At 42.0% G+C, this 101,163-nt stretch overlaps 5 protein-coding genes across 12 annotated transcripts; 4 read left to right on the top strand and 1 right to left on the bottom strand.

Moving 5' to 3' along the window:
• The first annotated feature begins 1,853 nt into the window (after nucleotides 1-1,853).
• Nucleotides 1,854-10,964, top strand: LOC117737258 (regulator of G-protein signaling 14-like). Of its 2 annotated transcripts, none has more exons than XM_034543030.1 (15): nucleotides 1,854-2,043; nucleotides 4,700-4,721; nucleotides 4,870-5,021; nucleotides 5,154-5,246; nucleotides 5,758-5,901; nucleotides 5,990-6,163; nucleotides 6,270-6,300; nucleotides 6,452-6,555; nucleotides 6,704-6,895; nucleotides 7,134-7,210; nucleotides 7,501-7,627; nucleotides 8,042-8,123; nucleotides 8,945-9,003; nucleotides 9,542-9,620; nucleotides 9,889-10,964. In XM_034543030.1, exons 1-15 carry the CDS (start codon nucleotides 1,999-2,001, stop codon nucleotides 10,146-10,148), a joined length of 1,641 nt encoding a protein of 546 aa, XP_034398921.1. In that variant the 5' UTR covers nucleotides 1,854-1,998; the 3' UTR covers nucleotides 10,149-10,964. The 2 variants fall into 2 exon arrangements, with proteins under 2 accessions (XP_034398921.1, XP_034398920.1); XM_034543029.1 differs by having other exon boundaries at nucleotides 1,856-2,043; nucleotides 6,270-6,351.
• Nucleotides 10,965-19,212: 8,248 nt separating this feature from the next.
• On the top strand, nucleotides 19,213-32,867 carry slc34a1b (solute carrier family 34 member 1b). Of its 2 annotated transcripts, XM_034543265.1 has the most exons (13): nucleotides 19,213-19,275; nucleotides 20,326-20,399; nucleotides 20,504-20,692; nucleotides 21,136-21,282; nucleotides 21,551-21,694; nucleotides 22,557-22,668; nucleotides 23,189-23,384; nucleotides 23,968-24,063; nucleotides 24,211-24,277; nucleotides 24,415-24,582; nucleotides 24,783-24,899; nucleotides 30,581-30,705; nucleotides 31,215-32,867. In XM_034543265.1, exons 1-13 carry the CDS (start codon nucleotides 19,223-19,225, stop codon nucleotides 31,806-31,808), a joined length of 2,082 nt encoding a protein of 693 aa, XP_034399156.1. In that variant the 5' UTR covers nucleotides 19,213-19,222; the 3' UTR covers nucleotides 31,809-32,867. The 2 variants fall into 2 exon arrangements, with proteins under 2 accessions (XP_034399156.1, XP_034399157.1); XM_034543266.1 differs by lacking the exons at nucleotides 19,213-19,275; nucleotides 20,326-20,399; nucleotides 20,504-20,692 and adding an exon at nucleotides 20,833-20,919.
• Nucleotides 32,868-57,151: 24,284 nt separating this feature from the next.
• Nucleotides 57,152-59,858, bottom strand: adra2db (adrenergic, alpha-2D-, receptor b). Its single transcript, XM_034543350.1, has one exon. It carries the CDS (start codon nucleotides 59,485-59,487, stop codon nucleotides 58,207-58,209), a length of 1,281 nt encoding a protein of 426 aa, XP_034399241.1. The 5' UTR covers nucleotides 59,488-59,858; the 3' UTR covers nucleotides 57,152-58,206.
• Nucleotides 59,859-72,337: 12,479 nt separating this feature from the next.
• simc1 (SUMO interacting motifs containing 1) lies at nucleotides 72,338-78,765 on the top strand. Of its 2 annotated transcripts, none has more exons than XM_034543812.1 (10): nucleotides 72,338-73,005; nucleotides 73,418-74,719; nucleotides 74,816-75,063; nucleotides 75,219-75,288; nucleotides 75,596-75,744; nucleotides 76,002-76,094; nucleotides 76,204-76,335; nucleotides 77,092-77,248; nucleotides 77,413-77,497; nucleotides 78,415-78,765. In XM_034543812.1, the coding sequence occupies exons 1-10, from the start codon at nucleotides 72,865-72,867 to the stop codon at nucleotides 78,624-78,626; spliced, it is 2,589 nt and encodes an 862-aa protein (XP_034399703.1). In that variant the 5' UTR covers nucleotides 72,338-72,864; the 3' UTR covers nucleotides 78,627-78,765. The 2 variants fall into 2 exon arrangements, with proteins under 2 accessions (XP_034399703.1, XP_034399704.1); XM_034543813.1 differs by lacking the exon at nucleotides 72,338-73,005 and having other exon boundaries at nucleotides 73,423-73,538; nucleotides 74,081-74,719.
• Nucleotides 78,766-79,001: 236 nt separating this feature from the next.
• cnot6a (CCR4-NOT transcription complex, subunit 6a) lies at nucleotides 79,002-92,985 on the top strand. 5 transcript variants are annotated; one of them, XM_034542934.1, is made up of 12 exons: nucleotides 79,002-79,122; nucleotides 80,318-80,439; nucleotides 81,389-81,575; nucleotides 81,819-81,904; nucleotides 82,003-82,158; nucleotides 82,295-82,363; nucleotides 82,789-82,946; nucleotides 83,251-83,405; nucleotides 86,272-86,426; nucleotides 86,652-86,885; nucleotides 87,912-88,114; nucleotides 88,240-92,985. In XM_034542934.1, the coding sequence occupies exons 2-12, from the start codon at nucleotides 80,328-80,330 to the stop codon at nucleotides 88,453-88,455; spliced, it is 1,731 nt and encodes a 576-aa protein (XP_034398825.1). In that variant the 5' UTR covers nucleotides 79,002-79,122; nucleotides 80,318-80,327; the 3' UTR covers nucleotides 88,456-92,985. The 5 variants fall into 5 exon arrangements, with proteins under 5 accessions (XP_034398825.1, XP_034398829.1, XP_034398824.1 ...); XM_034542938.1 differs by having other exon boundaries at nucleotides 79,101-79,188; nucleotides 82,003-82,107; nucleotides 88,240-92,984; XM_034542933.1 differs by having other exon boundaries at nucleotides 79,101-79,188; nucleotides 88,240-92,984.
• Nucleotides 92,986-101,163: the final 8,178 nt, after the last annotated feature.

Genomic DNA, 101,163 nt, shown 5'->3' with positions numbered 1-101,163 from the left:
TGTCCCAGGACCTCACATTGGATCAGGAAAAACTCCCCAAAAATAACCTTTCACAGGGAAAAAAGGGAAGAAACCTTCAGGAGAGCAACAGAGGAGGATCCCTCTCCCCGGATAGACAGATCTAGGGGCTGGACCAGGGCAAATCTAATTCAGACTTAACTATAAGCACTATCAAACAGGAAAGTCTTAAGTCTACTCTTAAATGAGGTGACTGTGTCTGTCTGACAAGATTCCATTTCCCTTGATGTTTATTCATTTTAATTGTCAAATATTAAATTAATGACAAGAGAGTTGCAGCTCCTAAAGTAATGTAAAAGGGCATTCCTGTTTTTATAATTTATAATTACTTCTTCATATTTTCTTTAAAATATGTAAAATATACAACAAAGCTCTTAAATGATTAATAATTTACTTTACTGAGCAGTTTTGCTCTATAATAGGAATAACTAATTTAGTCTTAGCGTGATGACCATAGTGTGTTGCTTTAACAGGCTACTGTGATATTATAATATTAGTATAATCACCGACCTGCTACTAAAGTAGATGACAACATTTTGTTCTTAAATTTGACAAAGTCTCGAGATGGCGTCACTAGGCCATCGACTCTATCGGTTACATCAGCCGAACAGGCAACTGCTGTTTAGTGAGGCAACCAGCACGACATTTCTTCTGCCACCACTTTGGGAGAAACAGCGAGAGAGACTTGCAGTTCTTTTGACTCCTCGAGTGTTCATTCATGCCACCATTTTAGTGTTTTCATTTCCTTTTACTGTTTCCCTCTACACTTTGTGTGTAAGATAAATTGCGTTGCAAGTAAAGGATGCTTTGCCATTGTGGCGTGAATTCAAGTAGCTTATATATGTTGAATATGTACTTTAACATTTCTTCTCAAAAGATGCACGTAACAAAAAATGCGTTGATATCTAAGCAAAAGTGGACAGGAAAGTTGTTGACACATGGAAGCTAATTGATAATATGTTGCAGGTGCACTGTCAATTAAAATGTCTTGCTTCTGCTGGGGTCCCCAGCTAGTACTGTGCATGTCAGGACTCAGATAAGTAACTCTGACCTGTTGACTTCCAGCGCCTTCCCCTCTCTCGTCTGACCTTGTTTTCCTGAAGATGTTCGCTTTCAGAGGAATTTATCACAGATTCTCCCGCCTGGCAAAAGTTGCTGCACAACAGCAATTAAGGAAATATGACAACTGTTGCGCCACAGTCACTGGCATCATGGACAAGAAGGTAAGACAATCATTTCATGCACGCACGCACGCACGCACGCACGCACGCACGCACGCACGCACGCACGCACGCACGCACGCACGCACGCACGCACGCACTCAGAACCGTGTTTGGCAATAGAGAAAGTGTATATTTTGACAGTTAGAATCTTTTATCATTTCATTGAAATGCTTGCAGCTGAATATCGCTCCTATAATGACGTGCTCTGTGTACCCAACTACATCGTTTAAAAAAAGTCTGATTATTGTTTATGAGATGTAAAGTTACTCTTACATCTTGTAGAAGTTCAATGATGTTTAGAGAATACTATGATTTTGACTTATTTTAATTAACATCTTCATTAACCTAGTAAATATAAAGCAGTCTCGGTTTTGTAGTTCTCATGTAAAAATTTCAATGAAGTACAATGAAACTTCACTGACATTCTGAAAAAAAATAAATAAATTGCTGTCTAGATTGTATAATGGTTGTAAGCTGTGTCAAGTAACTTGACATCAAAAGCGAAGAGGGTGCGTTTGTCTCATCTGTGTTCCCACATCATAGTGTTTCTCAAGATGTAGGCGGAGAGCAGTTTGATCACAGTAACCATACTTCCTCTTTTGTGGCTCGTTGCTATGGCAAGACTTCCCTCACAGGCAGGAAGTGACAGGAAGACCCAAAATGATGAATTTTAGTGTGAAGAGGGTGCATCATGTTTGGGTGGAGCACTTTATTAACGGTGTGCCGTCACATCTTGTAGTCGGGTGTGTGAGCCACCATGGCAAAGAACTGCAATGCTTTAGGGATTCCTGCTGGCCACATGGTGAGTAATCTTCTGTTCAGTACATTTTGTTGCAGTGGTGCAGCTTTTCTTTGGAGCCAGTGGTCTGCGAAGAAGGCGTTATCAGCTCTTGCATAGAGGAATGTCAAGACTCTGAATGTGTCATGATTTGATAAACGGGAATGTCATTTTACATCATTTCTACATCTTTACTATTGTAAAGACTGAATGAGGGGGAGCGGTTTATTGTGTTTGCTTGTATTGTCCGTCTTAACAACTCAGAAGGGAACAGAGTGTAACTACTGACAATGGATCAGGCCTCGTGCGTGTGCGTGTGTGTGTGTTGCAAGCGTGCCTATAGTTGTGCTGCATCAGACTCTTCCCTCACGTGAGTTTGCATATCTTGTGTCTCCAAAGGGTTTGCAGAGAATCCTAATCGATGGCTATTTCTCTTCTGACTGTATGAGAACGAACGGTGCACAAGCAAGACTGATGAGTTGTTTTCATTGCAGACTGTATTTGTAGGCACCGACATGTCGTGTTTTTGGAGCCAGAGTTTGAGCAGTGACGCAAAGAAAGTGTAGAGGTGGAGCCACAGTGGAGCGCCACCTGCAGAAACTGCCAGCCTATATCCACCTTATATGGGCAGAGATTATCAAATGCCAAGAGCTGTTGTCTTTGAGTTGTTGTGAAACACTTTCTTTTTGCTCACACTAAAATGATCACTCGTACAGTATATCTTGTTTTTTTTACTGTCTACTCCCACACAGGAGGTGGGCCTCGGTCTCATGGTTTATACGGAATTTTTAGTCACATTAGTGGATTCTGAGTAAAAAAAAAAAAAATCCTCTCACTCCCATTACGACATGTGTGCTCAATAGTTTGCTTAGTGACGTTTGATGTGGATACCTTTTTTATAGGTCAATACAGAAATAAAGTCAAGATAGTTTAGCTAACCTCAAGAGGTGATTCACATTTTAAGATGTTTCATAAAACTACCCCCGAAGCTAAAAATGATCAGGGAAATTGAAGTCTGTCATTCCTACACGTGCAGCTTTATTTATAGTAGAAACCAAAGCATTCAAAAACGACATCAATTCACAATGAAGAAGATATTACAACGTATGAAGAATGAAAATAAAAGTAAGAATGACCACAACAAACCAGCAGAAGTGACTTGATTTAGCCTACTGCTATATGAATATAAACTTGTGAAGATTTTTGTAAATTTCTAAAATGTAAAACACATTTCTGTGTAAACAGCCATATAATCCCTTTTGATAAAATATGCTAAATTCCGGTGGAAATATAACCCTTCAGATCGCTTTTTTAAATTTAAAAATGATATTTTATTGATTGGGCTGCATGGTGGTGTAGTGGCTAGCACTGTCGCCTCACAGCAAGAGGGCCGCTGGTTCAATTCCCGGTCGGAGCGGTCCTTCTGTGTGGAGTTTGCATGTTCTCCCCGTGGCAGCGTGGGTTCTCTCCGGGCTCTCCGGCTTCCTCCCACAGTCCAAAGACATGCTGCAGGTTAATTGATCTCTAAATTGCCCATAGGTGTGAATGTGAGAGTGAATGGTTGTATGTCCCTACATGTGCCCTCGATGGACTGGCGGCCTGTCCAGGGTGTCCCCTGCCTTCGCCCTATGTCAGCTGGGATAGGCTCCAGCGCCCCCGCGACCCTAATGAGGATAAGCGGTATTGAAAATGGATGGATTTTATTGATTGTAAAATGTTGAATGTACCTCCTGTAGTTCCCTTAATCTTATATTTACCCAAAGGACAGTCAGAGTGTGTGTAACTGTTAATGATGACAATATTTAAACCTTTACACTTGTAGTGTACACTGCAGGTTGCAACTCACTGGACTGAACTACACAGGTGTACAGACACGCTCACCCTAGGAATAAACCGGAGCACCCAGAGGAAACTCAGACAGAACGGCCTCTGCATTAAAACCCAGGACCCCTACATTTATGTTTCAGTATTATTAGATTCTTGAGCAAGGGCCTTTCTGTGTGAAGGCCCCTGAACTTAAAACAGACACAGTTGACCTGCGTATCTTCTTTTTTCTTCTGAAATACCTCCTTAGTGTTTGTTTTAATCAATATCTAGGTACATTGATACTTGAGTATGCATGTACGGTAGTCAGCAAAGGGTCGTGTGCAACATATGTGAGAATTTCTTGGCAGTATTTAACTGTGAAAGTGCTCAACTTGAAACGGAACTTTTTACAAGATGTGAATTTCGTGAGTTCTGAAAGCTGAATGAGAGCCATTGTCGTCAGTGTCACAACCACTTCCTGTGAAACGGCTTGACTAGTTGCACTACGTTGTTACACAGAAGGCAGAAAATGTGCAGCTGGTGTTCACATCTCACTTCCTAAATGTATGCCTCTGTGTGCGAGTACATGTGTCTAGCTTCTGTATTAAAACTATTTGGAGTATTTTAAAGCTGTTACTGTAATATTTAAATGTACTGAACATATACATTGTTTTGTTTGTTCTGTGCTCTACTTTTGAGTGCAGCTTCTAGGAGAATTAAAATGCCTTTTTCGGTATAATTCCTTTTGTTATTCGTGAATGTTGGAATTATAACCATAGTAGTCCATGGCAGCCTCAGTGTGCAGTATTCCATCTTATCAGATGTTTAGTTTTGGGTTGTTCTCTACCTTATCGCTCTGTCTCTCTATTCACAGAGCCAGGCAGTGTCAGACGGAGGTAAGCATGAAAGACCAGCGTGCATGCTGACAATCCTGTACATCTCGCATTTCTCCGAACTTAAACATGTCTGCGCACGACAAGAGAACGTATCTCATTCTCGGTCATGCTTTTCTCTTCTGATAAATGGGTGTGTTTTGTGTTGTAGAGTTGAACATGTCTGCACGGGGCTGTGGAGGCAGCAGCTGCAGCCTTCCAGGGACTCCGGGCAGCGACGCCAGCCCAACCAACAGTGTGCTGAGCTGGGCCGTCTCCTTTGAGAGGCTCCTGGAGGACCCCTTTGGAGTCCGCCAGTTTACGGTGAGACACACGGAACGTGTATATGTTGTGGTTTTTATGTTCAGGAATACATCTACTGTGGCTGTTTTCCAGCAAGCTCTTACAAGGCCTGCCATATGTGTTCATACATGGCGTACCTGTCTGTTTCCACAGTCCTTCTTGATGTCTGAGGTGAGTGCGGAGAACATTTTATTCTGGCAAGCTTGTGAAAGATTCAGGAAGATCCCGGCCTGCTCCTTGGACGAGGTATGTTGGCAATTTTTACTGCTTTCTAACAGTGAATCATCTCACACCTATCATTTGTGATTTTATTTAGATCTGTATAATAATTTGTTCTAATAAATAAATACTCTTTATTAGAATGCTAAAACGACTTATTTCAGTAGTGTTGCTGCAGTCGGCAGATGCAAAATTTAATTAGCTTTGAAATTGCCTTTATGTTAGTCTATCTATCTCTCTAGCATAGCATAATCATTAAATTCAAATATATATTCAATTTAATGATTATGCTATATTCGTATTCAACTATCTATCTATATATGGCTGTTAAACTGTTTTGTACCTTCCAGGCAGACTTTGTGTTTGTTCAATTAAACTCAGTTAAATACTCATAAGATCCAAAAGGAAATTGGCGTTTTTTAATCTATTCTGGTTAAAAGATGTCTTGTCAGATTAGACTCAATGATGAGCAAACAAAGTTTAGTTCATATCTAATCTTCAGGAGGGTTCAGTCTGATGGGAGCTGTTGTGTTCCCAGATGAAAGCAGCCGCTCTCTCCATCTACAACACCTACTTGTCTGACAGCGCTCCCTACTCAGTCAACATTGATGACACAGCCAAGACCGAGGAGAAGGACCTGGGACAGCCCACACCCGACATGTTCAACAAGGCCCAAACACAGGTCTGTTTGAGGTCCACGCTCCCATGTTGTCTCCGTAATGCAGTGATTAATTGTTGGCGTGTTGTTTAACTGTCCCCCCTTGTGTCAGATATTTAAACTGATGAAGATGGACAGCTACAGGCGCTTTGTGCGCTCCCCTCTCTACCACAGCTGCACCTTGGGAATCGTAGGAGGTAAACTTGTGCCTCAGCTCTCTACAGAGCCGGGCCACGTTGGATCCTGGGAGGACGTGGCCATCAGGAGCCCCTTAAGTGACAAGAAGGTAGAGTGGGAGGACATGGACTGAGGGGCAGGAAAGGGAAAACACAAACCATGGTAGCTGTTTTTAAATGTTGCCGTTACATTTCTTTTATCCTCGTCTCAAACAGAATAAGAAGTCAGACTCCAACAGCTTGCCAGGTGAGGAGACTGCCTCGGAAAAACAGGGACAGAAAAGAGGATCCTGGGGAGGTAGTGGCAGATCTTGTGCGCCTAAGTTCTGTCTTGATCTACATCCTGTGACTTTCTCTCACAAGTTGTCTTTGTTCATTTCCTTCATTGATAACAATAGATGCATCCGACAACCATAGCTCAGTCTCCCAGAAAGAGTCCCACCTGTCTGTCAAATCAAGCAGCAGCAGTGTGGGGCCCGGCTCCCTCTACAGACAGATAGAGGTTAGTGCAAGAGGGCACACATGGATGACCAAATACTGTATTCAAGAAGACAACTCATTTCAGAAGAACATCTGACATGAAGTGCCTCACTTGTTTTGAAGTATATTTTGCACTGTTTGCTGTTATTTCCTCTCCATCTGTGGCATAGAATGGGAGATCGGGCGGTGGAGGTCGGATAGGGATGGAGGGGGGCTACTGCTGTGTCTACCTGCCCGATGGCAGTGCCTCGCTGGCCCCCACGCGTAATGGCCAACCCATCAAAGACATGCTGGCTAGCCTGTGTGAAAAGAGAGGCTTCCCGCTGAAGGATGTCATCATCTACCTGCATGGCAAGGACAAGGTGAGGACTTAGCTGCTCCGTCTGCAGCACCAGCTTTAAATCAAGAATCTTTTCAAAGGTTTCAAAAACTGCAAAGTTATTTTGCAACAGGTGGTATGAGAAGGATGACTTCCCCCTTCCTGTTTTAACAGTCTCCCAACCTCTCACTACCTCTTCATTTCTGAAAGTATCCCCAGTTGATGCTGTCGTCTCTGAAAGTTGCTTCTCTCTGTCTGGTGCACCTTTGCCCTCTCTGCAGCAACCCTTATCGCTGGACCAGGACTGCTCGGTACTGAAGGACCAGCAGGTCTCTCTGGAGCTCAGGGTGATGTTTGCGTGAGTCACTTCCCGTTTTTCCTTTTTTCTTCGTAACCCTTAGCCAACTCTCACACCCTCGTCGCCACTACTGCATGCAACTTCTCACCATATCAGAGAGAAGTCCTTCTGTTCACACCAGACATAGATTAGTCATCGCTTGCATTGAATTCATTTTTTATTCATATCATTTGGTGGCTGGCTTTGTGTGATTTAGTTTTATTCGATTAATGATGCTCTATTGCTGTCCAACGGTCTTTATCGTTTGTGTACTGTGGGAACGAGATTTTTGAAATGCATGCGTGTTTCAGGCTGGAGATTGTCTCCACTGGTAAGACGGTGGGGATCATGGTGAAGTCCAGTAAGACGCTGCAGGAAGCGCTCACTGCGGTGCTGCAGAAACATCACCTCAAGCCACAAGAGGCCCTGGTCACCATGGTGAGTGTATGAATGTCTGAATGAAGCCACATCATGGAGACAGGGTTTTGTTCAGCTAAGTATATGATTGATAAAACCTTCTCTTAATTGTAGAAGAATCACCAAACTGATTACTTTGCAATAATCTCATAAATGTACATTAACTCACCTTTACTTTTAAAAGCAGTAGACTTTTAAAATGTGCTTTTCTTTACCGTCTGCCTCTCCTTCTGAAAGCAGCAGCCGCTGCTAAGCATTCACTTAAACATTACTAATCATGTTAATACCTATTAGATCTGTAATTTTAACTTGAAAATGTTATGCGTTTGCAGCATTTTGTTATTGGAATAAGTGACAAGGATTATGCCATCTTTGTAATTCATTAATGTGTATTTTATCTCGTCTAGACATGTCTTATTTCCTTGCTCCTTTCAGGTTGGAAGTGACGAGCCTGTGAACATGAGCGGCACTGTGTTCAGACTGGCCAATAAGACTCTCCGGCTGGACACAACAAAAGGTTAATACACTTGACCTTTTTCTTTTAGAACCCAATGTTTTACTTCAACGGGGATGTTGACATTATTTATTAATAACGACACTGCTCCCCCAAGAGCACCAGCAGCCACAGGATGAAAGTAACCTATTGGCCAATGAGTAGATGAAATGGGTTTGATCAGATCGGATCGGGCACATTCTCGCCCTGCGGCCACTGTTGGTCGTTGATGATGTGGGTGACACGTTGGGGATGCTGTGTGTGTGTGTGTGTGTGTTCTCTTCTGCCGTCTGAACTCTGGCTGTGCCTTCTTACTCACTTAATTGTTTCTTAATGGGTCTTGGCTTTCACTTGCTCTTATCTGGGGCCGAGGAGAAAGTCTTTTCACCGTCAACTTTAACGTTATTCTGCATCGCTGGCTGCATGTTCTGTTTTATTCCTGCTCTGATGTCTTTGCGTCTCTCTCTCTCTGCATCTTCATTCATTTCTGTGGGGTTAAAATGTCTGAGTCCATTTGGTTTGTTGAGTGCTGTGCCACTTTGAGTTGGCTCACCTCATTTCCCACTGCGAGGAGACCAGAACCAACGCCACTTTATATCAGTGCTCCTTAACTCGGCCCCATTCAGTGCATTTAGGACGAGGGGAATGGATTAAATTAGAGAGGTTGTTTCTGAGAAGGACCAGTTTCATTCTTCTTTTCAAGAATATTTTATTTATCTATGTCGGTGTTTAACACAAAGGGAAGTTCGGGTCTGTAGCATTATTAGCAGCCGACAGACTAGTTTTCTACTGGAAGTGAAAACAATAATGTTCAAAAATAAATGTCTTTCATGTGGTTTGTACAGGAAGAGACCAGACCAACATTTCCAGGGGCAGTGGTTCTGCTGCAGCCACACCCACACAGGTGAGGCATGTTAATAAACAGCTAAACATAAACAAATAAAAACGACCTCTCTCCAATACTGACATACTGTCATACATGCAAGGTGAGCTGCTGAGATTCTCTAGTGATTATCTAAATAAGAATATAATGAAGACCATGGCTATGCGTGAACAAGGGAGTCATTTTAGACACAACCTTGGCGGCAACCATCATCATCATAATAATATTATTATTATTATTATTATTATTATTTAGACAATAATTAACACATGTTTGGCATTTTCTTTTGGTTTCAAATATTGTATAGATATTTGTATAAGGTAGAATATTTTTAAAGTACATACTATGGACATTTTCTTTCAACCCATTTTGTAAAATTCACACATTAACAAATACAATGTACATGTAATGCAAATGTAAAAGGGAAGCCATTTGTGACACAGCCCAAGGCACCGATCTCATAAAAAGGTTTATTCCTTTAGTGGATTTTACAAGGATTTAAAACCTGTGAAGCTATATTTTATGCATTGATAACACCTAAATCTATTTTTGGTCACAGGCAGGAGCAGTGAGTGCAGTTGGGGGGGAGGCCCGAGCCAAGACTCAGCCCAAGCCCAGTAAAAAACAGGAAATGGAGGGTAAGACATCTCAGCAGTATCTTGTAGGGTTGGTTCGACATGACACTACATTCATATGCAATATATAATTGATGGAACATTTTGTCTTTAAAGCCCACTCCTAGTATTATTGCCAGTGGTGTGGTCATTAATTAATATTTACACAATTGTTTTTCAAAATAATCTATGTTGCCGAACTACAAACTATAAAATCTAAAAACTGTAGGCAGATTTAAAACGGCACGGTTATTTAGTTGAAACAATGTCCTCGATATTTTGTGTGTATCAGGGTTACTGGACTTGCTGACGAGGGCTCAGTGCTGCAGGGTTGATGACCAGCGAGGCCTTTTGACCAAAGAGCAGCTGGAGGTCCCTCTGTTCCTGAAGCTGGCCTCAGACCAGGCACAGGACACAAAGCCAGACAAACCCAGTACAACCAGCTCCCCCACTGCAGGCTCCAGGGAGACATCGAGTCCAGCTGGCGCAGCGGAGGAAACCCCTGACTCTGCTGAATCTAAAGCCAAAGACGTCAGGGAAACGGCAGTTTGAAAGACTTTTCTGTGCGTGTTGGATGGACAAAGACACAATTAGAAACTACAAGAAACATCTCGCAATGTCATGAGACCAATCACGTCAAAAGACAGTGAGAATGAGTCAAGCACTTTTTATAATTGTTTACAAAGAAGCTCTGAGACCTGTGTGCTATCATCTCTGCTATTGATAATGTGCCTGTTAAGGCAATATGTAAAGAAGAAAGATCATTGCAAGCATCTATGGTGTCATTTTAAAACACTACGTATGTTAATGAAAATTTGCTATGAATTGTTTAATGTATCCAAAAGAATTTTGAAAAGAAGTTTTTAGCTCACCATTTAAGTCCTGAAGCCCGATGAGTGTGCTTTAGTGTTCCCAGATGTTTTTACTGTACAGTTTGACGTTCACATTGCGTAACATTGCTTTACTTTGTTACAATCTCACTTTGCAGTCATGCTTTTCTTTGAACTCTAAACAAAGACATGTTTCTGCAGAGGACAGGCCAGAAGGGGCTTTTGAAGTGTATTGCACAATTGTTTTTTTCTTCATTAGAATTAAGATGATTTATCTCTTACTTAGATGAGTTTTTAATATTTTAAATGACTAATTTTCATTTTGTGTGCTTACTTGCTGTTTTCAAATGTGTGCATGTGGTACTTAATGCCTTTTTTGTTTGCTGTGATGGCACTTTGAAAAGCCCTGGTCAAGTCCTGGTTTTCTGTCACCTTAAGGTCCAGATTATGATTTAGTAATGTGAAATGAATCAACGATGTGATCATCAAAAACTATCCCACAGGGTGTCTCCAAAGAATTAAAGCATTTTATGATGAAGGGCGATCATTTCTATCCATCTTGTTGTTGTGGCAAAGATGCCAAGTTCGAGCTTTTAGCCCTCGTGTGAGGAATGTTTTTGGATGAATCACTGAGGTCAGTTTCTGGCTTGCGTTATCATGCTACGTGATTTGGTTTTCTATGTGATTGAGCCAGACCCAGCTGTCCCAGTGAACTGGCTGTATGACTCATGCAGTGTAAAACAAGACTGCAGGTATCCACTGTAACTAGCTTTGTTTACAGGAACAAGATATCCTTTAGGTGGATCCTGGTAGAGAAACTGCCCTTTAAATGGCGTCATGTAAAGATGTCATTTTTGCCCAGTGACGACAGACGATTGCCGTGCTGTGGTTGGCTCGTTATGAAGAGTTGTAGCCAATCATTTGCTTCATCCCTCTACAGACTTGTTGCTGGAAGGTGATTTCCAGTTGAGGAGCCCGTGAAAACTATTATGGGGTGTCTTGGCTATGTGGGTTACAAAACAAATGAGTCATAGATGATTCATCCACGTAGATGATATCAGCAGAATGCATATTTGAGAGTACGTGACGGTATGGTCGTTGGGAAGCATCTCATTCGCCCAACTTGATGTGATTGTCCCTGAAGTAATAAACCTGAGATGGTAAACAATGCAGTGCAAGAAGCAATAATGTGCAGCAAATGATACCTGTTTGTCTCCCCCACAGCTTTCATCTTCCAGACTGGAGACATTAGCATACATGACTGTCACACCTGGCGTTAGTGTGTGTGTGTGTGTGTGTGTGTGTCCATGCATGAGTGGTGCGTCGGCGGCGCTATGAATGGGCAGAGAGGGGTGTGCTCTCTCACACAGACACCATAGCAGCAGTGAGATGAGGAGTGCCATCTACTCCACTGCACGTCTGTACTGAGGGAAGGAATAAGGGAGAAAAAAAGGTGAGTGTCTGAATTTCCCCCAGGCATTTGACTAATGCCATTTTTTGGGGTGAATGCTGTGCTTGTAGTTTCATTAGATGTGTCAGCCTACCCTTTCTCTCTCTCTCTGTGTCACTCCCATCATTCATTCTCTCATCCTCTCATCCTGTCTGTCCCTCAGTGCATTTCATTGCTTGATTAAATGTCTTATGCTGTCTTGAGATAAATCCCTTCATCTCATCAATCATAGAAAAGCTTACATTTTGTGCCAGTTTTTCATCCTATCTCTATATTTGTTATTTGGTGCTTTCGCTTCTGCATTGGGATGGATAACAAATGGGCTTTGTATATCTGGGAAGTGTTTATTTTCTGAACTCAATCCTCTGCTAATGGGAGTTCTGAATGGTGCTCACTGTCCCTTGAGAGTCTTGCAGAGGAATACATAAGTGGTGTAAAACCAAACCCATCCATCAGATAAATGCTTTAGATTACTGTGCACTGGAAGATTCTGCTCAGCCGGTGAAGGACGGGCTCTGTTTGCTGTGTTAAAAATGAAAACGATAGTAGATTCATTAGCACTGACTCCGTTATCAGGTGAGATACACATAGTCGAGCTGCGATTCGGGCAGGAAACTGCTTTGTTGGTCGACTATTGACTAAATTCATCCAGCTGGGGGGGAGTTTGTGTGTCTGTCTCGGTCACACCTGAACGTGGCTGAACAAACAACCCATCATCATCAATTACAGGACAGTATGCCCTTGGCACTGAGTCTAATGTGCTCTCTTCTGCCGGTGCAGCCACTGTCCACAGGCGCACCTTGGTACCCTCTCCACCTGGGTACCCCCTCCACCTTGGTGCCCCCACCACCTTGGTGCCCCCTCCACCTGGGTGCCCTCTCCACCTTGGTGCCCCCACCACTCTGTGCCTGCATGTGCTCTGATGGCCTCCGACTGTACATCCTCAGCATGTGATCAGCATGTTAAACGACACAGATGTGGCGAGGTGACAACATCAGACCAACATCACCTTCTGAACTTAAATTATGGGGTTGAGTTGACCCAAAGGAGTGAAAACGTTCTCCAAGGTGTTAATCACACACAGCTGAAAGGATATTTTCTTTCATTGCTAAGGAATGAATGGCCATGATGACTACCTGCTGCAGAGACAATCAGAAGCGATTGTGTCTGCAGCAAGTAGTCATTTGGCTTGACCTTTCAAGAAGACAGGAGTGATTACGCGGATGTTCTCTTTTGAAATCGTTCCTGTTCCCATGAAACTCTTTTACAGACACAGAAATAAAGCTTCATGTAGTGCTTCAGTTGGGGAATTAATTAGTGTTTACCCAACAGTCTTGGTCTTTGCCGGTGTTATGGATTCAAATCTGAAGAACTGATTTTCTTCAGATTTGCATGATTTTCTTACAGCACACATGATGTGCTGTAAAGGCTAATTGGTTTTGTTAAACGTTGCTACCTCAGATTCACCATGCTCCTCTTGCGGTGATGATAAAAGGGTGAAAAATGACTGCAAGGCAAAATATTCTATTCGCCTATCCTTGCAGAACAAGTTATTGAGAAGCTCTTAAGGTGAATGTCCAGGCGTTTTTGTGTGTCCATGTAATAATTTATGCATTTTGAGTATTTGTGGGAGGATGCGTAAAACCACAAATACCCAAAAGTCTAGCCCATCCGGTCCTTCATCCCTTTGCCTCGACGACAAAGGAGGGATTCCTCGTCTAACCAAAGTGGGACAGACGGTGACAGAGGAAAGCATGGGGTGAGACGGCGTTAGACAAGCATCGCACTCATTAAGGTCATTTCCCTCGGTGAGCTGGTCAAAGAGCGCACTCGGGACTCTCTCTGAATGCGTGCCCTCTCATCAAGGCTGAGATTATCCTCTATCCCTCAAAGGGACGTAGCGTAATGCACATTTCAGAGTAAGTGCATGGAGTACACCAGTCTTGCATGCCCCAGGGTGAGCCAACTGAACCGACACGCATGTGCATAACAGGCCTGATGTATGAATGGGAACACTTCACTGGCTCAGTCCCTCTAGTGCAGATTGTTCAGTGGCAGGTAGGCCTTGTTGAATATTACAGTCCAAGTAGGACTCTAATGCGGTTCCCCATGGCATCCCATGTGGTGCTGACGTCAGCCGTCCCAGCAGGTGAATGAGCTCCTGTCGATCAGCTCCCATTTATTCTTCATGAGCCTTGGGCTGAAGCTTCCTGTAGAGCAGCAGGCTCAACTAACGACTACGGTGGTAGACGAGTCTCTGTCAGCTCAGTCGCATCAGGAGGCGTCTTTCTACGTATTCCATCTTCGCAGGGGCCTTTGCTTTCTCTCAGGTTACTGTAGTACAGTAAAATATGTTAACAACCATTAAACAAATGCCAAACGGATATTCCCAAAAGAAAACATTTAATTGACAAGTTTTAGAAAAACTTACAAATGTAATAAAAAGATCTTGAGATCTGCACAAGGACAAGATTAACTTACTTTTCTTTGTTTCTTCAGCTTTGCAACATCCTTTAGAGCTCAGCTGTCATGCTATTCTGCTGAGGAAGGCCATCCGCTGTAGCTTTAGAAACCTCAACTAAGGATGGGTCAAATGCAGAGAAGAATTTCCCCACGGGAATCAATAAAAGTGTACATTTCTTTCTTTTCTAAGTGGACCTTGTGGTGAGTTGTCTCTTCTGCCCAGTCATTTTGCTTTTATAATGAGCAACATCAGTGAACAACACCTTAAAACGCTTCGATGTCTTACCCTGGTATCTCTCCTCCATCTAAAGGCCTCAGCAGGATATCAATGCAGGAAACCACTCATTCACTCTGACATGCCAAGAAGTATGTTGATTGATCTGATCTAACTGGTCAGGCACCGCAGAGATCGTTAGAGTTTAAAAATCTGTCTCCCGGACCCGGAGGTGTTTTGTCCCCGGCCACCAGGACTCCAGACACCAGCTGTGGATCTGGCTGGGACTGTTATCGGTAATCATTGTGGCCTTTTAGCTGTGCCAAAATCAGTCTTTGTCCTGCATGGACAATATGAGACTATATATTTCTGTCACCTTTTTCAAATGGGATCCTAAACTGTATGGCTGTGCACTATTTCTACTGTTATAGGACTCACCTTTGTTTTACAACCTTTAGTTACGGGTCTGCCAGTAGGATGAAGACCAAAACAACTCAAATCATCTCCAGGTGAAACGGATGTGTTTGTGTTCCTGTCTTTATAAATTAAAATGAGGAACAATAATGGGAGCAGCAGTGTTTGACGTTTCAATGTGACAATTGGTACCAACGGTAAAAACGGGAAATCACCCAACACAACATTCAAATCAGGGAGGTGAGTAGGCCTACAGTGTTGGATCCCTGAGTCAGAGTCGCCATCTAGTGACATAAGTTCAGAACTGCAGATTTTCAGCTGGCGGCCCCTCATGAGAGCAGGATCAGTTTAGCTTTTTCACATTTAAATGTCACGATAATTATCAGTTTATATCAGGAAACCTAAATAATTATTGTATAATATATTGCAACGACATGACACGTAAAGTCCTTCTTGTTCTTTCTCCTCTGTCTTTCCAGTTGTACAACCACAATATTCCAAAGGATATATCTAATCAGCCCTGAACTTCTCTTGAGAAAAATATTCAAGTCAGCCATGGAACCGAAGGCGAATGAGGTGTGTGAAGGCCGGATAGAGAAGAAGCATCACATTGAACAGGACTAGAATGACTACAATATTTTGTCTCTGTCTCTAGTGTCCCACCACCACGTCTCCTCAGAAGCACATGAAGAACAGGTCCAAATCCACAGAGGAGATGCAACAGACAAAGAAGGTTAGTAGCAATTGGACATTCATACCTCCTGCTGTTTTTATTCAATTTTGTAATAGTTGCATACTGTTATAGTCATCTGACATAATGGGACTCCTCCTGTCTCACATTACAGTCCTTCTCCTCACAAAAATCTCTCCCGGGCAGACCAGAGCTGGAGAAAGTGAAGGTGAGCTGTGCACACATGTTTCCATTTGTATTTATTTGTATTTGAAGAAGTATTGAGATCCTTTTAAGTAAAATGACTAATACCACACTATGAAAATACTTCACTCCATTGTGCAGTAAAATGTTCCCTGTCCAGTGTTTTACTATTATAGATTATGTTTCTGGACTAATGTTGCTTTTTATTGCTGTAGATGTTTACAGTTGAGCTAACTACAATATTTTACAATATTTTTTACTTCTATGATGTAATTGAATAGAAGTATAAAGTTGAATGAAAGGGCAATACTTTAGTACCTTAAATGTGTACTTATGTACAGTACTCAAGAGTAATTACATTCCACCACTGTAATGCAATACTTATGAAAAGTGTGGTTTTGCATTTATTTCTATGTCACTGTTTCAAAGATATATTTCATGTAAATGGAGCTGTACTTTTCTATGTGCCTCCCTGTTTTTTAGGAGTGTCCTGACGGCTCTGACACGCCGTCGTCCTCCACCGAGGAGCTAAAGTGACAAAGGGAAGGACATTAGAGTTAAGCCATCGAGTTAGAAGATCTTCACTTGACATGCAAACAAATGTACACAAGGAAACATAAAAAATATTATTCAAGATATTTGTGAACTATAGAAAACACGCAAGCAATAAATTTATGATTGGTGAAAAATGCGGTACATTGAACACACGCTGAAACAATCGCCTGTAAACCTGTGACAATGCTGTTTTGTGGTACTCTGAGTGTCGTATTCATACAACAGTGAATGTGCGTGGACAATAAAGTGATGCTGTTGACTGAATCTGTCTTTATTCTCTTTCACGTCAAACATCTGATGCTGCTCTGAGGTGTTCAATTATAGCCTTGACTGTTGAGTATCCTGTATGTATTGACAGAGGAGTGACAGCTGTGAAGGGTCCAAAAATACATCCTGAAACTGCTGACGCACATCTGCTGTGGTGTTTGTGTAACGTGCTTTAATGCGTGAAGAGTCTCTTTAAGGGTAAAACCATAAGAGCAGCCATTTGGAGATCTTCCCCTTTTATAAAAGGGAGATAAAGAAAAAAAAAACAGTAATTCAAACGTCCTTCAGCTAAGATGACAAAACAAATCCCAGATGAACCATTGGATAATAACTGAGAGGCCATTACACTGACAGCCCCATTAATTAAGAAAATACAACTTCATGACTTTGTGGAACATTGTCTTTCGGTCACAGAAACATCAAAGCAGCACAAAAATGTAAAAGCTTCACCTGGGGTTTCCAAATGATTTTGTCCATAACTATGTGGCTTTCTCCTACCTGCAGAAACAAGCCAACACTATGTAGAATGTTATGAGACGCAATCATTGTTTTGTAAGCTGTTACTTCTGAGATTGGGTCAGTTGAAAGCTGTTTTCATTTCTTGATGTGAAGATCTTTACAGACTACCAAGGTATTTAAACAAGTTTGCTGTTTGACAACAGACCATGTTATGAAATCCTGCTCGGCACAAGTAATCTCATTAGTCTATCAACATTCATCTCCAAATTAGGGCTGTAACTAACCGTATGTTTTCCGTATAAAATGATCTGCCAATTGTTCAGAAAATAGGGAGAAATACAAAGTGACGCCTTCACATTGTTTTGTCTGACCGATAGTCCACAACCGAAAGATTAAATTCACTAGCTTACTAAAAGAACTGTAAATATGCACGTGTTGGCAGTCGAAAAAGTAGATTTTTGACTTTTTTTCTTTGAAAAGTACTTGTAAGGGTAATTGATTATTATAGTGACAGTTGCCAATACATGATCTGTGGCTTGACTAATGCATTACTTAATTAAATGTTTCTGCTGTACTCCAAACAATTGTTTTTGCACCAAGACTGGAGAGAATAATATGCGGCCTCCATTTAGGGTTAAGTTTTCATGTCATCGGCACACTTAAGGATGCTGAAGTTGAGCATATTTATGATTGATGGATTGCCTCCACATGGCTCTCAACATGGCGACGCCGTGAACACGGCGGTTCACAGCTAACTGGCATATGTTTAGAGATAATGTTTCTGTGATTCCCTTCACACAGATTACAGGCTGCAAACTCATTAAAATCATGTATCCATCAGTGTGAGATTAACATAGGATAACGCAGCCCCTGGGGAGCAGAGGCGGACTAACGGCGTGCACCTCCCGCTCATTGATTGGCAGGTGTTTTGAGTGACAGGATGGTGTTCAACGACCCGGTGGCCTCTGTTTGCTTTATCCCCAGGCTGAGCAACAACCTCCCTGTGACCTGCACATCTGGAAAGGGGATTAACAGCATCACGGAGAGGGGGTGTACCAAAGAGCTCTGGAACCGCGCCAGAGATGTAGCCGTCTGTGTGTCCATATGTGCATGTACGTCTCGGTGTCTCTCTTTTCCTTTGCTCAATGCAGCACCACATCTCGAGGATTTATCCCAGAGACACCATTGACAGCAGCAGCCTCGGCTCTGGTCCAGCTGCATGCCTGCACAACAACAACAGAGCCGTTATCTCGCTCTGGCTCCCAGCTCTCATAAAAGTTTGGAAAATAACAACTTTAGACTAGTGGGTTATTACGTGTTGCTCCTTTGAGATCATGGATGCATGTCTGAGGTCAGCAGGTTTGGCAGATTTGGTTGAGAGCACTGCTGATGTGACAGAACTGTAGCTGGACTAATTGTTAACAATTACCCTGTAACTCACAGCGTTTATCCCATGGCGAGGAGGACCTTGCCTGTGAGTAGTGGGGATGTGTAAGTAAATGTGTGTGTGTGAAGGGGATCTGAGAAAATATTCCTGATATTTAATTTCCAATCACAACATGCTTGATCTTAAGTCCTGGAAAAGTACCATAAGCACCTGCACATTCTGCAGGTCTTGCAGATTACTCTCAAATGTTTGAAATACTTCCACTGACTTTTATCATGCAAGAAATCATCATTTATTATCCTGACTTTATTCTGTGCCAAACTACAGTGGGTGATGAAAACTGCTGTTTGAAAATACGAGTGGATTTGAGAAGAAATTATGCTTTTCTCCTAACTCCCACCACCAGGTGTCAGATTTCTCCTGCTCTCATAGTGAAACTAGAAGAACCTCCAACAACAGGGACCACCATCAATCACATCAAACGGTCCTCTTCATCTGGAATTCTTTATCTGGCCCCAAGTCAGAGGGAAAAATAGCTGGTTGAACCAACATCATTCATCACCTAATACACAACGTGCTTTCCCAACTTGTGTGTCATTAAGTTATGTCTCTGTGTTATTGATTAACAGTGAGGTCTGTGATAGTGGAGCACGCTAACGAGAGATGAGGTGTTACCTGGTCGCTTATTTAAAGCTGATGTACACTTCATTTTGATGCTTTCCTTTCCAGGAGGTCATACCCAACACCTTAGACTGTTTCAGAAAAGGTAAGCTACTGTACTGCGTATGTCATAACCAAATAAGTATGTTAAGTGACTTTGCTTCATTATTACTGAAGCTTTCTTATATTATTTTAAATGAATAATTTATTAATATTATAGGAAATCTTTCTTTTTATCTAAAAGGGACCACGTTAGCTGTCACTCACTAACTAAAGTAAAGATTTCGGTGCAACATAAACATGTGTATGTAAGCAGTAGTGATTTAAAGGCAAGCTCACAAATACTAGAGAAACGGAGAACAGTGAGAGCAAAGCAGGTAGATTAGAGGATAACATTCAGTAGACACACACACACACAATGTGCTCAAGTACATTCAGCTGCAATCTATGGAACTTGTCTCAGTCACATACGTACATATGTGAACTGGGCCTCTCTGCACATCAGAAGCTGCAGGAGGATGCTAAACAGAATGAGAATGATGCAGCGACTGTAATTACTGCAATTTTGACTCCTGTAATTACTGAACTCACTTCCATCCTCTTTGCTTTACAGAGGCACATTAGTACTCCCTCCTACACTGGAGTCCCCAAAATATGGCAAAGTGGCCGACATGAAAAGGGAGATAAAAAACAAACTGTTTCTCTTCAAACCGAGAGCATGAAAATCCTTGGATGGAGTCGCGGCGCTATAGACAGCGGAGAGTCCCTTTAAGAGCTGCTTACTTGCAGCTGCAGGAAATGGACGGCAAGACAAGTTACATGGAAACTGGTGTTTCCTTATTGATTCTGACAAGGCGTTCGATTGTTGAGAGGCAATACGATGCCTCTCAACAAATGAACGGTGTATGTAGTTTAAGCGTGCGGTTTGACCTCTAATACCAAGGACGGCTGCCAATTACAGTGTGGGCCACCTTTGTTCCTTTCTAATTCCGTGTCTGTTGATCTGAGTAGCGTGGCGAGAGATGGGCTCATACACAGACACGTTTGTCTCCTTGGGCTTCTTCTTTTTTTTACTGCTGCAAGTGGCTGATAAACCAATTCTCTCTGTGTTTCCCTCTAAGGTGTCAATTTTAATTACCTCCATGTCTCCACACAGCATTCAAAGCACCATGTCATCTCGATCTATAACCATAGTGTCCTCTGGACGGAGCACAGGGCTCCACTACAATGGTAACTTATTGGCTTCAATGCCCATCATTCTGTTTTTTTATGTCTTTGAGATGCTTCAAAGCTGATCTTCCCTACCTGAGTGTCTACTTTTTATTATTCTTTAGGAAGGGGGATGAGGATGCACGACACTCAGCTCTCCTCACAGCCCAAACTCTCGCAGGAGGAGGACAGGGAGTCTGGCATTGGCTCCACCCTTGATCTCTGCAGCACCTCTGAGGGCCATAACCAACATGCCCATCACCACTCCAGCAAACCTACATTCAGGGAGACAGACAGTCTCCCGAAACAGAAAGGTACAAGAGTGGCATTAGGAGGAGAATGTTGGCACTCTTGTCCTGCGTTGGCAGCAGGTCTGATCTTTAAAAAAAGAAAAGAAAAGGGCAAATAACAACAGCAGAAGCTGAACCACATGCTCATTAGATAAGGGCATGCTCAAAGACACACAGGGCCAGTGGAACATGCAGTCTGGGCAACAAAGGCTAAGTCCTGCTGTCACTCAGCAGCAAATGGCTGCATATGGGTAATGTAGTGTGTCAGATGGCTTTGCTCTCTATACAGTATGTGAGATTGCTTACTGAGGCCATCTCTCTCATCCAGAAAAAAATCATAAGAATGGGAAAGAAGCATTGAAGTATAAAGGCTAGAAACATACCACATTTATGTGTTATCTGTGAAATATGTGTTGATGTCTTTGTGTCCAAACCATCTCCCTGGTTAATGTTGTTGTTTTCAACAGATAGCTCTCTGCCGATCACAGCGGTGAGTCAGAACAAGACCGGGCAGCTCCTTATCAATCTATCCAAGATCCCTCTCCTCCTCATCCTCTTGTTCCTCTTTGTCTGCTCCTTGGACACGATGAGCTCTGCCTTCCAGTTAGCAGGGGGTAAGTGCTATAACCCTCTCTGCCCCCCTTAGCGGGTTGATAGTGACTCAGCCAGTTGATGTTTGACTAATAAATGAGTCACTGAAGAACAGTTCACACTGTCCTGCCCGGGCTCTGCTGCATAATTTACCACAAAGCTTCATCTGGTGACCTTTCTGGATCTGGGGAAACAAGAGGTTTGAATTTTGATTAACATTGCTCTTGGGTTCCATCTGAGACCAGCATTTTTTTGTGTCTCTGTGTGTATGTGGGTGGCATATTTAACCAGGTAAAGTGGCAGGGGGCATTTTCCAGGACAATGCAGTGCTCGCTAACCCTGTGGCAGGGCTGGTGGTGGGGATCTTGGTTACGGTGCTGGTCCAGAGCTCATCCACCTCCACCTCCATTGTCGTCAGTCTGGTGGCCTCCGGATGTGAGTATAGGGGCATAAAAATGTTATTTGAGGTTTTAAATAAGACTCTGAAATAGAAAAATGTCCAGGCTGGCCTCATTTATTTAGAAATATAGTGTATGTTGTTTGTCTCTAGGCTATTATTTGGCATGCAAAAACATTACAGTAAACTATTTTTTTAATTAAATATGGAAAAGACAAAATATAATCAACATCATCCTTCACAATTAAAATGACTAAATTAATGAGGCGTAATTTAATCGTTCTTATGTATAATTTGTATCATACACTGACCTGAAATTTACATTTTGAGATTGTAGCGCTGCAGTGGCAATTTGTAAAAATCCGTCTGAAAATGAATGTACTGGGATCAGATATAATTAAATCAAACCATTTCCCACCCTGTAATCTCCCAACACCTCAGCCTGTAGTTTATCATGCCTCAGAAGACCATTGCATGGTGAGGTCATAACCTGTCTGCTTCTAATGAGCGCAGCCTCCGAGGTCTCCCCTCTTTCATTACAGTGGTTAAAGTGAATGGTGTCAGTGTGCAGGAGCTGCCGCTGTGCTTCTAAATCCTTTCTGTAAGAGATCCAGCCGCGTGTTATCAAAGAAAAAAAGAGATGCAATGCACGTGTGAACGTAGGTCATCATCATTAAAGGCATCCTCAACATTGAACCTCTGTGAGGACTAAGCTGCTTCTACTCAACTGCAAATCACAATCCCCTTTCAGAAGGTCATGTCGTATGCTTATGCGCGTGATGCATCACCATCCAAAGAATGTGGACATTTATCCATTTACAATGTTTTTGTTCCACCCTGCATGCTGTTTTAAGAATGATTACTCACACGCAAGAGGTTTTATGTGGTCTCACCTCACAGTGCTAGAGGTGAGGTTGGCTGTTCCAATCATCATGGGGTCCAATATTGGGACTTCAGTCACGAACACCATAGTGGCCATGATGCAAGCTGCCGAGAGGACCGAGTTCCAACGGTGAGTGAAGAACGGGGCAAAGGGGTGAGTGCAGGGGAAGGCTGAAGAGTGGGGGAGAAGAAATTGAAATGTAAAACTGAAGAGGATAAGTGGGGAGATGGAGAAATCAAGCGAAAAGTGCTGAAAGTGCAGAGGAGAAAACAGAGGAGGGTGAAGGGAGAACATTAGCAGCTGCTCGCTGCCTCTTTGCTTCAGCCTCCGTCCGAGCGTCATTTCTACAACAGTGACAATAATGGCACCAATACACATTGATTTCACACCACTAACCCTTTGGCTTGAAAATGTACGTCACTGAACAGATGGCCCGTTGCTTAATCTGTGTCTGGTCAAATAAATATAATTTATTAGACTTTTATAATATACTCACACACTGAGTCAAAACTAAAATACCAATTACATCAGACACATCCCCAAAAGGCGAGCTATTAAAAAAGCAGATTAACAAGCAATCATTTTGAGTGCTTGATCATGCTGATGGCTGACCTTAGGTAACACGGAAAACGATTGTGACCCACTGCAGGGCCTTTGCTGGGGCAACGATCCACGACTGCTTCAACTGGCTGTCGGTGCTGGTTCTGCTGCCGCTGGAGGTGGCGAGTGGCCTCATGTCCCAGCTGTCGTACCTGTTGGTCACCAGCTTCAAGCTTCAACCAGGGAAGGAAGCCCCTGAGATGCTCAAGGTCATCACCAAGCCAGTGACCAAGCTCATCATACAGGTGAATCAGACAATCGGCATTTTTCTAACTCACCATTTGCAAAAAAAAAACTCCTGCAAACAGATTGTCCAGTTATAGCTTAACAACTGTAACTATGGCAGAACTGTCCATATTTGGATTTCTGTTGGAAGAGCGATGCCATGCATTTGAAGAGTTTGGAGGATGGTGAGTTGTTTGCCTATTTTTGACAGCAGAAATAAGGCGTAAATGTGTTGACATGTCCAAGATAGTGTTCTTGTTTCCCTATTACTTTGGTTTGACATTTGACCTTTTCAGTTGTCATTAAAAGTGAAAAGCTAAACAGACAGTCTTCAATCCAGGACCCATTACTTTTGAAAATTGAGTGGTAAATCTGGTGGTATTATTTTTAAGCTGCATATGTGCCTCAGAAGACTGGAAAGCTTGCTAGCTATCGCAACTGTAACAACGGGGGGCGGAGCCTAACAAACAAGTCAGTTGGTTGTCCTACGTGTCTTGGACAGCTGTTACGGAGGATGTGAGGTTGAATACTTTAACCGCCCTCTTCTTTAACTCACTGAATTTAAAAGATGAGAAGAATATTTCTACTTCATTTCACCCTCAGCTAGACAAGTGTGTGATCACAGAGATCGCCATGGGGAATGAGGACATGAGGAACAGGAGCCTGGTGAAGGAATGGTGCCAGACTGACCTTGTTACGGTAATGGCACCGTCCCTACTGCTGTCTCCTGCACATTGTGTCACACACTGTGGCGCCAAATAAAGCAGCACTGCTGCCAGTGAAATGTGTTGCAAATGTGTGTTTTCATCACAGATGCTTCTTTCTTTCTTTCTTTCTTCCTGACAGTCCACTGGCAATTTGAGCACTGCAAACTGCGGCCTCAGTCATGGCATGTCCCAATCATCACTGAAGTGTGAGTTCGAACTCAATAATATGTGAAACCCACCCTCTCTTGTGAAGCGTACAGTGCACTTATTGTATGCCTTTTCTCTCAGTATGGTATATGTGTGGGATCATTTCCTGATGGTTGTTGGTGCTGTCCCTCTGCAGGTAGGCATTTGTTTGTGTCCACCGGCCTGTCGGACCTCACAGTGGGCCTGATTCTCCTGGCAGGCTCTCTGGCTGTCCTCTGTACCTGTCTGCTGCTGCTGGTTAAACTGCTCAACGCCCTTCTTAAAGGCCAAGTCGCAAAGGTCATCCATAAAGTCGTCAACACAGGTCGGCTTTCTTTTGAGCTGCTAGAGGTTTGACACATGTTATCATGGAGCAAATGTATGCATGATGCGGTCTGCAAGCGAGCAAATACACCAAGAAACACTTCTTGCATGCAAATTACTCGAACGGGGCTGTGAAGAAGATACAAGTATTGATGAGTTAATACATGTGTCCCATAATCTCTCCTCTCTTTATCTCAACAGACCTGCCTTATCCATGCGGGTGGCTGTCAGGATACATGGCCATGCTTGTGGGTGCAGGGGTAACGTTTGTGGTCCAGAGTAGCTCTGTCTTCACTTCAGCCATGACTCCTCTAGTAGGTTGGTGAAATATGCTTTTGCAATAATGTAGAGCCCCAATTCGTGGAGGTGATATATTACATTCTGTAGGTAGTGCAAGCAGAAGTAAAAACTCCGTCATAATCCAATGAGTTAAAGCATGAAAAGCCATGTCCACAAAATAGATATGCCATACAATAAAAATGAGAGGAATATATGATAAAGGCAGACAAGATACTAAACATGCAGAAATATGTTAATCACCCCACTAAGAGGGCTACTAAGAGCTAAACATTTACATAATTGAGTTATTTTCTGATATTAAAACCTCATACATTTGTTATCTTCCTGTAGACTCATGAACTATGATGACATCCACTAACACTGCTTTCCCCAAACTGTTATGTAAAACTAACATCCGTCTTGAGAAAAATAACCGATGTTGCTTCGAAAGAAATTGAATATATGGCATTTAATATCATGTTTTTTTATTCAATTTGAGGCTTGAGTATAATATGAACACATATATTTTTTTTCTTTTGGAAACCATGTGAGAAACAGTGGAGACGCAATGAGTTTACAGTGGTGAAAGGGTTGTTGCTAGCAAGACATATTTAATAAAAGCTCTTTGTTGTTCTTTGTTTGACAGATTTGTTTGTACTATTAGTTTTAATGAAAACGTTCTAAATTCTTGGTGACCTATCAGGTTTTTGCACTAGTGTCTCACTGTCTCACTGTCTCACTGTCGCGGCTGCTAATAGCATGCAGCACGAACACAGCTTGAGCAGAGAACTTGCTGCACGGCTTTGTTTCACTCTCTTGGATGTGTTCTATCTTTCTTGTTCGTGACCACAGGAGGCCGAACCATTTTAAAACACCCTCGCCTATTAAAATACAGAATAATGAAAAATGAACCTCGTGCATTAATCACCTCAGTGCGAGTGTGAAACTTGTGGCAGCAACACTTGGATATTACAGTAAGAGTTATGTGAGTAATATTAAACAACGATTTGATCCCTGGCAGCTGTGCAGCACTTTATTGTCTCTACAGAAATATTATCTGGTAAACTGGACAGTTATTCGTTGAATCCTGATGTCTAATCTGTGGTACTTTTGTTGGTTCTGCATCATATGCAAAATCCAACTGTAATTCTACTCATTATAGTTTGTCATTGCAATTTTTCTTTGTGATTCAGAAGTCGCATACAGTAAAACAACTCTTAAACATTCAATTTGCTTAGTTTTCTCCTCTTTGTGTTGGGTGATCTTTAAGAAAGTATTGTTTGTAGTCCAGAGGCAATTCCAGCATCTGCCCAGTCAAGGTTGGACTGATGTGACTCTTCTTCTCATCTCATCATGATGCATTTGGTGCAAACCCTCGGGGAGTCTCTTGTAATGTCTTATTAAACTGGACTCTAACTGTGCAGAGTATCAGCTCTCGTCCTTGGGTGGTCCAGCACTGTGCAGAGGTGGATATCAGTCAAGTTACTTGTCTGGACTCTGCTTTTGGCATTTGAGGTTTGCCACTGCGTTTGTGAGCTCAGATTATCTCACTTCATGGTTTACACAAATATCAGAACATGTGATTGCTTTGTTTTGAATTAGTTGTGGAAGAGAGAGGACTCCAAAGGCTGAAAACTACAGCACCGGCATTTTACTGTCACTCAAACCTGGAAGAACCGCCCATGTAACCCAGAAGCTCGTAAACTGTGCTTTTGTTTCCAAGGCCGCTGCTTTTTGCATCAAGTTATGAATTAAAAAACCACAACCTCTGAACAGACATTCACTGCTACAGTAATACATTGTTCACTGTTTATTGAGAACAGATTTACCTGACTGCTCTTGTCATGTATTTAATGGCTAATCAAAATGAGTTTGTTCTCATACTCACATTGTTATGTGCAGCTCGACAGGACAGGACCCAAACGCCGTCAACGATGGAAAAGTAACTTTTATTGCTAAACAGGATTCCAAAACAGTCTTACACACAAGATCTTCCACGATCTAGACAAGACGAACCGACAAAGGGGAATGACATGAACAGGACTTAAATACAGAGGGCTGGTGCAGGTGATTGGACACAGGAGGAAACAATCAGGAACAGGGCAGACAATCACAGGGACAGGAAGTGAAGAGAAACAGAGGACACGAGAGACAAGGACTTCAAAATAAGACAGGAAACACGAAACAAAAACACTACAGATCCTGACATAACCCCCCCCTCAAGGGGCGGATTCCAGACGACCCAACACAGTCCCCCAGGGTGGGTGGAGGGGAGCCGGAGGCGGGACCAAAAGCCTGGCAGAAGAAGTCCGGGGGACGGGCCGGAGGACGACCACCAGGAGGACTGACCTGCTCCGGAGGACGGGCAGGAGGACGGCCACCAGGAGGACTGACCTGCTCCGGGGGATGGGCAGAAGGGCGACCACCAGGCGGACGGAAGGGCTCTGGGGGACGGGCTGAAGGACGGCCACCAGGCGGACGGAAGGGCTCCGGGGGACGGGCAGAAGGAGGACAGGCAGAAGGGCGACCACCAGGCGGACGGAAGGGCTCCGGGGGACGGGCAGGAGGATGGCCACCAGGCACATAGACCTGCTCCGGGGAACGGGCAGAAGGGCGACCACCAGGCGGACGGGCTGAAGGACTGCCACCAGGCAGATAGATCTGCTCCGGGGGACGGGCAGAAGGGCGACCACCAGGTGAACAGACGGGCTCCGGGGGAACCCCAGGAACAGAAGCCGGAAGCGGCCATGGTGGCGACCGAACACAGGGAGCCTGAGTCGGCCGGGGCGGCGACGTGACCCGGGGAACCGGGGTCTGCCGGGGCGGCGACGTGACCCGGGGAACCGGGGGCGGCCGGGGCGGCGACGTGACACCAGGAGCCGGGGTCGGCCGGGGCGCCGACGGGACACGAGGAGCTGGGATCGGCCGAGGCGCCGACGGGACACGAGGAGCTGGGGTCGGCCGAGGCGCCGACGGGACACGAGGAGCTGGGGTCGGCCGGGGCGCCGACGGGACACGAGGAGCTGGGGTCGGCCGGGGCGCCGACGGGACACGAGGAGCTGGGGTCGGCCGGGGCGCCGACGGGACACGAGGAGCTGGGATCGGCCGGGGCGCCGACAGGACACGGGGAGCTGGAGTCGGCCGGGGCGCCGACGGGACACGAGGAGCTGGGATCGGCCGGGGCGCCGACGGGACACGGGGAGCTGGAGTCGGCCGGGGCGACGACGGGACACCAGGAGCTGGGGTCGGCCGGGGCGCCGACGGGACACGAGGAGCGGGGGTCGGCCGAGGCGCCGACGGGACACGAGGAGCGGGGGTCGGCCGGGGCGCCGACAGGACACGAGGAGCGGGGGTCGGCCGGGGCGCCGACAGGACACAGGGAGCTGGGGTCGGCCGGGTCGCCGACGGGACAGGAGGAGCTGGGATCGGCCGGGGCGCCGACGGGACACGAGGAGCGGGGGTCGGCCGGGGCGCCGACAGGACACGGGGAGCTGGAGTCGGCCGGGGCGCCGACAGGACACGAGGAGCTGGGATCGGCCGAGGCGCCGACGGGACAGGAGGAGCTGGGGTCGGCCGGGGCGCCGACGGAACACGAGGAGCTGGGGTCGGCCGGGGCGCCGACGGGACACGAGGAGCTGGGGTCGGCCGGGGCGCCGACAGAACACAGGGAGCTGGGGTCGGCCGGGGCGCCGACGGGACACGAGGAGCTGGGATCGGCCGGGGTGCCGACAGGACACGAGGAGCGGGGGTCGGCCGGGGCGCCGACAGGACACGGGGAGCTGGAGTCGGCCGGGGCGCCGACAGGACACGAGGAGCTGGGGTCGGCCGGGGCGCCGACAGGACACGGGGAGCTGGAGTCGGCCGGGGCGCCGACAGGACACGAGGAGCTGGGATCGGCTGAGGCGCCGACGGGACACGGGGAGCTGGAGTCGGCCGGGGCGACGACGGGACAGCATCGGCAGGAACCGGCGGGGACTGCGGCCGAAGCAGGACCCTGTCTAACGCCTGGAGGGACTCCATCATGTCCCGGAAAGCGTCCTGGGACAAGGCAAAGGAAGCAAGGGCCGGCCGGAAGTCCAATAGGTCCCAGGAAGTTGGGGTTGGCCGGAACACGGAGGCGGCAACAGGAACAGGCGAGGGCTGCAGCACGGAGGCGACTGCGGGAACCGGAGTAGTCTGCGGCACAGAGGCGGCAGCCGGAACCCTCCACCGACGCGGTCCGGAGGTTTGCGCCCCCCACTCCGGGGCTGGGCCTGCGTGACCTCTGCCACTGGGGCTACGAGCCCAACGGGTCCCTTTGAAGGGGTCTGGTGCCGAGACCCTATGGGGGTTGTAGTTCCCCTTCTGCAGGCTACGAGGGCCCCCATAGGCCAAGCGGGTCCCTTCGAAGGGGTTTGGTGCCGAGACCCTATGGGGGTTGTAGTTCCCTTTCTGGAGGCTACGAGGGCCCCCATAGGCCAAGCGGGTCCCTTCGAAGGGGTTGTAGGCTGGGTCCATTCTTGGTCGGTTCGTTCTGTTATGTGCAGCTCGACAGGACAGGACCCAAACGCCGTCAACGATGGAAAAGTAACTTTTATTGCTAAACAGGATTCCAAAACAGTCTTACACACAAGATCTTCCACGATCTAGACAAGACGAACCGACAAAGGGGAATGACATGAACAGGACTTAAATACAGAGGGCTGGTGCAGGTGATTGGACACAGGAGGAAACAATCAGGAACAGGGCAGACAATCACAGGGACAGGAAGTGAAGAGAAACAGAGGACACGAGAGACAAGGACTTCAAAATAAGACAGGAAACACGAAACAAAAACACTACAGATCCTGACACACATTAGAATACCTACATCTCCTTGTTGGCTAATAGCAAATTTAACAACTAGATGAGGACAAATAAGGACACAACGATGCTTATTTCCACTGATTGAGTCTTGTGAAGTTTGTAAGATCATGTTGCATAACCGGTATTGAATGCCACTTGCTAAATGAAGCATGTAAAATCAGTGATGACTGAGTCATCAGCCTGCTACTCAGTGATAAATGTGAGATGGGAATCATGTCTCATTTAAAACAGGAGTAATTAAGCAGCTTGGAAAAAGCTAAAAGGCAAGTAACTAATACACATGGATGATTTCCAATCTTCAGATACACTTAATTAAATAGTTCTATTTATTTTATTTTAGACTTTAGCTTTACCTTCTCTTCATCTGTTGCTGTCACTAGATCATAGTTTCATTGAAAACAGATAGACAGCAACCATCTATTTCAGTATATTTAACTAAATATATTTAACAATATTGTCAGTTGCTGTCAGGCAGCCACTCATTTGACAGTCAGTCATCTTAACTGGCAAAGTTATATTTCAGCCTCTGCTGCTTTTTGTAATATTGGCTTTTGTTCATCACCAAATTCGATGTGATGTTGTCTATTAATCTGAGATATACATTGAGTCATATAGTTTGACTGATTCAAATGTTTATTTTAAAAACATTTTATGGTGAACAGCCCTTATGGCTCTCAACAAGGACCCCCCAGTACATTTATTTTGTTGATGTGGCTCTATACTTCTTATCGTTGTAAAAGAAGTGGATTCAGTTTTTATCAACTTCTCAGGATCGTAATCCCAATCAAAGAATTCCCCTTTCATTTCCTGGTTAACCATCCTTATTTATTGTCCTTGAGTCCTCAGATGCAGTATGTTTCTGTCGTCTCCCTCAGGTATTGGTGTGATCAGCCTGGAGCGAGCCTATCCCCTCACTCTCGGGTCCAACATCGGCACCACTGCCACAGCCCTGCTGGCAGCTCTGGCAAGTCCGGGAAATAAGCTAGCAGCTGCCATACAAGTAAGCCAATGCGTTATCAGATGCAAGAGCCATACAGTGAAAAGAGAAACAAATAAAGTGAATGCACCATTACCAACACCCTCCCACGTTGAAGGAAAAACGTATTTTTATGATATGTCAGAGAGGATAATTTATACACAGTGAGACAACATTAAGGGAGCCCACGAATATATTTTTCATCTGCAGAAAAAAAGGATGTGCACACTCATTCTCTACAGATTGTTGATAAATAATTTGTATGAGCATGTATTTCTGCATAAACGAGCTGGAGGCAAATAAGTGGACGCTTATGAGAAAACTGTTGTTTGTTAATCTTAACAACAATCTCTAACAAAACTGTCAAAAATAAGGACAATCTTGTGTCATTAACGGATTAAATGTAACATGATGACAAAACAGGTCACGCAGATTCTCTGAGGATTTAAATGACAGTAACGACACACATTGCCTGTTCAATACATCCTTCAGCACTCATGCACTGTATCTTCATATCTTCTCGTTCCATGTAGATTGCTCTGTGTCACCTCTTCTTCAATGTCTTTGGTATCCTGCTGTGGTATCCTCTTCTTTTCACACGCCTGCCGATAGCGATGGCTCGTGTCCTTGGTGAGCGCACTGCCAAGTACCGCTGGTTTGCAGTCTTGTACCTCCTCCTTTGCTTCTTGCTCCTGCCGTCGCTGGTGCTGGGCCTCTCGCTGGCAGGCTGGCGAGTGATGGCTGGCGTTGGGGCTCCGTTCCTGGGTGTGACCGTCTTCATAGCCATGGTAAATGTGATGCAGGCCCATAGCCCTCGCTATCTGCCCACGAAGCTCCAGAGCTGGGACTTCCTGCCCAAGTGGATGCACTCTTTCAAACCGCTCGACCGGCTCATCACGAAGGCAACTGTGTGCTGCGGCTCTGCGTACCAGAAGGACCCGGGAGAAGAAGAAGAAGAGCATATATCAACACAGGCGACCTCTGTCAACACGCAGAAAGAGTCCACCCTGAGGAGGGCACAGCTGGTTTATGACAACCCAGCCCTGGACTACCTGGATGAGAGCAGGCCAGGTGTGAAGGTGCTGATTTTGAAAGGGTTACAGCGGTGCAACAGCACTCCACTCTAGTCAAACTGATCAAACTTTTCAACTGAATTGTGTCAGTATTGAGGGAATAGATGGGTTGAAAGAATGACATTTTGTAATTGCTTAAAAATGAACTAATTTCTGATTATTGATTGATTCATATGGCCTCCCAAAGCCAGGCTAAATATCATGAGCTCAGTATGATATCTGCTGATGAATATTAGTTTTTTTTGTGAGGAACTTTGAAACTTAATTAATGATGAACTACATAAACGGAGCATACACTGTAGCATAATAACTGTTTTAAAGATACATTGTTTTTGCCCACTAGTGATGCTGGAGCAATGTTTTTGTGAGTGTGTCCCCATTTTGTTTCAGCGAAAAATTTAGCAATGCGTCAGCAAAGGCAGTGATGTTAACATTGATGTCAATGACGCAGAATGGTTTTAATTGTAATATTGTTTCCTTTAACTATCAAACATTTTTCTTTGTGTGCAGAAAATGTATTCAGAAACCCGTTTCAGTGGATCATTTTGCACATTTGACAACATTTGCAGAACAGCCATGTTCTCCAGTCAATAACATGTGCAGTCATGTCTACAAAGGCTTTATGTTAGAGTGAGTATAAACCGAAGGATTCAGCAGTCCTGGCTGCAAAGTTCATCCATTTTATGGTCTTTCTTTTTTTTCTCCATGATTTTGTGTCAAGATCAGGCGGACAGAAAGATTGTTGCCCCAAAGTTGAATGATAATGAATCGTGTTATGGAGTGTAAACACACATCATTATGTTACATTCCATGTAGTCAAGTGCATTTGAGCGCCTGAATACACACAGCCACTACAAAGGATTCAAATGATCATAATGTTAGCTTCTTGATGTTATCTACAAATAAGTGTGTGTCTGTGTGTGTGTGTGTGTGTGTGAGCTGTAGTTGTTGGTCTCTATGCTTGTTTAAGTGGGACAGAATGCACAATCGGGAGGTGTTATTGAATGTGTGAACGCGTGCTGTTTTCTCTGTTGCATTGTAACAATTGATCGTGCGTTAAAGAAATGTTGATTCCCTGCCTGAAATCTGAAGAGGATAAAGTCTGACTTTGAAGAGTGCTATGCAAACAGGATGAAAGTACATAATAAATAAATAACTACTTTCTCTTAGGACTGCCAAATAATTCATTATTGTGTTGTGTGTCTTACTTGAAAGAATGAAAGAAAATGTGTCCTTTTTCTTTCTCTGTGGACCCCACTAATCTGCAAACGTACACTCCAAACACCTTTTGTTTCAACAAAAGCTGCTTTGTCTCATCACACTCCTCTGATCATGCCATGCTCTTTCAACTGTTGGGGTTTTAAATGAGAAGCAGCCATCACCTCCACCAGACATGGCACTCTGGACAGAGGTTGCATCATCCTGCTGAGTCTAATGTAAACCCCGGAGACATTCGATAGCAGTGCGAAAAGGAAGAGGAGCAGAAACAAGAGATCCACCTTGACACTCACTCCTGCACGCGCATACAAAAACACACCTGTTGTACGGCGGCGCTCTCCTGTCTGAGTGAGAGCTGATGTGAGTGCTGATTATCTGTTGGGAGCTGCTGTTTGGATGGAGTCCAGCAGAGCCGGGTCACAGGCCTGCCAGGCCCTCGTATTCAGAGATTCACAGCGAGGACCCGGAGCTGCCAGGGCTCTCTGGCATCACCACTGTCTTTCAGCTGCTATATTATTATCAGATAAAAAGTCGGATATTTTTTTAAGATTATAATACACTTAAAATGTGCAGCCTCCTAAATTACCCCTTTTCTTTACTTACTGCAATTATAGTTATTTTTCTAATGTGATTTTTGTGTTTTTGTGTAAAGTGGAATCTGATCCCGACACACTCTCCAGTTGACATAATAGTGTGTGTGTGTGTGTGTTTTTTTTGCCGTGTTCACGACTTACTTCCTGTAGGGCTGAATTCACAGCCCTTTCTTCAAATAATGTCATGAATCTTTTCAACCCTTAAGCCCTCAGATTTTGCTGGAAAAGCATTTTGCTTTAGGTGCTGATGCAGCACTAATAGTCACTGGGTGTATGTCTAACAGCACTTAATGATTAAGAATAATGGCCATGCTCACTGTCAATACAAAGCAAATTAAGCCATATTGCTTGCTGAACCATTAATTGTTACAGAACACATTGTTATATATAAATAGAAATACAGAAATAGGTGGTTAAATGCAGTAATCATTTACCTTAAAAAGGGTTTTACTTGACGACGTGTCTTTCGCTAACGTAAAATAAGATAATTACAAATGAATGTATTGGTCTTAGAAACACATTAACAGAATAAACTAAATATTCTGTGCTAACAAAAAGCTGCAACTTACTAGCTGTGATGTCTAATTCAAAAAGAACTGATGGATCATTTTCTATGACCATTTTTCATGGATAATTAGTTTCTACTTATTCGTGGTTCCTAAAAAAATAACAGAACTGAAAATGATCCATTATTATTCCACATGGCCGATGGCTGTTGTTGAGTGAGCAATGTGTGGGCCTTTAGGGAACACACGTTTACCAAACCTGCAGAAAATGCTTCCCTCATATATCATTCTTATTCATGGGGCCACATGATATCGGTTTACTTCGACTTCTTTGTCACAAATCCAGTTGGCTCCTAATGACATTTGCTATTTAAGCAATGGCCGTTGAGTTTTATGTGTTTACGTTTGTTCTTCTTATAACTACGATGTGGCCGTGCTCAATGGCATCGTGATGATGCATTTGAATGAGAACCGTTGTTTTCATTCAAGAGATCCGCATGCCTGCACATACTAGTGCAGGATCAGACCTCGACGGCCGTGGCAGAGTGAGGCAGAATTCATGAAAGTATGGTGAAGTGTAATATCTAAAACCCCCGATGTGCTTTAAGTGGGTGCACTAGGAGAGGTGTGTAGGCCACCGGTGGTAAGGTAGCTTGTTAAACAGTAACAGAGCATTTCTCAGTTCAGTTCAGGTCTCCATGAAAACAATCATGTTAAATGTTGATAATTTAGACAGAACTCACACACAGGAACCTAATTATCACAAGGTCTTCCTCCACCATCTAATTTAAAGTGTTAACGGATGGCATTATTACACACATTGCTCGGTGTTTTGGCTGTACAATGTGCATGCAGACAGAAAGATGGGGAAGTTAACTCGGGCCAATAGAGACGGTTCCTGTATTATATATCATAAACATTATTCATGAAGTTTGAAAGGTTTCATCACTAAAATGGATTCAAAAAGTATTTATATATTTTGAAATGAGTTTATAGTACTATAGTACATATTATTATCTGTGCTGAACTCACATAATTACCTCCTGAGCAGCACAACACATTTATATTGAATGCAACTGAAATAGAGGAGAGAGAAAGAGAGAGAAACTGAACCATGTTTTTAAGGTAAAACAAGCTCTCTCCTTGCAGGAAAAAGTGGGCGATTGATTTGAAATATGTGTGTTAATATACTCTCTGTTTTGCTGCAATTAATGTGTATTGACTGGTAGTTAAGGTTGTTTATCAGCATTGGTGCTACTCAGTGCTACTGAACACCAGCTAGTGCAGTCATACTTCACTTCAGCTATAAGCCGCCACACAATGTGTAATTTATTCTTGTTTGTACAGGAAGTTGAATACCATTATTATCCTTATTTACAGCCATTTGTGATTTTAAATATGCAGGATCATGTTAATGGGAACAATTTTCCAAATGTTTTTGTGAATAGGTTTGGCTCTATGATGAAATATAGTATTACATATTCACAAAAAAATGAACCTGTACAAAACTGTGGACTGTGGATAATACATACCATTAATTCCAATATTTGTTTTGTCAGGCGCTGACCAGTTGTTACACATTGTGTACAAAATTGTGAACAATCAGAGTGAAACACAGGATATGTTTTTCTATTTGCATAACAGGAAACAAAAAATACCACAAAGAAATATGCAATAAAGGGAAATAGTGAGAAAAGAAGCTCAGATGCTCCAGGAATCTGGCGTCTGCATTACAGATGGGCTTCTACTTTTAAAAACTGGTCAACATGAGCTGCAGAAAGTATGACAAGATCAAAACATAAATAGCAGGACAGGAGCGAAAAGCATCAGACCAGCTGCCTGATTTCCAGACATACAGGACAAGACGGGAGAAAAAGCACACAGGTCCAAACAAACGATCTTCTTTGGTGCCCAGCAGTCCAATCTGACAGCCAATAGTATACACATATTTTAACACCATTGATTGATAACAAATAAAAAAAATAAAAAAGGAATATATATATATATATATATATATATATATATATATATATATATATATATATATATATATACACACACAGTGTAGATAATAAACACAAAAAAGACACATTAACAGGAGGCACAGCATCTTAACTCAAATAACAAAGCATCCCTGTAAGATCTGAGAGGTGATGAGCTTCACACATTTCTGATGTGCCATGAACTCAGCGACCCGGAGCTTGTGAGATGGTTGAGTGGTGTCTCGCCAGCTGGAAATGATTAGCTCTAATTAAAAGTGAGGAGCGCTCCTGCCAAATAATATTAAATCTGTGCCTCCAGCCACAAATACTCCTTGTAACTTGTTGCAGATGAGCTTTCTGGGGCTTTAAATCAACTGAACCAAACTAAGCATATGTCTCCTCTGTGTGGAGAGAGAGAGGCAATATTATTGAACAGCATCAGACGATATCAAGTAAAGCTTTTTTTTCCTCTTCATCTCTTGTTGCTGGTTCTGTGAGCGTGTCACACCGCTGGAGTGCAGCCAAAGGTTAATAATACATCCAAGCAACACATTAACTTAACCGAAAACACGCAGATATAGTGTGCTCTATGAAGCAGTGATATTACAGATCTTTTAATTTACGCATTCACACAGTAGGCAATTTCTTGCCGTCCTTCGTGCGTTTTGGCCCTTTAAAAGGTGTGACTTTCAGCCTGAATTAACGTATTTGTCCGATATTATAGTTTACAACAGACTTGTCCTTGTTTGTGGTTGTATGCTGCAAACAACGGCCCTTTAATGTGAACACGCTCACAGCCAGATTGGAAAAACCTGGATTGAATGACTGCGTTAATAACCAGCTCCGTGTGTCCGTTTAGTGGGATCATTGTTATTTAAGCCACATAACCTAAAGATACCCGGGTATGTTGGACTCGCTTCGTGAAACAAGTCTCTGTTTATTTGGTAGATGTTTATTTGGAGCGTGTCCGTGAATATAAAAAGAGATAATCCACCTCGTCTAACAGTCTCATAAGAGGAGTGTCAATGTGTGTTTTCAATGTAACATGAGGTAGCAGAACTGCAAAGAGGATTTAAAATTACTTACAGACATAACATCTGTGACATGTTGTCTCAAACCACTGGAATGCTGAAATGTCTGACAGCTGTCTGACATACATGTAGAGCAGAGTTATGGGTTTGTTGGAGTATTGCTCCAGTATATCTTTTGTTATAGCCATCACCTTTTCAACAAGACTTCCAGTTTAGCTCTTGTACCCCCCCCCACCCCCTCTTCTTTCTGCCTCTTAAAATAAGCCTTTTTAAGTTTGTCTAAATGTACATTTGTGAAGTTCTCTAAACAAAACAGCTCTTTTAAAAATACCAATAATATAATAAAGGCGTACTCTGCAACAGGAACATGAATCTTGGCAAAAGTATTCTTTTCACAGTAGATCTTGCCAGCATGTTATAACAAAAGCATTGAGGAGTGCCAGGTCTGTTTAAGCTTTTTAAGGGACCACTTTAAAATAACTTATTGTTATCTTGGAACCAATGTAACGTAGTCTGGTATTTTTCAGCAGTGAGTCAGAATAAAGTCGAAGCTGCGTGATCTGGACCTCTTCACTTGTACTTTGTCGTGACCAGGAGTCATGGATGAGTTTGCCTCACCTCTAATCACATGCACACAATCAAGCAAAACCTGACACACACACACACACACACACACACACACAAACGGAACAAATGAGCCATCAAATTACTGAAGGAGAAGCGGGACAATGTGTTTGTTTATCTTCAGGATCTGAAACTGAAATAAATGGCTAATTTGCAGTTACACACAGTTACACATTAATTTTGCTAAACAACATGCAAATAGATACAAAGGTTTTCCCCAGAATAATAGTCACATGTAAGGAGGAGAGATTAATCATTAGTGCTGCATGTTTGAGTCCACCTGAGAGTTAAAAGAAAAGCTGATGGCTTATAAGAATGATGTTTCAGTGCTCTCCTTAACTGCAAAGTAATAACTTCAAGTTAGGTTGAGTTATTGGGTGGTGAAAAATGTATAATTTTAAATCAGCGCCAGTGATAATGTGATTCCACTTGTGGCCCCTATATTTCTGAATCTGCTTTGGACGGGTTCATAGAAATGATGATTATATCTTGCTAACTTCAAAGAGCTGTTCTCACTGTACAGTGTGTGCTTCCTTTAGATATGTATTAATATAATATCTCATTTCCTTGAGACGATGATGTGCAGATATACATACATGAATAAAACCCAGAAGTGACTCCAAGATCTGGCCACACTGCACAGATGATAATCATAAAAACAGAATGTTCTACAACAATTTACAGCCATTCAAATTTATTTAGGAAAATGCTGCTACTCCTTGCTGTCTTTAACCCTAATAATATTTTAAACCAATAACTGTCTTTCTTTGGCCGCAGAAACAAGTTATGAACACAATTGACGTACCCTATAAAAAGCTGGATGCTTATTTACACATCCAGCAGTTACAGAGAAACATTATCATTCATCTTTTGAGTCGTGTTTCTGGTGAATGTAAATAAGTCATCCCTCCCTTTTTGCTCTGAGTTTGGTCTCCTCCAACTCATGATGGATATATCCATCTCATTAGATGCTAAATGTTCCACCATGTTCACCAGCTTGTTGCAACATGACATGCACATGAAAGTCCATCTGTCACCTCAAATTCTGGTGACCTTCTACCACGACACCGTAGAGAGCATCTTCACCAAATGCATCACAGTATGGTAATGCAACTGCTCGGTCTCGGACCAGAAAGCACCACAGATGGTGCTGAAACCTGCCCAAAGCCTCTGGGTGGCGCTGCAGCACTCTCCGCTTCAGGACCAGAAGGTTCAGGACCAGAAGGTTCAGGACCAGAAGGTTCAGGACCAGCTTCTTCCCCTCAATTAAGCAGCGACTTATCAAGACCAAGTATTCTTTCCCATATTATGTTATTTTTTACAGAGCTTTATGTGACCTGGAGCCAGATTTTTAGTGAACCTTTGAGAGGCTGTCCTCTTTGGCCTCTCAGGTGCACTCATTTTGGTCTTTGGCTGTTTACAGTTTAGGGTTACAAAACCAAACTGTACTGTAAAACTGAAGTGTTGTTCTGGAGATTGTTTGTCTTTTAATATAAGAAAAAGATCTACTTGCGTTTTGTCTGTCTGCTTATCTATTTTATGATTTATCATCTGTCTTGCTGTTGTCTTGATTATGTAATATTGATGTTTTGTAAATATGTCCTTTTTATACTATCATTGTTTTTAAGGTACCATGTGATGATATTTTCTTTACTATGAAAACTGTGTTACTATTTGACAAAACAATCCCAACCCAATGACAGCTGTATGTTTCCTGAGCTGTTACTTGGTTTAAGAATGTATTTTGTGTATGCATTTAAGTTTGTTATTGCATGTTTTATTTTACCTGCTGGGTTTATATGTACAGTTTTACAAAAGATTCTCTGTGGTACCAACAACTTGCATTTGTATTCTCCGTGTTTTACTGCATTTGGAGAATCATAATGATACTCCATTTGAATGACCAATTTCAACTGGCTAAAGTGTTATTGTTTTTCCAACAGCGTGTAACGTGCTGATGTATCATCCAGTGCCTGTCAGCAGCTCTTCATATTTAAGTCAAATCTGCCCACTCATCTTGAGTGAGGGCTCCAAATGGTGCAGAAGTAATGTTTCCTCGGCACATACAGCCATGAGAAGAGGGAAAGAGAAGATAATTAGATAAAGAATTCAAGTGAAGAATAATGACACAAATTGACCAGCCAGTAACTTTAAGGTGCAATTCATTTTGTGTATCTGAAAACTAAGAAACACTGACAACATCCCTGTCAATCAAGTCCAGTTTGGGATGCCACCTCCATTTAAATAAGGATCTGTCAGCAGATTTCGATGCAGATATACAAACAGACAGATGGAGAGAGAGTTCTCTTCAGTCTGAGCATGTTGCTTTTTTTATTATTGACAGTTGGTTGGCACCACTGGTTAGATGGGGAATTTGACTATTCATTTTTAAAAAAGATTATATTTTGCACTACGAACTGGTTGTGATGTGATATTACTCAATTTAAATAATCTCTATTGTTGGAAATTACTTTATTTAGACACCTGAACAGAATATCTTATCTTATCTTAACATATAATGGTGATATCGTAATGAGCAATTAAGAAAAAATTGAATTGTGCCAGAGCATGAGTTTATTATCAATGGCCCCTAATTTACGAACGCTGGAAGAGACCAGCCTTTCCACCAAAAGTTGCAGATTGATTGATGGATTGATAGTCATGACCTAATTGGTTGAAATTGGTTGATAATAGCTCACGTAAGCGTGTCATATTTTGTTGTAGAGGAAGAAAAGATGATTGGATTTTAATAAAAAAATACACCAAAATAGATCTTTGAATACATTTGTTATAAACAGGGAATTTATTACCAGATATGTGATTTAAAAGGATTAAAAAAGCTTTGCATTTTAAAAACAGGGTTCCTCATTATTTCCTCAATTAGTAGACTTTGATAAACTATTAGTGCCATCCGCCCACTCAAGCTGTTTGATCATTTGAGAGCAGCAGAGCTCTTAAGCTCAGGAACTAGACACTAACTAAAAATAGATGTGGCAGCAAACAATAGTCAAAGAAAGGACTGTGCATCACATATAAACCTATTGGTAAGACCATGTGCTGTTAGAGCAGGGGTTTCCCATTCATTTCAAGTAGAGGTTACTGTAATAGATAAAAGCGCAACCATTAAAATCCTCAAACTTCACATTAAACACACACACACACACACACACACACACACACACCCCTTCTTTGTGGAGCCCAAACTTATTTTACACAATTGTGGGGCCCACCCTTTCCAGTGGTTCTACACCACGTATGTTTTCCTGTTCTGCTCCCACTCATTTCCCCAGGAAGTTGTTCATGATGAGTGTGTGTGTGTGTGGTGTGAGTGTGTGTGTATGTGTGTGTGTGTGTGTGTGTGTGTGTGTGTATTTTTGGGGCGACTTCAAATTTCTATATATAAAAGGTAAAGATATATATATATTATCACAAAACAGCAATAACAGCTTAACTGGAAAATATAATATAATAAAGAACAAATAAAAGTTCAGCTTCAATAATCAGTGCACATAGAAGTATAAACGTCGATATTGTATAATTATCGTGACATTTTGGATATTGTTATATCGTAACGTGGCATAAGTGTGGTTTTTCCTGTACTGTATTACAACCTGTGTGTGTGCGTGTGTGTGTGTGTGTGTGCCAAGCCCCCAAGAACAGAGCAGGGCATTAGAGACCGACTCGATGCATTTTCACAATTTAAATCATCATGTTCAATTATATTTAATAGCCACCTAGAGTCTTATCAAGATATCATTTTTTATTTCATCCATTTGTGCAGGCAGTGAGCCAGAGAACGGCTCTGCAGATGTCAGTGTATGTACCGTATAGTGAGATACTTTCAATGAAATGAATGTGCTGCCATCTTGGTGCTTATCATATATCAGTGAAGAAAAGGGCGATGGTGGAGGAGGTCAGAGGTTGCCATGACGATCCCATCGGGAGTCATTCCCTGTTTGCAGTGAGCTTTGAACAGTCACTGTGAATACGTGTGAAACTCCACAACAGACACTGACTAAGAGAAGCCTCACAGGTACACTCTGTCGGTCTGAGGCCTGGTGAATAATGGTGAATTATCAATTTCACACATACTCATGATGACATGCTCTGAAAACACTCTCCCCTCTTCTTCTCTCCTCTCATACCTTCCTCGTCCTCTTCTCCTAACCCGTGCTCCCCTCACTCATCCTGGATTGAGGTTGATGCATAATGAGCATAATTAATCCATTTTAATTGACAGGTTCCTGTTGCACTGTGGCCTAGTTATGTGCAATGGGTAATGCATTGGAAACCTACCTGGTTTGATTTCCAATGAGGAATGACACTGTCAGGCACTAATGGCGTGTGTGTGTTTGTGTGTGAGAGTGTGTGTCTCTGCACACATGCATATGCTCTCCTAACCCGGCTTCAAATGTCCATCAGATGACAGCTTGCATGTCACAGCCTGTTTATGGACTCATTAGGCTTTGATTGGTCACTTCAGTGGGCTGGAGTCATGAACAACATCGCATACGGAAACACGTCGCTTTGTGTCTGAAAGGGATCAGTTTCCGAATCATGATCTTAATGACCGGAAAACAAAGCGCAGATAATGAATAAGCTCACATTGAAGTGAAGCATTCATCTGATGTCCATCAGCAAGTGAATTCTAGGATAACGTATTTTTTATTATTTTGGTAAGATAAGAAATTTAATTGATATAGATAACAGAAATTAGGAGACGGTTGTGCCATCTTCTCTTAAAACGGTGCAAGAAAAAACAGTTGTGATCCAGATTTATGTCAAATTGAATTTGTCGAAATCTCTACAACACATCGCACTACTGGGTTGTGCCTCAACTAAAGGCAGAGATAAATAGGTGGATTTGCATAAAACAAAACCATAAAAGATTAATGCGAGTAAGACAGGTTCACAGGCAGGAAGCAGCCGGAGTTGAGGAAGCGGCCTGGCTCATTTCACTTCAGGACACCGTGACATCACCGTGTGGTTTCAGGTAAAACAGAGCACACTTCGGACCAAACCAAACGTTATGCAGGGCGGTCTGAGGTGCAACTGATTTGACATAATGTAGCTTTCCGTGATGGATTTTGTATTTGTTTGCAGGTTTGGAGATAAGCAGTCTTCAGGTTTCATGAGGTGATTATGCTTCACCCAGCTGTGTACCGCCTGATGGCAGCTGATGATCAGCACACTGATAGTGTGTCGTCTATATAAGCCACAAGTCGCTCTGCAGGCTGACTTTCCAAAACCCGAGACTGTGTTTTTCAGACATCATAAACAGCATCTTAGTTGAACTATAAGCTGTTTATTAGGTTGTGTGGGTCTTATGTGTACAGATTGTAAAGCCCTCTGAGGCACATTTGTAATTTGTGATTTTGGGCTATACAAAAATTGAATTGAATTGAATTCATGACAAGAAGCCTATTCAGATATTTATGTGGTTAATGTATTTAAAAGTAACTTAACGTCAATCTTCTTTTGGGTGAAAGCTTCAAGTCTGTTGCACCACATTCTAACATCCCCGGTGGCTGTGGTCTCAGCTGGGACATTACTGATCTTACCCAACTGACACCATCAATAGATGTATACACTCAATGGCAACAGCTGGAGGTCAGTCGGAACAAGATCTCCTGATGGTGTCGGATTCCTCTTTACAGTCCAAGAGGCACAACAGAAGAAACTCTCATGAGTCACTGAGTGGTTGAAGACAGTCTCCATCTAGCCCTGTCCACATGAGCACAGAGGTCAAACCGACATTTTTTGCAACGAAACCCATGTTGAAACATCAGTGAGGCAGTATAGCTGTTGTTGCCATGGCTTTATCTTCGTGATCAAGTCAGTGGAGGAACATTGCACACATACTGAAAACAGGTCGTGATGATGCCATGTTCTGAGCAACATCTTTTGCCAAATGATGTAACTGTTCGCTGTCTTAAGCTGTTACTTTTATATCACATATTTCTTATATTTGTATACAATCTTGTGACATTTTTCAAGAAAGACATGACAACCCTTTCCTTCAACTACAATACTTAAATCTGATTGAGAAATAAGTGTCATCTCATCAGCCTCAGTGATTTTGCTAATGAGAAGACTACCGTGTTACTGAATGAGTCGCTAAGTATCACGGTGTGTGTTCCTGTTATAAGAATGAACACAGAGGAGTATGTTAACTGTGCAGCAAAATGGCAAAGTGTTATCCCCAGAAAACACATCACAGTGACTAAGCACTGTCAACGTTATTGTCTGACAATTTTACGTTGAATTAACTGTTGTTATTTATGCAGGGCTGCAGAATTGTCTCAATCTTCGTGGCATACCGGTTGCATCAGAAATGACTCCTGTAAGTTTAAATGAAACCAATAATCAAAACACAGTAAACAGCTTTTTGCTGCCAACTGAGAAAATAAAACTATTCTCTGTTTATTGTCAGTGTCATATGGGACTTAAATAAATGATATTCCATTAGGAAAAAGAACAGCAGATGCTTAACACCTGACTCTCAATCACAAAATGACACACTCAATATACTATATTAAATATAATTGGACATGATGATTTAAATTGTGAAAATGCATCGAGTCAGTCTCTAATGCCCTGCTCTGTTCTTCGGACTTGGCACACACACACACACACACACGCACGCACACACGCACACACACGCACACACACGCACACACACGCACACACACACACACACACACACACACACACACACTTATCTCATTTTACAATCACTGACAGCTATAATGAACTCCAAGTTGAAATGTCTTTTCTTGTAGTGGTAAACAAGAATGTGAACAGCAGACTAACAAGTATAGGATATTCAATAGAGGAGGAAATATATGTTATCTCTCTCCTTTTAAACAGTGCTACTATCTCATACATCCAGTAATTAAGAATGGCTTGAGTTACATTCATATCTTTAAACATGCTTAGTGGTTTGCACCTCAACGCAAAACTGTTTCCTCTAAATACTCCTATATTTTCTTTTGTCTAAAATACTGTCCAACCTATTGTATTCAACATGCTCAGCACAAAACACATACAAACATTAGCAACTAGCTTTTTTTTGTTTGCTGTTGGTGGAGACCAAAAAGAATAAAAGACGATTGAGCACTGGACTTTTGTCCGGTGGCCAGAAACACGACTCCAAATGAATAATTGTAATGATATGTTTCAGGTGTACTTCAGGACACCATGACATCACTGGTGGGTGTGGTTTCAGGTCAAACAGAGCGCACTTCGGACCAAACCAAACTATATGCAGGGCGTAGTCTGAGGTGCAACTGATTTGAAACTTTCAACCAAAGAGGGCATTGAGGCAATGCTTTTCAGTCTGGTGTTAACTTCAAACCAGCATGAGTTGTCCCTATAATCATCGATTGCACTTTAATGTCTCCTACTCTCTTTCTAATGTGTCCAGCTTTCTACATTGAAATACTACCTGGCCCTAGATATGCTGCATGGTACTTTGATTACACAGACATTCATTTAGCCGTGAGCAATACATTAGTATGACTAACCGGATGTAGGCTGTAGGTATAAGCCTGCTATTGGCCGCATATTTCACGCAGCATTCTCTTTTTCTCAAACTATCTATCTGTGCTATCTAATTAGCAAGGAGAGTGTCGCTGCATTCTGGGCTTAATGCCGTGATTGGTGGAATGAATTACACAGAAGTCAGGGTGTTTTTTTTCTCCTCATACCAGAATGATAATATGAGGAGACAGACATAGGTGAGACTAGCAATTCATAAACACAAAGGTTTTGCAACTCAAATGTGATACAGGGACCACCTCACGACAGGGCCTCAACACTAAAGCAGGACACTTATCAATGTTAGGTGTTATTATTTTCAATGGTACGTGTTCCCAAACACAATTCAGCAGTAAGCCTGGAGCTTTCTGTACATCGTTGTCCTCTTTGCCCTGTTTGTGATCCAGCCTTCCCTTTAACCTCACAAGACACCAAGAGGATTTAATTAATATTTTTCCCATGACACAAATACACAGCAGACATACTCTGAACTGTATGAACTGCACACACTAGACACTGGACGGTAGCCCAGAAGCTGCTGCAGCATTATCATGTCTGTTTGGGAGTGCTGCCACGACGACGAGGAGGCTTGCTGCATCCCGATGTAAACCTGTCTGCTCCACCAGCTGCTTTGTGTCTCTGCTCGCTTCCACTTCCCACACCACCAAGCGCAGTGAGAGCTGATGTTCTCACTGTGAGATGGACTGGGATGTATTTGTTTATGAACAGTATATATTGCATTGTTGATTGTTTCTGTGCACACATGACTTTTATAAACATGTATACTCACAGTAGCATTTTTGTGTTGATCTGTTTTCACGTCTGTCAACGTTAGCTTCATCCTTCCAAATGACACTACTGTCTGTGCAGCTTATCTGCTGTCGGTTTCAACCGGCTCAGTAATCTGCAGGCGAGAATGGAACCAAACTGTCAAAACGCAAAGAAGAAGTCTTTTTTTGACTGTGGTTCAATCCAAAGGTCACTGACATGTTTTTGTCTTTCAGTTTTGAAGACAAGAAATATGAAAACAACAAAGCTAAAACTCCAGCAGACACCGTGATGAGAAAGGATCTCAGGCTCACACAAGGAAGACAAATGAGAGTTTGTAGGCTTTGAATCGTGCAGGTGCAGAACTTTGGAGAGCTGAGGAAAAAACGAGAAGCCTGGCCAACATCAACCATAACCGAGTTCCGAAATGCTTGAACATTGTGACACATTTCCACATGCATAGCTTCGGACAGGATACATGATATACAGGAACCTCTGGAGAAGCTTTCGGTCTGACTAGGATTCCTGTTTGAGGGCCAGTTAAGCACCCCATCAATGAGTACAAGAGAGGCTGAAGGCAAGAATGTCCATATTCAGGGGAAGAAATTATGTTCTTGCTAAAGCAGAGCAACTTGTAGTCGACATATCAAGTTTCATTCCATTTAAAACTCCCCTTAATTGTGACACGACTGTATTAATTAACCACGACAGAGACAGAGCAGGTGATGTCTCTTTGAATAAAAAGAGGTACGCTACAGATGTTCAGCTGTTGTTGAACTTTCATGCAGTTATCACTGAAAGCACCCTGCTAACTGAACACAGTATGTGTGTGTATGCGTGTGTGTGTGTGTGTGTGTGTGTGTGTGTGTGTGTGTGTGTGTGCGTGTCTGTGTGTGAGAGAGAAAGAAGAAAGAGATAACTCTTTAATATAACAAAACCACAAATAATCCAGGTTTGTGTATTTTGCTGCGAGTCTAAATGCATTCTATAATGTCTTGAGGTACTGCATTAAACTTGGAACAATTTTTTTGTTATGTACAGGAATGTTATTGGTTTACATTCATCTATAACAGGCTTTGTTTGCAGTGCAACAGTGCATTTACCTTTTGAGAAATATATATATAAAAATACTTATCCTTGTGCTAATCAATGCAATCAGCTGTTTTTGTGTTTGGTGGGAATGAAATCCATGGCGTTTTCTCTCGTGGTTTGATTATGTTTTACAGTCGACCTCGGTGAGCTCCTCAAGCTGTAACACCAACCCTGATCGGAGGTGGATTTTGAATTTATTGCAGGACTAAATGCTACGAATATATGCAGTGCTGTTGCGGTCAGGAATTGTAGTCTAAGCCACATGAGTACTGCATAATTCATAGGTAGAACCCAGGGACCCATCACTGTAATAAGCCAGTGTGACTTGAATCCTCTGTCAGCAAAGAACAGGATGATATGTAAAAGAAAATCCACTCACTGAAGACTACAGTGTGCTGTAGAAGATGTCAAAGTCAGAACAAATACAGCGGCATATCCTAATAAACTCAGGATACTTTATTTCACAAAGAAAACTTTCTACAGTTTCTAACACTCTGTGTTTGGATGGACACCCATTCATTTTAGCCTTGCCAGTAGTGAGTGGCAATGCTGGTCTATCAGTCTGTTGGTCTGTTGGTCCAGACTGAAACACCTTCACTATTGGATGGACTGCCATGAATGACTGTGTAAATTCAATCACGGTCTCCAGAAAATGAAGCCTAATGACTTTGGTGTTCCAGACTTGAGTGCCAGCATAAGTTTAACATTTTAGTTTTTTTTACTGAAATGTCTCAGAATCCACTCGATAAATTGACACCAATATGAAGAAATCAGTTGCTACTCAGTGGGGGAATTATAATTAAAGGTCAAAATCTGATGTTTGAGAAACATCACATCACCACCAACACAAACCTTGATACACACATTCAGCTTCCTTTACAAATTAAAATGGATAACCCTAATGAGGGCACATTCATTAGCGAAAGGTCACAATTTTAGACTCAACATGATACCAGAGTCTCTACTGGAAAGATGTTGACAAAAAATCAGGTTATGTCAAACTTTGTTGCTGTTGTGTTGCTTTAAAAAAATTAGAAGTGTGAAAATAGAGGTCAGACATTTCATAGTGGAAACATGTATTGTGCCAAACACTGAAATTAGGGATTCTTGTGAAAAAGTACCACAATATCTTAAACTTTTTAGCCTATATGCTGCAATGAGCTGGTCCCCACAAGTTTAAATCTATTTCATAGTCAGTGTCTGTCATATGATGCAGGTCACCACATACATTGATATGTAAGAAAAATGTTTGGATCAATTCTAAACATCATATGGCTGCATAATCTTCGATAAAATGTGATCAGTGAAGTGTGTGTCTCTCGCATCCATCCATCCATCCATCCATCCATCCATCCATCCATCCATCCATCCATCCATCCATCCATCCATCCATCACTTGACTGTTAGGTGTCAGTCCATTTAATACCTCATCCTCCCCACATATTCTTTCTTCTCCTCTGTTACTCTTTCATGGTTACCTATCTGACCGTCTGAGATGATTGGCAGATATCTCTCTCTTTATATTTCTGTCTCCTCTCCTTTCACTCTCTTTGCTGCGGGATGAACTCTAGTCCACCATCTGCCTGCTAATCGGAGGGTGCAGGCCGTTCCCTCCCCGCACCTGTTCCTCCTTCATGGAGTTTGGTTCCCAGTAGCAGCAGAGATACTGCCCTTATCACTGCAGACAATGTTTACTCAATGTGTAGCTTCAGAGAGCGCATTCAAAGCTGTGGCTCATCACAGCACACCTTCTTGGGTTTTACAGACTGAAAGTTGTACACAAATGGAAATCAGGGAGATTCCCTCATGGTAACTTGCTTCCATACTGGGATCAGCCCGAACCGTATCCCCTCTGTGCATGTGATAGGTTCACAATAACGATCTATGGTTTTGTCAAAGTCCCGAGGCTACGTTTACAGGTAGTTTGTCTTAATTAGCTTAGAAGGACTGCTTATGTTTCCCTAGGACAGTGGTTCCCAAAGTGGGGGTCGCGACCCCCGTCCAATGTTCCTATATCATCAAAGGGGGTCTTGACAGAAAAAGTTTGGGAACCACTGCCCTAGGAGATCATATTTGCATGTCAAGTTAGATCCCCAAGCTACATAAAAACAAACATGAACACACAAGTCAGTGCATAGATGACTCCCACACGTGCGTGAGTCATGTGCTTTACGTTTATCTCACCTTTGCACACAGAAAAAAGTCAGTCTCCACCTTTGAATCCCTGTCTTGTGAGACACATGAACAAGGGGCGGACTAAAACTTGTCCAGTGGTCAGAAACATATTGAATTGATACTGTGACCTCAGATTTGAAATGTTCTGTGTAAAGTGCACAATGTTACAACGCGCATTACAGTTTGTATATTCGAGCAGATGAAACAGTGTGAGGTGAAATACAATCTTAAGTGTTGTGACCTTGGAATTGTGTTTACTTTTTAACAGGTTTGGATGCTCAGCGGGGCATGGGTGGTTCAAAAGCACTTTTCTCAAAGGTTAGCCAGCCTAACAGTCTGTAACATGTCTGTCACTGCAGGCAAACAGGAGACTGAAACAGGCAGGCAACACATCCACAAAAGTTGGGTAGTTGACAATTACAGCTAAAAAATATACTATTCTTAATTTTTAATAGGATTTAGTCAACGAGATATCTATGTACCATGTTGTACCATGTTGTAATCATTTCCAAAAATCTGCAACATGTTTTTATCCAACCAAATATGATGCTTTAATCAATATTTGTTGACGTTCAGCCTTTCAAAAACAAAATGTTCCCTGCGATCAAAACCTGTTTGCATACCCTGAGATTACAATTCTGCAATTATTGAAATGTAATTAATAAAAGACCATAAACAAATGCTTTCTTTTTGAAAATGTTCAATTGACTGCCATCCAATTAAATGTCCGGTTCTATCAGGCCGAGAGCAACCACAATTCAATTCAATTCAGTTTATTTTGTATAGCCCAATATCACAAATTACAAATTTGCCTCAGAGGGCTTTACAATCTGAACACATACGACATCCCTGTCCCAGGACCTCACATCGGATCAGGAAAAACTCCCCAAAAATAACCTTTGACAGGGAAAAAAGGGAATAAACCTTCAGGAGAGCAACAGAGGAGGATCCCTCTCCCCGGATGGACAGAAGCAATAGATGTCATGTGTACAGAATGAACAGCATTACAAAGTTACATAAACACACTATATGAATATGACAATGTATGAATGGACCTCCACAATCCATGAAACAGAAGGAGGTAGAGAGGAGGGGCGCATCAGAAGGGCCATGACAGGAGGCCGGCCCACCAGGCAGGAGGCATCAGACACAGCCAGGTCCAATGGACCCTATGAGACGTGAAGTCACAAAGACTCCGGGGAGGAAGCAGAGTTAGTGATGTGCAATGGAGAGATGTAAATTCATCCATAAGTAGAGAGAAGAGGAGATAGGTGCTCAGTGTATCCTAAAACATCCCCCAGCAGCCTATAAGCCTATAGCAGCATATCAAGGGGCTGGAACAGGGCAAACCTGATTCAGCCTTAACTATAAGCACTATCAAACAGGAAAGTCTTAAGTCTATTTTTAAATGAGGTGACTGTGTCTGCCTCCTGAAAGTGGAAGCTGGTTCCATAAACGAGGAGCTTGAGGAGCTTAACAGAGCCCCTGAGCGGACACCATCCCATCATTTCTAGTGTCATTTCTGTAATCCTCCAACATCGCAGCCCCAGTGACACTGCGCACATCGCTCACATGGGGTTGGAGACCTTGCCTCAGCCTTTATTTATTAGCCTTAGTAAAAGGGAAAGACAAAAGGAACCCAACAGGAAGTCAGGAGGGGCTGTCGCACTTCTCTTCTGAATCAGAAAGACGGATGTGCTGTCAAACCAAACTCCAAAGAGAGATAACCACAAAGCTAAGAGATACTCGCTCACGCAGAGTCTCTCAAGCGACACCAGAACATTTTTCAGTTGTTGCTTGAGAAAAAAGTTATTCAGCACGAAAAGGTTTTTGATGATTGAAGTTGGATCAGATCTCATTCTTTAGATATTTCTATTGTTGACATTAAACATTTTTCTTAATGATGAGGTAAAAGAGGATCATTTTATTTTTTATTGCCCACAATAAATTCCACATTTGACCCTGAAAACACAAAAGAGCAGAATGGTCCTGTAATGTAAATCTGACAAAAAAACACAGACACTTAACTTTTTAAGAAGATAGTTGAACAGAGAGATAAGCAAACAGCAGGGCAAACCTGATTCAGCCCTAACTATAAGCACTATCAAACAGGAAAGTCTTAAGTCTATTCTTAAATGAGGTGACTGTGTCTGCCTCCTGAAAGTGGAAGCTGGTTCCATAAACGAGGAGCTTGAGGAGCTTAACAGAGCCCCTGAGCGGACACCATCCCATCATTTCTAGTGTCATTTCTGTAATCCTCCAACATCGCAGCCCCAGTGACACTGCGCACATCGCTCACATGGGGTTGGAGACCTTGCCTCAGCCTTTATTTATTAGCCTTAGTAAAAGGGAAAGACAAAAGGAACCCAACAGAGAGTGTTGGGTTCCTAGAGGCAAATAGATGCGGTCGAAAGGGTTCAAAGGTTAAGAAAATAAACATTCCCCTTGTTTGGACAAGTTTGCGTGACAGTGCATTCCCTCAGGGTGTCGTCAGCTCATGCTTCATTACTCCTGTACTTTTCCCCCTGCTTTATTTTGATGTTGCACGAATAAGGGGCCAGTATCTCGCACAGCTGTTCTCTCCTCAGCAATCGCTTTCAATCAGCCCATGTCTTTGATTTATTACTTCCTGTTGTCCTTGGGATCGCTGAATTTCACTACACTCTCTGTCTAGCGACAATTTGAAACTTCAGCTTCTTTGGTGCCTGGGAGCGCTGACCGCAGGGCCTGGCTGTGGGGTCTAAAATAGTTTGGAGTCAGGGGATGAGATTAAAGGGTCGGGATGGAAAACAAAATGACTCTCCTTCCTGAGCTTGGCTGCTTGTCTGCAGGTTGGATGCCCGTGAGAACGTACCATCTCCGGATGTTGGATGTGTGGGTGACCCGAGTGACTTCTGGCCCCTCAGGGAGTGGTGAGTGGGGCCAACACTTGAGTATTTGATTCACGATCTGGATTAGCGCTGTTAAAAAAATAGCGCATACGCTACATATCAGACTTGTCTGTTAAGATAAATAAATATGAAGCAGATACATAACAGCCATATCTCTGCTGGGTGATTTCCTTGCAGCGTGAGTGTCGGCCTCATTAGGCCGCATTCAGCTCAGGGTCACTGAGACTGAGGTCAGTGGCGGGGGAACCTTCCTCCACCCCTCCCACATCTTCCTCTACTTCCTGTCCCAACAACTGGCTTCACCCCATCCTGTAGAAAAGTGATCCTTTATAATTTCAGTATTCAATTTTGATGGAGAATTAATATAAAGCAAATGGTGCTGGACACAAACCCAAACACTAAAATCGTTGAACTTAATTATTTCACTCAAAAAGCTACATACTAGTTATTGTTGCTATTAATTAACACATTTGATCTTGTTGAGATGTTGGTCCTTTCCTTTTGTGAATATCCTAAATGCACATAATTTAATTTTTTTGTCTGTTAATGATTGTCAGTTATGCTCCACCAAATAGAAAAGGGTTGTGTTTAACACTTCATTCAACAAACTGTAAACACACACAATTTGTCTTGATGACAGTTTCCTGTTTACATATCTAGCAGACTTTAAGCAACATTAGCGTTCAAATGGGAAATTAAATTAACTCCCCTTTAATCTTTTTTTTTTAGGTCTTTCTCTGCTATTCAAGCCCTTACATATGTCAAAGAAAATTGGTCCCAACTACCCACAAACTCTGCAATGTGAGTTTGAACCCACTTTCGGGGACAAGAGTACGAGCATGTTGTCCTCTTCTTCATGTAGCTTAAAAACAAACACCCCTCTCTTCTACGATTAGGAGAGTAAGTGAGCTGTACGAATATCTCAACGGTGCCAAGCTGATGGCAACCAAGCCGAAACACACACACATTTTTTGGAAAGGATTTGTATATTTTAAATGCTCAAGAAAAAGCTCTTAAATTAAGATGGATTATCGCTTGTGTCTGCTCTGTTCTTGTTGCAGTTGTGCATTTAAAAAAAAGTGGATAAGGCTTTAGGACGTCTTTTATTGCTTGAACTCACCCTAATTTCTAAGATGTATTCCTTGTTCAACATGTTAATTAATACTGCATACTGAAGATTCTTGATGATGAACATGAGAGTTGATGGGTTTGCAGTGTTGGAGAGCAGCGATGAGATGCTTCCAGCGATGAAGTCGCATCTTCGTGAGGTGCAGGTTGAATGCCTTGTTACACTCATGTCCAGCTCACTGCAGGTCGTATTCATTGTGAATCCAAGATTCATGACGACTACAACCCCACGCCTGCATGATTAAAACACTTCGTTCTGTGAAGTGCATGTGGTCCACCAATGGGTGCCCTCAGTTGCTTGGAGGCCCAAGGCAAATACAAGCACAGGCACCCTTTAATTACACCAGCAGCATTTACACCCACCCCTCCAACTCTTTGAAACTGGGTCAGAGCAGAGAATGCACACTAGAGCTGAAAAAAAAATACACGCCTGACACTCTTACTATTATTATTATTTCTTCATTCTCCCTCAGCCCCCAACATTAGTTTCATGGCTGCAATTATTGCTCCTGCAGGGGCCAGCACTTGAGTTCTTTTGCATGATGATTTTACAAGCAGTTGATCTTTGACATCAGAAGTTTTTAACAAAGCTTTTATTTCTGTCTCCTTGTGCCAAGTAGGCAGCTTTACTTTTGGGATTTTTATTGTTGCTGTTTGTCAATAAAAAGACGTGGTTGTAGTATTTGCCGTGCCCCGTTTGTGCTTGTGACCTACCTGCACATAATAAATAGTAAAACCAGTCCATTTCCTGTTTTTAGAGTTTCCATAGTGTCACAGGTCATAGAGGTATACGGTTAATGGCGTGGCTATTACGACAAAATGTGTATAAATATAGAAAATCCATGACAGAGTGCATGACGTTCATGTGTTTTTTCAATAGAAACCTAAAGGGAGGAGAGAGCACTGTGGTCCAGCAGGGCATCATCACAGTAATCTGCCTCACTACAGGAACAAGGGAAGTCCTCGAGAGTATCAAGCATTGCACATGGCATCAAACATTGTGAGAGAAATACATTACACAACATTTCCCGAGAAAATTAAGCAGCTGTTGTTAAGCAACAATGTTTTGTTTGGATTTAAACATTAAACAAAAGAAGATGTAATCTCACACAGAAAGCTGAGGAAGCACGTTCACTTTATGAAATAGAGTGTGTGGAGATGAATACAATTTCTCCTACTAAAGACAAACAATACAATACAAGACAATGTTCACATGTGTACATCTGTACTGTACCATACCATCAGAGACCTTTGAGGCGTTCATCAAGCAGCGAGAATTCCTTGAATGTTCAGTTCTGTAAACGGGATGAACAATATGTAACTGCAAAGACTTGGAAATAAAGTGGAGTGGCAACATCTTTGCATACAAATATATATTTTTTTTAACCAATATACAATACTCATTGAGAAATGGGAATAAATATAAACAGAGGGACAGAGCCACATTTCTCTTTGAATAACTGCTTTCATAACTAGTTATATATGCAGGAACAAGGCAGGCAACAGAACAAGAGAGGAGACACGTATATATATATATAGATTAAGGTACTGAATGTGTTCCAACACACTACAAATGTATCACACCAAAAGCTGTTTCTTCAGTTACGAGAACAGAACTGGGGAAAGAAAGCATGAGTTTCAGCGAAGGAGCATATTTAAAGTGTTCAAACCAAACCAGATATTCAGAAAATTGAAAGTTCAGTTCAGTTGGATGGTAACGTATTTATTGGTTGCATTGTCGCTTTTGTTTGTTTCCTAGGATCAATACAAATATTTAAAAAACACCTTACGTTTCCTTTAAAGCTGATTTTTTTAAATATATATGTTTTAAATAGATCTTCAAATTTCCAATGGAAATTGGTGATTCTTCTAGTGAGTAGAATATCTACGTGCCTGGTCGAACCAAGAGGCGTGGAGGATACACATCTGCATATGTGTACGTGCAAAAAAACAAAGGCCAGTAATCTGACTGCCATCTTTAGGTGAGCGCTGCAGTTTTATGATTTCCTTCGACAACCCAAGTCACACACTCAAGTGTCAAACGGGACGATGTGCTAGAACAGCCTGCGGGCAGTGAGCTCAGTCCCACTCTCGCTTCCACACCAGCGGATTTCCACTAATGACAAACTGGCTCTTCCTCTAGATACGCAGATTCCTGGGACTGAGGCCAGTTTGGGCTCTGCTCACCTCCAACACTTATCTTGTTAGAGATTGAAAAAAAGCAATTACTTGCAGATGCCGCATTGTGCCTGGTAAACAAGGTAATGTAGCAGAGGACAACATGCAACTGCTCTCTGCATCACTCTCTCTCTCTCATGTCCTAGCTGCACCCATCTTGAGACATTTATAACCACATCTCCTCCGACTATTGTGACTGTATATAGCCTTGCCCGTGCAGCTGACCCTAAAAAGCCCTGGCAGCTGGCTCTGACCGCCCTCTCTTCGTCCCCTTTAAAAGGCCCAAATAAAGCTTTCCCTTCAGCATCCCACACCAGGAAATGTTTCGACTCTGTCCAGTTGGTCTGTTGCTCTCATTAAGAGGAGTTGGGAGGTTGAGGGCCGCCACAGCTCGGCTTCTCTTGCTGAACTATAGTCTCCAACTTTGTTTACAGTCTGGGATAAATAAAAGGTTCACTAGGCTGCAAATCAGAGCACAAACAACACTAATGTTGTCTTGAATACAAATGCAATTAGCAGAGCATTTATCTCATGAATAGTGAAGAGAGAAGTGAGAGATCTGTGTTTAGCCTTGGGTGAAGATTTTGTTTTTCTTCAAGTGAAAATTAACATAATATAACATAGCATGATGCTCTGCATGTAGGTCTCTCAATACGGAGTCGAGAAATTTCACATGACTAATGATGACCAGAAAACACGAACAGCTGATTAAAAGCACTGTGTTCCATTTGTGCAATGAGAGGTTGATTAGAAAGATAATTAAATTGGAAAGTGAGATTTAACAAGGGAGATACATGTCTTATGGACAGTAATCGGTATACAATCAGGACGGAAATGACATAGGAGTACTCATGGAAATAATTCCTCCTGGGACAATAACTGTGCTGTCTATGTAGAAATGAAGTTGCAAACACAACAACATCAAGTTACGCAAGTCCCAACATCATTAACACCACTTTCCTCCCAGTAATTATTCAAGATAAAGACACAAAGCTCATTTCACCGCTACCTGTGAGTGTGACTTGGCCCAGACATTTCATTTGTTTCAAGACTTTCTATATCCCTTTGAGAAAGGTGTTTCTCTCTCTCGCCAGCTGCACTTCTCTCAGACTACTTAATTCTGTTCATGAATAAAATGATGCCAATGCGTCAAGAGGAAATGTGCAACCACCTTCACTCTTGTTTCCCTTGATGATATTTCAACAACACCCTCAGCACCAAGAAACATTTGATACTACTAAAAAACATTCCTTTCAAGCATGACACCCCTCAAACAGCTTGATCGTCTTTGGCACGGTGCCATTGAGCCGTAGGACTGCTTTGAAGACATAGAAGGATATAAATAGTGTATCTTTCCCCCGCACCCCCATGGAGACAGTAGGCTGATATGGAGCTGGTCAACCTTTTTTCTCACTTTGCCAAGTTTTTACAAAGTGCAGGAACTTCTCATGTAAGTTTTTATAAACAACATTTCACATACACTTTATATCCCAGATGCATCATGAAGCAGCTAATTTCTCCTGTGAATTATTTCTACATATTTTCAAGACGTTATAGCATAGTTGAAGTTATAATTTGTGGGACTTTTTCTATGATAACACCAGCTTTATAACGCTGAGGGGCCGGAGGCTTGGCTATTATAAATTACAGTAAGCTCTATTATTGAACAAAGGAGATTTGATGCTGGATGGAGATCCAGATCTTCCCGCAATAACTATGTTCAGAGATGTTATTTTGAATACACTATGTAGCTTGTTTAACGTGTGAGCATTCTTACAATCCTCTGGCAATGTCACAGTCAGTCAAATCTACTGGAAATTATTTTTTCTCATCTTACCAGTCACAATTTATTTGTAAGAGAGTGAAAAAAAGATATTTTACAACACAATGAAAGTATTATTTGCTGGACCATATAACCCAGAAATAAGATTGTGCTGCATAATAGTGCTATTGCATGGTTTAAATATTGACTGAAAAAATACTGAGATATTGTGAAGTGTTGAAATAAAAACTCACAGATTTGTATTTTATACACGTAGGCCTCAGCGTGGCCATTGTTCTGGTGTGAGATGGTTTGCGGGGTTCACTGATAAGAAATGTCTGTCTCGCTGTAGCTTTAACTGCAGCAAGCAGAAATAAAAGTGTGTCAAAAATACCTGAAGTTATGCCAAACATTTCTACACAGAATGATACACTTTAACCATTTGATCTATATCGATTTAATTTGGATTTCCCTGTGAGACACACTCACAGGCCATACTAGCTTGCCTCCTAATCCCCATGCTCATATTTTATGGATGGTGGAGATTAATCTCCTTTTTATCTTTACACAAAACACCCACTGCTATCCAGCTGCATTGCTGGAATCCAGCTACATTCATGACTTCAATTTTTACTTTCCTCCTGCTTGCAGCAGCATTAGTGATTTTACGATCAAACGTACATGTTTTCAGGACTTATTATACAATTGCATATACATTACAACTAGTGGCAGAAATGCATCTGATTAAATTACTGACAATTTGTAACACTGATGCACTATAAATATTTATTTTTTATTTCGCTCGACTTTAAATTGTATTCACAGACTTTTTTTCAATATGATCGTATTGAATAATGAATCATTCATTTGTGGCGGGGGAACAGTCAGTCAAGAAGAATGAGTGCTAATAACACCCAGCATTGGGTGAAAGAGGCCAACCAGATCTCTGTTCCCAGGACTCTGTTCTATGTTTGCGTGCGTTTCGAAGTTCTGCAGATGATTTTCATGAAGGATTTCCTGAAATCCCTGTTGAAAATTGTGTAAATTATGGGGTTTACAGAACTGTTGCAGTAGCCGATCCAAAAGAAAAGGTTGAAAAGTGCGCCGGGGATGTAGCAGCTGTCTCTGCAGAGAGCGTGCAGGCTGTACGTGAAGAAGAAGGGGAACCAGCAAAGCACAAACACCCCCATCACTACCGCCAGCACGAAGGTGAAACGTTTCTCCCGCATCTGGCTCACTTTGGTCTTATTGGCCGCTGCCAGTTGTTGCTGTCGCCCTGCAGGGTTCTTCTGCTCCGGGTAGAGCTGCAACGCCCGGGATGAAGCCCAGGAGAGACGGCAGTTCTGAGGCGGGCAGCTGTCTGACCCCTCCACTTTTCTCCGTTTGGTGAAGCAATGATTGCGGGGTTTAGTATCCGACGGACAGCAGCTCTCCTCCAGGTCAATATCATCCAGCTCACCCTTCCTCGGCTGGTGGCTGCCGGAGCTCTGGCTACTGGGGCTCTCCGTCTCGAACCGGTCATTCCTTACGAAACAGGTCTCGGACTGAGAGGGCTGCCTCTCCAAGCCGTTCTTGGCCACGAACACGGTGGAGGAGCGCTGCTTGGCCACCTTATAGATCTTACAGTAAACCAGAATCATGATCAGACCCGGAGCAAAGAAGGACACCATGCAGGAGGAGAGGATGTACCAGGTCTCGTCGTTCAGCAGGCACTCCCGTTCATCATGTTTGGTCATGAGAAGAGGAGGGAAGGAGATGACGGCAGATATTACCCACACTACAACGATCATGGACTTGATGCGCTTAGGTGTCCGCTTCAGGTTATAACGGACCGCCTTTGTCACTGACCAGTAGCGGTCCAGGCTGATGGCGCACAGGTGCACGATGGATGAGGTGCAGAACAACACGTCCAGAGCCAGGTAGAAGGCGCACCAAGTGCTTCCAAAGTACCAGTAGCCCATGACCTCATTGGCGAGGGAGAAGGGGATGACCAGCGTGGCGACTAGGATGTCCGCTGATGCCAGAGAGACCAGGAACAGGTTCTGGGGCGCACGGAGAGCCCGGCTGGTCAGCACCGCTACAATCACCAACACGTTTCCGACAATGGTCACAGAGATGATTACAGTAACCACAATGATGATGAGCGCAGTGGCTGCCGCCGTGTGTGGCAAGCCAAGCGGTGCGTCCGTACTGTTGTCATTGTTGGAAACGTTTTCCACCGACACATTTAACTGGGTTGAATCCATTCTGGCTCCGATTTGTCCTTTCGTCTCATGTTTGTTGTTTGGCACCCTTTTCGTTTCCGACGACTAGGTGCGCCGAGTTGCCTTCTTCGGGCGCATGGAGATGTGTTGTGCGTAACGCTCCTGGTTAATACTAACCGAGTGTAGCCCGCAGAAGACGCAGTTCTTGCACAGAGGTATCTCCATCTCCTCAAACAGCAAACCCTACATTGAATTCTCCAAATGATCCCAACGCGCACACGGGGTTCCGAAAATATCACAATACAACGCTCCACGAGGAAAGTCGCCCCTCTTCTGTCACATCGCGGTGCGCAATGGAGCTTTTCAGCGTTTTGGCGAACAGCATCTTTGGAGACAAACTGCTGATGGAATGAATGCCCACACAGGAGTGAGGTGACATCATTCAGAGCCTCCTCCAAATTTAACGGAGAGAGAGAGGGGGGGTGGGGGGTGGGCTATTTGAGATTTCTTTGAAAATGGAAGTGCAGCCCTCAGGCTTGTTGTGTATGATTTCGTAGACTCACACTTAGTTGTTTTCTTTCTTTTCATATTAACTTTTTCTCAGTACTACACGTCGGCATGCAGTATGAGTGGAAAACACAAATTGTCCAGACCACCATTTTAATCAATTTAAAGGGTTATTTAAAAATATTGGCAGGGATGTTTATGGGTATATGGCCTTTAATAGTCACTGATGGATAAGGAGGTCAAACAGTGGGATGTCTTTCTGAACTTTATCAGCCCTACATGGCTGCCAATTAAGAAGTCAGTGTTCAAAGTAAAAAAGGCCGTCATGCAACAGTGATTGGTTGATCTGCATTTTTAGCGGTGCATTTTTCAAGGCCCATCTCTCCGACGGAGACCGAGACTTGTTATGCTCCCTCACTCTTTTCCATTATTCATACACTGTAATCTAGAATTGTTCTATGCCGGCACATGGAGGTGAACATAAATACCTGTTGCTGAGAAGCTTGCATCTGTTTGCTCTGAAGGTCGAGTTATATAACATGTATGCAGCGGTGTTAGGCGGCCAGTCTAGAGCCAGGGGATATTTACCAGTGAGGAGTGATACAAAAAGACACACACACGCACACACACGCACACACACACACACACACACACACACACACACACACACACACACACACACACACTGCCACACATATATGGCCAGTCAGGGGTCATTGTGAAATGAAACTATGAAATAAAATTAATGCTGAGCAGATCGTCTGTATCTCTGCTCACCAGATGAACTTCACTAATTTTGGATGGAAAAGAAATAAAATAAATCTATTTGTAAAGTAAAGAGCATCTGCCGGATGCTTGTCAGTATGAGATTTTTCCAGCAAAAGCTGTCCGATGGATGCCAAAATGAATGTCGGTGTTGGTGTGTGCGTCTGTGTTCATCCTTGAGCGTGAGTTGTCTGGAGGCTGAGCATTCTTTAGAGGCTGCAGAGACAAAAACAGTAGAAGATTTGGCGCAGGATTCGGACAGCCTCTCAGTTTCCTCTCTTTCTCTCTTGCTCTTATCTCACTCCTCTGGATAAACATGAAACCCAGTGAAGATCATCTAAAGGGTGACTGTCACCATATATCAGTGGTATGAGGGCTTTCCCTTAAGGGTCTACCTGCTGCATGAAAACAGAAACAACACTGACCTCAGTAACCAGCGTCCTCCAACACGAACATGCTCTTTGCAAGTAAAACAGAGTTATTTTGTGTCGGACTTTATGACCTGCGGGGGAGTCAATAAATGACTTTGTCCAATTATTACAAATGAGCTCTCGTTATGCAATCCTTTGAAAGAAAATACAATTACACACGGTGTCCTCTGTTTTATTACTTTTTTCATAATAAAGGTAACGTTAAGAAACGTATGGAGAAAACAGATCTACACTTCTATACTTACTTATCCTTGAGATGAATTTAAGTATATACACTTAAATCAGTTACTTTCTTCACCTTATGCCAAAAACAGAAATCATACAACAGTTCTGAATTGTCCTGCTTGAAGGTGTTGAAGAAATCCAGTCAAAACAACAACAACAACAACAAATCAACGTGTTGTGTCTCATTAGTGCACTGGCGGTACTTTAGTTTCAGACAATTGTCCAGGAGAGAAAGAACAACACTGTCTCGACAATACTGTTGTGCTCTCTAATCCAAAATGCAAAATGTTACAGTTACATAACGCATATTCCTAAATATCTCTTGAAGCTGAACGTCACTGCAATATCCTATGAGCTAATGCAGAATTCACAGACACACATATAATCCTACATTTCATACACAACACTAAAATGTGTACACAGATGTGCTGCACATGGACTAAATATGTAAGGCATAATCTATGTGAGGCATGAACACATGCAAATACCCACAGTGTATTATAGACACATGCATATACTTGTTATTAAAAACGGTAGATCTTGACTAACAAGCTGTCAAAACCATTTTGAAGTAATCACAGAAAGGTTATTTGGGATCTGAGGAAAACTAAACATTAAAACATAATTATACAGCCTTCCTCTATTCCAAGCAACACAACAATAGCCAACATCCTGCCGCTTTGGCTCCAGCTTCCTGTTGGATTGTTGTGGCAGTCACCGCTCCTGATGAGGGCTCCTGAGGTCCACGCCTCTGTGTTGCCAAAGGTTTTCCCACAAATTAAGAAATTACACACGTCAAGTCTCCTATCAACACATCATTCAAACAATTATAGTTTCCAGTTGAGATTAAAAGTCATAATTGAACCGGCGAAACTAATCAGATGCCACGTCGAACATCTTTGTGGCACACTCATTTACTGTCACATTTTGAAAAAGATTAGAAGCTCTCTGCAGCCACAGGAGCGTGTGTTTGTTCGTTCATTAAGATCCCCAATAGCTTTTGCATCGCAGCAGCTATTCCTCCTGCGGTCCACACAGTTTACATGGTGGAAATCTGCAGGGAGCGTCACACAGGCTCACCGGAATGGCTTTAATCTCATCAACTCATCGATTATTAGATATGCTTTGACTGATGTAGTTTGCAGAACACCATTTCACTGCTTGTTATGAACTGTACACACACACTTCTTCTCACATACTTGTTACTTTTAAGCCCACCTGAAGACTAAAAGTCTAGTTAAACTAGAAGAGTTGGCACTTCTGATGAGACTTAAGGTGAAAAAATGGCATGCTGACATCCTGATGATGCTGAGGAGTCACTATTTTATGAGATTTCATATGAACCGCCTTATGAGATTATGTTGCCTGAGTTTCTCTTACTGCTTCATTCCGCTCACCTTCCTGTTTTCTTCAGGCTGTTTCTGAGCACAACCCACTGTTGTGTTATGTAACGTTCCAGGAATAAATGGCCTGAGGCGGAGTGTGAAAACCTCATCTGAGGTTGCAGGTGATTTGTAATAGTAAATATTTTCTTCAGGAAATACAGCCATGACCCGATGTGATTACTGTATATGCATAATCATGTGTATGTGCGTGACACGATCCTTTGCTCTTGTTGATGTGTATACTTGTGGGAGATGGTGTACAAGGAAGTGGGAGTGGACTGTGTGGAGTGTGTGTGTGCGTGTGTGTGTGTGTGTGTGTGTGTGTGTGTGTGTGAACACTGTGATTCACAAGTTCTTTTTTCAGAGATCTCACATCTTTCCACATCTCCCACTGTCTTCAAGTATTGCTATTGCTCTAAGTCAGCTTGGCAGGTCTGGATAAATACATGACTACTGACCTTTACTGTGTCCCAAACAAACAAGATTTCCCTCAGATGTTTCCTCAGCTTCGGACATGGCTCCACTGGAATTTGAAAGCATGACTGGGTTAACGAAGCTTTGAAGGCCACACATGTCAACAAATTATCCGATGGAGGCTTCATCTCTAATTTCATATGAAGTTTGGCTTTTTATCAGGGAAGACGATGAGGCTCAAACATATCGCTAAATGCAGGTAAATATATATCTCCATTTATTTTAATTGGACAAAAAAAAAAAAAAGATTGGCTCTTTTTAGTAATCTCAGAATGTTTAAAGCATGCTGTCATCTCTGTAGATTAATAACGTGTCGCTGAATATGTTTAAACTGGGACTGATGAACTTTTTGTTTCATCAGCTGCTCTCTGAATTGGAATGAGGTATAAAGGGCTTCATCTTTGATAAAGAGCTTTAATGGTTGTGTACACATTCAGCAGAGGAAGGAACTTTTAATCCTCACTTACAAGACCCCGAGAAAAGGCTTCCTGCAAAAACACTCTAGTGAATGAAATCCTCCATCTCATTTTAAGGGAACACATCTGTAGCTGGGTAAAAGTGCCATGGTGGTGTGATTTGGTTACATTCCTGTTTAACTAGTAGCTGCGGTGTAAAATTAAAAACAATGACTGAGGAAGAAGGCAACTTCTGAGTATGAGGGCTAATCAAACCTTAATTGTCTTGAGTAGTGGGATCAATTCACTAGACTCTAAGGTTGAGAAAAGTCCTTCCATCTAATAGATTATGTCCACAAAATGAAACTTGTTTACACAGAACAAGCGGAGCACTGACTCAGAACACACGGATGACTCACAAGACGTTATGTATTGGTCATTGTGACAAACTATGAAAGATGAGTTATCATATGACGTAGTTTAGAGGGAACATGGGTCATAAATGCTATACTAACGGTATTTTGTTCATTTAATATTTTAGATGGAGTATTTACTCTGAGAATGATATCCAACCGTGGTGTACTTCTAATTAGACACGGGAAAGCACAATTAATTAATTAATGAACGAAAAGTACAGTTTGGCCTGCGAATGTAGCCCTCGTGTTACCAAAACCATCACTGTACTTTTGTCGGGTGTGGGACATGTTTGACCTGCACGTGGCGCTAGAAGACACATTAGGGGATCACTAATGTTATTTATATACATGGATGAGCCACCAACCTCACTCCAGCAATATAACCACTAATAGAAAAATGATTCAAAAACATCATTACATTTACAAGTCAAACACCCTGTTGCACCACTTGATACTGTTTTAGTCATACTTTTTATAATAATATAATTAAATGATTAAAACCTACATTTAGTGGATGTCCCCACTGTGTTACAAGCCAAGAGAGAATACTGTTGGAACCATTTCCCACCAAAGTACCCTTCAATTTTTAATTTGTTTACGAGTCCAGAAAAGCATAAGTGCCCCTTTATTCTTATTGTAATTGGGCTCCACATATTTTATGTTGTCCCTCTGCAGTCTGGTTGGATTGCAGAGGCTAACACTGTGATTAGTCTGTTCATACATTAGACGTCCAGTTAATATTATATACACATATAATAGTTATGTTTCTATAGTGACGTGTTGAAATAGCTTTGCTTAAGCAACACATTAGGGGGCATTATTGTGCACTTGAACCAGAAACACGAATTTGTTCCCATTTAAATCTGCACACATTTTAATGCTAAGCTTCCAGTTGTTGTTTTTTAACAATGACTGGTGATTTTTTTCATTCTTATGCAGCTGTTGCTGCATGGGATCTTTGTCTCTTTCTGCCCATCAGTCTGGTTGAACCACTGCACAGCGTTTTGTTCTCCATGTATAAAACGTGATTTTTTTTTCTCAAAAACCCTTCTTACAAAAATAACATCTATTTGGAAAGAAGACTTTCTACTTCTCAGACATCTAATTGAAATGACTCAAGCTGTGCGGCAGGTGATCCCAAACTTGATTGCTGTGAACGGCATATATATTACAACAGAGATAAGCTGTACCAGGCAGTCGAGCATTAGGAAGCAGGCAAAGGGCCAGAGCAGATAAAAGGGGGCGGGAAGCTCACCTGGGCCTTTCCTCCTGAACTCAGACATACCTGAGAGAGCAGCTGAGGCCATTGGTTTAGTGACTGATTTGATCGGCTTTCTTATTTATAACATGAGCATGATTTTAACAGTGAAATTGTAGAACTATGATTTATTCTTCTTAGTTGATAGCATCAAATTAAAGGTTTGTCAGATAATTGTAAATCATGTGTTTTGTTTTCATGTTTAGTGAAACTTGGAGTGATAATCAAGGCTTCCCCTTGAACACAAACAGCCGTCAAATAAATCCTACTATAAAGAATATAGAATCTATTTGAGTTTATTTTTTACAGAAATCAATACTGAGTAGATACATTGACTGGATGATGATGTACAGTATTTACATTGACAGTGACCAAACACATTGTCATCATGAGCATGTTAGCATGCTGATAGCATTTAGCTCAAGGCACCACTGTCTGCCTGACAGAGCTGCATGGCTGTAGACTTATTCTAGTGATAAAATGCCAAAGTCTGTGTGACACGAAGAACGTTTTAAAATAGCAATGCAAGGGATTTGAAACTACGCCTCATGTTCCTCATCTTCAAGTGTCAGCTGTGAAAACAAAGGAATTTAGCCTACCTCAGAGCAATTCTTTTAAACTCACAATGTGTTACTTCTCTGACTCTGCTGAGTGAACTGTTAGTATTCGAGGTATCCCTCAGCATCCTGCCGCCAGGCCAAATGCTCATTAGAGCCTTCCATTATAATTTGACTTTGGCCTCGTTCCTTGTTATTTTTGTGTCAAATGCTTTGTGAAATGATGCCTTTTTATCACAGAAACAATCTGTTTATTGATATGATCATTTTTGTTGGCTCACAATGATGCTCTCTCAATTGCACGGTTGGTTTTTTAATAATAAATTCAGGATTCTATACAAACTTTATTTTAATAGAATCTTAAGAGGCATCTGGTTATTATTAGTATAATCAAGGCTTCCCCTTGAACACAAATCGTAACTCAAAACTTCAAACAGCCGTCAAATAAATCCTGTGCTAAGAATATAGAATCTATTTGAGTTTATTTTTTACTTGTCTTTGCCTTGTGCACTTTTGCAGAATAAGTCATCTCCATCTCTCATTTTTTATTCTTTAGGTGTTTACAAAATGGCAGATTCCAAAATATCTCTTCAGTCCTCTCACATAGTGTCCAGTAGTTTCCGAGCAACAGCCGTCCAGTGAAGGATCCTGTTGTGACATCCATCAGCCTCTGAGGTCACAGATTTCAGAGTGAGTCATCCGAAGCTGCTCCGCCATCAGCCGCCTCTGTCTCTGGACCTGGCACGCTCTGCCAGTCAAATGAACCTTGTTAGGGGTACTGTGAAGCTCCACAGCCAGAGAAAAACAGAAGGGAAGAAAAACAGGTGCACAGTACATGACATGGAGGTGGACAGCGAAATTGAAAAGTGAGATGGTTGTTGGATGCTTTTCAGACAGCGCTCCTTGTGTTACCTATCCCTCTCTAACTTCACCAGACCGCTCTCTTCTCTCTTTCATCTTCGTGCAGTAACAGCTGACACCTGTTGGTTCTGTCATCAGTTTCACTTCACCCCGCTACCTTCCCCTATCTGCCTCTCTCTCCTGTTGATCCCTGACCATCTGGTGGGGTTTTAGGGACGCTCGGACCTTTTCCCTTGCCATGCAGCTCTATGGGAACAAACCTCTTGCGTCCTTTTCTCCACAGGAACGCATTACATGACCATGTCCAAAAGCTTCTGACCCTGGCAAAACCAGCCCAAACAGGGTAAAGCCTGCAAACAGATGTATTATATGTAACTGTAGCAGTCTGTTTCTTTTTTTTAAAAACTTGACACTATAACACTCACTGAAAGTGAGTCTGAAAAAGAGGATTATGGTTTAAACACCAGAAAGTACATTTATCAAGCTAATCTACATAAGTGTACTCAACATCAGTATATCCATTTAATATACGTGATACTTGTACTTATGCCCCACTTTGTTTTAAATAAAGTGGTTCCTATAGCTTGTATTGGCTTGTGACCACATACACAAAAGCAGTTTCACTAATCAGTTATTTTTCCCTCTCAACCTCTCAAATGGTTTCATTTAAATGTTTTGAGGCCTTTGACACATTCAGCATATTTAGCTGAAAATGTTCCAATATTACAGCCAAGAAAGTATTTTTTACTTGGGCGAATGCTCTGGGTACTATTTCCACCTTTGTTAGACACACCTGTTTTCTTTTTGTAAGTAGCGATGTCATATAGGCATGGTAAGAAACTTCTGACAATATTGTCCTCTGAGAAGGAAATGTTTTTGCATGGCAGTGTTTTTATCTTTCACCATGTCTGATGTATTATGACTTAACCAGGACGCAGACAGACGGTCTGAAACTATCACTCTGTGCCAAGAGTGTACAATATAAAGTATTTAGTCGTAGCTCTTTGATTAGTTATGAAAATACTAGATTAGTCAAGCAGCTTGTCTCAGGGTATTATTGATGTTGATTGTGTGATCAAAACAGTCGAGACTTAAGATATTTTGAGTTGTCTGCCAAATGAGATAAGACAGCAGAGTTGACCTTTGACCTACTTTAGCAGAGTGTTGGCTAACTCCAATCGATGTCACAGAGTCTGGACTGTCTGGCTGAAACAGGAAGGGATACACACAGTTGTCAGCTCCTCAGTACACAGAGATAGCTGCCATAGGTCCTCCTCTCTGATCATTGTGTCTCCTATCTGAGACTGGCTGGTTCTATTGCGCTTATCATCAGCTTACCATTTATTACCTCCGAGATGTCGTCCTTTTATGCAATTCTTTGGTTCCCCTATTTTAGTTTGTCTGTTCTGCTTTATTTTGTATTTGTAATTTTCTATTCCTCTATTGTGTTCATTGCCTATATGGCATTGTCTCCTTTCCCTTATGTATTTTCTGAAATGTTTACTTGTATCGATGTTATGTTTTTACTTTGCTTCTATGTAGAGCACTTTGTAAACCCTGTTTTTAAAGGTGCTATATAAACAAATGTATTATTATTATTATTATTTTCAACCTCTAATGCGAGGAAGGTTGTTGAACAATTATATGTTTGTATCCTGTTACACAGTAAAGCCTTTAGACTAAAAGTAGTTCAAGTTGCTTTAAGGCTAAAACTCTAATTCAGCTCTATAAAAAATGTTTTTAAAAAGCTCTTGGTGGACTTTGTGGAGTTGTGATGTTTTTACTGTACACTCATGATAATAACTGCTCCAAGCATGTTTTGATGCCTGTCCTTGTGGGCCTCCACTTCCGATGACAATCTCTTCCTATTTAGCCAAAATAGGAAAATATCATTTATTTATTTGTGTTATTAGTTTGCTGTAAAGCAATCCAATGCTATTCACAGATCTCCTCAAACATGTCTTTCTAACGCCAGCTGGCCACATACCAGAACTCATTGGTTCCCAATGCAAGTAACAATGAGTGCAGGAGTGCTTTTTATTCACCTTTCAAAACAGGAAACCGCATGGTCTGTTGCTGATAAAGTATTTCATCCTAAATATGTGTCCATGTATGGGCAGCAGAGTGTGGAGGTTCATCTGGGATTTCAAATATCATCCATCTCTCCCTCTCTGTCTAAATGAACTTCGACCACCTTTTCCACATGAATTCTATTTGATGTGGCAATATTTGTGTTCCCGCTACTAATGAGATGAACACAATAATACGGACTGACTGACAAAAATGATTCGACATCAACCACTGTTGTGTTGGACATTATTACTACTAATAACTTGATATTTTTATGAGAAATGTAATAGCACAGTCTGCTTTGAAATTGAAACAAAATGTGGGCTCCAGATTTGAGAGCATTTTCACAGGAAAAAAGGTAAGGGTGATTCCCAGGGCACAAAGGGAACCGTTACACCTCAAAATACATGCTTCATTCCTTTCTCTCCGAAACTATCATAATAAAGTTGTCACATTGCTCAATTGGTGTCAGGAGTTTGTGTATTTCTGATTACGATGACTCATCCTGCCTGATATTTCTCACAAGGTTTCCTGTTTGGAGTCATCCGAGGTTAACAACATCCAATTACATTAAATGCAGTATCACAAAATTACATTTCTTTGAAAAACAAACACGAGTTACAGAAACAACATTGCTCTTTTCCTGGAATATTCTGTCCACTTCAAATGTATTTAAAAAAAAAAGAAAATAGTTTTTTTTTTAGAATGGAATAAAAATAGGATATTAGAACACGGTTGTAAACTGACCACAGTTTGCACATGTACTACAGCTTAAGCAATGTTCTTATCACAATGACAGTGTTCTTATCAACTCAACACACCAGTGAGCCAATGTGTGTATCTCTCACAGCTTCCCATTAAAAGGAAGTGGCTTTTTGTGATGCCATGCACCACAAAACACTCAAAGCTCTCGTCCATGCGTATCACTCGAAAGAACGCTGTAAAATACCATGTAATGTGTCATCTGGGAATGGCTTACAAAAACAAAAATGTATTACATTTGTTCCCCACAGCCTACTCAACTCTGATACTGTGTTTATATCATTATAACACACTGTCCAGTGGATCCACCGGGTATCATAAATGCATCAGAGAGACCAAGAAGAACAGAAGAGCCTCAACACAGAGCCCCCTTTCGAACAAGAAAAGAGAAAGAAAATGTATCTGCCTGCCTGTGTATAGTGAAGCGCGATGGCAGGTGAATAAGACCAAAATAAGGTTGATCTTAAATCAGGGTATTTCTGAACTATAAGTAGTTCAGATCACTTTTAGGGACATTTCCATAAGGAATACACCAATGTGTGATGCCTTCAATACGTCCTGTGAAGGCTATACGGTATTTGGCACATTTCAAAATAATATGCACAACACTAGTGCACTCCAGTGGTGATGTGTGAGACAACACAATGTCAACTCACTGCAGATAAGGTGATCTGATTTGTATTCATCTGTGTTAGAACAATTCTACCCAACACCAAGTGTAAAATCATTAATCAGGTCATTTATTCTTACCTGAAGGAGCAGAGTTGAAATCATACACAGATTATGTTTCCAAGTTGCTACTCAAAGGTCTTGTCTCTGCTTCTGTCCTTTATACCTTGTGACAAACACTTCATGACAGGAGGGGGTAGTGGAGGCCTGGCCGACTTAACCAAGCATCACCTTATGTTCTTTGAGATCAGGTCTTGATTGTCTTAGACCCTGAGGCCATGAATCGAGTCCCTTTCTTGTGTGAGACTTCAGAGGTTAATTAACATAGAGTTGTAATAAAGGACCTGAAATAGTTATTTTAAAATATTATGTGACTCTAAGGTCACAGCCCAACTAAATACAAGTTATACAAGTTATTTTCCAACATTTACTATAGCATATATGGCATACAAGAAACAGCAACCACACTAACATGCAATGTATTTCTTTGTTCACTTCAAGTCAATAACAAGTTTAATTGCTACTGTAACTAAGTTGTCAAATAACAAAAGTGTGATGGTAAAATATAGCATTACTTAAGTTACAAAGACCATGAATTGCATAGAGAATTGGTTAATGTATAAAATTCAGATGTAAGCAGAAGTGACTTGGAGGGTCAGGGCTAGAGAAGACAACGGGCCTCTGTCTTGAGACGGCCTGCGTAGCTAACATTGATAAGAACAAATCGCAATGTGCGTGAGAGAGACGTTTTCTATGATTCTACCGCCCCCCTAACTTTTGTTAAGAATTGATACATTATGTTTGTGAGAAATATGCTTACTTTGCAGAAACAGAACTGGTTTAGACTAGTTTAGATACTGTTTAGCACCACACTGTCGTCTCGTGATTTTTTTTTGTTTCTTTAAAAAAGGGGTGTAACTTTCAGGTGTGTATAAATGAGCATGAGGCCTTTTCAAATGTTAAAGCTTATGCCACAGACTACCCTGAGTAGCTGTCTCATACTTTTCTTTGCAAGCAATAAACGGACAAACACAACTTTGATTTCAGAGACATTATTTCTCCTTTCCCGATTGACATAGAAAACCTTCCATCATAAAAGAAACAAGAGAAGGAAGTGTGTTATGTCAGGTCACCAAGAATGGTTTGTTTGACTGATTTATAATTAATGCAAATATCTATCACTTGGACCAAATAGTTAATTTTGTCAGAATTTCTAAACATTTGTGAGTAAAGAGTCTCCTTTAGACCATTTTTCACAGTGGACATTTTGACCAAAGCACAGGTCTAACTTATTATACTTAATTGGATCTTTAGAATCTTTAGAAGAAGCTTGTCAAACACTTGCATAATGTACTAAAATAAGATAATCCTTTATTAGTCCCGAAGTGGGGAAATTTACAGGATTACAGCAGCAAATGGGTAAAGTGCACACAAGACATGGTAAGATCGAAACAAGTGATATTGCTGGATAGGATATAGCCAACATTTCATGGTGTATGATTATGGTGTCTAATTTCGTTTTTTGTGAATAAAATTAAATGCTACGGTATTAGCTTTTATTACCTAAAGCCTAATTAAAATGAAAATAAACCATTCATCTATTAGAAACACAATAAAACAAGTACAGCGCTGTACTCATTGAGCAAAATTATTATGGTTCGTATTTCTTACTTTTAATGGTTTTTATTACTTACTTTTAATAGTTTGTATTACTTATGTTTTATGTGCTGGTCTGTACTGCACTGTGTGTATTGTGTGTTCTTCTTACCACATATACTGTTGTATTGTGTCTTATCCTGTACTGTTTGCTATTTGTTTTATTTTTGTTATGTCTGTCAAGGGACTACAGATGCAAATTAGCTGTAGCTACAATCTGGTAGAGTGCATCAAATGGTGACATTTATGTTTTAACTGTACATGGTCCATTTTAAATAAAAATATAATAATAATAAAACACAGGTGCACAATAAAAGCAAAGAAGGTTGTGTGACAGGGTTATTAATGAATACGCAAAAGGTTGGAGGAGCAGATTTCAACTAACTTTATTGGAACTTGATGAAAAGTCACTGGGCAGGCATGTTGAGTGATATGGAGAAACCAAAAGAGTCACACGTTTTAGTTGCACAAAGTGTAACGTCGTATGAGGAGATGGTGGCAGGGTGAGTCTTCACGCGCCAGCAGGTGGTGCTGTTTGAAACTGTGTAGCTGGTTGGGATCCACCAAAGAAGAAGAAATACAAGGAAAACAAACAAACAGGAAGAGTCCATTGTTGGCTGTCAATGATACAGTCGATCCAACCTTATGCACCCGATGCGACTGGATTCCGTTTTTCGGTGATAGCTGCGTGTTAAGCTAGCTGGCTAGCTAGCCAGCGTCACTGAACCGCCCCGCGAGCTGTGAAGATAATGTTACAGTCAAATCTAAAAGCACCGACGGGGGACAAACTAACAAGGAAATGCCACAGGACCTAAAGGGCTAACTACATGCCTCACATGAGCGGTCAACGTGAGGTGTTGTTCTCCAACACATTATGTGCATGTTAGTTTCGGACTGGGGCGGCTGTCATGGGTCTGCTTCAGGTAACGACACCCAGCGTGAGCTACTGACGTCCCCGTCTCGATAGAGGGTCGACGGGCGAGTTGACATGGACGACGTGATCACCCTCAGCTCCGACAGCGATAAAGACGACTCCGATGTGGAAATTATCGACTGCTTCGGGTCCGTAGTGACCAAAGCGAATCCGCTGCCCCTCACAGCGGTGCGGCTGGACGTCAACGTCCCAACGGTGAGAGAAGAACCGAATGTTATTATGTGGACCGTTAATGTCATAATGCGACAATTGAATTGGTTTTGTTTGCCGTGTTTGTTCCCACAATGATGTTGTCGTGAACCACTCTACCCTGGCAAGCAATCGTATTACCTTATTTATATCCATGTTATTTACGGGTTGTGCTCTGTTTATGGTTGTCCTGCAAAATGTAATGTTTTTTTTCTCACTATTTTTATAAATCAGTATTACTCATTGGTTTGGAACATTGTCCATACAAGGGGTATGGTGAAATCTCTGACTGTGGTCAACTGTATACCTTCTGATAATCGGTGTGGATTATCAGATAAAAATGTCTTTATACTGACAGAATCAGAAGCCATGATATTCTTCACTGTAATTACATTATGTTTATTCTTCTCTTTTATAGCTTTATATTGACCTCACAGATGCGAGATGGACTCTCCCAGAGCTCAAACACAAAAGACAAAATTCCTCTGCCTTGACGATGGAGGACTTGAATGAGACCGACGTAACAAATGGGACAAAATGTGAGTCAAAGAATTTGCCACCAGATGACATTCAAATAAAAGAAGAAAGTCCAACTAAAAATCTCACTTCAGACAAACAAGATTGTGACTTGAAGAAAAGCTCATCAAGAGACCTAACTGTGTTTGCACTACAGAAGTACTGTGGCAATTTAAAGCCGAAGAAGAGACTTTTGGATTCTCCAACACAACAGCAAAAGCAGCCAGATAAAACACAGCATCGCACAGCAATTGTAAAAATAAGACGGTTGCCTTTCCATAAAACTCAAATTGCAGAACTGCAAACATCAAAGTTCTCTGTCTATTTAAACAAAGATTGTACACAAATGTCACTGCACCTCCAGGAACTAGACAATAACAGTGATGCACCAGAAGGCATTATAAGTTTGAGGAGAACTACTGCATCAAATGGTACTCTTCTGGATCCATCACTGGCTGAATCTCCTCCTAAGGTGGTGGAAACTCTTATCAGACAGGAAGAAAAAGAGAACAGTAATACATTTACAAACACACAGTTAAATGGTCAAATATCTCTGCATCGACAGACACCAGCTGACTCTCCCTGCTCCGACAAAGAGGGCTCGTTTGTAACCTCAAAGGAGCCCGACACTCGTGAAGACGGGGGAGATGACTTTTGCTCATCCATGCTCATCCCCTGTCTAACCTCCACTTCTTCATTCCAAGATGAAGCACAGGATTCCTTAAGAAGAGAAGTCTACTTATTGCCCAACTCTCCTACCACCGGACCAAACCCTTCTGAGCATTTTGATCTTGACTTTCTGTCCCACACAAATCCCATATCTCATAACCTTATGAGGCAAGTCGACCCAACACCCACCTCTGAGCATACACTAGCTGAGAGTCCATCTGAATGGCAGTCAGAGAAGATCAAGGCTGATGAGGCCTCAAACGGCTTTGACTTCTTGCACTGGAGCATCCCTAATGAACCTCTTTTGTCTGTGTCCAATGCGGACATGGAGGACAGATCTGAGGCTGGGACATACAGAGGGGATCTGGGCATTGACAGTCCAGTGTCTTTTGTTTGGCAAGAGGGTAGTGATGGAGAGGAAGTGAACAAAGAGAGCAGATTTGATATGGACTTTATGGTGGCCAGTTCAGAAGACAGGCAATTTGTGTGCCCAGTTACCCTCAGGAAAATAATGTCTGGACCAGTTCAAGCCGTGGTAAGAGACATTTCTACAAATCTTTCTATTTCCGTTGCTCTATTTACACAAGATCATATGCAAGGCTGAATCCACAGAGTCTATTTTCTTTTTTAGCTTGATGAAGAAGAAAAAGCGTTTGGAGCTCCCGAGGTGCTGTGCCATCAGAGCCTGAGCCTGGTTTACAGTACCATTGATGAGAGCTACCCAGAGGGCACTTTGCAGCTCTTGTCTGACCTGCTTCAGCCTGGTTACTATCCCCCTAGAGATATCACCTCCCACCTGCTGCGTGGCATTCTGCTCGACCCACAGTGTCCTTATCACCTGTGCGTGCAGGCTTTTAATCTGCTGAAGAGGACACAGAGGTGAGCGAATGTAGGAATAGGAGTTAATGGTAATGTATTATTTCTAGTCTTTCTATTTACATTATTAATATGTCCTTTGCGTTCCTCCCCCTTCCATCTTCTCGCTCCCATTTCCATATTTAGATTTATAGATTAAAACTGCTTTCTGATTGCAGACACCACATGGCTGATGATACCACCGTTTCATGGGACTGGGAGTTGCTGACCTCAGTCATGGCCGATCAGGTACTATCACAGATGGCGAAATGTGTGAATATACAATAAAGCTGGGTGATCTATCAATGTAGGGTACCACCAGTGTTGTTGAACAAGACCATGTTTTTAGTTGTAATATTATGAAATGGCCTGTTTAAAGACCAAAAGTCATTGCCAAACTATTGTTGCATTGGTGATAACGTCATTGGTGAAAAATATTCTGATATTTCTTTCACTTTGCCGTAGTATGCAGACATATTTACAGGTGAATATTTTTTTGTGATTTAAGTACACTGACCTGTCTGTGCCCCTCCTGCTTCCTTGTTACCATACAAAGAGACATCCATGCAAAGTTGTGCGTATGCTCCTGGACTATATTGTGCAAACTTTGGAGGATGACTTCGAGGCCAAACGCTCCATCTCTGCTCTCCACCACTCAATTGCCAAGGCAACATTGTCATGTGATCAGCAGTTCCCTCGTGTCAGGTGCACATGTTTTTTTGGTGTTTTTGTTAAAAATGTTTATGTTTAGTTCAGGGGTTCAAAACCAATAAACTGCCAACACAAATGATTTTTTCCTACACACTGTCTTTCATACAATAATATACTTTTTCTTTGTCACTGCAATGACATAATTTCCATGTTGCATGCTATTGGATAATAGCCAAAACCCCCAACTTGTTCGTGTACATAATGTTTCATATTTGTGAGACCAGTAATGTGGATGTTCATTTGTTTTCCAGGGAGGTTATCAAGTGGCTCTTTTCTGCCATTATGAAATCAACAGAGCATGGAGGGACTCGAGAAGCAGCCAGAGAGAGCGATGAACTAATTCGGTAAATTACAAATTTAGAAATGTTCTTTATAATGAGTTCTATATATCATTATGGCTGCTTCTATGCCTGTCTATCCACATTAATGTGTTCGTCCCGGTGACTCGTGCAGAATGGTGTCCATCTTCCAGAGGATGCTGTCCTTGGCTCTTGAGGTGGACCGTTCTCCAGCTCTAACCTCTGCCAAGCTGTCCCAGGAGCTCTTCCATATGCTCATCAGCAATATACCTCTGCGAGCACACAGGTGAGGAGGAGAGATGAGCAGGATTTGCATCATGTTGAAGTGAGCGGGAGAAACTATTTTCTTTACTGGACAAAGACCACCTTTGCCTGTGATATTGTGCCACTGGAATATTCATAGAATTTTGAAGTTGTTAATTATTATTGATTTTTAATTGGTAAATTATGTATACAATAATAGATTTTTGCCTTTTTAAATTATACAATTTGACACAATTTGTCAAATTAAGTTGGATAATAATAACAACAAAATGAAATACCTAGCAATCAATGTCATTTATATAAAGGATTAAGACAGGCACAAAATAATTATAAAGGTTTTTAAATTGAACTTTTTGCAATATGTATTACATATTGCCTTGAAAATGTATTTATCCTGTTTTAACATTGACCTCCTTTAAATGTATGGTCTTTTATGTATGTTATTAAGTATTATATGGATGAAACAGATACTGAACACATTAAACCAGGCAGGCTAAAATAATTCTAAAATCTATATCATAACAGGTTACAAGACTAACACAAATGTATACATCAATATATTTTTCATTAATGTAATAATAATTTCATTATGGTTTTAGACATTTTATTATTACTTTTTTAATGCAAATGTATTTCTGAATTTTATAGGTGGTCTTTAAATGCGACCATTAAGTAATTCCCGATGAAACACAGAACAAATATTTATTCTAATGGCACATTGTGCCTCTTCTTCCCAGTTGTCCAAGTTATCAAGGACTAATCTGTTTCTGACACACAGGATGTTGTTGCTGGAGAGCCTGCAGAGCAAGCTGCTGAGATGTAAGCTGTTGGAACATCTGTTGGACTATGCATGTCCACTGAAAACCCCTCTGCCCATGTCGCTCAGTCTTCTACTTCACTTTCTGAAGTACTGCACTCTTGCACCAGACCCGTCGGTGAATATCACTCTTGTACCTTGTTTTCAACTTTACCTTATCAGTCAGCTGTTGCTCTTCACAGATGTAATTGTATTAACATATCCAATTTCCAATCTAACACTTATAAGTTAGCCACGACATACAACCGTACATAGGAACTGATCCATGACTGTGTTCTCTAGGATGGTACTGAACGGTGGCAACGGTGGGAAGAGTTGGTCCATCTTCTCTGGATGTTGCTGCTCAGCTACAACAAAGCAATGAAAGGTGAAATGTTGGTGAATGCCAGAAAACGGTGCAACAGTATATGCAGCTATAATCAGAAGATGGCTCTTTATAAATTCTGTAAATTTGAACAGAAAGCAGTTGCTCACTCGTAGCCATGATGCAAATCCACGGTTTAGTGGTATTAACAACGTTTCTTCACGGTACCCTGAAATAGACTGTCATGTCGAAACTGGTAATATCATTAAGTAAAACAAGACCAACGTTCAATAAGTTCTAAATAAATAAATAAGTACGGTAAGTCAGCCAGTAAGTAAATCTTGTCAGAATCAAAACCAACATCTATTGACTAAAACAGCTTTCCACTGTCCTGCTGACATGAAGCAGATACCTCAGATTCCAGTAGATCTGCAATGTGTGGTGGGTTACCATATGGGATTCGACTGAACTGTTTTATGGTAATCTCTTTTTTTGTACAGCAGAGTAAGACAAAGTTCTTACTATGGTTAACAATATTAAACAAGAGCTTTCCTAATCACAAAGTCAAATGTCTTTACCTTTCCTTTCTACTTACTATAATGTACCTGTAATTGGTTCACCTCTGGGAACGTGTGTGTGTGTGTGTTTTCTATCGAATTAATTAAAATTAAAATCTAATATTTAGGAACTTTGTACCCTTTTTACTATTCCTGTCTCTGTCCTTTTTTTATATATGTTTATTTTTAAATCCGTCACCTGTGTTAAAATGTTTATATAGTCGTTAAATATTAAATATATTTGTGATAATCTTTTAGCACTGATTTCCATAGATAATATGGATCCTTAAGAAAGCCTGTAAGACATAGGTTACATTCACTTTTACTAACTGATCCCAGATGTACCATTACCCTGAATATTAAAATGTTTCAACAATAGCAATAAGCCCACTTTGGTTTAACTCTTTCATCTTTTATACCCAGGCTATCTGTGCAACGCAGTCTCTGAACAAAGAGGCAATCTTGGCAACTTGGTTTACAAGCCAGATGATATGATATTCAAGCCTGCCATTTGTGAAGCTGTGGAGGCCTTCCTGTCCAGATCCCAGGCGGACCTCGGCCAAGCCTTACCTCTCCATGTGGAAGAGTCCCTCACTTATCTACAGGATCACCTGCTAGATGTTTGTCAGTGTTGAATTAAAACAATATGTTGTTGTCCTCTGTTTCTTGGATGAAATTTGAAGCATTGTACTAAATTAATATTTATATTTTTGTATGACTCGACTTGTCCAATTGTTTTAATCTAAATAAAGGCCATGCCTTGTGTTTTATTAAGTCAAAAATATATTGATATAAGGCATCTCTTTACTACTTATTATAGTAGCCAGCAGACATCAGTTTCTCAATAAGTGCATCTTCCTTGGATCGCATTACAGATGCAACCATGACATCATTAATTTGGTTACATCACTATAGTCTGTTTACTATGCATAATTTGTTAATAAGCCAGAGTAATTTGAACCGTGGCATTACATCCACAACTTGGTCCATCACTCATCATTTAAGGATTTTATTTACTCTGGTTCAACAGCTGGTTGCACCGTCTGCGCGCTGACCAATAGGATCAAGCGCTGTTATCGACGAGGAGAAAAAAAAATCCTTCCAGTCGCCATGATACAGCAGCGGAAACGGGTGAGAAGTAGCTAGAAAACAAAAGAGAACACGCAGTCGTCCTCGCGATTTGGTATGCTCTTGCAGGTATAAAAATAGGAATCACTGCGATCGCTGCGACGTGAACGGCTTTCTGGCATTTCACTGCAATCTTGTTTAGATGTTTAAAGGGACGTGGTCGGTTTTTAAAAGTAGGACTTATCCGGATAGGAAGTCGCTCAGCTTCGAGTAATTGAAATATGTTAGCTTTTAGCTAACAAGCTACCTCACGCTAAGCTAAAAAAGCTCATATTTGACTAAAACCCCGCATTGTGTGTCGCTGTGAGCTGGTTTGCTCCCAGTTTACAACATAGTGGCCCATTCTTGCCCCTGGAGGCGAGCTAGCGGCAGTTAACTAACGTGCTGCTTCGTGGCCTAGCGTTAATGCGCAAGTCAGTGCTTTGCTATTATGTAAACAGCAATTGTGCAGTATCTTTTAATATACTGGTCCATATTTTTTAGCTAACATACTTGCACATGGCGGTAAAGTCAGTTAACTAATTGCACAATATCACTAACCTCGCGTGTTCATTTACCTTCTTGCTAGTTAGCGAGCGAGCTAGCTGTAGCTATTTACCGTTTGTTATGTGTAGTTTGATAGCTAACGTTACCTATTTAGGTTAAGCTAGGCTAATGAGTGAGCGACAACGAGAGGAACATCGTCTAATTTTAGCTAGAGGTAGTTATTTTTACTCGTTTTCTAAATACAGTTTTATTTTCAGATCATCTCCGGACGTTAATTAACGCTTTACTCAGTTCTAGTTTGACAAGTTTAGCATGAAATGTACTACGCTGTTGATTTTAATGTTGTTTGTTATGTAACTCCATTGACATATCAGCCTATATAGTAAGCAGTTTAAAGTTAATTGTATTGTATTATACTCTATTGTAAGTAATGTATCACTTTAACCATATCTTAATTTTTTTTAAAACGTGTTATCTGTGAATGGTTGGGGTTAGCGTGACATTTAATGTCTTCTGTCAACATTTGCAAATGTGGAAACGTTGGCCTTTTTTAAATTGTCATTGCACATGTGGTTACCTGATGAGTTAATATGTACACTACCTCTAACATGAATCAGAGTAGCCCAGCTTTAGCTCAAGGACACAATGTGTAGAATAATGAGAGATCGTTGTCCATATATGATGATATTGTTAATCAAAAGTATCTCTGTAGTGTTATAGGAATGCCCAAGGAAAAATATGACCCGCCGGATCCCAGGCGGATGTACACAATTATGTCAACCGAGGAGTCAACCAACGGGAAAAAGTCATACTGGGCTGAGCTGGAAATCAGCGGTAAGTATTGTCAAAGAGTTCCTAGTTTAGTAGCTAAAGTGGTATCTTCATAACCCCAAAACTTGAGCACATGTAACGGGCATTTACAAAGCAGACATTTTTACCTGTCATGTTACAAATAGCTCTAGTAATGGTTCTAATAAAATGCCCACTATAAAGAGCGACCCAGCATGCACAATACCGTGAATCATAAGTTAAAGCAGCTCAATTAAATTCAGTCATCAATCATTTGATCATTTAAGTCAAAAGGTCTAGTGCAAAAAAGGCTGACTGGATTGTCACTGTTCATTGTGACTATGCACCTGTCCCTTTTTTTTTTTTATGACTGCAACAAAGTTTTTTTCTCTCCCAATTATAAATTAACCTGCCAATTACACGCTTGATTAACTGCTTCACTCTTAATGTTGGAAATTGTGGTTAAATGTTTGTCAGTTTCACAGAGCCCATCTTCAGATTTCTGGTTATGCTTGACCAAAAGCCCAAAACTCAATGATATTAATTATATTTTATAGGAAACTCAGACATTCATCATATCCACATGTTAACCAGAACAGATGCAGGGACCAGTTTATGGTAGGCATTTCACCTGAGGCATCAATTGAAGGATTTGTCCATTATCGTAGTTATTGAGAGTTAATCTTCTGTTAAATAACTTGATTAATTGACTAATCGGCACAGCTCCCAAAAAAAAAAAATCCCTGGAGATGCAACATGGTGGGTGTAATCAACACTCTTAACATGATTCTGTTTGTGCATGTTTCTGGGAAATTAATGCAGTCCCAACAGTTATGCGCAAGCATCATCTTAATCATAGTGAAATCATTCAACCCAGCGTTGACCCATTCCCACCATTGGGAAACAAGTTATGCAATGTTTTCCTTTGTTGCAAAGGGAGTAAACAGATACTTGGATTTAATTCTCCTGTGTTCTTTTCCCACCGACACTGCAGGCCGTGTAAGGAGTCTCAGCACAGCGCTGTGGTCTCTGACCCATCTTACTGCCCTGCACATTAGTGATAACTCACTGTCACGCATCCCGCCAGACATTGCCAAACTACACAACCTGGTGTACCTGGATCTCTCATCCAATAAGATCAGGAGCCTGCCGTCAGAGCTCGGCAACATGGTATCTCTCAGGTGAGTGATTTTTAGGCTATATTTTACCCATAATTCAGGCACAATGGAAAAGAGTAGCCGTTACAGGATTGATCTTGAAACTGGTTTTGGCACCCACACATGCTACACACTGGTAGATTCACAGGATATATTAAGTTCACATTAGCAATCAATCTGAAGTTGAAAAGCATGGTATAGGCAAATGATGGTTGTTTCTCAGGAGGGCTGGTTTCTAATAATCAAATTCCCCTATGTCCTCCACAGGGAACTGCTTTTAAATAACAACCAGTTGCGAGTTCTGCCATTTGAATTGGGGAAACTGTTTCAGTTACAAACACTGGGGTTGAAAGGTGAGTGGCTTATCAATGTTTTTTTGTAGCCATTGTAGCCTTGAAATCCCATTGTTTTCTTAGCGATGATTCAGCCCACTTTGCTTTTCCTTCACCAGGAAACCCACTTGCACAAGAAATTATGAGCCTCTACCAGGAACCTGATGGCACGCGGAGACTGCTCAACTACTTGTTAGACAATCTGGCTGGGGCTATCAAGCGCAGTGAGTCCATCCTCTGTGGCAGTTCTGAGACCGGACCAGGAATAGCATATTGCAAGTTTTTACTCACCCCAAAAATGTCATCAGTAGATATAGATGTTGAAATTGTGAACCCAACCACTTATGGGCATTAAACTACATTTTGTGGGTGACATGTCACCCATATTAAACTATTTGTTCCTCTGCTCAGTCCCAACAGAGCTGCCCCCAGCCCGGTCATGGATCTCACTCCAGGAACCAGACCGAACACGGGCCTCAGGTAAGGACAACATAGCTGAGGTTAATGCTCTTTAACAGATGACTAAACCCTTGTGGTTTGAATTTCAACCAATGTTTATGTCAAATTGTACCTCCAGACAACATTTTTGGAGAAATAAATGAATACAAAAATAAATAATACACACACGTGCATATCTATTTGGTTGTTGTCACAATTCTCTTTAGTAAACTGTACCAATTGGTATAGAATTTACCCTGCTTACCAAATGCTGTGTAAAAAGAATATTTGTCACGTATAAACAGGAAATAAGAATGCAGTACTGATCTAGGCTTTATTGTGGTTATTTAATGTTAAAACTAGTAGTGAAACAATTTTGAAAATGTCCATACCCCTCCTAAAAACTATCTGAGGCAATACATGATCAGTTTTTCCAGCAATTCTAAGTTGTCCATTTCTCCCCACAGCACTGTTCTCTGTGATGTGCTACAATGTGCTGTGTGATAAGTATGCCACACGTCAGCTATATGGCTACTGCCCCTCTTGGGCTCTTAACTGGGAGTACAGGAAGAAATCCATCATGCAGGAGATAATGGGCTGCAATGCAGACATTATCAGTTTGCAGGTGAGCGATGAACGTCAAAGCATGTTTTCAGGTTTACACTGAAATTAACTAAACGTTATTACCAATGCAGATTCAACAAGATGAAAAGATTTGGGTTGGGTGGTGGTAGCGGGATGTTTTTGGCTACGCATCCAGTTGACACAATAAGATCTACACCTGTAAATTGTTTTGCAAGCCAATAAATGCTCCCTTTGTTCACCAGTCTTGTAATAAATGTTTAATTTTGAATTTGTTTTTTGTTCTCTTTTGGAAGGTGTTTTGTTAGATGAGTGGCTGTTCATCCTGACACGTTTCTTGTTTACAGGAAGTTGAGACAGAGCAGTACTACAATTACTTCTTGCCTGAGCTGAAGGAGCAGGGGTACGAGGGGTTCTTCAGTCCAAAGTCACGCGCCAGGACTATGTCAGAGTCGGACCGTAAACACGTGGATGGTTGTGCGATTTTCTACAAAACGGAAAAGTATGTACCGACAGATTTTGCAGTTATTGTCCTATGGCCTATATCTCTTGTTGACTCTAATTAAGACATTTAATTATACTTTTTAACAATTAAATATCATGTTTTGATCTGATTTTATTTATTTTTGTATAAATGCCAGAATAACTGGCTGGTAGCTCCAAGTGCGAATCCAGTTAATCACTTAATATCTGATATTGTATGAAGCTTTAATTAGGATAGATCATAATATTGTTAGTGGAGTGAGTTGCTTTGTTTTTCCTCCATTTAACAAATGCAATAATTCTAACAAATTAGGTTTGACTTTTTTTTTGAAGATGAAACATTGCTGTGTTTGTCTTTTTGTTGAGTGGCATATCGGCTGTGTGGAACTACTACTGCTGACCTACCTCGCCAATGTTTTCTTTTCTTTCTGAAAATTAGGTCTATTTGTTGTTGCCATTAAAAGGCACTTTCACAGCAGTAAACCTACAAGCTGTCTGCATTCATAGGCAACAAAAGCTAAATGTTTTGAGACATAATATTATGGGTTGTCATTGACAGCAATCTTCAAAATGGGCTTGTTATACTGTAGCACATGGATTTGGTTACTGAATAAATCTAAATATTGAGAACTGCATTGCACATGTTTATTGTAGGATAAGAAAGTGGTGCTTTTACGAATCAGCAATAGCTACTTACAATATCCAGCATACTTCTGACCTCAAAATTGGTTGGGCGTTATGCTAGAAAGCACTTTTTAAGATTGGAAGTCAGATGTGGTCAATGACCCTGAGCTGTTAATTTTGATTTTCATTAAAGGGGCACAACATAGATGTTACACATTTTAAAGGCGGTTTAGCTTTTTGGAAGGTACTATTGTATATGTGGAAAAGTTGTATAAAGCAATTTGTGGCTCTGAGAGCCGTGTTATGGCTAATACATTTCATTAAGTGAATCCTCAAATTGAAAATTATAATCTGCTGGAGTGGCGCAACAAAGTCAGTTTAGGAGACGTCTGTAGCTGCTCCTCTTGTCTGTTGCATCCTGAGGCTTTGTTAGCAGCTATAAGCACAAAACTGTAAATAAAAAATACGATGCTAAATTGGTTGGGTACTAATGCCAAGATGACATAAAAACAATATCGGTCTAGTTTTTACACCATTTGAGAAAATAAGTGATTAAAATGTGAGTCATAACAAACTTAAATATCTGAGATTAAACGCATTATTATTATTGATCTTTGATATTGGATAACAGATTTTAGTGTTAATGAGGTAAAAACAATACAGCTGTATGACTCATTCATATGACTATTAGCCTGCATTCTTTTTAAACTAATTTAAAACCCATAGCAGGCTGAGGTTCAGTCCAAATAGCAGCTGGCAGTGCTGATCTCTGCATTTTACCGATGCAGATAAGTCACCATAAGTCATAAATCACTCATAAAAATGAATAAAATGTATTACTGAAAATGTATTGTACTGCATGTCATTAATCTTATAGCTTTCACTAAATTGGTATTTAAATCATTGCACTGTTAACGTTTTACCACTAACCAAATTAGTCAGTCTGGAGAGCTATCTCAGTGCTTTGGGAGAACAATATTATATTAAAAAAAATACTAATTGAATATGATTTTAAAAGTGTTATTATGCATGTGCAATTGAAAGAAGCAGCTGCAATACTTTTGAGCCTGATGATTGCACCACTTAGTTCACATATTTTGATAACTTACCGGTAAGTTTCAAGGATAAGAAAAATCCGATATTATTAAAGCAATTATTAAATTCATGGCTATATCGTATCCATATCTTAACATAAGACATTCTAACGATCCGTAAATTAGATTTTTCAATCAGCCCTCGCCCTGTCATACCTCTATCTATGTTTAGGATGTATTGGTAGGCTGCTCTCACTTGTCACTGGCTAGCTTGTTGTTATGGACAAAAAAAAGACACACTTTAAATCTTAGCTACAAGTGAAAAGCACTCCTTGTGTAGTTTAAAAAAAAAAATGTATTAAAGAGTTTAGTTTTACATTTTAAATAATAATTATTTTTTCTGGCAGTAAATGTGTACCATTTAATACATGGTCCAGAAATGTTCTAACGCCATCATGCAGTTTACGCACCCTTTCAGTCGTCATACTTGGGTGTTCAGGTCGTTCCTCATTGTCATAGCCATACAGACCGGACAAGTTATTTTTGAATTTAAGACGGGGTCTGTGCCATCCTAGCTCTGCATTCCTATCGTAGGGAAATCCTTGAAATACGACTTTTCTTCTAATTGCAAAATTCCTATCTTAAAGTGTAAATTTGCCACCTTTTTTATGTGGATGTCTAATCAGTGCTAATGGTGAAGTTAGCCCACTGAAGAAATCATTCCTAAGTGAGTGCTATATAGACCTAGAAAGCTGATCTCTCTTGCAGTGCCGGCCGAACCGGATGCATTGCACAAGCAGCAATTTCTCTACGGCTGATAAATGAAGCGAATAAAGTCACAAGACGTCATTGATTTGAAGAAAATATTTAACATGCAACACTACACCTGAGTTTAAGTTTCTCTTTTACACTGAAACTAAGAGGCTTAATTATCTTGTCAACTAATCATAACATATGCTATATGCTTGCAGGCTTTGGTCCCTCTGGCTGAAACGGCTGACTGTTTTTCACACTATTTACCTAGATCGGAAGAGATGAGATGGGTTTAAAATAGGATTTTTAAATCAGTTTCTGTGATACCAAGAAATTAGGATGTCCTAAATTGAGATGTTAGACCTCATCCGGGATCTGTTTGCGGTGCATCATAAATGATGCTTGTTTTCATAAATCTAATGACACTGCTTCCAAAACTTAATTCTTCTCTTCCCTCCTTCTGTTTATCACCAGATTCAGCGCAGTGCAGAAGCACACAGTGGAGTTCAACCAGCTGGCCATGGCTAACTCCGAGGGCTCAGAGGCTATGCTGAACAGGGTGATGACCAAGGACAACATCGGTGTAGCTACGCTTCTTGAGGTCCGCAAAGAGATGATGGAGGCCTCCTGTGAGTAGACACTCTGTTCTGATCTTGGACTTCTTATTTGGCCATATAAGATTGGCTTGTCCTGCTAAATCTGATTTGGCTTTTGACTGAAACTCACTCACCTAAGGATTGTAGGCGTCGTTACAGACCCATACTCCATGAATGACTGACCGTTCTCAGGATTGTGCATTTCATTAGCCGGAATTCCTATCCGTATGACATCTCCCTGCTCCCTGCTCCCCTCAGCTGGAAAGTCACTCCATGGCATGGAGAAGCAGCTGCTGCTGGTGGCCAATGCCCACATGCACTGGGACCCAGAGTACTCTGACGTCAAGCTGGTCCAGACCATGATGTTCCTGTCAGAGGTGAAGAACATCGTCGACAAGGCCACACGCAGCCTCAAGTTGTCCTCTGTCTCTGGTGAGATCAATGCCATTCCACTGGTGCTGTGCGCTGACCTCAACTCTTTGCCTGACTCTGGTAAGTATGCAAGGGTAATGGAGTTGTGCTTTATCTGACCAGAGGGTTTGTTTACTGTACATGCTTTGAAGATTCTCAAACGGTGACGATGTGTTCTCAAACTTCACTGGATAAGCAGGTCTGTCCTTCATGGCTGCTTTGTCTGTTTACCAAGAAAAATGGAATGAGTGCCCAATCACCAAAATAACCCATTACTACATTTTTGTATACATTCTTATTGCACTCGCAGCCATAAATGTGCATCATACTTTAAATTACATTTTAAAATATGTATTATTTAGATGGTTTGAGACTTTTTTCAGAAATCAATTTTACACCATGAAAAAACCGTAAACCCATTATTCTGCCAGTAAGGTTATGGATTGAGGGCTAAAACCTTGCTCTCCCAGGAACAGCTGGTTATACAGCAAGCTGACTTGTGTCATATTTGACCTGTTTTTCGTTCATTACTCGCCACAAAAGTTATCTTGAACTTGCGTGACAATTTGGCATTCTCTCTTCCAAATAATCCAGCCATGTAATTATCGATTCAAAAGCACGGCAAAAAGATTGGTGATAAAACCCTTCACTCTCACTTTTCAGCACATAAAGGATGGTTAATTTGATGTCACGTTACAGATTTTTACATTTATTTAGGTATTTATTACTTGGATGTCACTTGGTAATATAGTTTATGATAAAGTCAAAGTGTGTTCATTTCTGGGGATGGAGAATATCGGCAGAATAATCAGCTATTGTCTGTTTCAAACTGGCTTTAAATATCTGCCTTTTGGTCAACATCTAATTTGAAGTGACTAGGCTTGTTGTTCGGTTTTGTAGAACAATCACTTAATGGACAAAATATGGTTGGGGTGGATGAATGAATATCTGTTTTAATGTTAAAACTCTTGCTGCTAGAAGTGTCATAATGGCATAGGCCTATGGTGATGGTAGGAAGTGATTTGGCTTGGTCTGTTTGGACCTTGCAGTGCCTCTTGATCTTTCTTCATTCTGATGAAGACTGCTTCTCATCTCTTCCCTCTATAGGTGTAGTGGAGTACCTAAGTACTGGTGGGGTGGACTGCACCCACAAGGACTTCAAGGAGCTTCGTTATAGCGACAGCCTGACCAAATTCAACTGCAATGGCAAGAGCAGCACGTCCAACGGCAGGATCACCCACGGCTTCAAGCTGAAGACCGCTTATGAGAACGGCCTGATGCCTTACACCAACTACACCTTCGACTTCAAGGTGATTGATCTACTGACGGCACGGATTTGTTTCTGGTTTTAGTTTATACGGTTGCTTCTCCAGAAGCATCATATCAAGGATTTATGTGACTCTCCTCATCTTCTCTCCTCATCTTCTCTCCTCAGGGTGTCATCGACTATATTTTCTACTCCAAGCCTCACCTGAACGTGCTGGGTATCTTGGGCCCCCTGGACCCCCACTGGCTCGTAGAGAACAATGTCAGCGGCTGCCCACATCCCCACATCCCCTCCGACCACTTCTCCCTCTTCGGCCAGCTGGAGCTTCTCCTGCCCAATTTGCCCCCCCAGGTCAATGGGCTCCATCTGCCTGCACGCAGGTAGTGAGTCCCTGCCACATCACCAGGGGGAGCTGCAACCACAGCCTCTCCTATTCAGACCCTCCTCCCTCCCACTACCAGCTCTTCCCTCCACCATACCGGAGGAGGAAGACAAATACACAACCTGTAAAATATTCGTACAGTGAGTTCTGGCCGACAGGGATTTCGTATAATGTTATAGATAATCTATATTTTTCTTTCTCCGTTTTTCTTTTTTGTTGTTTTTTTAACTGCTTGATTCAGTCCTGTTCGTGTATCATATTTTGTGTTTTGGACTCCCTCTCCTCCTCAAATCCACCTACCTACCCACCCACTTTTCACAGTCTTTCAAACTATAGGGGATGGTAGCTCATTCAGATTTGTTACACGGGGCACCGTTTGGTTTTAGAGCAAGGGGAAACTGAGAAGTGGCTGAGGGGACGACATTCACCTGAAAAGCTCACTAGCTGATGGTCTGCCTGTCTGTCCTGTATAAATCTGAAACCAGCAACGGCAGCAGACTTGTCAGTCTCGGACCTCCATCATTGGCTTGTGCTTGTATTCCTCCTGCACTCTGGGCAGCCAGCATACCTTCTCAGTCTCTTTTAGGATTTACTCATTAGTTGGATGTTGTTGGGTCGGCTCAGCCTTTTAGCTGGTAGTTCAGTAGCCCCGCAGATGGATGTATGAGGTGAGATTTCCTGCTGTCGTTCTGTGGTGCTGAGGCCTTTTGTGTGGTCACGGCCTCCCCGTGGTGCTACAAGATAGTCTACACCTCTGACCCGGCCCTGGTGCATTAGCTACCAATCCCACAGATGCCTCGAGAATCAGATGTCCCGAAAACTACATTTGCCCTGTGTCACTTGGGCTGCATGCAGTTTTAATTTGTGAAAGAAGGATGTGGTGATAAACTGAGGGCAGCTACCATCTTGTTTGCAGACTGTTTAACCCCAGCTTGTATAGTTGTGAGGCTAGGCCTGTGCTTAGGCGCTTATGTGGCCCACGTACCCCCATTTTTGGTCAAGGGATTTAGGCTGATGGGCAAAGCGATAAGGGGCTTTCACAAATCTTTTCTTTGTCTCGATTGCTTTTAGGCGGAGAGAGTGTGTAATGGCTAATACACAGGAGTAAAAACCAGCATTCCTCTCACTGTCTGGAGTTGCCATTCAACTCCACACATGCAAGCTTACAGACACACTTGCAAACACACAACTCAACACACAACACAGGTAATTTGCAGGCAGATCTGTAGCACTGTCTCTGAGGCCAGTAGTGACTTTCCCCAGCCATAAATTCCATACACGAAAGCCGTGGTTTTTTCCACAAGTGTTTGTACAGAATAGAAATCTAGACTCAGTCTTTACATGATTGTATATGAACCACAAAAGACCTGTTTTCTGGCGTTTTTTTGTACTAAGAGTAAATTATGATCAGATTTGAAAAAAAGATTGTATTGTAAACTATGGCTAAATTTTTATCCAGTTAATGTTGAGATGAATTGATATTACCAGCTTGTACAAAAGACGTAAGAAGAGGTTGTTCAAGGCGTTCACTGTCACAACTTTGCACTCCCTAGCTATTATTAACTGTAATTAATGCATCGATATTGTTTCTTTTTCTTTTCTTTTTCCTGACCCCCTGCTGTTGATTTAATATGCCGGCCTATTGCTGCAATTGTAAATAGACCACAGAGTAGTCTGCCTGTTGCTTCTTGCCCATTAACAAAGCCATTGATCCACACTGCTGCCATCAGTTCAGACAAAAAGACACGCAAGGACGAGTCACAGCCCACCAGTGACTCCACATCTGTTCATCTCTATATCTCACACACTCCCACTAGTGACGTGTGACTGATACAACTTATATTAATCCCACATGTACAAGAAAACATCGTGCCTCACTGTAGCAGTTGTCGTTGTCTTGCACTATTTACATTTGACGAACGCCTGAACAACCTTTTCTCCTTTTATTTTTAAATACTGTTGAGACATTTGTGAAGATTTTATGTCCTTTTATTGTTTTTGTTAATTGTTTTCCTTTTTTATGAGCTGTGACAATGTTATGATGATGTTTATATTCTTCCTATTCATTGAGCTCTCTAGTAATCAGGTATGCTTTCTCCACCCACCCCTTTCTCCCTTACGGAACACGAGTAGGATGTGTAATCTTTGTTAGATCCACTCTGATTGTTTGCTCCCTCTTTGTACCTTAGCACAGCTCCGTGCCCAGAACCCCAGAATATTGAGTCCTTTGCTCCTTCCATGGCCATGAATTCTAAATCTCCTATACCTGTCCATCACCCTATACCCGCCCCTCAACTGCCCAACCTCAGACCTCCCCTCCCCCATATTACTCAAGCTGTGTCTTTTTAAAACCCTTTGCTCAACCACTCTGTATAGTTCTCTTACCCTCGTCACTGCAGCTATAGTGCCATCTGTGGACCCCCTACCTCTGCATTGGAAAAGGTGGATGCCCACTTTGCTCTGCTTTTTGGAGGGATGAGGGGCAGTGAGCTCACACAATTTCTCTCTGAAAGCCAGGCCGGCATGTTGCGTTGAATAACATTTGTGACGTCTCAACAAACCAAATTTATTCAACAGACATGCTTTTTACACAAAATACACCGGATGAGGAGCACTTAATAGAATAAGATGTAGCTCCCCTCACTCTCTGGTCCATCATATTGGCAAATAGTTTGAATTTACTTTAATGTGTATGTTGAAATTAAAAATTTTAAAGCAAGAGGGAAGCAAGTAAATAGGAAGTATACGTTTAGTCCTCAGATCAAGGTTTCTTGTCCCATTTGTTTCCCCCTTACATGTTTGTCTTTTAACTTTTTTCAATGGAAACCAATGTGTCCAGTTTGTTTTTTTCCTGAATGGCATTAGTATTGTAGTAGATTTAAAGGCTAGCTTTTTTTGTAAAGTGTGAATAAAAGATGTATCTCATGTTTCCTTTCTAAAAAGATAATGAATTGTGTTTTGGTGTGTAAATCATGAATTCTAAGATAGTGTTATGTTTGCTACATTGTTTTTACTTGTACTCAATATATATATATATATTGTCCCCAAAATAATATTTGCATCACAAACCAAATCCTCAGTAGAAATGATGATGAGACATTGTCTTGATTAGAGGAGTTGAATGATGCTGATATCGCTTCCTAGAATGAAGGATTGAGGGCTCATCAGAGGAAAAGTACCTGCGTCATCAGTATTGGTCAAAACGTTCAGCACAGGGATATTCATTAGGATTTATTTTTTATCTTTGGATTTTGCAACGCACTAGCTGGAGAGTGCTAGTGCCTTATGTTAGGACAGCGGTACTAGAAGCGGACTGGTTTGAACTGGGTTTGGGACTCTGCTAATGGAGCGCAACTGGTCCTGTGATGACTTGAGTACTACTAGTCCATGTCACTCTGTCCTTGTGCGTCACATGTTACACTAGCTAGCTACTATTGACAGTCACTGATGTGGCTCTTGCGTCTTTTTGGTTGTTGATTGCCCCCCCCTCCCCCACACAACCCTTTGTGTCGCCTGACGTCTGACTGAAAATCTTGCGACTCGCATAGCTGAGTTAAAAGTCACTCTAAGCTCCGTCGAGCGATCACATTGTTAGCTTTGTAGTCTCCACTGTTGCATTGTGTTTACTAGTTGGCTTGTTTAGGTGTAGAGTAATTTCCCAGGCTGCATCTCTTTGTAATGGTGCGCACCAAAGCTGCTTGTAGTCCAGTTCTCTGTTGTAGAGTGTTCTTTCTCCAACCACTCACATTTTTGTTTTGTTTTAATCCGAATCATAGTCGTCATGTAATGTAGGGCTGTAAGGAAATCAAGGTATTTTAGTTTGTCCTTGAATCACAAGAACAAGTTGCATCCATATTTATACTCTGGTTGGGATTTGGTTTGTCAAAACAATAGCTGAAGGCATCATTTTTCAAAACAACATGGCAATAATACCCAGAAAGATTCAGACCCATACAGAATGGGCTTTTAAACATTTCATCTGGATATGTAGCCATTTCTTTTTTCAAACTGGTGGTGTTTTTGTTTTTGTTTTTGCTTCCAATCTCGTCTTCAACCTGCTCGACCGGATTACCTGAACACCTTTCTTTCACTCTTGTATCATCCATCTTGTATATTTGCTCCTCTCCTCCCTGCCGATCTCGTAGTAGTTGTTGAATGATCAGGATTGTCTATCTGTAGTCAGCTGAGTACATATATTGATCTGTGTCACTGTGTTTATGCACTGGACCAACTATTGTTTACCATTCATGAAATGCCAGCAAAAGAATAATGACAAAACACTTGCACAACATTGTAGAATGTCCATTAATCCAGATGAAAAATCAAGGCAGCTGTTTTCAAATCCACACACTGTTTTAAAAAGAAACTGAATGGTAAACAATGCTTTCTGTTGTACCCCTTAGCCGTCCTCTTGATTCTCTTCGGACTAGTTTTTGTTTTTTCTGTTTGACTACAGGTTCTGCTTGTTTCCTTTACACCTACCTATGTATTTTCCTACTTCTGGTTGAAAATAAATTCTATATTATCCGTTTCAAGCTGTGTCACCGCTTATTCTTTGCAATGGATATTGAAAATAAAATGATCAGTTTCTCCTTTTTCTTTCCAGTCTTTTTCAGACTTGATTTAACACAAATTGGCTGCAATGCCTCAGTCCAGTGACCTTATCAGCAATGTCAAATGTGGAAAACCTGCAGTGACAGCAAGCGAGGACAGACTGCGAGGTCACACTGCACTCTTTCCCCCCCCCCGTGTCTTGCATGTTACACAATCACAACCATAATTTGTGTGGTGGTTGATTTTTGAAGATGCAAGTGTGTCGAACAGCTGGTGCCAGAACTTCCAGGTTTTCATTCCAATGATATTCTGCAGCAACTAAATAAAATGGGAGTATCGGTTGATGCACACTCACAACTCACTGTGACACATTGGTCCAGACTCGTGGGTTAGAGAGCGTCATGGTTGAAGCCTCTGTGTCAGCAAGTACACTCGCCCCCTGAAGTGTCCTTGAGGAAGACTCTGAACATCTATCGGCACCACAGGGGTTGTTTTGTAGCCGGGCCTGACCTTATGTTTTTCCTCCAGGACAGCAAATGAAAAGAGAATTTTCCATTGGAGATCAATAAAGTTTAACATTGACATTTAATACCTAAAATGGCCCGGGGGTGACCGTTGTGTTCTATGCTTTGTAGACACACGGTGGAGCCAAAGGATCAGGCTACAAAACAGAAGTGGAAACTGATCCAGGTCTGAGTCACTGGTGGGTCATCACATCAGCTGGAGTGAATTTAGAGAGATGTTGAGTTCAAACACAGTGGATGCCCAATAAAAAATACTCAATAGAGTATTAGAACATAACATTGTGACTCTGAGCAGTGTAAATACATGTTGTTATTGATGTGCCAATTACAGCTGTCAGTGAGGGGAGTTACTTGTTTTATGTGCAGTGTAAAGAGACAGGATGTTGTTTACAACCTCTGTCGACACATTCCTAGAGCTTCATGGGACTAGTGCTGTCACGAGGTGTCAATTAATTACTTTTAATTGACTGGTTATGATAATTAAAGGAATAATTTAATAAAATAATGTATCAACCAAAAAGGAAGGTCTTTTTTGTTGGGGTTTTCTTGTCTGTTGACCTCATGGATGGTTGATTTTTACTCTGAAGACATCAGAAGGGTTAATCAATAATGCTCATCTCCTGCCACACAGGTAGCCTTTGATCAATGTGGTATTCACTGAGGTGTATTGGTTCTGTTTGTGTACATAATGCACAACACAGTGGACTTGCACACTCAAGTGCTGCAGTTGTGTCCATGACAATATTATCAGTCAATGGACCTGCAATGATGTGCGCCGCCATCTTTCCTCCATAAAGATGAAGTGATTACAGAAGAAATCTGAGAGACTTATGCACAAATGGAGGTGAATCTTGAACATATGTCCACAGTAAAAAGCAATAAAACAATTATTACATGTGAACTACAGAATCAGGTTTTTAGCTCACACACAACTTGACAGAGAGTCAATAACGCCCGTTGACCCAGCAGAAGTGTGCCAGGGGCCGCGGGGCTTCCCGTTAACTATAACTCTCACCTGACTGTGCTCACATGGAAACCAGGCGCTCTCTACACACGCTGCCTTGATTCCACCGAGTTAATCGCTTTCAAGCGAGGGCTTGGAAGTTCCAAGAGAATATCAAAGGTGTTCAAAGAGGCACATTTTCCCTCTTAAGGACATTAACTTCTTCTTGTTTTGAACCGCTGTCAGAACGTGTGTTTGTGTGACTTAGAGAGGGAGAAGGAGGGAGAGCAGAGACAGATTCCTCTTTGCTTCACCTCAATGTGTGCGGACTATCTGTCTTGTGTTGACGTGGCAGCATGATTGCAATGCCTGTAAAGTCCTTTGCAGATGTAGCCTCCCTCTTTCTCTCCTCTCTTGCTTGTTTTCTTTCTTCCCAGTATCCTCCTTTATTTCTCCTCCCCCACTCTACCAACCCTTTTTTTGATATCCTTTTCCTCTGAAATTCCCACTAGTGTGTGTGTGTGTGTGTGTGATGTTCCGCCAACTTCCCCTAACATGCTCTCAGAGTACTTCTCTGGATTCCATGGTTGTGGATTCAAGTTGTTAAGCTCCTGAAATGAGCCCATGAAATATAGCTGCGTATGTCTGAGAGAGCTGGACCAGCCAGACCAGACACACAGCACACGCAGCAGGCCGAGCCTGAGCTCCAGACCTAAAGTATCCTGAGAATTTTCTGTGGAAATCCAGTGAACCTTTTGAACCAATTCGTCCAAAACGACGATTGCTTGGCAACGTCTTTTACTACAGAGGGTCTGACCCCTGAGCATTTGCCGGTCTTTAAAACAGCACATGCTTGTGTCTGTGCATGTGTGTGTGTTTTATCACTCTTGTTAAACCAAGGGGTGTGGTTTTGTCCTATTAGAGAGGAAGGTGCTCCCCGAGAGTTGCGTGCAGTTTTGGAGAGAATATGTGAACTGCAAAACATTGTGAGTTGGTTCTACTTAAAGACTTTCCCTGCTGCCTTAAAAACATGACCGCTCACTAAAAAAACAACTTAGATCATTTGTTCAGTCTCTCATGGGTTTTTGTTTACTGCTCCGGTAAAAACAAGAGAATCAAACTTAAGACATTAGGTTAAATCAACGAGCTTCGTCATACTAACATACATTCAAATTAGTCTTGCATTTACATTTTCTCTTTAATGTCATGCTGTAGTTTTCTATACCGGACAGTACTACAAAAATAATAATAATAATAATAATAATAATAATAATAATAATGCATTTAATTTATACAGCGCTTTTCGTGATACTCAAAGACACTTTACATAACATAATTATAACATCCTAAAAGCTAACAAAATAAGAATAACTAAAATTACAGGTAAAAAAAATAGGGACTTTGTCAGTTGCTCGGACCCTAATAAATAAAAATAATAAGAACATAGAGCAAACAATCACACATTAAAAGCAGTTCTGAACAGGGGGGTTTTGATTTGCAATTTGAATATGGAAAGAACAAAACCCGTAATACTAGAGGTCCGGATGCAATTTCTGATGAAGGCTAGAAACACAGCACTCGAGGAGAGTGGTTGCAAAACAGAACACCGATGAGGTTCCCTAAACAAGAGTGAGACAAAAGGTATTGTAAAATAAGAGTAAAAAGGTGTAAAAAACATGATCATTGTGCTTCACGGAAGGAACAACGTATCATCAGTGAAACATCAACAGTAGGTTCTCTGAGGAAGTATAACACAGTAATTGATCTGGGAAACATCACATAAAGTCCACACAAATACAAATAAAAAGAAACACATCCAGAACACATTAGCAGATAGCTAGCACAGTGGCTAGCACGGCAAAAAGAAGAAGTACTTTATTACGAATGAGCAAAGCAGCTGTAATAAACGCGCACCTGAAGATAATTCTTCAAAAAGGACGTTCGAGCGCGGATCAAAGATCTGTCAATATTTGATCTTTTGTCCCAGATCTGACAAAATGGTGGATGTTACAATGTCAGTTAAGCAGCAACTATGGTGCTATGTGCCAGTAAGGGTTGCTACTAACACCAGAATTATCAGATGAAAGAACTGAAACATAACTACTAGTGCAGAGCAGAACATATGAATGATCTATCTATATATATTTAACATAATAATAAATGTTTAGTTGATGCCATTCAAATTCTCATTAGATTCCTGTCTGATGTTTTACAGTGTGTGCGCGTGTGTTTTTCGTGTGTTTTTCGTGTGTGTTTGTGTGTGCGTGCGTTTTAGGGCTTTTTTCCTTTAAGAGCAGGGTGGCCAGGTGGCCAGATGTGACACATTAACTGAAGGCACCTGTCAGGGTGCAGTGAGGTTAAACTCACCATGCCAGAGCACTAAAATGTAGCCTGAGCTGTTATCTTACTGCCGCCTTCTTGTTGAACGGGGTTGAGTTCACAAGCGAGAAGACGTTGACCCATATGGAAAATAATATGAAATATTTTTCTCTCCACGTCCCTTTGCCAATTCCTTTATTTTGACTCGTCCAGTTTCCCACTGCAGAGTTTTATTAAAAGGACGATCCCCTTTTAACATATATGAAGAGGTCTGCTGTTTATCTCATAGGTCATAAAGAAACATCATAAAATAGCAGACATACTCTAAATGTCAGTATGTTTCCTGCAGACTTGCTATAGGTGCACAGTATTTATGAAACTTGTGTTTTCAGCAGTCAACTCAAACATAAATAATAATGCTTGACTGAATGCACTAATGACTAAGTGCTAAGTGCTACGACTCCCCCTGTTTGAAATTATTATCTGAAAGGTAGAAGGTAGAACTTTTATGCTACGCAAGCAAACCCATTGTGATCAGAGCAATGAATTAAACGATGCAAAAGGTTCAAAATGAACTTATTTGAGGACATTTTAGGATTAGTAGGCCCATATGAGCAAGTCAATATAATATAATATAATGAATGCAACGCAACCTTGACTTACAAGGTAAGTCTGGTTGGGGAGGAGAAATGTTACAGTAAATTAAAAAATAAATACATTAAAGAAATCATGATTATCAGCGATTTCTTTTGAGAAAATCGAGATGGAGGATACACCAAACAGTGAGCACAGTTGCTTGTTAATGCACACATAAGCAATGCCTTCACCATCAGCACCCCTGCCACCACCAACATATATTATCCTCAAAGAGTAGAGAAAATAAGGCCATGTGGCTGTGAAGTCATGCCAGGAATTCACAGCACGTATTTTGTGTGCAAAACAATGCACCGTGTTTCCTGATATTATTTGTGGTTAAAACTTGCAACGATCTGCTTGCGTGTCGGTATTTTTGTTCGATTGTGATTTGTGGTAAGTTCCAAATATTCATGGAAATTCTTAAATACCTTCTTTTTTTTTGGCAAATGTTAAAAGCGGTAATCATTTTTGCACAACTTTAAGCGTGTTTTTTGCAAAATTACCATGTGAGGTTAGTGGCAGAATCAGAGTGTGTCTAATTATCCAAATGATCCAGCTGTCATGGGACTACCTGTTGTTGAGAGTGAGGGGAGGCCCGAATCTTCTCCACGGAACCTCTGGATTTAGAAGCGAGAATTGGACTGCCTCTGTTTCTCTCGGTCTTTGTCAATAAGTCTTGTAGCGTGCAGAGCATCTGGCAACTGAACACTGTGCGTTGGAGCAGGGTCGCAACCCTTCGTCTCTCTCCAGCGAGCTGCCTCCATATGACAGTCTTTCTCTTTCTCTCTCCCTTTGTGTCTCCAGTGCTGCTGCTGCTAATTGTTCTCCGGGCTAGGGAGCATTTGTCTGTCAACCGAGGCCTGTACACTCACATCTGTGGGTCACAGGCTCCAGCAAAGACTGAAGTAGAGTGTGACAGCCCCTTCTTTGTGTGTATGTGTATGTGTGTGTGTGTGTTTGCAAAGACTAATGAGCGTGAGAGGACACGGTGATGGTGTGCTGCAAAAAAAGAAAGAAAGAAAATGAAATTTAAATGAGTTAAAAATAAAAGTAATGGGTAGTTGGCAGAAACCGCATTGTTATATCTAGAAGGTGTGCTTTGAACTGAATGGCAGAAAAGTGACTTCTGGCAGAAATTGAGGCAATGTTGTTGTAGTTTAGTAAAGAAAGGGTTTGACATTAAAACAGAATGAAATCACATGAAAAAATTCAGATAAACGGTGTAAGAATGGATAAAAAAGACGGAGCCAAATCAGCAGCAGCAGAGTTATTGTACCTCAATATATAAACTGGTTGGATGAATTTACCTGGCCAACAGGCTAAGTGATGGAAATCAAACACACCCACGACATGACCAACAGTGCATTCTGTGTCTGGGGTACTATACTAATGCTAGAAGGCTGATGTGGCGGGGCGTGGTTAGGCTCAGCTGCAGAGGGGAATGGGGGAGTGCGCTCAGGGAACGGTACCAGGTGGGGGTCTAATTGGCCTCAGGTGTGGCTAATGATGATTTGCTCCCCATTATGAATGGCAGTAGGGATGAAGGAGAGAGGTTCTTGGATTTGGCAGAGCACCGGACGTACGCTGCCGTCAACGAAGCAGATCCACGGACACAGGAGGGCACTCAGGGGTGAGGCCGAGAGAGCACGACGGAGACCGCATCTGCCTTAAATAATAAAGATCAGTAATCAGTTCATGTCTACAATATCTCTGTGCCACTCGCGGTAACACGCCCAACGTGGGGCCCCCTTAAAATAAAAAAAGAATATGCAAGGAGAAGAGGAACACCCAGGTCTGCCGGCCCAGCCGATCGTCATTCTGGGGCAGATGCTGGGAGGAATCGCTCAGATGCAAGCCCAAGCCGGCGGCACAGTGGGTGATCCATCTCCTTGCGCTTCTCACCGGGGTGGCGCAGACAGCGGCCCTGGGACTTCCCCCGGTAGCCTGGCACAGTTACGCAGACGTGCGTAAGGCCGTGTTTAACCCCGGAGGACCACCAGCGGAGGTTCCGCGAGGCCACGCTGGGGCCTGAGAACTGTCCCTTCGCTTACACGCAGAGACTGAGCGACGCCGCATCTGGAGGAGCGCAGGGGGTGGTGGAGAAGATCGTCCTAGAGCAGTTCGTGGTTGGGCTGCCACCGCCCACGTCACTGGAAACCGCCGTCACCCTAGCGGAGGACCACCTGGCGGTGCATCCCGTCAGTCAGGGGGACAGCGGTCAGCTTCCGGCTCCACCTCAGCCGATTCCCGCCCCGTGGAGGAGCCTCCCACCGCAGCTCCAGGCGCAGCCTGTGCCGGCTCTGCGGTCGGCACCCTCAACCCGGCTCCTCGATCCTTCGACCCCAGCTGACACCGGTACCCTTCCCAGCCCACGGGGAGTCTCTCAAACACCAAGGCAGGAGTGTTGGAGGTGCGGGCAGCCCGGGCACTTCCGGAGGGAGTGTCCATTGATGGAAGTAGGCCAGGTGATCCGGGTTGCCGGCTCTCCAACACCCTCCTCAGGTCGAGGAGCGACGTACAACATTCACGAGTATCCCATAGTGTCAGTGTAAATTAGATACATGTGAAAAAAGCATAGTGTAAAGGTTGCGGTTAGCTCCCGCCTTATGCAACCCGTAATCTTGGGAACAGATTGTCCGGGGTTTAACAAGTTAATGGGGCAGGCTGCTATCCCATAGTGTCAGTGTAAATTAGATACATGTGAAAAAAGCATAGTGTAAAGGTTGCGGTTAGCTCCCGCCTTATGCAACCCGTAATCTTGGGAACAGATTGTCCGGGGTTTAACAAGTTAATGGGGCAGGCTGCTTTGACCAGGTGATAAGAATTGATGGTCAGTTGGTGCGTTGGTCATATCCACACTTTTCATTGATTAGGGACAGGCTGTATAGAGTGAGTCGTGACACTCAGACAGGGCAGGAAAACACCCAGCTGCTGGTGCCGACTATAACCCGATGGCTGGTTACATGGGATATGAAAAAACATTAGACCGGATAATGACCTGATTTTATTGTCCGGGCATCCCGGCGGATGTGCGCCGTTGGTGTGTGTCCTGCCCGGAGTGTCAATTGGTAAACCGCCCTGCCATTCCGAGGGCCCCTTTGCGTCCTCTGCCATTAATGGAGGTACCGGTCAAGCAGATCGGCATGGACTTCCTGGGGCCATTTCACCGGAGCGCACGCGGATATCGCTTCGTGTTAGTCCTCATGAATTGCTCAACACGATATCCGGAGGCAGAGATCCAATACGTCCTGGACCTGCGAGCAAAGCTCCACACACTGGGTAGGATGTCACGTGAGAATTTTCTCCAGGCCCAGGGGCGTCAACAACGGCTGTACAACAGAGGAGCCAGGCTGAGACAATTCACACCGGGAGAAAAGGTACTTGTATTGCTTCCTGCTTCCTTCTTCCAGCTCTAAGCTCCTCGCCAAGTGGCAAGGGCCCTTTGTGGTCACAGGGCGAGTGGGGGATGTCGACTATGAGGTTGTGTGTTCTGACAGGGGCGGAGCTACACAGATCTACCACCTCAATCTCCTAAAAGCATGGAGAGAGGCAGATTCCGTTTCTCTGGTGTCCGCGGTTTCTAAGAGAGAGGAGCTGGGGCCCGAGGCATCAAAATCTACTAATCCGGCCTCGCATCCTTTGCTGACGCGTTCTCTCTCCTGCCAGGTCGCACGAACCTCATAGATCACCAAATTGAGACGCCTCCGGACGTGGCAGAGCGGTCGCGACCCTAC

The sequence above is a fragment of the Cyclopterus lumpus genome, chromosome 10, assembly GCF_009769545.1.
Source record: "Cyclopterus lumpus isolate fCycLum1 chromosome 10, fCycLum1.pri, whole genome shotgun sequence".
NCBI classification, from domain to species: Eukaryota; Metazoa; Chordata; class Actinopteri; order Perciformes; family Cyclopteridae; genus Cyclopterus; species Cyclopterus lumpus.
The sequence above is the reverse complement of the archived record's forward strand: the minus strand, read 5'-3'. Positions and strand labels throughout refer to the sequence as shown.

Excerpts from the sequence above, each read along its gene's own strand:
- adra2db (XM_034543350.1), bottom strand. The coding sequence starts at position 59,487 with ATGGATTCAACCCAGTTAAATGTGTCGGTGGAAAACGTTTCCAACAAT.
- cnot6a (XM_034542934.1), top strand. The coding sequence starts at position 80,328 with ATGCCCAAGGAAAAATATGACCCGCCGGATCCCAGGCGGATGTACACA. Across the intron at positions 80,440-81,388 it reads GGCTGAGCTGGAAATCAGCG|GCCGTGTAAGGAGTCTCAGC; the intron begins GTAAGTATTGTC and ends CCGACACTGCAG. Across the intron at positions 81,576-81,818 it reads GGCAACATGGTATCTCTCAG|GGAACTGCTTTTAAATAACA; the intron begins GTGAGTGATTTT and ends TGTCCTCCACAG.
- LOC117737258 (XM_034543029.1), top strand. The coding sequence starts at position 1,999 with ATGGCAAAGAACTGCAATGCTTTAGGGATTCCTGCTGGCCACATG. Across the intron at positions 2,044-4,699 it reads GGATTCCTGCTGGCCACATG|AGCCAGGCAGTGTCAGACGG; the intron begins GTGAGTAATCTT and ends CTCTATTCACAG. Across the intron at positions 7,628-8,041 it reads AAGAGGCCCTGGTCACCATG|GTTGGAAGTGACGAGCCTGT; the intron begins GTGAGTGTATGA and ends TGCTCCTTTCAG.
- slc34a1b (XM_034543265.1), top strand. The coding sequence starts at position 19,223 with ATGCTTTCCTTTCCAGGAGGTCATACCCAACACCTTAGACTGTTTCAG. Across the intron at positions 20,400-20,503 it reads CACAGGGCTCCACTACAATG|GAAGGGGGATGAGGATGCAC; the intron begins GTAACTTATTGG and ends ATTATTCTTTAG. Across the intron at positions 24,900-30,580 it reads AGCCATGACTCCTCTAGTAG|GTATTGGTGTGATCAGCCTG; the intron begins GTTGGTGAAATA and ends CGTCTCCCTCAG.
- simc1 (XM_034543812.1), top strand. The coding sequence starts at position 72,865 with ATGGACGACGTGATCACCCTCAGCTCCGACAGCGATAAAGACGACTCC. Across the intron at positions 74,720-74,815 it reads CTGGACCAGTTCAAGCCGTG|CTTGATGAAGAAGAAAAAGC; the intron begins GTAAGAGACATT and ends TTTCTTTTTTAG. Across the intron at positions 76,336-77,091 it reads ATACCTCTGCGAGCACACAG|GATGTTGTTGCTGGAGAGCC; the intron begins GTGAGGAGGAGA and ends TCTGACACACAG.